The 144179-nt window shown below is 39.5% G+C and overlaps 3 protein-coding genes, 1 long non-coding RNA gene and 1 pseudogene across 5 annotated transcripts in view; 4 read left to right on the plus strand and 1 right to left on the minus strand.

Moving 5' to 3' along the window:
- The first annotated feature begins 35891 nt into the window (after positions 1 to 35891).
- LOC122044211 (exopolygalacturonase-like) lies at positions 35892 to 74833 on the plus strand. Its single transcript, XM_042604739.1, has 5 exons — positions 35892 to 36145; positions 73411 to 73489; positions 73553 to 73858; positions 73931 to 74449; positions 74597 to 74833. The coding sequence occupies exons 1-5, from the start codon at positions 35892 to 35894 to the stop codon at positions 74831 to 74833; spliced, it is 1395 nt and encodes a 464-aa protein (XP_042460673.1).
- Positions 74834 to 75708: 875 nt separating this feature from the next.
- LOC122043023 (protein IQ-DOMAIN 13-like) lies at positions 75709 to 77521 on the plus strand. 2 transcript variants are annotated; one of them, XM_042603459.1, is made up of 5 exons: positions 75709 to 75990; positions 76059 to 76268; positions 76354 to 76563; positions 76641 to 76775; positions 76876 to 77521. In XM_042603459.1, exons 1-5 carry the CDS (start codon positions 75907 to 75909, stop codon positions 77335 to 77337), a joined length of 1101 nt encoding a protein of 366 aa, XP_042459393.1. In that variant the 5' UTR covers positions 75709 to 75906; the 3' UTR covers positions 77338 to 77521. The 2 variants fall into 2 exon arrangements, with proteins under 2 accessions (XP_042459393.1, XP_042459395.1); XM_042603461.1 differs by having other exon boundaries at positions 76354 to 76542.
- Positions 77522 to 98844: 21323 nt separating this feature from the next.
- On the plus strand, positions 98845 to 132550 carry LOC122040245 (annotated as a pseudogene).
- A 982-nt stretch (positions 132551 to 133532) lies between these two features.
- LOC122043024 lies at positions 133533 to 135442 on the plus strand. The gene is made up of 2 exons (XR_006129424.1): positions 133533 to 133892; positions 134641 to 135442. It is a non-coding gene; the product is annotated as an uncharacterized LOC122043024 (long non-coding RNA).
- Positions 135443 to 139827: 4385 nt separating this feature from the next.
- Positions 139828 to 144179, minus strand: part of LOC122044212 (MADS-box transcription factor 56-like) — a 5840-nt gene continuing 1488 nt past the window's right edge. The window contains exon 2 of the mRNA XM_042604740.1: positions 139828 to 140708. Within this exon, the coding sequence (XP_042460674.1) occupies positions 139828 to 140708 (881 nt within the window). The remainder of the gene's footprint in view (positions 140709 to 144179) is intronic.

A 144179-nucleotide genomic window follows, 5' to 3' on the forward strand; every position in this document is an offset into this window, starting at 1 on the left:
GTTTTCGATATAGTGTTCTTTTGTTTTTCTTTTCCTTGTGATTTGATTATTCTTTTCGGTTAACCTAAAGTTATTTTAGGAAATTAAATATTAGCTTTCCATAAAAGGTTTTGTCTAGTCGGTGGTGGTTGCTCCCATATCCAAGAAGGTCATGTGCCTCGCCACGTCAGTACTGGGAACCAATTATGGAAATTAATATTTAATGGAATTAATAACTTAAGGTGACTTGGGTCGAACGTGTTAAGTTCCGCAGGAGATCCAAGTCAAAACCTAAAAGAACAAATAGATTAAGTTTTGGATCAAACATGTTAAATTCCGCAGGCGATCCAAAATTTAATTTAAAAGAACACATGGTAGCTAGGAAAAGGTTCAGACCTTTGTACAAAATTTTTGTACAGTGGAACCTCTAGGTTTTCCGAGTAGCAACCAACAATTGGTATTAGAGCTAAGGTTTTGCCTCTGTGTATTTGGTATTAGTTTAATTATGCACATGTCATACATAATAGTAGGAGCTGTATTTAGTTTTATTAGGATTTTATTTTTGATCTAGATACATGTACATTCCTTTTATGGAATATAGGATCAAAAATGTAAAATTCTATTTATGTCGCGGATCGAATCTTGCAAAGCGTGGAACCTTCTAAGGACCAGAGGCGCAGCGGAACTAGGAGCAAGATGGATGTGATAGCTAGACCCGGTGGCGGTGGCCAAATATGGCAGCAGCTTGGGATGACAACACACGGAGGACAACTAGAGATAAAAGCCATAATAGTTGAAAATTAGATTTTCTATTTATTGCTTTTATATTGTGCTGTGTGTGCATGTTGGTTTACATATTTAGTAGGCTAGCATAGTTAAAATTCCTCATTTATAAATAACTAAGTGGGAGAGGGATTTTTAAGTAAATCCCATGGTCTCCATTACTGGTTTGTAAGTGATGCAAACAAGCTTGCGCGTTGGCTCTGAGTGCCTTCCTCCATAACGGATGAGCTTGTTTGTGGATCACTAGAACAGACTTCCAATTTTGGATGACTATAGGAAGTTAATTAAGAGCGTGTGATCTTCCCCAACGGAAGGGGCATAATCTTATTAATGGACTTAGTGTCAAGTAATGGTATACACTTAGACACATTTAATAGTATCCTCCCCAACAGAGTCACTACTATCACTTGTGTGACCAAAGGGAAACCAACTATTGATTTGTCATAAAACTAGATTGGCAATATAATAAAATTAATAAACCCCTCTTACAAATGTTTGAATTTGTATACGTCCACACTAACGTGGCATACAAGATTCATGGTGTTTGAGGTAATTTTATTTGTCAAAAGTTATATTGACAAGATAGTCAATGGGTAAAACCCTCCTCTTACAAATGATGAATTTGTATACGTCCACACTAACGTGGCATGCAAAATTCACGGTGTTTGAGGTGTTGGTGAATTTAAATAATATTATTTGAGGAATCAATGTTATTTTAAATTCAAAGAGTTTTGACCAAATATTTGATCAAAGACAGATCAACTATTAATTTTATTCGTCATAAAGTAAAGTTGACAAGATAATAAAATTAATGAATAAAATCTCCTCTTCGATTTTGTATACACAAAATTCATGGAGATTTTAAGGAGTTGATCTTGACCAAATATTTTTGTGATTCTTAGGATGTTTGTCAATCCCTAGTAGTCATACTATAGAAAAAGACTTAGTAGTCCCAATTGTAATGATTGGAAATAGGACTTGGACATTAAGGTAGACTGTCTTCTTAGAACTAAGAACAATTTAAGTGTATTTAATTCATTAGTTGAAACATGTCTAGTGGTGTTATCTACCAGAACCTGGAGTGTAGATACAAGATGCCATTAATCATGTCTGCAATTCATTGCAGGGTTCCAGGAAACCCGACAACTAAATGAAAGGTAAATCACCGTCCACATGGGCACTACTATAAAAGTGGTAGCTGTTGCAGTGGGAGATGTTTATCTTTTGATAAGAATAAAATATGGATTTTAAGTAATTGTCTTTACGTACCAAGTTTAGAAAGAACCTGATTTCAGTTTCTAAACTATTATAGATATTGTGTCTATTTTGATAACAAAGTTGTTATCAAGAAAAATAGAGAAGTTATCTATTCTGGTATGATGGTTGACAATTTATAATCCAATAACTCCCACGATGCAACAAATAGAAATTAGTAACACATCTTCTAATTTTAAGAGAAAGCAACCTTTAGAAATGAACCAATTATATCTTTGGCATCTAAAGCTAGGTTATACTTGAGTAGGATTCATTGGTAGCTGATGAACTTTTGGGTTCACTAGTAGTGGAAATCTTTCCAACCTGCGAGTCTTACTTGGAAGGAAAATAACCAAGAAGCTTTTAAGTCCGAGGGGTATGGAGTCAAAGATATGTTGAAAACGGTTCATTCTGATTTGTGTGATCCTATGACTATCCAGACAAGAGGTAGTATTGAATATTTTGTCTATTTTATAGACAACTATTCAAGATACAAATAAATTTACTTAATGTACCGCAAGACTAAGTACTTTGATTAGTTCAAAGAGTACAAGGTTGATGCGGAGAAATGTTAAAGTAAAAAGTCACTATGGAAGATCGTGTTGATACAGTCTGACCTGGATGTTGTTTTGCTATTGACACTGATTTAAGTTTGTATCAGATAATTAACTCAGATTAATTACTAATCCAGGTTGACTAGGTTGACCTGAGTGAAGCTAGGTGCAAGTCCTGGTGAGTGAAGCCAGGTGAAGACCCTAGTGAGTGAAGCTAGGTGCAAGTCCTGGTGAGTGAAGCCAGGTGAAAACCCTAGTGAGTGAAGCTAGGTGCAAGTCCTGGTGAGTGAAGCCGGGCAAGGGAAAATCCAGATGGATCAAGGGTGATCGGACATCTGGTGTTGAAAAGTCCAAGAAGGAAACTTGGCATGCGGAGTCAGAGAGGGTTCGGTAACTCGTTCTCTAGGACCAGATAAAGTCGGAAAGGGCTAGGGAGCTCATTTTTCCAGACTAGGTCAGAGAGGGCTCGACCCGGACTGAGTCGAGAAGCTGGATCGGTCGGCAGACCGATCGGTGGCTCTGACACTGATCGGTGCCGGCCGATCGAGGTGTCGATGGCTGCGAGCGTTTGCGGTCGATGCGGACCGATCGAAATCGATCGAGCCCATCTTGATCGATGCAGAGACCGATCGAGGCCGTAAGCGTTTGGGAAGAACGCTATCGATCGGTCTCGGGACCGATCAGATTATCTGAATCGGTCCGCAGCGACATCTGCCCTTTTGTGTGCAATCTGATCGGTGCGGGGACCGATCAGATTATGCTGATCGGTCCGCACCGATCGGCGATGATCGGCGTGGATCGGCTGCGACCGATCCACGGTATTGTTATTTTGCATGTACTTTTTCGATTGCCGTTTGTCTTCACCATCTGTTTTTAACCATCTGCTATGAGTCTTTTGAGCTTGTAGGTTGCAGGTCACATTCTCATAGTTGAATTCAAATTGAGCTTCATTAAGAGAAGAAGACAAGTGCTCTTTACACTGTGATTTGCTGCAACAGATGCATTTGAGGCATCAACGTTCACTGGGTTTCTGATTGCGATTGGGCTGCGATCTGCTTGACTCCTGGGGATTGGTTCGAGCTCAGAAGACGCCAGTGATGACTGTGATATCATTGGTGTGAGTTCAGAGAACCAGGTAAGGAGGAAGAGGGATTGGCTGCAGCGCTGATTTGACCAGATCTGTGACAGCAGAGATCATATTTGAGAAGCAGTAAAAACAGCGAGAGGGGAACAAGAACAATACAACGAAGAAAGCTTGAAAGAAAAGTCTGTGCTGTTGTGCGAAGTTCTTGAGCTCTCGGGTGAACTGCGATCTCTGTTTTCTGCTACTGATACTCGCGTGGTTGTAAGCATTTCTATTCTCCTTTGCCACCGAGTTTCTGTAAGTCTCGTGCTTTAATTTAGATCTTTCTTGAGACTCTGTTGAGAGGTTGCTCCACCGAGAAGGAGACATCTTTAGCCGGAAGTTATCCGGGGTGCGATCTACCGAAGATCAAGGAGTCGTCCACCTTACGGACACGCCGAGGAGTAGGGGCAAGTTATCCCCGAACCTCGTATATCTTTGTGTCTGCTGTGTGTGTGTTTTTCTTCCTTCGTTTTAGTTTTCCACTTCCGCTGTGCTAACTAGTTTTTGTGTAGAACTCTCTGTCTAAGTTTTTAAGAGGCTATTCACCCCCCTCTAGCCATCTAAGATCCCAACAAGTGGTATCAGAGCCTGGTGCTCTTCATCTGGACTAACATTCCAAGGAGCAACAAGATGGCCATGAAGGAAGGATTCAGCACCAACGGACCACCGTTCTTCGATGGAGCAGATTTCCAGTATTGGAAGAGCCGCATGGAGTATTACCTCAAGACTGATATCTCCATGTGGTTCTCGGTCAAGGAAGGCTTCACACCACCGAAGGACGAAGAAGGTAAGGAACTCGATTCATCAAGGTGGTCTACTGAACAAACTCGTAAAGGGCAAGCCGATGCCAAGGCGGTTGTCACCTTACAATGTGGGATTGCCAAGGACCAACTCGTCAAGGTAGGTCCATTCTCGAGTGCAAAAGATTTATGGAACAAGCTTATCGAGCTCCAAGAAGGAACTCGAGATTCTCGGATAGCCAAGAGGGACCTATTCTTGAATCAACTACAAAATCTCACCATGAAGGAAAATGAAACGGTAAGTGAACTACATGGGAGGTTCAAGGAAATCATCAATGGTTTACATTCCGTAGATGAACGCGTGGAGAATCGCGATCTAGTAAGGTACGCTCTTAAATCCTTTCCAAGGAATGCCTTGTGGTCATCTATGGTAGATGCCTACAAGGTTTCCAAGGATCTTTCCATTGTTAAATTAGACGAATTCTTTTGTGAAATGGAACTTCATGAACTTGCTAACAAAGGTCAAAAGGAGAAAGGTATAGCTTTGGTTGCAGGAGAAAAGAGCAAGGATGGGAGAAGAAGGAGAGAAAAGAAGAAGGAGAAAGAGATTCCTTCATCTTCATCCTCCTCCGAGTCCGATGATGAAGGTGGATCATCATCAAGCGAGATGGCAAATTTTGTGAGGAGGATCATGAGAAGAAGCAGGAGATATAAAGGAAAAGGTAAATCTAATGATCAAAATCTCGATAAGACTAATGTTACATGTTATGAGTGTAGCAAGAAAGGTCACTACCGGAGTGAGTGTCCAAAACTCAAGAAGGAGGAACGGGCCAAAAAGAAGGAGGAAAGAGCCAAGAAGAAGAAAGCTCTCAAGGCCACTTGGGATGAATCCTCCTCAAGCTCATCGAAGGAGGAAGAGAAGAAGGAGAAGAGTACTCGACAATTGGCACTCATGGCAAGGGAGGAGTCCGAATCCGAGAGTGATGACTCAAGCACATCAGTCGTGGCTTCATCATCTTCGGATGATGAAGAGGTAACCTCTTCTCACTTAGAAAAATGCTATAAGACTATTACACATTTGTCTACCTTGCTTAAAAAATCAAAAACAGAAAATAAATCATTAAAAGAAGAAGTAGAGAACTTGAGAGCTCTTAGGGAAGATAAGGTTGATGACCTACATCTAGAGCTCCTTGAAGATGAAAACAAAGCCTTGAAGGGTGAGGTTGAGAAACTCAAGAAAATGCTTGAGAAATTCTCAACTAGCTCCAAGACATTAGACATGATTCTAAATGCCCAAAGGGCGGTCTACAACAAGGCTGGATTAGGATACCAACCTAAGGAGTCTAGCTTTATTTCTTTAGTGTCAAGAACCCAATTTCATAGATCGCATGTTTCTAGGGTTCATGAGACTAGGAAGAAGGTAACAAAGGCATGGGTGCCTAAGTCTTTCATTGTAGATGCATTAGGTCCCAAGACTTGGGTACCTAAAACATCTATCTTTCGTGTCTTGTAGGCATTGGTAAAGGGGGAGCGTCTATCAACTTGGTTTGTTGATAGTGGATGCTCCAAGCACATGACCGGGGACAAGTCACTATTTTCTACCATTCAAAACAAAAATAGAGGTAATGTGTCATTTGGTAACAATGGTAGTCTGAAGGTTGTAGGAGTTGGAGACATTCATATATCCGAATGTCTCCATATCAAGAATGTCCTTCTAGTCAAGGGGATGACTTTTAATCTCCTAAGTGTCAGTCAATTGTGTGATACGAGTTACACAATTGAATTTCATTCAAGTCAATGTTTGGTTAAACACATTGACACACTTGACACGGTACTAGTAGGCACAAGGGTTGATAATATTTATCAAGTATCGTTTAAAAGTGCTACTAATGCTTTGATTAAGTGTTTTATGTCAAAAGAAGAAGAGTCTTGGCTATGGCATAGAAGGTTGGCACATGTAAACATGAAGAACATCCGGAAGTTGGCCAACCAAGGATTAGTGCGAGACTTACCCGGCATCAAGTACCACAAGACCAAACTATGTGATGCATGTCAAAAGGGTAAGCAAACAAAAGGTGTTCATAAAGGTAAAAGCACTGTAAGTACATCTACTGCTTTAGATTTATTGCACATGGACCTATTTGATTGCAGTAGTGTAATATCATTGAATGGAAGTAGATATTGCTTGGTAATCGTTGATGATTTTACTAGATACACATGGACTTTCTTTTGAAACATAAGGACCAAACTATAGATATTTTTATTTCCTTTTGTAGAAGAACTGAAAATGAAAAATCGACAACAATTAAAACCATTAGAAGTGATCATGGTGGGGAATTTCAAAATCATAGGTTTTTAGAGTTTTGTCAAGAGAAGGGATATAGGCATGAGTTCTCTACTCCAAGGACCCCACAGCAAAATGGGGTTGTGGAGAGAAAGAACCGAGTCTTACAAGAGGCTGCACGAAGCATGCTCAATGAGTACTCACTACCGAGCTACTTATGGGCTGAAGCTGTGAATACAGCTTGCTATGTGCAAAATCGAGTTTTAATACATAGGTTTTTAGGAAAGACTCCCCATGAACTTTGGTTTGGGAAACCACCTACAATTAAACATCTTAGGGTGTTTGGTTGTAAGGTGTTTATTTTGAACACCAAGGACCATCTTGGGAAGTTCACGGCTAAGGCTGATCAAGGGATACTGGTCGGGTATTCTCTTACCAGCAAAGCCTATCGAGTCTACAACAATAGGACCAAATTGATTGAAGAGTCCTCTGATGTAGCCTTTGAAGAAATCCCTAACTTAAATGATCAACCAAGGGATGTAGGAGGAATTCAATTTGAACTTAGAAATCTAAGTTTGAATGATCAAAATGAAGAACGAGTCGAAGTTGACTCTGATGTTGATGAGCAAAGGCAACAAAGAACTCAATTTGATCCTTTGCCTGATATTGAGTCCTCACCTGTGCCGAGTGAGACCATTCATGAGGCACCACCAACACCAAGACAATCTAGGATAGCCACTAGTCATCCCCAAGACCAAATTGTGGGAGATATCCAACAAGGGGTTAGGACTAGATCATTCTTTAGAAATGAGTCTAGTGAAGTCGCATTGATTTCAGAGATTGAACCAAAATTAGTTGATGAGGCATTGCGCGATCCTGATTGGATCATAGCTATGCAAGACGAATTAGGTCAATTTGAAAGGAGCCAAGTGTGGGACTTGGTTCCTAGACCGAAAAAGACCACCATTATTGGAACTAAATGGGTCTTCAAAATAAGTTAAATCAAAAGGGAGAAGTTGTAAGAAACAAGGCAAGACTTGTAGCCAAGGGCTATAGTCAAGTCGAAGGTCTCGATTATGATGAGACTTATGCTCCCGTGGCACGATTAGAGTCCATTCGTTTGATGCTAGCTTTTGCTGCACATAGAGGTTTCAAACTCTATCAAATGGATGTTAAATCTGCCTTCTTAAATGGTTTTATTAAAGAAGAAGTCTATGTTGAACAACCACCGGGGTTTGTGAATACCGAAGCTCCAAACCACGTGTACAAGCTCAAGAAAGCACTTTATGGGCTTAAACAAGCACCACGAGCTTGGTACGAAAGGTTGTCAACATATTTACTAGAAAAGGGTTTTGTGAGAGGCCAAATAGACCCAACACTATTTCTGCGTAGAGATGGTGAAAATATTTTTGTAGCCCAAGTATATGTCGATGACATAATTTGTGGCTCAAATAACAAGGGCTATTTGAATGAATTTATTTCTCACATGGAAAGTGAGTTTGAGATGAGTCTAGTAGGAGAATTGACATTCTTCCTTGGACTTGAAATCAAACAAACTCGAGATGGCATTTATGTCCATCAGACGAAATACACTCAAGAGATGCTTAGAAAATTCAATATGAGTGACTCTAAGGAAGTGTCCACTCCAATGGCGACAAACACTCGCCTTGACAATGATGAGAGTGGGAAACCAATTGATCTAACGCAATATAGAAGCATGATTGGTAGTCTTCTATATCTCACAGCTAGTAGGCCTGACATACTTTTTGCTGTGGGCATGTGCGCTAGATATCAAGTCTGTGCCAAGGAATCTCATTTAATTGCAGTTAAGAGAATATTGAGATACCTTAAGGGCACAATTCGAGTAGGTCTATGGTACCCTCGTACAGAGTCTTTTGACTTGGTAGGCTATACTGATTCCGATTATGCTGGGTGCAAATTGGATCGGAAAAGCACTAGTGGGGGTTGTTAATTTTTAGGTTCATCATTAGTTAGTTGGTCAAGTCGGAAGCAACATTGTGTTGCCCTCTCCACGACCGAGGCTGAATATATTGCCATGGGAGAGAGTGTATCACAATTGTTGTGGATGATACACACCCTAGAGGATTATGGACTTTCTTATAAGGGTGTACAAGTGCTATGTGACAACATTAGCACGATCAACCTAACTAAAAATCCAGTCCATCATTCAAGGACCAAGCACATTGAAGTGCGTCATCACTTCATTAGAGATCACATAGCTAGGGGTGACATTGTGCTCACATATGTGGAGTCAAAGTCAAACCTAGCCGACATTTTCACCAAACCCCTTCCGGAAAATGAATTTAGTCATTTAAGGAGGGAGTTGGGGATGTGTTTGGCTCCTTAGGTCCTTAGGACTTCATCATGATTAATAAGGACAAATTAAAATGACAAAAGAAATTGGGAATGATTTTGGGCAACTTGGGAACATCTCACACAAACTATAAGATTTAACAAAATATTTTTGTTTGCTAGAAATGGGGTGAGATGCTAGGAACAACCAAATTATTCAAAATGTATCATGCATCTCTTGAATAATTAGGTTGAAGAGACATTAATTGAGTATGGGGAACACCATTACATAATTCATGTGTAATTGGTTCCTAGATCGTACTCATATATTCCAACCAAGGAATCTTGGTTGGACTTTTGCCTAGAAATTTTCTAATCATGGTTGATGGTTGATGTGTTGATTGGTATTGTTGTTTGGTTCATGTCATGACTTTGATTGATAAAACGATAGGTTATTAAAGGAAATAATAATAACTTGGATATATTTTGACAAACTTGAAACTAAACATAACAAGGATCAAGAATTTCAGCTTTCATGCCTTGATTGCAAATTAGGACAAGTTGTCTATATTTTGACAAACTTGAACCTGATCATAGAGACGAGTTTAGCAAAAATATGTTTTGATCTCTTAAGGACCAAGAAGACAGAACTCCATATGGTTGGAGTTAGTGTGAGGTTTTGTTTGATGAGAATCTGAAACTTTAGGGCTATAAACATGTTCAGACCATAACTTTTAGGTAAGAGCTATGCTTGTAGATCCTCCATGTTCTAGGTGTTGAACTTGGGAGTTTTCCTAGAGAAACTCCCACGAATTATCGAACACAAGTTACTGAAATTACTACTTTCAGTTACTGAAATTACAGGAGAAATCAGACACTGATCGGTCTACGGACCGATCAAGTCAGCCTGGCACGCTCGAGCCCGCTACTAATCTCTTTCTGATCGGTCTACAGACCGATCAGAGAGTTCCCTGATCGGTCCGGAGACCGATCAGATCAATTCGGCAGAAAAGCCACTGATCATTCTCTGATCGGTCTACCGACCGATCAGGAATCTTGCTGATCGGTCAAGGGACCGATCAGGATGATCCTGGATCGGTCCAGGGACCGATCAGGAGGCTTCTGATATCTTCTGATCGGACAACCGTCCGATCATTTCTTCACTGTACACCCATCTAAACCCTTAAAACCTCCCGATCCCTTCTTTCCCTCATTCACGCGAAACCCTAGCCGACTCTTCCCACCAGCTCATCCCGTTCTCTTCTCTTTGCACGCCGGAACACTAGTCCCAGTTCTAGCCCTCCGAAGCTCTAGCCGAGAGTTCAATGGCACCAAGGTAACTCCTATTTCTCTAGAACTTTGGCATTTCGATTTCATTTCTCACATATCTGTGGCTTTGTGTTTCGGGTGGCTCCTGTGCTCTTCTTTTTCCCATTGTGTCCCATTAGAAAGAAACCAGTAGGTGAGGGTGAGGGTACTTCCAAGTCCAAAGATAAATCCAAAGCTCCTGCTGCTCCTTCCCGACCTCAACCATCCAGTTCGGGAAGATTTCCCAACCAACAGTTTGAAAAATCCTTTAAGGAAAGGACCTTCAAGTTGCTTCCATGTAGATCAGTCGATCAAAAATACATGAATGAGTTTTGTCCAGCGATTACGGAGATCATAGCCTACTATAAACTTGATTCCTTGGTATATTTAGAGAGGGATATCAACTTTGACCTAGTTTCTGAATTCTATAACAACCTTCATCAGACTATTGATGGTAGTTATAGATCAAGAGTGGCTAAGCAAAACGTTGATTTCAGCTTAATTGCCTTCTTTGATTATTTAGGCTGTCGTATGTGTTCGGGGACGGTGTTCTCATTCTATCCTTCTTTGCCTGAACCCGTGCCTCATCCTCTTGATGTCTCATCTGACTCGATTTATGAGTACTTCTTTGGACATCCAAGACCGGATGGATTAGATGAGTTAGATGTCGATTTTCCTACATTTGCAGCCCTTGGCCTTTCTGCTCCTGATTACATTCTTTTCAAAATTGTCACAAACTGTCTTCTACCTATCACCTCTAAACCATTGGCAGAGATTCGACCGTATCATTGTCTGATGCTTTACGGGTTGCGTAGGCGTCTTGACTTTGATGTCATGTCGAGTGTCTATACTTCTATCATATCCCATAGCGAGCCAAGCGGTTACACCATCTATATGCCTTTTGGGCATATAATTACTGACTGGCTTGAGACCCTGGGTATTGATGTCTCTAAGGGGAGGATAGTAAAGATGGTTAGGTAGGATTGTCGACTTGGGAAACGTGCGTTTTCCAAGTCTGGAATCTTAGGATAGGATGGGACAGTTAGGTGGAAGGATGGGAGGGCACTAGGTGAGTTACCTCGACGACAGGTTGCTCCTGTTGCTGCTCCTCCTGCTGCTGACGATGGAGAGGCCGATCCTGATCTGCGCTGGCAGATCGCCGAGCTGGAGAGTCGCTTTGACCGACACGAGGAGATGGTGGCTGCTGAGTTCGATGGACTACGCATTCGGATAGACCAGCGCTACGATGACCTGCGCGGGCATATTGACCAGCGCTTCGATGATATGCGCAGTCATCAGGTGGTGACACAGCAGTTGCTACTCGGATGGATGGCACGCTACCCGCCTCCGCAGTCTTACCCAGGCTATCCATCCTCCAGCGTGCCGCCTCAGGATTTCACCCTTCCTGCCGATGATGATGATGCTCCTCATGTTGAGGACGTTGATTGATATAGTCTGTGTGTCACCTTGTCTGTATGTATTTTGGATGTTATTTGTTAGTCTGACCTGGATGTTTGCACTTCTGATGCTACTCATATATTTATGCTACTCAGTTTTATATTTGCTTGCTCTTTATTATGCTTCATTTTCTATCGTTTTTTTTTTCTCTATGCCATGATTTGATTGTATCTTATGTCTTTCTTATTGTCATATTGTGACCTTAGAGGGAACTCTAGGTCAGTTAAGAGAAGGCAGTATGGGTTAAGGGGGAGTCTTTTGAGTTTTTGTCACCTCATTTGCACCTTTTTGGTGTTTGGCAAAGGGGGAGAGGATACCTAAGTTTAGAAATGTATGAAAGCTTGATTTTAGGGGAGAGGATAACGGGAAGGATCTTGATTCCCGTCTTTGACTTGGTGGTGTATCCGTCTTAGGGGGAGGATCCTGATTTCCCTAAAATTATGGGTATATGAGCATTTCTGATCTAAACTTAAATCGTGTTGTCAAACAACAAAAAGGGGGAGATTGTTGATACAGTCTGACCTGGATGTTGTTTTGCTGTTGACACTGATTTAAGTTTGTATCAGATAATTAACTCAGATTAATTACTAATCCAGGTTGACTAGGTTGACCTGAGTGAAGCTAGGTGCAAGTCCTGGTGAGTGAAGCCAGGTGAAGACCCTAGTGAGTGAAGCTAGGTGCAAGTCCTGGTGAGTGAAGCCAGGTGAAAACCCTAGTGAGTGAAGCTAGGTGCAAGTCCTGGTGAGTGAAGCCGGGCAAGGGAAAATCCAGATGGATCAAGGGTGATCGGACATCTGGTGTTGAAAAGTCCAAAAAGGAAACTTGGCATGCGGAGTCAGAGAGGGTTCGGTAGCTCGTTCTCTAGGACCAGATAAAGTCGGAAAGGGCTAGGGAGCTCATTTTTCCGGACTAGGTCAGAGAGGGCTCGACCCGGACTGAGTCGAGAAGCTGGATCGGTCGGCAGACCGATCCAGTGGGTCTGCCGACCGATCAGTGGCTACTGAACGTTTACTGATCGGTCTGCAGACCGATCAGAAATCGATCAGTAGCCTACTGTGATTTTACTGATCGGTCTGGAGACCGATCAGGAGGCTGTAAGCTTTTGGGAAGAACGCTATCTGATCGGTCTCGGGACCGATCAGAGTAGTGCCTGATCGGTCCGCAGACCGATCAGAAGCTGCGCGTATTTGGAAACAGCGCCATCTGATCGGTCTGGGGACCGATCAGATTAGTTCCTGATCGGTCCGCAGACTGATCAGCGATGATCCAGAAAGCGTGGATCGGTCTGCAGACCGATCCACGGTATTGTTTATTTTGCATGTACTTTTTCTGATTGCCGTATTTGTCTTCACCATCTGTTTTTAACCATCTGCTGTGAGTCTTTTGAGCTTGCAGGTTGCAGGTCACATTCTCATAGTTGAATTCAAATTGAGCTTCATTAAGAGAAGAAGACAAGTGCTCTTTACACTGTGATTTGCTGCAACAGATGCATTTGAGGCATCAACGTTCACTGGGTTTCTGATTGCGATTGGGCTGCGATCTGCTTGACTCCTGGGGATTGGTTCGAGCTCAGAAGACGCCGGTGATGACTGTGATATCATTGGTGTGAGTTCAGAGAACCAGGTAAGGAGGAAGAGGGATTGGCTGCAGCGCTGATTTGCGCAGTTTTGACCAGATCTGTGACAGCAGAGATCAGATTTGAGAAGCAGTAAAAACAGCGAGAGGGGAACAAGAACAATACAACGAAGAAAGTTTGAAAGAAAAGTCTGTGCTGTTGTGCGAAGTTCTTGAGCTCTCGGGTGAACTGCGATCTCTGTTTTCTGCTACTGATACTCGCGTGGTTGTAAGCATTTCTATTCTCCTTTGCCACCGAGTTTCTGTAAGTCTCGTGCTTTAATTTAGATCTTTCTTGAGACTCTGTTGAGAGGTTGCTCCACCGAGAAGGAGACATCTTTAGCCGGAAGTTATCCGGGGTGCGATCTACCGAAGATCAAGAAGTCGTCCACCTTACGGACACGCCGAGGAGTAGGGGCAAGTTATCCCCGAACCTCGTATATCTTTGTGTCTGCTGTGTGTGTGTTTTTCTTCCTTCGTTTTAGTTTTCCACTTCCGCTGTGCTAACTAGTTTTTGTGTAGAACTCTCTGTCTAAGTTTTTTAAGAGGCTATTCACCCCCCCCCCCCTCTAGCCATCTAAGATCCCAACAGATCGTAGTGGCAAGTACCTCTTGAGAGATTTTAGGAGTCACTTATCAGTAGTTGGATTTCAATCCCAACTAACTGCATCTGGTACACCCCAACAGAATGGTGTAGTAGAAAGAAGGTAAAGGACTCTTATGGAATAATTAGATAGATGATGAGTTATTCAGAAAATTACCAAATTTGTTTTAAGGATAAATTCTGAAAACGAAAGTGAACATAGTACCTTCCAAGTTAGAACTCTCTACTCATATAGAATTGCTGAATAGGTGAAAACCTATTTTGAAGCATATTCGGATTCAGGAAATCCAGCACATATGTTATAGAGAGAGAATGATAAGTTGGATAGGAGTTCACTTGTTTGTAAGTTATCCTAGATAAACAAAAGTAGGTTTATAGTCTTAAAAATCAGAAGGTCATTGTTAGCATCAATGACTGATTTTTAGAAAAGGACTATATAATGAACCACGTGCTCATAAGTAAATTTGTTCTTAAGGAAATAATAAAGGACATGTCTAACCTAGTACCAACTGTACAAGATGAGATACCACAAGAAAACTGCAACACGTATCACAAATGATACGCAATTGCAGAAAGTGCCTTGTCGTAGTGGGAGGGTTGTTAGGCAACCTAAATAGGTTCATGTTTTGGGAGAGGTTTTGGATTCGATCCCTGGAGGACATGAACCTGATCTCTGGTCATATGATAAAGTACTCCAAGATAAAGATGCAAGCATCTTGGCAAAGAGTAATGAATAATAGAATTAGAATATATGTATTCTAATAAAATCTGGAAGCTTGTAGAACCACCAAATGGTGTAAAAGCCTTTGGGTGTAAAAAGGTCAATAATAGGAAAAGAGGGATAGAAAGGAAGGTAGTAACTTTCAAAGCAAGGCTTGATGGAAAAGGAAACTTTTTCACTGGTAGTCATGCTTAAGTCTATCCGGATTCTTTTATCTATTTGGCAAGTGGATGTCAAGACAGCATTCCTTAATGGAAGTCTTGATGAAATCATCCATATAAAGCAACCATAAGGGTTCATTGCAAAGGGCTAAGAGCATCTTGTGTGCAGGATCAATCAGTCTATGGACTGAGGCAAAGCTTCAAGGTCTTGGAACATCCGGTTTATCAAAGTAATCCAGACCTATGGATTTATTGAGTAAACGGATAAGTTTTGTGTATACAAAAGGTGTGATGGAAACGTGGTGGTATTTCTTGTACCATACGTAGATAACATTTTTGGTAGTTGGAAACAATATCAAAATGTTGTCAGAAGTTAGGGTATGATTGTCCAAATAATTCGATATAAAGGACTTGGGAGAATGTATATATTTTTGAGATCAAAGTAATAAGGGATCGAAAGAAAAAATATATTTTACTTATCCCAAGCTTGATACATCGGAAAATCCTTGCTCGTTTTAAGCATGCAAAACTCCTCGAGTTTCTTACCTTTTAAGCATGGAGTGTCTTTATCTAAAGAGATGTCTCCGATGACATCAAAGGAGATTGAGGACATGTAGGCAGTTCTTTATGCTTCGGCAGTTAGACAACCTAATGTATGCTATGCACGAGATCAGAAATCTGTTTTGCCAAAGGCATAGTTAGCAGATATCAAAGTAACCCTAGACAAGGACATTGGACTGCAGTAAAGCATATATTAAAGTACCTTAGAGGCGCTAGAGATTATATGCTAGCTTACAAGGCAGTTAATTTGGTCCCTGTGGGTTACACGGATTTTGACTTCCAATCGGATAAGGACAATAATAAGTCAACCTCGGGGTTTTGTGTTTACTTTAAGAGGTAAAGTCATAACTATGGAAAAGTGATAAGCATAGGTGTTTTTCTGGACTCCACCATAGAAGCTTAGTATATGGCAAGCCTCTGAGGTAACCATAAAAGCTGAATGACTCAATAACCTCAAGATAGACTTAGATATGATTTCTGGTTTGTCCAAAGATTATTACAATTTATTGTAATAATGCTGGTGCAGTAGCAAACTCAAAGAAACCATAAGTCTATAAGGTAAGTAAACACAATAGAGCGCAAGTACCACCCAATACGAGAAATCGTATAAACGAGGAGAAGTTGTTGCCGCCTAGATTGCATCAGGTAATGACCTATAGATCCTTTCACTAAGGTCCTTAAGGCAAGAGCTTTTGATGGGCATGTTGAAGGGTTGAGAATCAGATGTATGGCAGTAGATATGGCAGCTTAGTCTTTTAGTATAAGTGGGAGATTGTTGGAGTGTATACTGAAAGTCTAAGCTTTGTAAACATTCATTATGAATAAAGAATCACATTTGGTCAAATTGTCTACATTTAGTTGTAGTTGTTCAATTAATTTATACTGTAGATAACATAGTATGTGGTGCCACATGCAGAAGATGATGTTATCAGTACCTTATAAATTATAAACAGTAGCTCACGACCAAAATGGAAAGGAACAAACCATTAGAAGGTCGTAGTGTAATTAGGTATCAGTTTATCTTGACTGTATAATTACACTAGTACACTTAGAGTGTATTGAGTAGGACCATTTGAGATCGTTTCTTTTATACTGATTTTATAAAGAAACAAAGACCTCGGTTATTATGGAAGTGTGTGCTCTTAATCCTGATATAATAACAAGCACATATATTTGATATTTATTTCTTTAATTTATCAATGGGTGAGATTTAGTTCGATGAATCAATAAGCCCGATAAGTTGGGAAATGGTATTACTTATAGTGTGTGTTGTTGATTATAGAAGGAAACTGTGTCCTAGAGATACTAGGTTGAGAATGTCCCCAAGAGGAGCTCAAAAGGATTGTCACGTTAAACCCTGCAGGTGGACTTAGTCCGACATGACGATGAAGTTGAGTGGTACTACTCTTGGAGCTAGATATTAATTAAGTGAGTTGTCAGTAACATACTTAATTAGTGGACATTTGTTATCTTAAACACAGGGAGACTAACACACTCATAATAAGAAGGAGCCCAAAAATATAATTTGGGATTGGTGCGGTAGTTCAATAATAATTCTCTAGTGGAATGAATTATTATTGATAAAATTAAGTTGTGTGTTCGGGGCGAACACGGGATGCTTAATTTTATCGGGAGACCAAAACCAATTCCTCCTCTCGGTCCCTATCGTAGCCTCTTAATTATAGAGTACTATACCCACCTATACCCACCTTCTTACCCATCCTATAGGGGGTCGGCCAAGCTAGCTTGGAGACCAAGCTAGGGCCGGCCATGTTTTGGTTCATGGGTGAATTCATGTGGCCGGCCCTAGCTTGAACTCAAGCTTAGGTGGCCGGCCCTATTAAAATAAAAAGGAATTTTATTTTTTTTAATTTTTCTTATGTGGATAACATGATTTAAAAGAGAGTTTAAAAATTTAAATCTTTCCTTTTATAAGATTCTACAAAAGATTAAGAGAAGAGTTAAATCTCTTTCCTTATTTGTAGATTAAAAGGTTGATTTTAATTTTGGTAAAAACTTTCCTTTTAATCATGTTCATGATTTAAAAGAGAGTTTAAAAATTAAATATCTCTTTTATAAGTTTCTACAAGAGATTAAGAAAAGATTTGATATCTTTCCTTATTTGTAGATTAAAAGAGATTTTAATTTTTAGAGATAACTTTCTTTTTATTCACATGTTTAAAAGAAAGATTTTAATTTATAAAATTTCCTTTTTATTAACCAATCATGAAGGGATGAAAATTATTGGAGAAATTTTTATAAATTTCTAGAAACAAATTAGGAAGTTTTAATTTTTATTTTAATTAAAACTCTCCTTGTTTTGGGGAAAGTGGTGGCCGACCATTGCAATTAAAAAAAGAAAATTGTTTTAATTAAAATAATTTTTCTTTTCATGGCAAAGGAATTAAGGAAATTTTTATTTAAATTTCCTTATTTGTCAAGACCAAGGATTATAAAAGAGGGGGTAGAGGAGGCTTCATCGTGAACAACTCTATTATTTTTCTCCCTCTTTTCTTCCTTGGGTGTGGCCGGCCCTTTCTTTCCTCTCCTCTACTTTGTGTGGCCGAAACCTTCTCATGGTGGAGATAGCTTTGGTGGCCGGAACTAAGAAGGAGAAGAAGAAGAGAAAAGAAGCCTCTTTTCTAGCATCCCTTGGAGCATGGTGGTGGTGGTCGAACCTCTTCATCCTAGGAGAAGTTTTGATGGCCGAAACTTGTAAGGAAGAAGAAGGTGCTAGGTGGTTCTCATCTCGGAAGATCGTTGCCCACACAACGTCCGAGGTTAGAAGAGGAATACGGTAGAAGATCAAGAGGTCTTTCTAAAAGGTATAACTAGTAATTTTTCTTTCCGCATCATACTAGTTATTTTTAGAAATAATACTAAATACAAGAGGCATACGATTCTAGAGTTTCGAATTTATTTTCGATATAGTGTTCTTTTGTTTTTCTTTTCCTTGTGATTTGATTGTTCTTTTCGGTTAACCTAAAGTTATTTTAGGAAATTAAATATTAGCTTTCCATAAAAGGTTTTGTCTAGTCGGTGGTGGTTGCTCCCATATCCAAGAAGGTCATGTGCCTCGCCACGTCAGTACTGGGAACCAATTATGGAAATTAATATTTAATGGAATTAATAACTTAAGGTGACTTGGGTCGAACGTGTTAAGTTCCGCAGGAGATCCAAGTCAAAACCTAAAAGAACAAATAGATTAAGTTTTGGATCAAACGTGTTAAGTTCCGTAGGCGATCCAAAATTTAATTTAAAAGAACACATGGTAGCTAGGAAAAGGTTCAGACCTTTGTACAAAATTTTTGTACAGTGGAACCTCTAGGTTTTCCGAGTAGCAACCAACACCCGGGGAGACGCGGGCACGCTTCTCGATGTGTGCACGCTTCCCCAAACATACTTCAATAGGTCGTGTCAGAAAAGCATTTCTGACGTCATTCCGCAATCGTCCGAGCATATCCCAGATGTGACGGTGGAAGCTTCCACCGTATGATACTCTGTCCACTCCGGCCGCCGACCATGCTGTTTGTCGGCGACAGGTGTCTCAAGGACGAAGTTACCAGTTGTTCTTTTTATCTCCTAGCGTTCTTACTTGTTCCCGGGCCGAGCGGACCAGCCGCTCGGTGCTCATGGCCTCCTGGGAGGCCCTGTTCATGTGCTCGGATGGAATTGCGCCTTATTGTCCTGCGTCTCGATTAAGCGGCCTGTCCGCACGGCCCATAGCCTCTTTTACCTTGAGCATCGGAAACCCGACCCCTGGTCGGGTTGTCTTCCGTCCGGTCCGGGAGACCCTTGGCCGAATGTCCGGTCGGCCGACCACTCCGCTCTGCACGACCTCGGGCTTGACCCTCTTGACCCTTGACCTCCACATGTCGTTGACCTCCCGCCAACGAGTGATCCCCCCATCCTTACCACCGGATCACATGCCTCCCCCTCAAGTCTAGTCGAAGGAGGCATTAAGTCCAACTGACTAGACTATGAGTTTGGCCAATCAACAGCCGACCCGCCAATACCGAAAGTACAAAAGTATACCTCTGCTCGGCCCCTATGGGGTCGAATATATCCGGTCGGCTAGTTGCCAAGGGCTGCCCCAATGGCCTATGATGATGTTCTCGGGATCTTCTCGGAATGCGTGTAAATCTCCACCATTATGGTTGAGCATGCGGGTTCTGCCTCGTGATGGGGCTCATTAAATGCCTTCCTCTGATCGAGTGCCACATGGCGCGGCTGACGTCATCGTACGGCCGCCACCTTACGCCCGATGCGACGTCTGTCGGTTTGAAATGGACGGTGCGATGTGGGCCTAGGTTCCTGTGACCTGAATCCGACGGCTCAGGACGATCGGGCATAACCCTATAAAGCCTTCACCCTTCTCCTTCGCCGCACCTTCGCCCTCGCGTCCAGAAGCCTCCTCCTGCTCAGTGCCCCGGCGACCTTGCTCATCGGCATTCCGGCGATCCCTCGCCTTCTTCCTTCGCTTCTCATCTTCTCTATAAGGTTCTTTGTCTTTCCCTCTTTCTTTCTGTGTTTTCTTTGCGTTCTTTGCCGAGTTCTCGTCTTTTGGTTACTGTTCCGTTCATCTCCCTTAAGCCTTTGCATTTTCTCCCAATTTCCGCCTTCTCCACTGTTGTTCCGACGATGGCAAGTTCCTCTCAGCCCGCGGACCTCGCTCTCGGCCCATGGTATACCACCATGGAGTCGCGGTTCGATCGGCGCGATGCCGAGAGCCTGATTAACGCTTTCGACATCCCTTCCGATTTCGAATTGATTTTACCTTCTCCTTCCACTCGGCCACATAACCCTCTGCGCGGCACTATCTGTTTTTTCCGTGAACAGTTTACAGCCGGTCTGCGGTTTCCTCTCCACCCCTTCATCGTCGAAATTTGTAACTTCTTTGGCATTCCGCTCGCCTAGTTGGTTCCCAACACTTTTCGCCTTCTGTGCGGAGTTGTGATATTATTTAAGATACACAACATTCCCCTCCGCCCGGAAGTCTTCTATTATTTCTACTATCCTAAGCAATCCGAGCCGGGCACTTATCTGTTTCAGGCTCGACCCGGCTTAGTCTTTTTTGATAAACTTCCTTCTTCCAACAAACATTGGAAAGAAAACTTCTTCTTTCTTCGTATGCCCGGGCGGCTCCCTTTCCATACTAAATGGCAGGTCGGACCGCCAACCTCTCCCGAGCTGAAGAAGTTTAAGACCCGACCGGACTATCTTCAAACAGCAAATCTGCTAGTCGGCCTGAAGCTCGACATCAACAAGCTCCTACATGAAGGAGTGATGTATATATTCGGTTTGAGTCCAAGTCGGACCCCGCTCCCGAGCAGCTTTGGTAAGAACTTCACTTGTACATCTGCCTTGAGTTCTAACTGATTTCAATCTTCTTTCCTTGCAGCGAACATCGTAATGGAGTTTGTGTTGTTCGGTGATCCTGTCTGAATGTTGAACTAACGGACGCTGGGCACGTGGCACTCTCCGGTGGCTGACGTGGATCTTCGACTGGTTGCACGAACCTCCGGCGAACCTGCACAGAAGTCAGGCCGGGAAGGGGTTCCCGGCGGCAACCCTCCGACGCTCAAGTCAGGCAAGCAAGTAGTGAAAAAAGTGGCTCCAAAGGTGTCCAACGCGTACCTCCGGCGAAGTATAAGGCTCTTTATATAGAGCGGTGAAAGAGCTCCTGCACGTCCACCGAGGTGCATACGTGTCCGTAGCCCCATACCTCGGTATGTGTCTGTCAGAAAGCTTACCTGACGCCATACTTCTACAGTCCAAGCACGTCTTCGATGGGACAACAGAACACCTCGTTGTCAGCCTTGGAGTATGGCCTAGCCATAGGACTTGACAGCTGTCATAAGATGTTCGTCCTTCTTTATCGACCACAGGCCGGGGCGTCCGTCCGGCCGGCGGGACGGGGCGTCCGTCCGGCCGGCGGGACGGGGCGTCCGTCCGGCCGGTGGGACGGGGCGTCCGTCCGGCTGGCACTTACTTCACGTCCGACCTTCTCTCTCCATCGGCATGCTGGGGAGATCTTCGGTAAGATGTTATGTAGGGACTACTAGCAGTATGTTATATTGCCTTCGGACGATCATGACGTCCGCTCGGCCCTTCGTTACTGTTCAATCGAGCGTCGGAACCCCGACTTCTGTCGGGGCGACTTTTGCCATCGACTATTCGCCGGTCGGCCGGCCGGGAGGTCGGGCCATCCTTCTCCGGTCGGCCACCTGGCCTTTTGACTCCCGCGTGGCATTGACCCCTCAGAATGGGGGTCCCCTGTTCTAACCGCCGGATCAAGTCTAGTCGAAGGAGGTAAAGTCCGACTGACTAGACTGCCGATCTGACAGAGTAACGACCGATACATTAATCCGCTCGGCCATGCTTAGGGATGCTCATCCGTTCGGCGGTACTTTGCCCATGCCTTGTATTCCCTTGGAATCCATGCCCCATCCTCTCCTCTACTGTCCATCACGTGTGCTGCGCACGGTAAGGGGCGATCATTAAATGCGACCTATATTCTGCTGACACGTGGCGATCATGCTTTTGTCAGTGTATGGCGGTGGCGTCACTTCTGATGGGACGGCCGCCGTTTGAAATGAACGGCTAGATGATGGCCTCGTTCTTCACGACCTGGATCGGACGGTGGAGGCTGCTCTCGGGCGGCGATATAAATCTCGCGGCCCCCTCTCTCCGCCGCCTTCTTCTTCATCGACCTCCGACCCCCCGCTGCTGTTTCTGCTCCGGCGATCCTTATTCCCCGCCTGTTTGGTGCGCTTGCCATCTTCTTCCTTTCCTCGATCTTTTTCGTACCCGTAAGCCTTCCTTTTCAACTCCCCTCCTCTGGTATTGCTTTCTTTTTCATTCTGTCGGCATTTTCTTCTAGTTTTTCTGTCAATATCTCTTCTGTTTCGACCATGGCGAGTACTTCTACGCCTACAGTCGGCGCTCCTGGTCTCTGGTATACGACTATGGAGAGCCGATTCGATGAAGAAGACGCACTGCGTCTTATTCGAACGTATGAAGTTCCGGCTGACCATGAGATAGTTGTGGCTAGTCCTTCCGATCGGCCTAATGATCCATCGCCCGACACCATTTGCTTCTTCCGTGATCAATTTTTGGCCGGGCTGCGTTTTCCTCCACATCCATTCATCATCAACATATGCAACCACTTTCGCCTCCCGCTCGGCCAATTAGTCCCGAACTTGATTAGGTTGCTGAGCGGGGTGATAGTCCTTTACAAGTTGAATGATATCCCCTTGGACCCCCAAATCTTCCACTATTTTTTCTAACCAAAACAATCCGAGTGGGGGACCTTCATATTTCAATCTAGGTCGGGTTTCGTCCTATTTACCAACATGCCGAGCTCCAATAAGCATTGGAAGGAGCATTTCTTTTTTATGCGTCTTCCCGAACGGCCGGTCTTCCGAACGAAGTGGCAGACGGTGGTGCGGAATCAACCGGGTCTTGGCAAATTCAAGAGTCATCCGGCGTATCTTCATGCGGCCAACCAGCTGGTCGGCCAACGTTACGATATCGACAAGTTGCTCCTTCCTGGAGTGATGTATATATTCGGCTTGTCTCCCATCCAAGCCGATCTGCCTTGTAGCATGAGTAAGCGATTCTTATCTCCCCTTTTTCTTTTGTTCTAACTGATTTATTTTTTGTTTCTGCAGCTGAAATTATGTGGCGTGCAAAGGCAACTGAAAAGCTCAAGATGAAAGCCGCCAATATTGAGGCGGTGAAGGACAAAGAGGCAGCCGAACGGGGTTTGGTTCTGGCCGGCTCAACAACTGAAGGGAGCGAGGGAACTCAAGTTGCTCCCGAGGCTTCGGCCGCCCGCATCTCCACTGACGAGGCCGCGGCCAATATCACAACATCTGCCCAGGCCGAGGAGGAGGGCCGATCGGCTGACGAGGCACCTTTGGTGACTCGTAAACGCCGTCGGCTAGAGCAAGCCGCTCAACAACCTCCACCAGGAGAGCAGCTTTCCGAGCGAAGCGATGATGCTCATGTTGTTTTTGAGGCGGTCTCCTCGGAGCACACTCCGACTCAGCTTGACTTGCCACCGACCATCACTGAGGCACAACCTTCCACCTCTCAGACTCTACGTCGTCTTAGGCGACTGGGCGACCGTTCGGTCCCGATCGGCGAGTCCTCTGGCCATGCTGCTGCGTCTCAAGATGACTCGAGCGGCCCGAGGGTGATTAAAATTGTCCTCAGATTTCCCTCGGAGGAATACTTACTGGCCGCCGATCGGCCATCGGTTCCCGAACAGCAGATCACCCTCATCGGTCCGCTCGCCAAAGTTTGGGAGGACGCGCGCGTACGCGTCGCGCTCATGTCCCCCAGTCAGCTAGGGGACAGTAACCTGCAGCAGGCGACCGGGGTATGCCTTTCTGCTTTATTTTAGTTTTTAACTTAACTGCCTTTATTCGCATAGTTGGGTAGAGCAGATCGCAGTCAGCAATCGACTGGCTGAGCTGGAGGAAGAAATGAAAAAACTCAAACTTTCGGAGGCAAACCAAGGGCAATCCACGGCTGCTTTGGAGAAAAGCAAAAAACTTTTGGAAGCCGAACGGAGACGAGCTTCCGATCTGGCGAGCGAGGTCGCTCGGCTTGAAGCTGTGGTCAAACAACGGGATAAAGAGATCAAGACGGCGACCACTCGGAAGCGCAAGGCCATCGACGACATGGACCTAATGAAGGTGGAGATCAGAGGGCTAGAGCAACGCATCAAGGATCTGGATGCCCTCCTGGCCACCGAGAAGGAGAGCCGCTCGGCCGATCTTCTTAAATTTGAGGGAGACTTGAAGGATCTCCGTACCGCCAACGATGCTTCCCAAGCCGCGCTCAAAGAGTATCAGGAGGGGGATTCGGCTCGCTCTGACGAAGTGAGGAAGGCATTTGTCCGCTCGGACGACTTCGGAGAGAAGTTCACCGACAAGATTTCCCTCACTTTCGAAGAGGCGATTAAGGTGGCGGTGGATTACTTGAAGACCAAAGGCCACCTTCCCGCCGAGCTGACCATCCCCCCAGAGGATCTGGCTACCGTGATGGGCACCATTCCTGATGCTCTTTTTGATTTTGACGCGTGAGGAGTGTTTTTTATCAACTTTTTTGTATCTTCGTCGTTTGGCAAAACTTATTTTTGCTGTAACTTCTTTTGTTTGCCCAGCGTTTGGCGTAAATAGATCATCTTTCCGTTCCTGCAACTTTTGTTTTGGCAAGAAATTTTTCTTTCGTCATGTTTAAAGTGTTCTTTAAAACTCCTCCGCTCGGCTTCATACTCTAACATGGACTCAAGCCGATTGTCTTCAAAAAACGTCTTTCGCCATGCGACTGCGTAGCCGCTCGGTGCGCGAACGTCACTCGTTCACGTGCTCACCTCTTTAATTCCTATTAACCATCTTTTGTTTTGCACCTTACCTCAAAGGGGTTTTCCATATATTTTTGCTTAGCGAGCCGCTCGGCCGTATGTTGGCCTTAAAGAACAGGCTCTTACCGCCGAAATGTATCACGTGGATGGCTATCCGCTCGGATGTTTATAGACGCCGGCTCGTCTCTCGATATTTAACGTCGGAGCTCGACGGTCTTCCGCTCGGACGTTTATAGACGTCGGCTCGTCTCTCGATATTTAACGTCGGAGCTCGACGGTCGCTGGAGCGTTTATAGACCCGCTCGTCTCTCGATATTTAACGTCGGAGCTCGGCGGTCTTCCGCTCGGACGTTTAGACAGCGGCTCGTCTCTCGATATTTAACGTCGGAGCTCGACGGTCTTCCGCTCGGAGGGTTTATAGACGCCGGCTCGTCTCTCGATATTTAACGTCGGAGCTCGACGGTCTTCCGCTCGGACGTTTATAGACGTCGGCTCGTCTCTCGATATTTAACGTCGGAGCTCGACGGTCTTCCGCTCGGACGTTTATAGACGCCGGCTCGTCTCTCGATATTTAACGTCGGAGCTCAAAGGCCTATTAAGGCTAATTTTTATTATATACTCCCGAATGGCATGGGGTCTTCGTCATTGAGCCTCCAACTCGGCTAACATACTCCCGGCCGAACGGCGCAGGATCTTTGACCTCGATCTTGCTTCAAATAATATACACCCAGCCCTAACGGTACGGGGTCTTTACCATCGAGCCTTCGACTCGTGTAATTTATATGCCCAGCCGAACGGCACGGGGTCTTCACGCAGTAGGCCGTTCGGCGGATAATGCTCAATGCGTTTTTATCTTTTTGCTTCCTGCATTACAAGGACATAGGCGACTAGCATATACACCAAAATAAGTTGCATCGGTGCACCTCTCATCCAGCTCGATAAGGCTGGAGATGATTCGCGCTCCATGGCTGATCCAGCTGCCGTCCTTCTTCATCCTCCAAATAATAAGCGCTCGAGCGGAGCTTTTCGATAACCTTGAAGGGGCCCGTCCAGGGAGCTTCCAGCTTACCGACGTCGCCGACCGGCTTGACTTTCTTCCAGACAAAATTGCCAACCTGGAACGATCTGGGGATTACGCGGCGGTTGTAGTTTTGCTTCATCCGCTGCCGGTACGCCATCAGCCGAACGGATGCCTTGGCTCGCTCCTCGTCGACCAAATCCAACTCCATGTTCCTCCGTTCGGCGTTGCCAGCATCATAGCTCTCGATCCGGACGAACTTGACGCCGACTTCAACAGGAATGACTGCTTCACCGCCATACACCAGGTGGAAAGGCGTGACGCCCGTCCCTTCCTTTGGAGTCGTTCGAATGGCCCATAAGACGCCCGGCACTTCATCCACCCAACTTCCTCCCAAATGGTCAAGCCGAGCACGCAGAATACGAAGAATTTCCCGATTAGCTACTTCAGCTTGACCATTGCTTTGGGGGTATGCTACGGACGTGAAGTGTTGCTCGATGCCATAGCTTTGGCACCAATCTTCGAGCAACTTTCCGGTGAACTGCCGTCCGTTGTCGGAAATCAGTCGGCGAGGGATGCCGAACCGACAGATGATGTGCTGCCATATGAACTTTTTGACCATCTGTTCGGTGATCCTGGCTAGCGGCTCGGCCTCCACCCACTTGGAAAAATAATCGACCGCCACTAGCAGAAATTTCCGCTGTCCGGTCGCCTTAGGAAATGGACCAACGATATCCATTCCCCACTGATCGAACGGACATGAGACTGTTGATGCCTTCATTTCCTCTGCCGGTCGGTGGTAGAAGTTATGGTACTTCTGGCACGAAAGGCACGTCGACACGGTCCGAGCGGCGTCTGCTTGTAAGGTTGGCCAGAAGTACCCGGCCAACAGGATCTTCTTAGCCAGCGATCGTCCGCCCGGATGTCCTCCGCATGATCCTTGATGTACTTCTTGGAGGATGTAAGCCGAGTCCTCCGAGCTCACGCATTTCAACAGCGGGCGTGAGAAAGCCTTCTTGTAAAGCTGATCGCCGATGAGTGTGAACCGACCGACTCTCCTCCTTAGCAGCTGGGCTTCATTCTGATCGGACGGTGTGGCGCCCGAGCGCAGAAACTCCGTGATGGGTGTCCTCTAGTCGCTCAGAAACGTAAGGCCTTCCATACGGTCGACGTGCGCCACCAACAATACTTGTTCAATTGGCTGCTAAATGACGATCGGCGTTATTGAGCTCGCGAGTTTGGCTAACTCATCGGCCGCCTGATTTTCTGCTCTGGGTATCTTCTGGACAATGACTTCTCTAAAATTGGCTTTAAGCTTCTCGAAGGCTTCAGCGTAGAGATTGAGCCGAGCACTGTTGATTTCGAAGGTACCAGAGAGCTGCTGAGCGACCAACTGGGAATCCGAATGAAGCACCCACGTGCCATGCTGCCTGCAAGCCGGCTATGAGGGCCTCATACTCTGCTTCATTGTTTGTAGCTTTATAATCCAGCCGGACGGATAAGTGCATCTTTTCTTCTTGAGGGGAGAGCAACAGTATTCCAATCCCGCTTCCGAGCCGAGTGGATGATCCGTCCACAAATATTTTCCACATAGCTTCCGACTCTGAATTCTGCACCTCCGTCACAAAATCTGCCAAGAACTGCGCTTTGGATGTCAAATTCACTTAACTCCGTCGTCCATTTGATGAGCCGCCCGGACGCTTCTGGATTCAGTAATACACGCCCGAGCGGGCTATTGGTTTTGACAATGATGGTATGCGCCAGGAAGTATGGACGAAGGCGCCGAGCGGCGAGGACCAGAGCGAAAGCCAGCTTCTCGAGCCCAGTGTAGCGAGATTCAGCATCTTTTAAAATATGACTAAGGAAATACACAGGCTCTTCTCCGCTCGCCCTCACTAGTGCCGAGCCAATTGCTTGCTCGGTTGAAGACAAGTACATATAAAGTGGCTCACCCGCAGTCGGCTTGGCTAATACCGGGAGAGAGCTCAGATATGCCTTCAAATCTTCGAACGTCCGATCACATTCTTTGTCCCAATGAAACTTATTGGCCTTGCGCAAGATTTTGAAAAAAGGAAGGCTCCGGTCGGCGGTTTTGGAGATGAATCTGGACAGAGCAGTTATCCGACAAGTCAAACGCTGCACTTCCCTTGTATTTCTTGGAGGCGGCATGTCTTGTAGAGCTTTCACCTTGCTGGGATTTGCTTCGATGCCCCGCTCGGTCACTATGTACCCCAAGAAATGCCCTCCTTTTGCTCCGAACAGGCACTTCTGGGGATTTAGCTTGACTCCATATTTGCGTAGCGTTCGGAAGGTTTCCTCCATGTCTTTGAAGAGATCGACCGCTCGGACGGACTTGATGAGAATGTCGTCCACGTACACTTCTAGATTTCGCCTGATCTGCTCTCTGAATACTTTATTCATCAAGCGCTAATATGTGGCTCCCGCATTCTTCAATCCGAACGGCATCACATTATAGCAATAGGTGCCGTCGGCCGTCACGAAGCTGACTTTTTCTTGATCTTCACGGGCGAGCGGCACTTGATGATAGCCTTGGTAAGCGTCGAGCATACATATTAATTCGTAGCCGGCCGTAGAGTCCACTAGCTGATCTATCCGGGGCAGAGGATAAAAGTCTTTCGGGCAAGCTTTGTTGAGATCCCGAAAATCTATGCATACTCTCCACTTGTTGCCCGGCTTGGAGACTAATACTACGTTTGCCAGCCAGCTCGGGAATTGCACCTCGCGTATATGGCCGGCCTCCAAGAGTTTTTCCACCTCCGCTCGGATAATGGAATTCTGCTCGGCGCTGAAGTCCCTTTTTCTTTGCTTTACTGGACGAGCGTCCGGTCGGACGTGGAGCTCATGCTGCGCTATGCTTGGTGAAATTCCGGGCAGCTCATGTGTCGACCAGACGAAGATATCATGGTTTCTCCGGAGGCATTGGATCACCTCCTCTTTCTGATTCGCCTCCAGGTCGGATGCGATGAATGTTGTGGCCTCCGATCGGGTCGGGTGTATCTGCACTTCCTCTTTTTCTTCATAAACTAAAGAGGGAGGCTTTTCAGTTATAACATTCACCTCGATCCGTGGCGACTTCCGAGCGGAATTTGCTTCTGCTCGGACCATTTCAACGTAGCATCGCCGAGCTGCCAGTTGATCTCCCCGTACTTCTCCCACTTTGTCTTCGACGGGGAACTTGATCTTCTGGTGGAAGGTAGAGACGGCCGCTCGGAACTCACTGAGCGCCGGTCGTCCCAGAATGACGTTGTATGAGGAGGGAGAGTCTACCACCACGAAGTTCGCTGTCCGCGTCCTCCTGAGCGGCTCTTCTCCCAGTGAGATGGCTAGCCGGATTTGTCCGACCGGTAGGACTTCATTGCCCGTAAACCCGTAGAGGGGGGTTGTCATGGGCAGCAGCTCGGCGCAGTCAATTTGTAGTTGATCGAACGCCTTTTTGAATATTATGTTGACCGAGCTTCCTGTGTCAATAAAAACGCGGTGAATAGTGTAGTTGGCTATTACCGCTTTGATGAGCAGAGCGTCGTCGTGGGGCACTTCAACTCCTTCCAAGTCCCCAGACCCAAAACTGATTTTGGGTCCACTCGCCCGCTCTCGGCTGCAGCCGACTGCATGGATCTGGAGCTGCCGAACGCTTGCCTTTCTTGCTCGGTTGGAGTCTCCTCCGGTCGGCCCACCAGCTATGATGTTGATTTCGCCTCGGGAAGTATTGCTTCTATTTTCTTCTTCTCGGGCGGAAGGTCGGGCACGTTCCCTAGACATTCGGAGATTTTCCCGCCTCAGAGAGCGATGCCGCTCGGGAGGCTGTTCTTGTCTTCTGTCAACTACCGTCCGATCGGCTTCACGAGGCCTCTGCCGCCTGTCGGTTGATGGCAACCGACGACCACCGCCTCTGGGAATAGGGTGGGCGATTAGAGGAAGACTGCGGCAATTCCTGGTGTTATGTGTGTCCGTCCTGTGGAAGGAGCAGAACATCGGGGTCCATCTCTTCTTTGTCCTAGGCCGCTCGGCTGCTACTTCTTAGACATGAGGTCTTGGATGAGCTCTAATTGCTTCAGCCCGTGGTCCTCTGGGTGGCTGATGAGCAGCGTGCGACTTTCGTTCGGCAGGAGGAGCCCGCTCGGCTGGAGTTTCTTTTTTCCTTGCCACTTGCGCTTTCTCCACGTTGATGTATTCGTTGGCCCGGTGTAGCATGTGATCATAGTCTCGGGGCGGCTTCAGAATGAGCGATCGAAAGAAATCCCCATCCACGAGGCCTTGTGTGAAGGCATTCATCATGGTTTCCAAGGTGGCCGTTGGAATATCCATGGCCACTCTGTTGAACCGCTGGATGTAAGCTTGGAGCGATTCTCGGGCTTCCTGTTTGATGGCAAACAGACTAACACTGGTTTTTTGATAGCGCCGACTGCTTGCGAAGTGATGGAGGAAGGCCGTCTGGAAGTCCATGAAGCTTGTGATGGATCCGTCCGGCAACCTCCGAAACCAACGTTGAGCCGATCCAGATAGGGTGGTGAGGAAAACCCGACACTTCACCCCATCTGTGTATTGATGCAGGGTTGTCGTGTTATCAAACTTGCCCAAATGATCATCCGGATCGGTGGTTCCATTCTATTCGCCGATCGTCGGAGGCACGTAGTGCTTGGGCAGAGGGTCTCGTAGAATAGCCTCTGAAAATTGGCGATTAATCCGCTCGGGCGATGAGTCCGCTCGAGGGGCTTTTCCTTTTCTGTCATCTCGTCTCGGCATTTCATCCGAAGAAGATCCCCGATCTCTATGAGTGGGTGCAGCTTCGGGGGTGCGGAATAGGGCCTGATGAAATGCAACGGTGGCAGGTGGTGCTTCCGCTCGACCACCAGACGCTGACGTTGCTTGCTGCTCTGGCCGCTCGGCTGTTGCTTTCTGCTTTTGCTCCACAAGCTTGGCAGCCCTCAACTCGATCAGAGCGTCGAGTTCCTCCGTGGAAAGCGTCACCGTGTGTTGTCGTCCAGCCTCGTCCATTGTTTCCGTTCGGATGCAGGAGCGTTCCCGCAGTCGTCAAATTGATCTCCGTCAATGCCGAACCAACGGACGGGCGCGGCACTCTCCTGGCCGATGGATCTTCGATCGTTGCACGAACCTCCGCGAACGCATAGAAGTCGGGCCGGAAGGGTTCGTGACCCTCCGACGCTCAAGTCAGGCAAGCAAGTAGTGAAAAAAGTGGCTCCAAAGGTGTCCAACGCGTACCTCCGGCGAAGTATAAGGCTCTTTATATAGAGCGGAGAAAGAGCTCCTGCACGTCCACCGAAGCACATACGTGTCCGTAGCTCATACCTCGGTATGTGTCTGTCAGAAAGCTTACCTGACGCCATACTGCTACAGTCCAAGCACGTCTTCGATGGGACAACAGAACACCTCGTTGTCAGACTTGGAGTATGGCCTAGCCATAGGACTTGACAGCTGTCATATGATGTTCGTCCTTCTTTATCGACCACAGGCCGGGGCGTCCGTTCGGCCGGCGGGACGGGGCGTCCGTCCGGCCGGTGGGACGAGGCGTCCGTCCGGCTGGCACTTACTTCACGTCCGGCCTTCTCTCTCCATCGGCATGCTGGGGAGATCTTCGGTAAGATGTTATGTAGGGACTACTAGCAGTATGTTATATTGCCTTCGGACGATCATGACGTCCGCTCGGCCCTTCGTTACTGTTCAATCGAGCGTCGGAACCCCGATTTCTGTCGAGGCGACTTTTGCCATCGACTATTCGCCGGTCGGCCGGCGGGGAGGTCGGGCCATCCTTCTCCGGTCGGCCACCTGGCCTTTTGACTCCCGCGTGGCATTGACCCCTCAGAATGGGGGTCCCCTGTTCTAACCGCCGGATCATTCGGGATTTTGAAGAAGAAAGCGGCTGCACTCGAGGCAGCAGCGGCCCAGGAAATGGAGCAGTTGGGCATTGCTCCGGTCGCTCTCATGAAGGTGAGAGCGAGACGAATGTAGGAGAGTCTGCCGCTCAGGCTTCACCCATGGAGGCGGCTGGCGGTGCAACTTCTAGCAAAGAACCGACCGTTTGGGAGGAAGACTCAGATCTGGAGGACGAGCTCCCGCTCGACAGGAAAAGACGGCATGTCGAGGTGCCTCTCCGCTCGGCCACCTCCGTAGTGCAAGCGCCCGAGCGGACGGACACCGCCTCTCAACGCGGCAAAGCACCATCGGTCGAGGCACTCTCCTCCGGCCGGATTCCCTCTCAACTGGATGCGCCTGCGGCCCCCATCGAAGCGGTGTCGGTCGGCTCCCTTCCTCCTGTACCCCGCCGAGTCCTCCGCTCGGGCATTCTGTCCACAATGTCCAGCCCGACCTCCGATCCTTTAGCGTTCGCTCAGACGACTCCGGGCTGGCGCCGCACTATTAGGGTCACCCTGCTCCTCCCTACTGAGGCATTTATGGTCGAGTCCGATCGGTCGACAGCTCCCGAACATATGATCACCATCAAGGGGCCCCTCGCTGAGATGTGGGCGAACGCCCGGGCCCGTGTGGCCATGATACCGCTCGACAAGCTGGCTGACAGTCATATGCAGCAGTCCACAGGGGTAAGCTTTATTTCTGCCCTTTTATGTAGCCTTCCCGGTCGTCCTTTTAACATGCCTTTGTATATCAGAGATGGGTGGAAGAAATTGCTGTTGCCAATCGCTTGGCAATGGTGGAGGAGGAGCTGAAAAGACTGAAGAGTCCGGGCGGCCCGTCTTCTTCTCAAGGTCCCTCTTATGCTGAGCTGCAGAAGGAGCTCGCAAAAACTAAGGAGTTGTTAGAGGCCGAGCGGAAGAAGACGGCTGACCAGGCATACATGTTGGACCAACTTGACAAGCAGGTCAAAACTTATGACCGCAAGATTGAGCTCGCCACCACTAGGAAGAACACTACTATCGCCGACCTTGAAGCGAAGAACGTGGAGGCTCACGCCCTGGAACAGCGGGTAAAAGAGTTGGCTGATCTGTTGGACCACGAGAAAAAGGGTCGTTCGGTCGAGGCGACCAAACTCAAGGACGATTTGAAGGCCGTGCAAGAGGCTCTCGACGCTTCCCGTGCTGCCTTTACGGAGTATCAAGGGGCCGAGCCGAGCCGCCTTGCTGCGATGAGGCAGTCCTACATCCGCTCGGTCGACTTAGTCCAGAAGGTGTGGGATCGGCTCGTCCTGGCATTCGAGTTGGCTATCACTGCTACTGCTGACCACCTGAAAGCATAGGGTCATTTGCTGGAGTCTTTCGTCATCCCCGTTCAGGAACATGCAGCTCTTCTTTCCACCATCCCGAAGAGCGTTTTTGACTATCTTGAATGAACTGTCTTTGGCATTTTTGTAATCATCCCATTCGGTTGAACTTTAATTCTAATGAGTTGCATCTGTAACTTTGGCCCCGTTCGGCGAACTTTTTAAATGTAACTTTGGAATGTCAACTTTTGCTCTATTAGCCTTTCGTTTTAAGTGCTCCTCATAACTGTGCCGACCGGTCGCTCGACCTTTTTTTTCGCATGTTTTCTCTTAACTTCCTCGCCCGGTCAAACGACCTTCATTCCGAATGGAACTTCCGTTAGTTTTTCGTTTTTAAGTATTTTTCTCAACTGCGCCGCTCGGTCAAGCGATCTTCATTCCAAATGGAACTTCCGTTAGTTTTTCGTTGATCGGCGCGACGTTGTCCTGTTCGGGGGGTTTATAGTCGCATGTTCGACTCTAGAGTTTAACGTCGCCGCTCGACAGATTCCGACCGGGGGGTTTATAGTCGCCGGTACGACTCTAGAGTTTAACATCGTCGCTCGACGGTCTTCCGGCCGGGTGCCGCTCGGAATGATTTGATAAGTATATCATCTTCGTATACTTCCAAGTTGCGCCCGATCTGCTCCCAGAATACTTTGTTTATCAGTCGTTGATAGGTAGCCCTAGCGTTTTTAAATCCAAACGGCATTACGTTGTAATAGTAAGTGTCATATGCGGTGACGAAACTGACCTTTTCTTGGTCTTCTCGGGCGAGCGGCACTTGATGATAGTCCTGATAAGCATCCAACATGTATATTAGCTCGCACCCAGTTGTGGAGTCTACTAGTTGATCTATCCGGGGCAGAGGGTAGAAATTCTTTGGGCAGGCCTTGTTCAGATCCCGGAAGTCAATGCAAACTCTCCATTTGTTGCTTGGTTTAGAGACCAGCACCACGTTTGCGAGCCAGCTCGAGAACTGTACCTCCCTTATGTGGCCGGCCTCCAAGAGCTTCTCCACCTCCGCCCGGATGATGATATTCTGTTCGGCACTGAAGTCCCTCTTCCTTTGCTTTACTGGCCGAGCATCCGGTCGGACGTGAAGCTTGTGCTGCGCTATACTCGGCGAGACTCCTGGCAGCTCATGGGTCGACCAAGCGAAAACGTCGCAATTTTTCTGGAGACATCCGATCAGCTTCTCTTTCTGACTTGCTTCCAGGTCGGCTGCTGTGAAAGTCGTGGCCTCCGGTCGGGCAAGGTGGATCTGTACCTCCTCTTTTTCTTCATAAACTAGAGAAGGTGGCTTTTCAGTTATAGCGTTTACCTCGACTCGTGACACTTTCCGAGCGGATTTAGCCTCGGCTCGGACCATCTCTACATAGCATCGCTGAGCGGCAAGCTGATCTCCTCGGACCTCCCCAACTTGGCCGTCCACCGGGAACTTGATCTTCTAGCAGAAGGTGGAGACGACCGCTCGGAACTCGTTGAGAGCCGGTCGTCCCAGGATAACATTGTACACGGAGGGAGCGTCGACCACGATGAAGTTGGCAGCCCGCGTTCTTCTAAGTGGCTCCTCCCCCAGCAAGATAGCCAGCCGGACCAGTCCGACTGGAAAAACTTCGTTACTGGTGAACCCATAGAGGGGGGTTGTCATCGGCAGCAACTCGGCTCGGTCAATTTGTAATTGGTTGAAAGCCTTCCGGAAGATTATGTTGACCGAGCTGCCTATATCAATAAAGATGTAGTGAATAGTATAGTTAGCTATTACCGCTCAGATGATGAGGGTGTCATCATGCGGGACTTCGACTCCCTCGAGGTCCCTTGGCCCAAAGCTGATTTCGGACCCGCTCGCCCGCTCCTGACTGCAGCCGACCGCGTGGATCCTAAGTTGCCTTACGTGCGCCTTTCTCGCTCTGTTGGAGTCTCCTCCGGTCGGCCCTCCGGCGATGATGTTGATTTCGCCCCTCGAGGCATTTCCTCTGTTCTCCTCCTCCCGAGTGAATGACCTAGGTCGTTCATGTGACGCCCAGGGATTAGCTCTGTGCGGCTGGTGAGGGTGCCGCTCGGGTGATTCTCTGGCTGCCCGCCGCCAGGCCTCTTGGTGTCGATGTCGCTTATCGGGTGATGGGGATCGACGACGATAACTCCTGGGAACGGGATGAGCGATCGGAGAGAGACTCCGACAATCCCGGGTGTTGTGTGTGGCGGATTGGTGGAGCGAGCAAAACATGGAAGTCCATTCCTTCCTTTTTGGCCTAGGCCAATCGGTCGCTACTTGTTGGACGACGTGCGGCCTTGTTTCCTGATGAGGTTGGGCGACTTCTGCGCGGGGTCCTCTCGGTGGTTGATAGTTGGAAGGCGGCTTCCGCTCGGCGTGGGCTGGTGGCTCGGCTGGTGCTTCCTTTTTTCTCGCCATCTGAGCTTCTTCCACGTTGATGTACTCGTTGACTTTGTTCAACATGTGGTCGTAGCTACGAGGCGGCTTTCAGATAACTGATCGGAAGAACTCACCGTCCACAAGCCCCTGTGTGAACATGTTCATCATAGTTTCCGAGGTGACCGTTGGGATGTCCATAGCCACCTGGTTGAAGCGTTGGATGTAAGCTCGGAGCGACTCCTTCGCGTCTTGCTTGATGGCGAACAGACTGACGCTGGTCTTCTGGTAGCGTCTGCTGCTCGCGAAGTGATGGAGGAACGCCGTGCGGAACTCTTTGAAGCTTGTGAGATGGCCTCAGAGAATTGTCGGTTGATCCGCTCGGGAGACGAATCCATCCGGGGCACCTTACCCTTCCTTGCGTCACGGATGGGCGCCTCGTCAGACGAAGAGCCTCGGTCGAGGTTGGCTTGCGCGACTTCTAACGGCGTTTGGAATAAAGCCGGTGGAACGGTATTGGGGCGGGCGGAGCTTCCACCTGAGTGCCGGTCGGACCTTTGTTCTGGCCCCATATTGAGAGTTGCTCCGGCCGATCGTCTAGTGTTGCCCGACCGCCTGATGCCGACGTTGCCTATTGCGCTATCCGCTTGGCTTGAGCCTTTTGCTGCTGCTCGACTATCTTGGTCGCCCACGCTTGGATGAGCGCATCTAGTTCTTCAGGAGAGAGTGTCATCGTGAGTTGGCGTCCAACTTCTTCCATCGTCTTTGCTCGGATTCATGTTCGTTCCCACAGACGGCGCCAATTTGATCCTGTCCGAGCTCTGAGTCGACGGACGCTGGGGAGGTGGCGCTCTCCGCTGTCCTTTGGTGTCGAGGTGGACCTCCGGCGAACCTGCAAAGAAGCCGAGCCGGGAGGGGTTTCCCAGCGACGACCCTCCAACGCTCAAGTCAGGCAACGAGGAAGCAGAGTAACGTTACTGTGGCTACAGTGATCAAGATTGCATACCTCTGTCGAAGTCTGGGGGTTCTTATATAGGACCCTAGGGAGACGCGGGCACGCTTCTCGATGTGTACACGCTTCCCCAAACATACCTCAATAGGTCGTGTCAGAAAAGCATGTCTAACGTCATTCCGCAATCGTCCGAGCATATCCCGGATGTGACGGTGGAAGCTTCCACCGTACGATACTCTGTCCACTCCGGCTGCCGACCATGCTGTTTGTCGGCGGCAGGTGTCTCAAGGACGAAGTTACCAGTTGTTCTTTTTTATCTCCTAGCGTTCTTACTTGTTCCCGGGCCGAGCGGACCAGCCGCTCGGCGCTCATGACCTCCTGGGAGGCCCTGTTCATGTGCTCGGATGGAATTGCGCCTTATTGTCCTGTGTCTCGGGCGAGCGGCCTGTCTGCACGGCCCATAGCCTCTTTTACCTTGAGCATCGGAAACCCGACCCCTGGTCGGGTTGTCTTACATCCAGTCCGGGAGACCCTTGGCCGAATGTCCGGTCGGCCGACCACTCCGCTCGGCACAACCTCGGGCTTGACCCTCTTGACCCTTGACCTCCACGTGTCGTTGACCTCCCGCCAACGAGTGATCCCCCCATCCTTACCACCGAATCAGGCCCGATAAGTTGGGAAATGATATTACTTATAGTGTGTGTTGTTGATTATAGAAGGAAACTGTGTCCTGGTAATCTAGGTTGAGAATGTCCCCAAGAGGAGCTCATAAGGATCGTCATGTTAAATCCTGCAGGTGGACTTAGTCCGACATGATGATGAGGTTGAGTGGTACTACTCTTGGCATAAGATATTAATTAAGTGAGTTGTCAGTAACTCAATTAATTAGTGGGCATTCGACATCTTAAATACAAGGAGACTAACACACTCATAATAAGAAGGAGCCCAAAACGTAATTTGGGATTGGTGCTGTAGTTCAATAATAATTCTTTAGTGGTATGAATTATTATTGATGAAATTAAGTTGGGTGTTCGGGGCAAACACGGGAAGCTTAATTTCATCGGAAGACCAAAACCAATTTCTCCTCTCGGTCCCTATCGTAGCCTCTTAATTATAGAGAATTATACCCACCTATACCTACCTTCCTACTTAAGTATTAGTTTATCTTGACTAATAAATTACATTAGTACACTCTAAGTGTATTGAGTAGGATCATTTAAGATAAGTTCTTTTTATACTGACTTAATAAAAGAATAAAGATCTTAGTTATTATGGAAGTGTGTGCTCTTAATCCTAAAATAATAACAAACACACATATTTAGTATTTATTTCTTTGATTTATCAAAGGGTGCAATTTAGCTCGATAAATCAAAAGGACCGATAAGTTGGGAAATGATATTACTTATAGTGTGTGATGTTGATTATAGAAGGAAATTGTGTCCTAGTAATCTAGGTTGAGAATGTTCTCAAGAGGAGCTCATAAGGATTATCATGTTAAACCTTGCAGGTGGACTTAGTCCGACATGACGATAAGGTTGAGTGGTAGTACTCTTGGACTAAAATATTAATTAAGTGAGTTGTTAGTAACTCATTTAATTAGTAGACATTCGACATCTTAAACACAGGGACTCTAACACACTCATAATAAGGAGCCCAAAACGTAATTTAGGATTGGTGCGGTAGTTCAATAATAATTCTTTAGTGGTATGAATTATTATTGATGAAATTAAGTTGAGTGTTCGGGGTGAACACGGGAAGCTTAATTTCATCAGGAGACCAAAACCAATTCCTCCTCTCGGTCCCTATCGTAGTCTATTATTTATAAAGTATTATACCCACTCATACCCACCTTCTTACCAATCTTAAGGTGGTCAGCCAAGCCTTGCTTGGAGTTCAAGCAAGGGGTTGTCCAAGTTAATCCTTGGATGGACCAAGTGGTGGCCGGCCCTAGCTTGAGTCCAAGCTTAGGTGGCCAGCCACAATAAAATTAAAAGGATTTTATTTTTTAAAATTTTTCTTATGTGGATTCCATGGTTTTAAAAGAGAGTTTAAAATTTAAATCTTTCCTTTTATAGCTTTCTACAAAAGATTAAGTGGGTTTGATATCTTTCCTTATTTGTAGTTGAAAAGAAGATTTTAATTTTGATAAAATTTTCTTTTTTTATAACCATGTTCATGATTTAAAAAGAGAGTTTTAAAATTAAATATTTTCTTTTATAAGTTTCTACAAAAGCTTAAGAAAAGATCTGATATCTTTCCTTATTTGTAGATTGAAAGGAGATTTTAATTTCAGAGAAAACTTTCCTTTTTGGAAATCATCCACATATTTAAAAGAAATATTTTAATTTATAAAATTTCCTTTTATAACCCACCATGAAGGGAAAATTTATTAGAAATTTTTTTTATAAATTTCCGGAAACAAATTAGAAAGTTTTAATTCTTGTGATTTAAAACTTTCCTTATTTGGAGCTTGTAGGTGGCCGGCCATGATATGTAAGAAAAGAAATTTGATTTTAATTAATTATATTTTCCTTTTAATGACAAAGGAATTAAGGAAATTTTTATTTAAACTTTCCTTATTTGCCAAGACCAAGGATTATAAAAGAGGGGATAGAGGTGCCTTCATGGGTAATACTCTATTCTATTTTCCTCCCTCTCTTCCTTGGTTGTGGCCGACTCTAGAGCTTCTTCTTCTCCTCTTCTCTTCTTCTTTAGTGGACGGTTTCATCCCTCTCTTGGAGCTCTTGTTGGTGGCCGGATCTAGCTAGGAGAAGAAGGAGAGAGGATGCTTTGTTTCTTGCATCCCTTGGAGCTTGGTGGTGTGGCCGAAACTCTACATCCTTCGAGGAGTCTTAGTTTGGCCGAAACTTGCAAGGAGGGAGAAGAAGGGCTTGGGTGGTTCTCATCTCGGTAGATCGTTACCCACACAACGTCCAAGATTAGAAGAGGAATACGGTAGAAGATCAAGATGTCGTTGCATACAAAGGAAGGTATAACTAGTAATTATTTTCCGCATCATACTAGTTTTTCTTTGTATGAATTCCAAACACAAGAGGCATTAGATTCTAGATTTTCGGATTAGATATTCGAAGTTGTGTTTTTTTTTATTTTTGATCTTGTGATTCGATTGTTCTTTTTGGTTAAACCTAATGTTATTTTAGGAAATTAAATATTTAATTTCGTTAAAAGGTTTTGTCGAGGCAGTGGTGGATGTTCCCATACCCAAGAAGGTCATGTACCTCGCCATGTTTTACCTGAGAGCCGATTTCTGAAATAAATATTTAATTGAATTTGTAACATAGGTTGATTTGGATCAATAGTGTTAAGTTCCGCTTGCAATCCAAGTCTAAACCATTAAGAACAGATATGTTAAATTTGGAATCAATAATGTTAAGTTCCATTTGTGATTCCTAATTTAATTTCTAAAGAACACAATAGGTTATTAGGAAAGGTTTGACACTAGTACAAAATTTTTGTATAGTGGAACCGGTACGATCTTCCTAGGACTAACCAACAATTGGTATCAGAGCTAGGGTTTGCCTCTGTGTGTTTGATTTTCAATTTAATTATGCACATGTCATATATAATTTAGGTAGGATAATAGTAGGATATGCTAACTCTGTAGTTGCAGACTCCAACTATTATGACTTATGATTTTTGTGTGTGATTGGACCCTTGCTTGGACATGTCAAGGGTATTTTATTATGTGTGCATGATTATATTTAACTAATACAGCAGGAGTTGTATTAGCCCTAGTGATCCGGCAGTAAGAATGGGGGACCCCATTTGGCAGAGTCAACGCCGCGAGGAGGGCCAAAGGCCTTGGCCGAGCGGATAAGGAGGGCGACGACCAGCTGAGGCTTCCGAGCGGAAGCAATATACCCCGCCGGAGGCGGGGTTCCGACGCTCATGATGAACAGTAGGAAAGGCCGAGCAGAGGGCCTGCTCGGCCGAAGGAATAAAACATCAACGCTGCGAACAGTCCAGAGCACATGACCCGGAAGCTCCCGCGCGGATCAGGACATCCGATCGGCCGGACGCGAGGAAACGGCCGACCGGTCGGACGATTGACGGGGAGTAAGAAAAGGCAAGGATAGGAACATCTTCTGACAGCAGATGATATGCAGGATCCTAGGACAGGGGCTCACTGTCCCATCAAGGACATGGGCTCACTGTCCCATCAAAGACATGCTCACTGTCCCATCAAAGACGTGCTCGTACTGTAGCAGTAAGGAGTCAGGCAAGCTCCTCTGACAAGCCCATACTGGGTATGGGTTGAGGACACGTGTGTGTGCCTCGGTATATGTACATCAGCCTCCTCAGAAGTCTATATAAGGCCTCAACTTCTTCAACCGGAGGTACGCGAGTCTTCATCCGACAACCACTTTCATCTATTCCTTCGCCTGACTTGAGCGTCGGAGGGCCATCGCCGGGACACCCCTCCCGGCTCGGTTTTGTTGCAGGTTCGCCGGAGCACTCGAGGATTCAGCAGGGAGCGCCACGTCCCCAGCGTTCGTTGACCCCTGGTTCGGACAGGATCAATTTGGCGCCGTCTGTGGGAACGCTCCTGCATCCGAACGGGAACGATGGACGAGGCTGGACGACAACACACGGTGATGCTTTCGACAGAAGAACTCGACGCTCTGGTCGAGATGAGGGCCGCCAAACTTATGGAGCTAAAACAGAAAGTAGCCGCCGAGCGGCCGGAGCAACAAGCAACATCTGCATCGGGTGGCCGAGCGGAAGCACCTCAAGCCACCGTTGCATTCCCTCAGGCACTCTTCCGTACTCCCCCAGAAATCGCGCCCGCTCACGGGGGGCAAGGATCTTCATCTGATGAGCCTCCCGTGTGGGATCATAGGAAGGGCAAAATCCTCCGAGCGGACGCTTCTCCCGAGCGGAAGCACCGACTGCCAAAGTTCCATTTCCCTCAAAAGCAGATACTTCATCTCCCGAATTCGACTTATAGCAAGCCCCTCCTTCTGGAACCTCGAGAGCGGGAGTTTGATGTCAGGCGATGAATCGTCCGCATACGAGGAAGTTGGGTGGACTGTTGGAGTGTATACTGAAAGCCTAAGCTTTGTAAACATTCATTATGAATAAAGAATCACATTTGGTCTAATTATCTACATTTGTTTGTAGTTGTTCATTTAATTTATATTGTAGATAACATAGTATGTGGTGTCACATACAGAAGATGATGTTATCAGTACCTTATAAATTATAAACAGTAGCTCACGACCAGAATGGAAAGGAACAAACCATTAGAAGGTCGTAGTGTAATTAGGTATTAGTTTATCTTGACTATATAATTACACTAGTATACTCAGAGTGTATTGAGTAGGACCATTCGAGGTCGTTCCTTTTATACTGACTTTATAAAGGAACAAAGACCTCAGTTATTATGGAAGTGTGTGCTCTTAATCCTAATATAATAACAAGCACATATATTTGATATTTATTTCTTTAATTTATCAATGGGTGAGATTTAGTTCGATGAATCAATAAACGATAAGTTGGGAAATGCTATCACTTATAGTGTGTGTTGTTGATTATAGAAGGAAGCGTGTCCTAGAGATACTAGGTTGATAATGTCCCCAAGAGGAGCTCATAAGGATTGTCATGTTAAACCCTGGTGGACTTAGTCCGGCATGACGATAAAGTTGAGTGGTACTCCTCTTGGACTTAGACATTAATTACATGAGTTGTCAGTACCTCACTTAATTAGTGGACATTCGATATCTTAAACACAGGGAGACTAACACCCTCATAATAAGCAGGAGCCCAAAACTGTAATTTGGGATTGGTGCGGTAGTTCAATGATAGTTCTCTAGTGGAATGAATTATCGTTGATAAAATTAAGTTGTGTGTTCGGGCGAACACGGGATGTAATTTTATCGGGAGACCAAAACCAATTCCTCCTCTCGGTCCCTATCGTAGCCTCTTATTTATAGAGTACTATACCCACCTATACCCACCTTCTATACCCACCTAAAGGGGCCGGCCAAGCTAGCTTGGGAATCAGCTAGGGCCGGCCTAAGTTTGTGGCCGGCCCTAGCTTGAACCCAAGCTAGTAGGGCCGGCCAAATAAAATTAAAAAAGAAATTTAATTTTAATTTTTATTATTATGTGGAAGATATATTTTAAAGAGAATTAAAATTAAAATATCTCTCTTGTAAAAGATCTACAAAAGATTAAAGAAAGAGATTAGATCTCTTTCCTTATTTGTAGATTTGAAGAGATGTTTTATTTTCTCTTTAAAATTATTCACATGTTAATAAAATTAAAATTATAAATATTTCCTTTTATTAACCATGAAGAGATTTTAAAGAGAAATTTTATTTTTTAAAATTTCCGGAAACAAATTAGGAAGTTTTAATTGTTGATTAAAACTTGTCCTCTTTTGTATTCCAATGATGTGGCCGGCCATCACAAATTAATTGGGGAAATTTTATTTTATTTCTCTCAATTAAATCATGTCAAGGAAATTAAGGAAAATTTATTGTAATTAAATTTCCTAATTTACCTAGGCCAAGGAATATAAAAGAAGGGGTGAGGGTGCCTTCATAAGACACAACATCTATTATTCCTCTCCTTCTTTTGTTCCTTGGTGTGGCCGGCCAACCTCTCCATCTCTTCCTCTTGTGGTGGCCGAACCCTACCCTTCTATTGGAGCTCTTGTGGTGGCCGGATACTACTCGGAGAAGAAGAAGAAGAAGGAGAAAGCTAGCATCTCTTGGAGCTTGGTTAGTATTTTGGTTTTCTCCTTGGTGAAGCTTTTCTTTTGTGGCCGAACCTTGCTTGGAGGAGAAGAAGGTGGTTGGTGGTTTCTCATCTTGGAAGATCGTTGCCCACACAACGTCCGAGGTTAGAAGAGGAATACGGTAGAAGATCAAGAGGTTTTTCTACAAGGTATAACTAGTAATTTCTATTTCCGCATCATGCTAGTTATTTATGGAAATAATACCTAATACATTAGGCTTATTTTTTAGTATTTTGAATATGGTTTTTTGTAGTTGTGTTCTTTTGTTTCTTTCTTTTCCTTGTGATTTGATTGTTCTCTTTGTTTAACCTAAAGTTATTTTAGGAAATTAAATATTAGCTTTCTATTAAAGGTTTTGTCTAGTCGGTGGTGGTTGCTCCCATATCCAAGAAGGTCATGTGCCTCGCCACGTCAGTACTGAGAACCTTTTATGGAAATTAATATTTAATGGAATTAATAACTTAAGGAGACTTGGGTCGAACGTGTTAAGTTCCGGAGATCCAAGTCAAAACCTAAAAGAACAAATAGATTAAGTTTTGGATCAAGCGTGTTAAGTTCCGCAGAGATCCAAAATTTAATTTAAAAGAACACATGGTAGCTAGGAAAGGTTCGGACCTTTGTACAAAATTTTTTGTACAACTATAGGCTTAGTAGCAACCAACAATTGGTATCGAGCTAGGGTTTTGCCTCTGTATTTGGTATTTAGTTTAATTATGCACATGTCATACATAATTTAGGCGGGATAATAGTAGGATGTGCTAACTTTGTGGATGCAGGATCCAACTATTATGGCTTTTAGTTATTATGTGTGTGATTGGACCCTTGGACATGTCAAGGGCATTTAATGTGTGTGCATGATTGTATTAAAATACCAGGAGGTGTATTTAGTTTTATTAGGATTTTATTTTTGATCTAGATACATGTACATTCCTTTTATGGAATATAGGATCAAAATGTAAAATTCTATTAATGTCACGGATCGAATCTTGCAAAGCGTGGAACCTTCTAAGGACCAGAGGCGCAGCGGAACTAGGAGCAAGATGGATGCGACAGCTAGACCCGGTGGCGGTGGCCAAATATGGCAGCAGCTTGGGATGACAACACACGGAGGACAATTAGAGATAAAAGTCATAATAGTTGAAAATTAAATTTTCTATTTATTGCTTTTATATTGTGCTGTGCATGTTAGTTTACAAGTTTAGTAGGCTAGCATAGTTAAAATTCCTCATTTATAAATAACTAAGTGGGAGAGGATTTTTAAATAAATCTCATGGTCTCCATTCTGGTTTGTAAGTAATGCAAACAAGCTTACGCGTTGGCTCTGAGTGCCTTCCTCCATAACGGATGAGCTTGTTTGTGGATCACTAGAATAAACTTCCATTTTGGATGACTATAGGAAATTAATTAAGAGCGTGTGATCTTCCCCAACGGAAGGGGCATAATCTTATTAATGGACTTAGTGTCAAGTAATGGTATACACTTAGACACATCTAATAGTATCCTCCCCAACGGAGTCACTGCTATTATATGTGTGACCAAATGATACCAACTATTATTTTTATTTGTCAAAAGTTAGGTTGACAAGATAATAAAATTAATGGGTTAAAACCCTCCTTTACAAATGTTGAATTTGTATACGTCCACACTAACGTGGCATACAAAATTCACGGTGTTTTACGGTGTTGGTTAATTTAAAATAGTATTGTTTGAGGAATCAATATTATTCTAAATTTAGAGTTCTGACCAAAAGTTATTTGTGATTCTTAGGATGTCTTTCAACCCACTGTCCATCATACTTCAACAGAATAGACTTTCTGGACCAAACTACATAGCTTGGAAAAGAAACACGGACATTGTTCTTCTTTGAAAGCTATAAATATGTCTTGATGAGCGGTGCCTCATGCACCTCTTGGTGAATCTACCAGAGGAGATTGAATATCATAGGAAATGGGTAAAAGCGGGATGAGATGGCGCGGTGTTACATTTTGGCTTCAATGTCAAATGTATTGCAACATCAGCATCAAGATTTACCAACAGCCTATGATATTATGAACAATCTCAAGGAACTCTTTGGTCATCAGGATAGGGCTTCTAGGCAAGAAGCCATGAGAAAGATAATGACAGCCACCATGCAAGAGGGTACTCCTGTAAGGGATCATATCCTAAAGATGATGGCTTATCTGAACGAGATACAGATCCTTGGAGGAGAAATTGATGGGGAAACCCAGATCGATATGATCCTCCAAACGCTACCTAGAAGTTTTGAGCAGTTTCGCCTGAACTATAATATGAATAAGAGGGTTTATTCATTAGCGGAACTACTGACAGAACTTCAAGCAGCAGAAGGATTATTTCGTCACAATGCTCAAATTCACTATGCTGAAAATGGTTCTACTTCTAAACCGAAAGGAAAGAAGAAGAAGAAACAAGCTGGTTCAGCAAAGAAAGTGAATAAATCTCAGAGTACGGGATTTAAAGCTGGAGTGAAGAAGCCGAAGGGCAAATGCTTCATCTGCAAGCAGGCAGGACATTGGAAGGCGGACTGTCCTCGTAGGAACCAAAACAAAGGTATATCTCATGCTCTAGTTGTTGAAACATGTTTAGCGGTGTTATCTACCAGCACCTGGTGTGTAGAGGAGCCATCGATCATGTCTGCAATTCCTTTCAGGGGAGGAAACCCGCGACTATCTGAAGGGAGATTATCATCTACATGGGCAATGCTACTAAGGTGGCATGTTGCAGTGGGAGACGTCTACTTGTCTTTTAGTAGAAATAGAAATTTGGTTTTAAGAATCTCTTTATGTACCCAGTTTTAGAAAGAATTTAATTTCAGTTCTAAACTATTTTTAGATGGATATTCAGTTTCTTTCGATAACGATGTAGTTATTAAAAGAAATAAAGTGATTATCTGGTGCATTAGTTGGCAATTTGTATACTTTAAATCCAATTTCTTCCATAAAGCAAAACATGGAAATTTATAACTCATCTTCTAATTCTAATAAGAGAAAAGAACCTTCGAAATGAACCAAGCATATCTTTGGCATCTAAGACTTGGTCATATTAATTTAAGTAGGATTCAGAGGCTTATAGCCGATGGACTTTGAGTTCATTAGAGTTGGAAAATTTTCCAACTTGTGAATCTTGCTTAGAAGGTAAAATGACCAAGAGGCCGTTCAAGGCCAAGGGTATAGAGCCAAAGAAGTGTTAGAGTTGGTTCACTCGATTTATGTGGTCCTATGTCATCCGTGCAAGAGGAGGTTTTGAATATTTTGTCTCTTTCATAGACGATTATTCAAGATACGGATATATTTACCTAATGCGCATAGTCAGTGCTTTGATAAGTTCAAAGAATACAAGACCGATGTGGAGAAACGATTAGGTAAAGTATCAAGACACTACGATCGATCGTGGTGGCGAATACCTCTTAGGAGAGTTTAGGAATTACTTATCGAGGTGGGATTCAATCCTATGCACTGGAACACCCCAACGGAATGGTGTAGCGTAACGAAGGAATAGGACTCTTATGGAGATGGTTAGATCAATGATGAGTTATTCAGAATTACCAAAATCGTTTTGGGGATATGCTCTGGAAACAGCAGTATACGTTCTGAACTTAGTACCTTCTAAATCAGTATCTTCTACTCCCACAGAATTGTAGAATGGGCGAAAACCCAGTCTAAGACATATTCGGATTTGGGGTAGTCCAGCACATGTGCTGAAACCAGATGCTGATAAGTTAGAATCTCGTATAGAAGTTCGCGTGTTTGTGGGTTATCCCAGAGGAACGAAAGGTGGTATATTTTATAGTCCTAAAGACCAGAAGGTTATTGTTAGCACCAATGCCCAGTTTTTAGAAAAAGACTATATAATGGATCACAAACCCAGTAGTAAAGTTGTTTTAGAAGAACTTAGAGAGGACATGTCTACTTCAGTACCAACAGTACAAGATGAAGTACCACAAGAGACTGCAACACGTGTCACACATGATACACAACCACAGACAGTGCCTCGTCGTAGTGGGAGGGTTGTAAGGCAGCCTGAAAGATTCATGTTTTTGGGAGAGTCTTCAGACTTGGTCCCGGGTAAACATGAACCTGATCCACGAACATACGACGAAGCACTCCAAGATATAGATGCAGCATCTTGGCAAAAGGCAATGAATTCTGAAATAGAGTCTATGTACTCTAATAAAGTCTGGGAGCTTGTAGAACCACCTGATGGTGTAAAAGCCGTTGGATGCAAGTGGATCTACAAAAGGAAAAGAGGGACAGACGGGAAGGTAGAAACCTTCAAAGCTAGGCTTGTTGCGAAAGGGTACACTCAGAAAGAGGGAATCGATTATGAGGAGACTTTTTCACCGGTAGCCATGCTTAAGTCTATCCAGATACTCTTATCTATTGCTGCTCATATGGATTATGAGATTTGGCAAATGGATGTCAAGACAGCTTTCCTTAATGGAAGTCTTGAAGAGAACATCCATATGAAGCAACCAGAAGGGTTCATTGAAAAAGGCAAAGAGCATCTAGTGGCTCAATCGGTCCATTTATGGATAAGCAAGCTTCAAAGTCTTGGAACATCCGGTTTAATGAAGTAATCCAGTCATATGGATTTATTCAAAGTCCGGATGAGTCTTGTGTATATAAGAAGTGTAACGGAAACGTGGTGGTATTTCTTGTACTATACGTAGATGATATTTTGTTAATTGGCAACAATGTCAAAGTATTATCAGACGTAAGGGTATGGTTGTCCAAACAATTTGATATGAAGGACTTAGGAGAATGTGCACACATTCTTGGGATCAAAGTTATAAGGGATCGTAAGAAAAGAATGTTGTGTCTATCCCAAGCTTCATATATAGATACAATCCTTGCTCGTTTTAGCATGCAGGATTCCAAGAAAGGTTTCTTACCTTTTAGACATGGAGTAGCTTTATCTAAAGAGATGTCTCCAAAGACATCAAAAGAGATAGAGGACATGAAAGCGGTTCCTTGCTTCAGCTGTAGGAAGCCTAATGTATGCAATGCTATGTACGAGACCGATATTTGTTTTGCCGTGGGCATAGAAGATATCAGAGTAACCCCGGACAAGGACATTGATGCGGTAAAGCATATATTAAAGTACCCGAGAAGGACTAGGGATTATATGCTAGTATACCAAGGATGATTTGCTCGTGGTTACACTGATTGATTTCCAATCGATAGGGATAACAGAAGTCTACATCGGCTATGTGTTTACTTTAGGAGGTGGAGCCATTTCATGGAGGAGTGTTAAGCGAATGCGTCGGACTCAACCATGGAAGCGGAGTATGTAGCAGCCTCTGAGGCGGCTAAAGAAGCAATGGCTCAGAACTTTCTAATGGACTTAGATGTGATTCCGGTTTGCCCAAGATCATCACAATTTATTGTGATAATAGCGCTGCAGCAAACTCGAAGGAACCACGAGCTCATAAGGCGAGTAAACATATAGAGCGCAAGTACCACCGATACGAGATATTGTGAAGCGAGGAGAAGTTGTCATCGCCAAGATTGCATCACGGATAACCTGGCGATCCTTTCACTAAGGCCCTTCCCGAAAGCTTTCGATCGGCATGTGGAGGAATGAGAATCAGATGTATGGTAGAAGATATGGCACTTAGTCATTAGTATAAGTGGGAGATTGTTGGAGTGTATCCTGAAAGCATAAGATGTGTAAACATCCATTATGAATAAAAGAGCACATTTGGTCTAATTATCTACATTTGTTTGTAGGTGTTCATTTAATTTATATTGTAGATAACATAGTATGTGGTGTCACATGCAGAAGATGATGTTATCAGTACCTTATAAATTATAAACAGTAGCTCACGACCAAAATGGAAAGGAACAAACCATTAGAAGGTCGTAGTGTAATTAGGTATTAGTTTATCTTGACTATATAATTACACTAGTATACTCAGAGTGTATTGAGTAGGACCATTTGAGGTCGTTTCTTTTATACTGACTTTATAAAGGAACAAAGACCTCGGTTATTATGGAAGTGTGTGCTCTTAATCCTAATATAATAACAAGCACATATATTTGATATTTATTTCTTTAATTTATCAATGGGTGAGATTTAGTTCGATGAATCAATAAACCCGATAAGTTGGGAAATGCTATCACTTATAGTGTGTTGTTGATTATAGAAGGAAACTGTGTCCTAGAGATACTAGGTTGATAATGTCCCCAAGAGGAGCTCATAAGGATTGTCATGTTAAACCCTGCAGGTGGACTTAGTCCGACATGACGATAAAGTTGAGTGGTACTACTCTTGGACTTAGACATTAATTAAATGAGTTGTCAGTAACTCACTTAATTAGTGGACATTCGATATCTTAAACACAGGGAGACTAACACACTCATAATAAGAAGGAGCCCAAAAATGTAATTTGGGATTGGTGCGGTAGTTCAATGATAGTTCTCTAGTGGAATGAATTATCGTTGATAAAATTAAGTTGTGTGTTCGAGGCGAACACGGGATGCTTAATTTTATCGGGAGACCAAAACCAATTCCTCCTCTCGGTCCCTATCGTAGCCTCTTATTTATAGAGTACTATACCCACCTATACCCACCTTCTATACCCACCCAAGGGGGCCGGCCAAGCTAGCTTGGGGGTCGGCCTAGGTATATTATTAGGTGGCCGGCCCTAGCTTGAACCCAAGTTAGTAGGGCCGGCCAAATAAAATTAAAAAGAAATTTAATTTTAATTTTTATTATTATGTGGAAGATATATTTTAAAGAGAATTAAAATTAAAATATCTCTCTTGTAAAAGATCTACAAAAGATTAAAGAAAGAGATTAGATCTCTTTCCTTATTTGTAGATTGAAGAGATGTTTTATTTTCTCTTTAAAATTATTCACATGTTAATAAAATTAAAATTATAAATATTTCCTTTTATTAACCATGAAGAGATTTTAAAGAGAAATTTTATTTTTTAAAATTTCCGGAAACAAATTAGGAAGTTTTAATTGTTGATTAAAACTTGTCCTCTTTTGTATTCCAATGATGTGGCCGGCCATCACAAATTAATTGGGGAAATTTTATTTTATTTCTCTCAATTAAATCATGTCAAGGAAATTAAGGAAAATTTATTGTAATTAAATTTCCTAATTTACCTAGGCCAAGGAATATAAAAGAAGGGGTGAGGGTGCCTTCATAAGACACAACATCTATTATTCCTCTCCCTCTTTTGTTCCTTGGTGTGGCCGGCCAACCTCTCCACCTCTTCCTCTTGTGGTGGCTGAACCCTACCCTTCTATTGGAGCTCTTGTGGTGGCCGGATACTACTCGGAGAAGAAGAAGAAGAAGGAGAGAAAGCTAGCATCTCTTGGAGCTTGGTTAGTATTTTGGTGGGGGGGGGGGGTGAAGCTTTTCTTTTGTGGCCGAACCTTGCTTGGAGGAGAAGAAGGTGGTTGGTGGTTTCTCATCTTGGAAGATCGTTGCCCACACAACGTCCGAGGTTAGAAGAGGAATACGGTAGAAGATCAAGAGGTTTTTCTACAAGGTATAACTAGTAATTTCTATTTCCGCATCATGCTAGTTATTTATGGAAATAATACCAAATACAAGAGGCTTACGTTCTAGTATTTCGAATATGTTTTTTCGAGTTGTGTTCTTTTGTTTCTTTCTTTTCCTTGTGATTTGATTGTTCTCTTTGGTTAACCTAAAGTTATTTTAGGAAATTAAATATTAGCTTTCTATTAAAGGTTTTGTCTAGTCAGTGGTGGTTGCTCCCATATCCAAGAAGGCCATGTGCCTCGCCACGTCAGTACTGGGAACCTTTTATGGAAATTAATATTTAATGGAATTAATAACTTAAGGAGACTTGGGTCGAACGTGTTAAGTTCCGCAGGAGATCCAAGTCAAAACCTAAAAGAACAAATAGATTAAGTTTTGGATCAAACGTGTTAAGTTCCGCAGGAGATCCAAAATTTAATTTAAAAGAACACATGGTAGCTAGGAAAAGGTTCAGACCTTTGTACAAAATTTTTGTACAGTGGAACCTATAGGCTTTCCGAGTAGCAACCAACATGGACGAGCCGCCGAGCGGATGAAGAGGGATTGGCACTTGGATCCACCATGAAGCACAAGTTATCTCTAGCCTGTCCGGGACAGGGCGAGAGGTGCACCAATAGAATATGTGCTGTATATTTTTCGTTTGGTTGTATATTTGAAATGTAGAAGGCAAAATGTTATGATGTGCGTAATTGGAATTATTGGCCGAGCGGCCTATCTTCATGGTGTATAAGATACGAGCCAAGCGCTCTTGGATCGATGAAGAAGGCCTCGAGCCGTTCGGCTGGAGGTATAGTATCCGAGCCAGGCGCTCGCTGACGAAGGCTCATGGAGCAATGGGAGCAGAAGGCTCAAGTAAAAGGATAAAGCAGCAGGACGCCTCCACCTCTGGTAGGTCGAACGGCCATGGAGGACCGACCGGGAAGTTTCGCCATCCTCCTGGCCTTGGATGAATTTCGACGAAGTACATTGTATCCACCTCACTCCACGGGTATTCGGGAGTTGAGAAATTGCGTTAGATCTTATGCTAATCGGCAAGTTAGTTTTTCAGATAGTTTCTTTCGGGCGTAGAATTCATCGTAATTTTCCGAATGAAGGCCCCCGAGCCGCTTGGCCGGGAGGTTGATATACTAGCCAGCCAGAGGCTCGACGACGAAGGCCCCGAGTCGCTCGGCCGGAGGTAAATGGGTCGAGCCAAGCGCTCGAGGATCGAAGACCCAGTACCTTCCGGACGAAGGTAAATTATCCGAGCCAAAATGCTCGACGAAGCAGACCCTGAGCCGTTTGGCCAGGAGTACGTTCTCCAAGCTGGGTGAAAGGGGCATATGGATTATCCGAGCCAAGCGCCCGAATAGTGAAGGCCTCCCAGCCGATTGGATGCGCAAGCAAATGACCCGTGCCGTTCGGCCGGGCACAAAGACTGTTCAAGCGCTAGATAAGTTATGAAGGCCAAGGTCGCTCGACCTGGTAAGGAGTTAGCCTTGAAGGCCGTCTAGCCCAGACGTTAAACCGTAGAGCCGCGCCGACCGGCTATAAAGATCCGCTCTGACGAGCTCCGTCGTTAAATATCGAGAGACGAGCCGGCGTCTATAAACCCCCCGAGCGGAAGATCGACGAGCCCCGTCGTTAAAAATCGAGAGCCGCGCCGACCGGCTATAAATATCCGCGCCGACGAGCTCCGTCGTTAAAGATCGAGAGACGAGCCGGCGTCTATAAACCCTCCGAGCGGGAGACCGACGAGCCCCGTCGTTAAACATCGAGAGCCGCGCCGACCGGCTATAAATATCCGCGCCGACGAGCTCCGTCGTTAAAGATCGAGAGACGAGTCGGCGTCTATAAACCCTCCGAGCGGGAGATCGACGAGCCCCGTCGTTAAACATCGAGAGCCGCGCCGACCGGCTATAAATATCCGCACCGATGAGCTCCGTCGTTAAAGATCGAGAGACGAGCCGGCGTCTATAAACCCTCCGAGCGGGAGACCGACGAGCCCCGTCGTTAAACATCGAGAGCCGCGCCGACCGGCTATAAATATCCGCGCCGACGAGCTCCGTCGTTAAAGATCGAGAGACGAGCCGGCGTCTATAAACCCTCCGAGCGGGAGACCGACGAGCTCCGTCGTTAAATATCGAGAGACGAGCCGGCGTCTATAAATCCCCGAGCGGAAGATCGACGAGCCCCGTCGTTAAAAATCGAGAGCCGCGCCGACCGGCTATAAATATCCGCGCCGACGAGCTCCGTCGTTAAATATCGAGAGACGAGCCGGCGTCTATAAACCCCCCGAGCGGAAGACCGACGAGCCCCGTCGTTAAACATCGAGAGCCGCGCCGACCGACTATAAATATCCGCGCCGACGAGCTCCGTCGTTAAAGATCGAGAGACGAGCCGGCGTCTATAAACCCTCCGAGCGGGAGATCGACGAGCCCCGTCGTTAAACATCGAGAGCCGCGCCGACCGGCTATAAATATCCGCGCCGACGAGCTCCGTCGTTAAAGATCGAGAGACGAGCTAGCGTCTATAAACCCTCCGAGTGGGAGATCGACGAGCCCCGTCATTAAACATCGAGAGCCGCGCCGACCGGCTATAAATATCCGCACCGACGAGCTCCGTCGTTAAAGATCGAGAGACGAGCCGGCGTCTATAAACCCTCCGAGCGGGAGACCGACGAGCTCCGTTGTTAAATATCGAGAGACGAGCCGGCGTCTATAAATCCCCGAGCGGAAGGCCGACGAGCTCCGTCGTTAAAAATCGAGAACCGCGCCGATTGTCTATAAACATCCGCGCAACGAGCATTCGCAAAAACTAAATTGTTTAAGGCCGATCGCAAAAACTAAACAGTATAGCCAAGCGCTAAACGATTTCGAGGAAAACGAGTTAATTGATTAACCTGATCGGTTGTCTAGTGGGAGACACATATAGCTTAACTGACTCTACAAATGAGCACCAAACAGATAGAAGAGGGAAATAAAGGACCGACAAAAATGGAAGCAAAGGAATACAATTAGGCCGAACGGCACGTATAAAAATTTTACATCCGCCGAGCGGATGAAATACAGTAAGTACTTGGAAGAACTCGCCTCACTCCGGGTCCTCAAAATTGAAAAAGGCATCCGAGATATCGTCAATCATGGCCGCCAGGTCGGAGGCGGGAATGTGCATTCCCGCAGGAAGGTGGCCACCCTTCTTCAAGTACGCCACGGTGACCTTGACCGCCTCGGCGAAGGTTGATGAGACGTTGCCGCCGAATTTTGCGCCGAATCGTTCCGAGCGGAGGTAGTCTTGGCGCGCTGCTACTAGGCGGCTCGGCTCCCCCTCCTTATATTTTCTGAGTACCGCCCGGGAAGCAGTTAAGGAATCTTGGACTGCCTTCAAGTCCATTTCAGCCTTTGTGCGTTCTGCCGAACGGTCTTCCCGTTCGGCGTTCAGCTGGGCCTCCAGATCCTTGGATCGCTGATCTAGCGCACGGACATCTACTTTCATCTTGTCCAGATCAGCTATCGCTCGCTTCTTCCGGGCAGTAGCGCGTTTGGCATCCGCTTCGCGCTTCTTGATTTGGCCCTCTAGCCGAGCCACCTCTATAGACAGGTCGGCGGCCTTCTTCTGTTCGGCCTCGCGGGCTTGTTTCTCCCGCTCGGCCGATGGACCCCCCGACACTTGGAGTTTCTCCAGGAGATCCTCCAGCTCGGCTAGCCGATGGCTAGTGGCGATTTGCTCAGCCCAGCGCTGTAAGGAAAATAATAAAATGAGGAACCGGATAGTAGCATGGCACAGAAAGAAAAATGAATTCACCTGAGTGGCCTGCTGCATGTTGTTATCGCCGAGCTGCTTAGGCGTCATGAGGGCCACTTGAATCTGGGCATCCTCGAAGAGCTTGGCGAGCGGACCCGTCAGGGTTATTTCATGTACGGGGCTTGATGGCCGATCGGCGGATAGCAAATATTCCTCCGATGGAAATCGGAGGTAGTCTTGATAGTCGGGTGGCCGGATGACGTTTCCTCGGCCGCACTCGCCTTGCCCGAGGACTCCCCTATGGTAGAGGTTTCGCCCAACCGTCGTAAGCGACGGCGAGTTCGTGGAGGAGAACCAGAGGGTTGTGCGGTGGGCGAGGCCACTGGAGTCCCGATCTGCGACGGCGTGCGATCTGGCGAAGCTACCCCGATCGGCGCCGGTGGTCCGCCCTCTTGGGTCGGCGGAAGGCTGGAGTCTCTTTGACGTTTTCGCCGAACTTCCAGTGGGGGATCCCCGACCTAGGGGACCCCCAGCTTGGCTGGGGCAGAGGAAACAGGGTCCGCCTCAACTTCCGTTGAAACGGATGGGGTAACTTCTGTTTCAAGGGCGGACTGCGTCCCCCCCTCTCCGGTAGCTGTCGGGCGGCTGGGAATAAGACCCCGCTCGGCAAGTTCTTTTTTAGTCGCCGCCTCAATTTCCATGGCCTTCAACTTCAAATGATCGGTGGCCTTGGAGCGCCACATGACTTCAGCTGCAAGGGAAGAAATTAAAATCAGTTAGACAAAAAAGGTGAAGAGAGTAAAAAGTCCTTACTCATGCGGTAGGGGAGATTTGCCCGAACGGGAGATAATCCGAAAATGTATAACACCCCCTTGAGAAGCAACTGGTCGATTTTGTACCGCTGACCAGACAACCAGTTCGCCGCATGAAGGTAGGCCGGATTGCTTCTGAATTTGCCGAGCTCCGGCTGGGTCGGCACAGCGGTCTGTCATTTGGTTCTGAATGCTGGCCGCTCGGGAAGTCGGATATAGAAGAAAAACTCCTTCCAGTGCTTGTTGGAAGTCGGCATATTATCAAAAAATTTAAAGCCTATTCTACTTTGGAAAATGAAAGTGCCCAGCTCGGATTGTTTGGGGTAGAAGAAGAAGTGGAATATTTTGGGGTCAAGTGGGATACTGTGCAGCTTAAAGAGGACAACCATCCCGCTCAGCAACCTAAAGGAGTTCGGCACAAGTTGGCCGAGCGGGATGCGGAAATAATTACAAACCTCCAAAATAAAGGGATGTGTAGGAAATCTAAGGCCGCCCTGAAATTGGTCCAGAAAAAAGCAAATGGTACCGATCGGCGGGCTATGGGGCCGATCGGCCGGGTCGGCTATAATTATTTCATGGTCATCAGGGATCCCATACGTCCGAGCAAGACGCCGAGCACCCTCTTCATCAAACCGACTCTCCATGGTCATAAACCAAGGGCCATGAACATCCACAGTGGGTACGGAAGTACTTGCCATGACTGAAGTAGCAAGAAAAAGAAAGAAGGAAGCCGAAGGAAACTCGGAAACGGAGGACAGACAAAAGTTCGCAAGCAGGGGAACGAAAGGAAGGGAGAAGCTTACTGAGGAAAGGTGAACGGAGAAGATCACCAGAAAGCCGAAAACCACCAAGAGGCGAAAGCTAGGACAACCGGAATGAAGCAGCCGCGGGCACCTTCGACGGAGGACGAGCGATGAAACAGAGAAATGCGGCGTAAGGGTGGAGACGAAGGCTTTATGTGAACGAGGCTGATCGACCTCGTCCGTCGGATGCAGGTCACGAGAGACGAGGTTATCATCTAACCGTCCATTTCAAAGTAATCGCGTCCCATCGTACGGATCATCACCGCCACGCGAGAAGAGCCACGTGGCACTCTGTCACCAGGCGCAATTAATGCACCCATACCGCGCATGCTTCGACTTAATGGAAAAGATTTGCGCGATTTTCGAGAAGATTTAGACAAGCAAACATCCACGCTGGAGGCCAAGACATTCAGAACGAAGAGCCGAGCGGATGATGAGTTATGAGGGCCGAACGGCTCTAGGTATATCATAAGCGGCGGTAAGATGACGACCGCCCGTTCGGACACATAGTCCAGTCAGTCGGACTCACTGCCTCCTTCGACTAGACTTGAAGAGGAGGCAAGTGATCCGGCAGTAAGAATGGGGGACCCCATTTGGCAGAGTCAACGCCGCGAGGAGGGCCAAAGGCCTTGGCCGAGCGGATAAGGAGGGCGACGACCAGCTGAGGCTTCCGAGCGGAAGCAATATACCCCGCCGGAGGCGGGGTTCCGACGCTCATGATGAACAGTAGGAAAGGCCGAGCAGAGGGCCTGCTCGGCCGAAGGAATAAAACATCAACGCTGCGAACAGTCCAGAGCACATGACCCAGAAGCTCCCGCGCGGATCAGGACATCCGATCGGACGGACGCGAGGAAACGGCCGACCGGTCGGACGATTGACGGGGAGTAAGAAAAGGCAAGGATAGGAACATCTTCTGACAGCAGATGATATGCAGGATCCTAGGACAGGGGCTCACTGTCCCATCAAGGACATGGGCTCACTGTCCCATCAAAGACATGCTCATTGTCCCATCAAAGACGTGCTCGTACTGTAGCAGTAAGGAGTCAGGCAAGCTCCTCTGACAAGCCCATACTGGGTATGGGTTGAGGACACGTGTGTGTGCCTCGGTATATGTACATCAGCCTCCTCAGAAGTCTATATAAGGCCTCCACTTCTTCAACCGGAGGTACGCGAGTCTTCATCCGGCAACCACTTTCATCTATTCCTTCGCCTGACTTGAGCGTCGGAGGACCGTCGCCGGGACACCCCTCCCGGCTCGATTTTGTTGCAGGTTCGCCGGAGCACTCGAGGATTCAGCAGGGAGCGCCACGTCCCCAGCGTTCGTTGACCCCTGGTTCGGACAGGATCACTTAGGATTTTACTTTTTTGTTCGATTTAGACCTCATGTACATTCCCTTGTGGAATATAGGATCGATATATGTAAAATTTTATTTTTGTCGCGGATAGTATCCTTGCGAGGTGTGGTGCTATTTGAGGACCAGAGGCGCAGCGGAAAAGGAAGCTCGATGGACCTGACAACATGAACCCTAGGGCGGGAGCACACAGAGGATAGTGATAGAAGAAGCCATAATAGTTGGAAAATTAATTTCCATATTTATTGCTTTATTACTGTGATGTGTGTGTGCATGTGATGTATGTTTGCATAGTTAAAATCCTCAACATAAATAACTAAGTGGGAGAGAGATTAGTAGATAAATTCCACGGTCTCCATTACTGGTTTGTAAGTGATGCGACAAACTTGCGCGTTGGCTCTGAGTGCCTCCCTCCATATCGGATGAGTTTGTTGGCTGATCACTAGATCAAAATTTCATTTTAGATGGTTATAGGAAATTAATTAAGAGCGTGTGATCTTCCCCATCGGAAGGGGTACAATCTTATTTAATAGACATAGTATCAAGTAATGGTATACACTTATGCACATTTAATAGTATCCTCCCCATCGGAGTCACTGCTATTATTTGTGTGACCAAAGGAAAACCAACTATTAATTTATCATAAAGATAGGTTGACAAGATAATAAAATTAAAACCCCCTCTTACAAATGTTTGGTTTTGTATACGCCCACACTATTGTGGCATACAAAATTCACGGTGTATGAGGTAATTTTATTTGTCAAGATGATAAGAAAATAAAATTAATGGGAAAAACCCCTCTTACAAATGTTTGGTTTTGTATACGTCCACACTATCGTGGCATACAAAATTTACGGTGTTTGAGATAATTTTATTTGGCATAAAGAGAGATTGACAAGATAATTAATGGGTAAAATCCTCCTCTTACAAATGTTTGAATTTGTATACGTCCACACTATCGTGGGATACAAAATTCACTGTGTTTGAGGTGTTGGTGAATTTAAATGATATTGTTTGAGGAATCAATATTATTTTAAATTCTAAAGTCTTGACCAAATGTTTAGTGATTCTTAGGTTATCAATCCCTAGCTGTTATTGTTAGAGTGTATACTAAAAGCCTAGCTTTTGGTATAAACATTTATCTAGAAATAAGAATCACATTGGTCAAATGTCTACATTTATGATAAATGTAGTTGCTCAATTAATTTATATTGTAGATAACATGATGTGTGGTGTCACACACAGAAGATCATGTTATCGGTTCCTTATAAATTATAAACAGTAGCTCACGACTAAGATGGAAAGGAACAAACCATTGGAAGGTCGTAGTGTAATTAGGTGTTAGTTTATCTTAACTATATAATTACACTAGTACACTTAGAGTGTATTGAGTAGGACCATTTGAGGTCATTCTTTTTATACTGACTTTATAAAGGAACAAAGACCTCAGTTATTATGGAAGTGTGTGCTCTTAATCCTAATATAATAACAAGCACATATATTTGATATTTATTTCTTTAATTTATCAATGGGTGAGATTTAGTTCGATGAATCAATAAGCCCGATAAGTTGGGAAATGATATCACTTATAGTGTGTATTGTTGATTATAGAAGGAAACTGTGTCCTAGTGATCTAGGTTGAGAATGTCCTCAAGAGGAGCTCATAAGGATTGTCATGTTAAACCTCGCAGGTGGACTTAGTCCGACATGATAATAAGGTTGAGTGGTACTACTCTTGGACTTAGATATTAATTAAATGAGTTGTCAGTAACTCACTTAATTAGTGGACATTCGATATCTTAAACACAGGGAGACTAACACACTCATAATAAGAAGGAGCCCAAAAATGTAATTTGGGATTGGTGCGGTAGTTCAATGATAGTTCTCTAGTGGAATGAATTATCATTGATAAAATTAAGTTGTGTGTTCGGGGCGAACACGGGATGCTTAATTTTATCGGGAGACCAAAACCAATTCCTCCTCTCGGTCCCTATCGTAGCCTCTTATTTATAGAGTACTATACCCACATATACCCACCTTCTATACCCACCTAAAGGGGGCCGGCCAAGCTAGCTTGGGAACCAAGCTAGGGCCGGCCTAAGCTGGCTGGCCCTAGCTTGAACCCAAGCTAGTAGGGCCGGCCATAATTAATTAAAAAGAAAATTTAATTTTAATGTTTATTATTATGTGGAAGATTTAATTTAAAAGAGAATTAAAATTAAAATATCTCTCTTGTAAAAATTTACAAAAGATTAAAGAAAGAGATTAGATCTCTTTCCTTATTTGTAGATTGGAGAGATGTTTTATTTTCTCTTTAAAATTATTCACATGTTAATAAAATTAAAATTATAGATATTTCCTTTTATTAACCATGAAGAGATTTTAAAGAGAAATTTTATTTTTAAAATTTCCGAAACAAATAAGGAAAGTTTTAATTGTTGATTGAAACTTGTCCAATTTGCTTCCTATTGATTTGGCCGGCCATCATTGTTTAATTGGGGAAATATTATTTTATTTTTCTCAATTAAATCATGTCAAGGAAATTAAGGAAAATTTATTGTAATTAAATTTCCTAATTTACCTAGGCCAAGGAATATAAAAGAAGGGGTGAGGGTGCCTTCATGAGATACAACATCTATTATTCCTCTCCCTCTTTTGTTCCTTGGTGTGGCCATCATCTCCTTCTCTTCCTCTTGTGGTGGCCGAACCTTTCCCTCTCCCTTGGAGTTCTTGTGGTGGCGGATACTACCGGAGAAGAAGAAGAAGAAGGAGAGAAAGCTAGCATCTCTTGGAGCTTGGTTAGTATTTTGGTTTTTCTCCTTGGTAAAGCTTTTCTTTGTGGCCGAACCTTGCTTGGAGGAGAAGAAGGTGGTTGGTGGTTTCTCATCTTGGAAGATCGTTGCCCACACAACGTCCGAGGTTAGAAGAGGAATACGGTAGAAGATCAAGAGGTTTTTTCTACAAGGTATAACTAGTAATTTCTATTTCCGCATCATGCTAGTTATTTATGGAAATAATACCAAATACAAGAGGCTTACGTTCTAGTATTTCGAATATGTTTTTTTCGAAGTTGTGTTCTTTTGTTTCTTTCTTTTCCTTGTGATTTGATTGTTCTCTTTGGTTAACCTAAAGTTATTTTAGGAAATTAAATATTAGCTTTCTATTAAAGGTTTTGTCTAGTCGGTGGTGGTTGCTCCCATATCCAAGAAGGCCATGTGCCTCGCCACGCCATCTGGGAACCTTTATGGAAATTAATATTTAATGGAATTAATAACTTAAGGAGACTTGGGTCGAACGTGTTAAGTTCCGCAGGAGATCCAAGTTAAAACCTAAAAGAACAAATAGATTAAGTTTTGGATCAAACGTGTTAAGTTCCGCAGGCGATCCAAAATTTAATTTAAAAGAACACATGGTAGCTAGGAAAAGGTTCAGACCTTTGTACAAAATTTTTGTACAGTGGAACCTCTAGGTTTTCCGAGTAGCAACCAATAATTGGTATCAGAGCTAGGGTTTTGCCTCTGTGTATTTGGTATTAGTTTAATTATGCACATGTCATACATAATTTAGGCAGGATAATAGTAGGATGTGCTAACTTTGTAGATGCAGGATCCAACTATTATGGCTTATAGTTTTATGTGTGTGATTGGACCCTTGGACATGTCAAGGGCATTTATATGTGTGCATGATTGTATTATAAAATACAGGAGCTGTATTTAGTTTTATTAGGATTTTATTTTGATCTAGATACATGTACATTCCTTTTATGGAATATAGGATCAAAATTGTAAAATTCTATTTATGTCATGGATCGAATCTTGCAAAGCGTGGAACCTTCTAAGGACCAGAGGCGCAGCGGAACAAGGAGCAAGATGGATGCGACTAGACCCGATGGCGGTGGCCAAATATGGCAGCGACTTGGGATGACAACACACGGAGGACAACTAGAGATAAAAGCCATAATAGTTGAAAATTAGATTTTCTATTTATTGCTTTTATATTGTCGTGTGTGCATGTTAGTTTACAAGTTTAGTAGGCTAGCATAGTTAAAATTCCTCATTAATAAATAACTAAGTGGGAGAGGATTTTTAAGTAAATCCCATGGTCTCCATTATTGGTTTGTAAGTGATGCAAACAAGCTTGCACGTTGGCTCGAGTGCCTTCCTCCATAACGGATGAGCTTGTTTACGGATCACTAGAAAAGACTTCCATTTTGGATGACTATAGGAAGTTAATTAAGAGCGTGTGATCTTCCCCAACGGAAGGGGCATAATCTTATTAATGGACTTAGTGTCAAGTAATGGTATACACTTAGACACATCTAATAGTATCCTCCCCATCGGAGTCACTGCTATTATTTGTGTGACCAAATGAAACCAACTATTAATTTGTCATAAAACTAGGTTGACAAGATAATAAAATTAAAGGGTTAAAACCCCTCTTACAAATGATTGATTTTGTATACGTCCACACTAACGTGGCATACAAAATTAACGGTGTTTGAGATAATTTTATTTGTCATAAAGTTACGTTGACAAGATAGTTAATGGGTAAAACCCTCCTCTTACAAATATTGATTTTGTATACGTCCACACTAACGTGGCATGCAAAATTTAAGGAATGTTGAGGTGTTGGTAAATTTAAATAGTATTGTTAGAGGAATCAATATTATGTTAAATTTAGAGTCTTGACCAAATATTTGATTAAAAATAGACCAACTATTAATTTTATTCATAAAGTAAGGTTGACGAGATAATAAAATTAAATGATAAAATTTCCTTTTTGAATATACGTCCACACTAACGTGGCATACAAAATTCATGGGGATTTTTAAGGAGTTGGTCTTAACCAAATATTTTTGTGATTCTTAGGAAGATGGTCAATCCCTAGCTGATATACTTTAGGATAGACTTAGTGGTCCCAATTATAATTGATTGGAAATAGAATTTGGACATTAAGGTAGACTGTCCTCTTAGAACTAAGAACAATATAGGTGTATTTTATTCATTAGTTGATACATGTTTAGTGGAGTTATCTACCGGTACCTGGTGTGTAGATATGGGAGCCACTGATCATGTCTGCAATTCATTGCAGGGTTCCAGGATACCCGACAACTAAATGAAAATAAAAAACACCGTCCACATGGGCACTACTGCAAAAGTAGCAGCTGTTGCAGTGGGAGAGGTTTATTCTCTAATAGGAATAAAATTTGGATTATTAGGAATTGTCTTTACATACTAAGTTTAGAAAGAACCTGATTTCAGTTTCTAAACTATTATAGAATAGATATTGTGTCTATTTTGATAACAAAGTTGTTATCAAGAAAAATAGGCAAGTTATCTATTCTGGTATGATTGGTTGACAATTTATAATCCAATAACTCCCATGATGCAACAAATGGAAATTAATAACACATCTTCTAACTTAAGAGAAAGCAACTTTCGAAAATGAACCAATTATATCTTTGACATCTAAGGCTAGGTTATATTAACTTAAGTAGGATTCATTGGTAGCTGATGAACTTTTGGGTTCATTAGTAGTGGAAATCTTTCCAACCTGCGAGTCTTACTTGGAAGGAAAATAACCAAGAAGCTTTTAAGTCCAAGGGGTATGGAGTCAAAGATATGTTGAAATCGGTTCATTCTGATTTATGTGATCCTATGACTATCCAGACAAGAGGTAGTATTGAATATTTCATCTATTTTATAGACAACTATTCAAGATACAAATAAATTTACTTAATGTACCGCAAGACTAAGTACTTTGATTAGTTCAAAGAGTACAAGGCTGATGCGGAGAAATGTTAAAGTAAATGTCACTATGGTAAGATCATAGTGGCAAGTACCTCTTGAGAGATTTTAGGAGTCACTTATCAGTAGTTGGATTTTAACCCCAACTAACTGCACCTGGTACACCCCAACAAGGATGGTGTAGTAGAAAGAAGGTAAAAGACTCTTATGAAATAATTAGATAGATGATGAGTTATTCAGAAAATTACCAAATTTGTTTTAAGGATAAACTCTGATAATGAAAGTGAACATAGTACCTTCCAAGTTAGAACTCTCTACTCATATAGAATTGCTGAATAGGTGAAAACCTATTTTGAAGCATATTCGGATTCGGGTAATCCATCACATATGTTAAAGAGAGACAATGATAAGTTGGATAGGAGTTCACTTGTTTGTAAGTTATCCTAGATAAACAAAAGTAGGTTTATAGTCTTAAAAATCAGAAGGTCATTGTTGGCATCAATGACTGATTTTTTAGAAAAAGACTATATAATGAACCACGTGCTCATAAGTAAATTTGTTCTTAAGGAAATAATAAAGGACATGTCTAACCTAGTACCAACTGTACAAGATGAGATACCACAAGAAAACTGCAACACGTATCACAAATTGATACACAATTACAGAAAGTGTCTTGTTGTAGTGGGAGGGTTGTTATGCAACCTAAATAGGTTCATGTTTTGGGAGAGTTTTTGGACTCGATCCCTGGAGGACATGAACCTGATCTCCATATGATGAAGCACTCCAAGATAAAGATGCAAGCATCTTGGCAAAGAGTAATGAATAAAAGAATTAGAATATATGTATTCTAATAAAATCTGGAAGCTTGTAGAATCACCAAATGGTGTAAAAGCCGTTGGGTGTAAAAAGGTCTATAATAGGAAAAGAGGGATAGACAGGAAGGTAGTAACTTTCAAAGCAAGGCTTGATGAAAAAGGAAACTTTTTCACTGGTAGTCATGCTTAAGTCTATCCGGATTCTTTTATCTATTTGGCAAGTGGATGTCAAGACAAGATTCCTTAATGGAAGTCTTGAAGAAAACATCCATATAAAGCAACCGAAGGGTTCATTGCAAAGGGCTAAGAGCATCTTGTGTAAGCTCAATCAGCCTATGGGCAAAGCTTCAAGGTCTTGGAATATCCGGTTTATCAAAGTAATCCAGATCTATGGATTTAGTAACGGATAAGTCTTGTGTATACAAAAGATGTGATGGAAACGTGGTGGTATTTTTTGTACTATACTTAGATAATATTTTTGGTAGTTGGAAACAATATCAAAATGTTGTCAGAAGTAAGGGTATGGGTGTCCAAACAATTCGATATAAAGGACTTGGGGGAATGTATATAGTCTTGAGATCAAAGTAATAAGGGATCGCAAGAAAAGAATATTTTACTTATCCCAAGCTTCATACATCGGAAAAATCCTTGTTCGTTTTAAGCATACAAAACTCCAAGAAAGGTTTCTTACCTTTTCAGGATGGAGTAACTTTATCTAAAGATATGTCTCTGTAGACATCAAAGGAGATAAAGGAAATATAGGCAGTTCTTTATGCTACGGCTGTTGAAAGCCTAATGTATGCTATGCACGAGATCAGAAATCTGTTTTGCCAAAGGCATAGTTAGAAGATATCAAAGTAACCCTGGACAAGGACAGTGGACTGCAGTAAAGCATATATTGTAGTACCTTAGAGGCACTAGAGATTATATGCTAGCTTACAAGGCAGTTAATTTAGTCCTTGTGGGTTGCATGAATTTTGACTTCCAATCGGATAGGGACAATAATAAGTCGACATCGGGGTTTTGTGTTTACTTTAGGAGGTAAAGTCATAACTATGGAAGAGTGATAAGCATAGGTGTTTTTCTGGATTCCACCATAGAAGCTTAGTATATGGCAAGCCTCTGAGGTAGCCATAAAAGCTGAATGACTCAATAACCTCAAGATAGACTTAGATATGATTTCTAGTTTGTCCAAAGATTATTACAATTTATTGTAATAATATTGGTGCAGTAGCAAACTATAAGAAACCATAAGTCTATAAAGGCAAGTAAACACAATAGAGCGCAAGTACCACCCAATACGAGAAATCGTATAAACGAGGAGAAGTTGTTGCTACCTAGATTGCATCAGGTGATGACCTATAGATCCTTCCACCGAGGTCCTTAAGGCAAGAGCTTTTGATGGACATGTTGAAGGGTTAGGAATCAGATGTATGGCAGCAGATATAGCAGCTTAGTCTTTTAGTATAAGTGGGAGATTGTTAGAGTGTATACTAAAAGCCTAGCTTTTGGTATAAACATTTATCTAGAAATAAGAATCACATTGGTCAAATGTCTACATTTATGATAAATGTAGTTGCTCAATTAATTTATATTGTAGATAACATGGTGTGTGGTGTCACACACAGAAGATCATGTTATCGATTCCTTATAAATTATAAACAGTAGCTCACGACTAAGATGGAAAGGAACAAACCATTGGAAGGTCGTAGTGTAATTAGGTGTTAGTTTATCTTAACTATATAATTACACTAGTACACTTAGAGTGTATTGAGTAGGACCATTTGAGGTCATTCTTTTTATACTGACTTTATAAAGGAACAAAGACCTCAGTTATTATGGAAGTGTGTGCTCTTAATCCTAATATAATAACAAGCACATATATTTGATATTTATTTCTTTAATTTATCAATGGGTGAGATTTAGTTCGATGAATCAATAAGCCCGATAAGTTGGGAAATGATATCACTTATAGTGTGTGTTGTTGATTATAGAAGGAAACTGTGTCCTAGAGATACTAGGTTGATAATGTCCTCAAGAGGAGCTCATAAGGATTGTCATGTTAAACCCTGCAGGTGGACTTAGTCCGACATGATAATAAGGTTGAGTGGTACTACTCTTGGACTTAGATATTAATTAAATGAGTTGTCAGTAACTCACTTAATTAGTGGACATTCGATATCTTAAACACAGGGAGACTAACACACTCATAATAAGAAGGAGCCCAAAAATGTAATTTGGGATTGGTGCGGTAGTTCAATGATAGTTCTCTAGTGGAATGAATTATCATTGATAAAATTAAGTTGTGTGTTCGGGGCGAACATGGGATGCTTAATTTTATCGGGAGACCAAAACCAATTCCTCCTCTCGGTCCCTATCGTAGCCTCTTATTTGTAGAGTTCTATACCCACCTATACCCACCTTCTATACCCACCCAATAGGGGCCGGCCAAGCTAGCTTGGGAAACAAGCTAGGGTCGGCCTAGGTATAAGATTGGGTGGCCGGCCCTAGCTTGAACCCAAGCTAGTAGGGCCGGCCATAATTAATTAAAAAGAAAATTTAATTTTAATGTTTATTATTATGTGGAAGATTTAATTTAAAAGAGAATTAAAATTAAAATATCTCTCTTGTAAAAATTTACAAAAGATTAAAGAAAGAGATTAGATTTCTTTCCTTATTTGTAGATTGGAGAGTTATTTTATTTTCTCTTTAAAATTATTCACATGTTAATAAAATTAAAATTATAGATATTTCCTTTTATTAACCATGAAGAGATTTTAAAGAGAAATTTTATTTTTTAAAATTTCCGGAAACAAATAAGGAAAGTTTTAATTGTTGATTGAAACTTGTCCAATTTGCTTCCTATTGATTTGGTCGGCCATCATTGTTTAATTGGGGAAATATTATTTTATTTTTCTCAATTAAATCATGTCAAGGAAATTAAGGAAAATTTATTGTAATTAAATTTCCTAATTTACCTAGGCCAAGGAATATAAAAGAAGGGGTGAGGGTGCCTTCACAAGAGACAACATCTATTATTCCTCTCCCTCTTTTGTTCCTTGGTGTGGCCGGCCATCATCTCCTTCTCTTCCTCTTGTGGTGGCCGAACCTTTCCCTCTCCCTTGGAGTTCTTGTGGTGGCCGGATACTACTCGGAGAAGAAGAAGAAGAAGAAGGAGAGAAAGCTAGCATCTCTTGGAACTTGGTTAGTATTTTGGTTTTTCTCCTTGGTAAAGCTTTTCTTTTGTGGCCGAACCTTGCTTGGAGGAGAAGAAGGTGGTTGGTGGTTTCTCATCTTGGAAGATCGTTGCCCACACAACGTCCGAGGTTAGAAGAGGAATACGGTAGAAGATCAAGAGGTTTTTTTCTACAAGGTATAACTAGTAATTTCTATTTCCGCATCATGCTAGTTATTTATGGAAATAATACCAAATACAAGAGGCTTACGTTCTAGTATTTCGAATATGTTTTTTTCGAAGTTGTGTTCTTTTGTTTCTTTCTTTTCCTTGTGATTTGATTGTTCTCTTTGGTTAACCTAAAGTTATTTTAGGAAATTAAATATTAGCTTTCTATTAAAGGTTTTGTCTAGTCGGTGGTGGTTGCTCCCATATCCAAGAAGGTCATGTGCCTCGCCACGTCAGTACTGGGAACCTTTTATGGAAATTAATATTTAATGGAATTAATAACTTAAGGAGACTTGGGTCGAACGTGTTAAGTTCCGCAGGAGATCCAAGTCAAAACCTAAAAGAACAAATAGATTAAGTTTTGGATCAAACGTGTTAAGTTCCGCAGGCGATCCAAAATTTAATTTAAAAGAACACATGGTAGCTAGGAAAAGGTTCAGACCTTTGTACAAAATTTTTGTACAGTGGAACCTCTAGATTTTCCGAGTAGCAACCAACAGTTATACTATAGAATAGACTTAGTAGTCCTAATTATGATGATTGGAAACAAGACTTGGACATTAAGATGGACTGTCCTCTCAGAACTAAGAACAATATATGTGTATTTTATTCATTAGTTGTTGAAACATATTTAGTGGTGTTATCTACCGGTACCTGGTGTGTAGATACGGAAACCACTAATCATGTCTGCAATTCATTATAAGGGTTCTAGGAAACTCGACAACTATATGAAGAGAAATCACCGTCTACATGGGCACTACTACAAAAATAGTAGCTGTTGCAGTGGGAGATGTTTATCCTCTGATAGGAATTAAAAATAAATTTTGAGAAATTATCTTTACGTACCAAGTTTAGAAAAAAAACTCGATTTCGATTTCTAAACTATTAAATAATAGATATTCTGTCTATTTTGATAACAAATTTATTATCAAGAAAATAGAGAAGTTATCTATTCTGGTACATTGGTTGACAATTTATAATCCAATAACTCCCACGATACAATAAATGGAAATTAATAACACATCTTTTAACTTTAATAAGAGAAAGCAAATTTAGAAATGAACCAATCATATCTTTGGCATCTAAGGCTAGGTTATATTAACTTGAGTAGGATTCAAAGGATAATAACCAATGAACTCTTGGGTTCATTGGCAGTGGAAATCTTTCCAACCTGCGAGTCTTACTTGGAAGAAAAAATAACCAAGAAGTTTTTAAGTCTAAGGGGTATGGAGCCAAAGAAATATTGGAATTGGTTCATTCTGATTTGTGTGGACCTTTAACTATCCAGGCAAGAGGTTGTCTCAAATATTTCGTCACTTTTATAGACGACTATTCGAGATACGGGTACATTTACTTGATGTGTCGCAAGTCTAAGTACTTTGATAAGTTCAAAGAGTACTAGGCTGATGTGGAGTAACGTCAAGGTAAAAGTATCAAGACACTACGGTGAGATCGTAGTGGCGAGTACCTCTTAGGAAAGTTTAGGAGTCACTTATCAGAAGTTGGGATTTAATCCCAACTAACTACACCTGGTACACCCCAACAGAATGGTGTAGTAGAAAGAAGGCATATGACTCTTATAGAAATGATTAGATCGATGATGGGTTATTCAGAAAATTACCAAATTCGTTTTGAGGATATACTCTGGAAACGGAAGTGAACATAGTACCTTCTAAGTCAAAACTTTCTACTCCCATAGAATTACAGAATAGGTGTAAGCCTAATCTAAAGCATATTCAGATTTGGGGTAGGCCATCACATGTGCTGAAGGGAGACACTGAGAAGTTGGACAGGAGTTCACTTGTTTGTGCGTTATCCTAAGAAAAAAACGAAAGGAGGTTTATAGTTCTTAAAATCAGAAGGTCATTGTTAGCACCAATACCTGATTTTTAGAAGAGAATTATGTAATGAACCAAAGCCCATAAGTAAAATTGTTCTTAAAGAAATAATAAAGGACACGTCTAATCTAGTCACAACTGTACAAGATATGATACCACAAGAAACTGCAACACGTGTCACAAATGATGCACAATACAGACAGTGTCTTGTTGTAGTGGGAGGGTTTTTTTTTGGAAACCTAAAAGATTCATGTTTTGGAGAGTCTTTGGACTTGATCCCTGGTGAACATAAACCTGATCCCCGGACATATGACGAATCACTCCAAGATAAAGATGTAGTATCTTGGCAAAGAACAATGAATACTAAATTAGAATATATGTATTCTAAAAAAGTCTGGTAGCTTGTAAAATCATCAAATGGTGTAAAAGTCATTAGGTCTACAATAGGAAAAGAAGGATAGATGGGAAAGTGAAAACTTTCAAAGTAAGACTTGTTAAAAAAGGGTATCGATTATGAGGAAACTTTTTCACCGATAGCCATGCGTAAGTCTATCCGGATTCTTTTATCCATTGCTGCTCATATGGATTATGAGATTCGGCAAGTGGATGTCAAGACAGTTTTTCTTAACGGAAGTCTTGAAGAAAACATCCGTATGAAGCTACCAGAGGGGTCATTGCAAAGGGCAAAGAGCATCTAGTATGTAAGCTCAATTGGTCTAATTATGGACTGAAGCAAAGCTTCAAGGTCTTGGAACATCCATTTTAATGAAATAATCCATACCTATAGATTTATTCAGTGTCCGGATGAGTCTTGTGTATACAAGAAGTGTAATGAAAACGTGGTGATATTTCTAGTACTATACGTAGGTGACATTTTTGGTAGTTGGAAACAATACCAAAGTGTTGTCGGAAGTAAGGGTATGGTTGTCCAAGCAATTTTGATATAAAGGAACTTGGGAGAATGTGCACTTATTCTTCGGATCATGAGAAGATGCTCCTCAAGTGAATACAAGTGAATACCCTTTCTTCTTGCTACTTGTGAATACAAATACAAGAAGAAACCCTAAGAATACAAGTGAATATCCTTTCTTCTTGCTACTTGTTGTTGCCTCTTGAACCTTGAAGATGCTCCTCAAGTGCCTTCAAGAACTGGCGTGAGTGCTGGAGAAATCGCCGTGAGAATCGCTGTAAGCTTGCAGGAGAAGAATGCAAAGTTATGTCGAAGAAAACGCTTCGCCCAGGCTTTAAACAGTGCTCCCAATAGATCCAATTCATCCCCAATCGATTGTCACGTTAGCACCGCTCCATCTCAGTCGTCCATCACCTACATCCTGCGCAACGGTCACTTCCCAATCGATCGACCAATCAATTGGGACTGCCTGAATCGATCGTCCGATCGATTCAGCGTCATTCTGTGTTCTCGTATATGCGCGAGAACTCCTGCTGCCCAATCGATCGACCGATCGATCGGTAGCTCCCAATCGATCGGCCGATCGATTGGGAAAGCCTTTGTGCTCGTGATTTCACGTCCCAATCGATCGACCAATCGATTGGGCCTTCCCATAATCGCAGCACACTCCAATCGATTGACTGATCGATTGGACCCTTGTTCAATCGATCGATTGATCGATTGATCAGCCTGGACTTGAATTAAACTCAAGTCCAAAGTCCCAAACCCAACTCCCGGTCAACCGTGACCTATTGGGTCTTCATGCCTAGCATTTAGCCATACCCGACCAACCTCGAACTAGCCTTCTAGCCTCCTCCATCAGCCTTGCGTCCCTCAGATATCTCCCATCCTTCACGCCTTACCTTCAGGAGCTTCCTTCGGCCTTATCCTAGTTGTCGGATTATACCACCACACTCGACTAATCTCGAACTAGTCTTCTAGCCTCCTCCATCAGCCTTGCGTCCCTCGGATATCTCCCCATCTTTCACGCCTTGCCTCCAAGAGCTTCCTTCGGCCTCATCTAGTTATCGAGTTCTCCTTGCCAAGTCACACTAGGACTTACCTTGCCAAGTCACACTAGGACTTACCTTGCCAAGACCACATGCTTGGACTTACAACCTTTGCCAAGATCACACTTGGACTTTTAACCTTTGCCAATATCACACTTGGACTTTCCAATTGCCTGACTCCTCACCAGGACTTTTCAAATGCCTGGCTCCTCACCAGGACTTTCTCCCTTGCCAAGACCACACTTGTACTTTCCCGTTGCCTGGCTCCTCACCAGGACTTTCTCCTGCCTACCTCCTCACTAGGACTTTCCAAATGTCTGGCTCCTCACCAGGACTTTCTCCTTTGCCAAGATCACACTCGGACTTTCCCGTTGCGTGGCTTCTCACCAGGACTTTCTCTTGCCTAGCTCCTCACTAGAACTTTCCAAATGCCTAACCTCCAGTTAGTACTTCCATCACTGCCTAAACTTCAGTTAGGATTTCACCACTGCCTAACCTCCAGTTAGGACTTCCACCACTGCCTAAACTCTAGTTAGGACTACACCACTGCCTAACCTCCAGTTAGGACTTCTAGTTAAGTCTTCTGTTATCCCTGACCTACTTGACTTGTCTTCTTATCAACCTGGTCAACCCTTTGACCATCTCCACAACTGGACGATTGCCCTAGCAATCTCCATATATTGTCAAACATCAAAACTCAAATCCCGACTCAAGCTTGACTCAACTCAAGCTTAGTCAAACTGGTCAAACTTGACCAAGGGAAATTGTCCCAACATAAACATGTAGTTGTAAGTTGTGCTTAACTTGCAACGCATTGGCATTGCTTATCGATAGGAGTGGAAGACAACGACAAAGGAAGGAGCAAGAGCGAGAGAAATTTAAATTTAGAAAAAAGTCGAGCTACATGTTTTAAATAAAGGATGGAAGGGGAGAGAGAATAAAAGGAGTTTAATAATATAAAGAAATCGAGCTGACAATGCCACATAAGTGCGTCACTCACGATCACGCAGGAGGTGTCGAACAACATATTATTTCTCTATGTGTGTGTGTATATATACTAGCTTGTTATTGGTCGCCCACGCTGAAACCAATGTGGATGAGCAGGGTATCTCGGACCTATATATATATATATATATATATATATATATATATAAGGTTTTGATATCCTACACATCTCGTGCACACCAATTTATTTTCAATTTGAAAATATTTTTATGCTTAATATTATAATCCAACCCTTAGACTCTGAAGGCAAAATCTTATCGACATAAATAAAAACTTTTTTAAAAAATAAAAAAAATTACCATGGACGACACTTAAGCGTTGCTCATGTTGTGCACCTAGGATAAAAAGTCTATATATATAGTCATGATATGTTGTAAACGGTTTTCTACATAACAGTCCATGACTGTGTTGTTAGGGTGCCTTAAATTAATCCAATACCTCCATTTTTTTTAATTTTAAAAAATAAAAAATTTCTTAAATCGTAAACAGTGGCATCCTAAATACATATATTATACCTTATGATCACTTATTTTTTTTAAGCTTAAACATTATAACTTAACCCCTAAACCCTCAGGATAAAATCTAATTGACTTAATCTAAAAAAAACACGCAACTGTGTATTTCAATTGGGATACTTAGATCAATTCCATGCACCCTAAAAATACAATCACAGATCGTTTCACAGCGAAGGATCGACAGTTTAAAAATTAGATATATATATAAAAAAAATTTTTCCAAATGAAACGCACAACCATGGGATACTAGGCTTCTAAGCCACTCATTGTGAGCGTTTCTCAATTTACTCTGATGATCGATGAAAATTTTCTATGAGATCGGATGGTCATTCCAATATGAGTGTTACATATTTGAATTTAATCTTATAAATGTATCGGAATTAGTTTGTTGATATTAGTGAGTGGTGATTAAAATATCAAGTTGATTTATTTAAATGTCAATTATTAACAATTAGGAGACTATGAAATCTTTATTTTCTAATTTTTCTTGGCTTGTTATTTCTCTATTGAAAATAGACGACAAACAAGTAAACTATATACTAAATATGGATTCGATCTCCATTGACCACAAACATGGAGAGAGAATTCATGTAGTTTATCTGTATAAAGATCGAGAAGGAAAACAACAATAGGAGCATCCATTAATTGCAAAGTCCTATAGAAAAATGGGTTCCGTTTACGCTATCTTTAAATTCACCTTATTATTCTCGACTTGGTACATTAGGTGTGTTGCTCAATCGAACGGTGTTTACAATGTGAAGGATCATGGAGCGACAGGAAATGGCCACACCGATGACACAAAGGTGAGCAGGATTCCGTGTAAACTTATTTTGTAAACATAGTAAATTGTCTTGGCATAATCTTAGGCTTTTCAAGCGGCATGGGATGCCTCGTGCGCGGCTAGCGGGTGGTCGACGATGCTAGTTCCGGAGGGATCGTACTCGGTCGGTCCTCTGGCCTTTAAAGGGCCTTGCAAGGGTGTCAAGAGGTTGGAATTGAGAGGACAACTACTTGCATCGACTAACCTCAATGTTTACACAAACAATTGGATTGATTTCCAATATATAGACGGACTAATCATCTACGGAGGTGGAATATTCAACGGGCAGGGAGCTTCGGCATGGCCTCACAATGAATGCCCTAAGAAATGGAGTTGCAAGCTCCTTCCGATGGTACACAACTTTTTTCTTTAAATTATTATTTGGCTTCAACTTTTTATTTCCTTCATTTTGTCCGTTTTGCAGTCGTTGGTGTTTAGTTTCGTTTCGAATGCAGTTGTTAAGAACATTTCTTCAATCGATAGTAAGCTCTTCCACATGCATATATTTTCATCGAAGAATTTGGAGTTTCAGTCCTTGAAGATTAGTGCTCCGGGGAATAGCCCTAACACGGATGGCATCCACATAGCCGATTCCACCAATATCACCATTGCGAATGCGATCATCGGCACCGGTGACGATTGCATCTCCATCGGACCGGGAAACACCAATTTAACAATCTTGAATGTGTTATGCGGTCCTGGCCATGGCATCAGCGTTGGAAGTCTTGGCAAGAACTCGAATGAGAAGGACGTGGTTGGCTTGACGGTTAGAAATTGCGCTCTCAATGGCACAACCAATGGATTAAGGATCAAGACATGGAAATCTTCTCCGGTTCCATTGACGGCCGCTCACTTTGTCTACGAGAACATCATCATGCACAATGTCTACAACCCCATCATCATAGACCAAGAGTATTGTCCCTATGTTTCGTGTGTTGAAAAGGTAAATCCTCTTAGACTAAGATTACTAATTGATCCAAGAATAACAATTATATATCAAGTCGATAAAACTGGGGTCATTTGAAGCTATTGAATGCTCACTGTGATAATTAACATCCTTGTTATTATATATGTGCTTGTTACGTTGTAGGATCCATCTCGGGTTCAAATTCACGATATCAAGTTCACAAATGTGAGGGGAACTTCTTCCTCAAGGGAAGCCATAAAATTTGTATGCAGCCGTTCGGTTCCATGTGCAAGTGTGGAGTTAAACGACATCGACCTGCATTACACTGGCGATGCGACCGGGAACGCAACTGCGACATCAACTTGCGTTAATATTCATGGAAGATCGAATGGCAATGTGAAACCTAGCTCGTGCATTTAAGTTCAAGCATAAAATCGACATACTCCACAATTTTTGTAACTAATTAACCATTGATCATTCATTCCGAGTTTGCATTGAATTCAATTTAGTCTGATTGTTGTTCTATACTTTGTTATAATAATGAAATGGTGATTCTTGTTGGGACTCGATGAGAAAGTTCAATTATAAAATTTTAATTTTTATAATTTGAACCTCTCTCGTTACAAGATGATGATTAGTTATGTATTTATACGGATTGATTTAATGAAACATATAAAGAAAAAAAAAACTAAAGTTACCCTTAAAGCATACTTTTAACATCCAAACCTCCAAGTCTTTATATGGGTGTTCTCTCACATGCATCAATATCAATCCAACGTATTTATAATTAATCCAAATCTTCCCACCAATAGAACATAATCAAATCAAGCTCTAATAGATTAATTTTAACTTAGTCAACTCCTAATTAATCAAAATAATTTATTAATCTCATTATATTCTATAAAAGAATGAGATTACACTCTTAATCCAATTGGATTTAATGAAATTTATAATCAATAAATATAACAAGAATAAGAAGTGAATTCTTTGGATCAATGCTACTATAACCGAAATAATGCTAAAGACAATTAGATTGTGAGAGAATTTCTCACTATTATATCGATGACATCAGTGAAGAATTTGACGAATCTAAATGTTCGTAAACTAAGCATACTTAGTCAAATCCGACACGATTTGGATAAGATAACCACCCTACTTTAGAGTAGCTTATAAGCAACTATCCACTTTCCAATTTGTTGGCCACTCTCTAGCTGAGAGTTGTTGAGCCATATTATAAATCATTCAAATCAAATCAAAATTATATATATAAAAAAAAACTTTAAAACATTGAAGAAAAAAAAGAATCCAACTTAGATCTACTTTGATTCATCGGATACCAACAACCACCCCACTGTTGCAATCTTCCCTAGGCTTTCTGCTGAAGCAAAGTTGAATTGACACCATCACCATCCTCTTCCTGATCATCTACAATCAATCCAAAAGAGCTTGTTATAAACAGTAATGAAGCTCATTTCCCTAGTGATGACGAGGAGATGGGCGAGAAGGGGAGGTGGTTTTCAGCGATCAAAAGAGCCTTCACTGCAAGCTCCAAGGAGGAGGCTCCTGATCCTCCTCGAGTAAGTGGAACCCTAAACTCCTCTGACGTGGAGGCAGATTTCATGGTAGTTGATTGACATCATTGCAGGGCCGGACAGTGACGAAGAAAAGATGGGGTTTTGGGATGTCGAAGCACGGCCAGATCAGTACCTTCATTCATGGAGAACCGAGCAGCATTGAGAAGATACTCGAAGATGCAGAAAGTGAATGCCGCCGTCGGAGAGTTCAGACAACGATCGAGCTCGACCATGCTCGCGTTTCAGCAATCAAGATTCAAGCGGCGTACAGAGGTTACAGGGTAACGATTAATCTGAATGTTCATTGTTCAGGAAATGAAATTGAGAGGAGATTAATGGAACTGTACGGTGGTTCTCGTGAGGCAGGCGAGGCGGAGGTACAAGGCGCTGAGGGGGATGATGAGGCTTCAGAGGACGGTGAGGGGGCAGGAGGTGAAGCGGCAGATGGCCAACACCATGCGCCACATGCAGAGGCTCGTCCGGGCGCAATCGCAGGTGCAGGCGTGGAGGTCGCGCATGGCGGAGACCAGACGCCTTCAGCTTCTCCGCCACGCGGAAAGAAACCTTCCTCGCCAAGTGATTTCTGTTCTAAAGATTGAATCTGGTTTTGCTTTAGGGTTTCTGATCCCCAAATTTGCGAATCTATGTTCCAGGAGGAAGCAGTGGGCGGCCATGGCGGATGGGACGACAGCTTGCTGGCGAAAGAGCAGCTGGAGGCGAGGATGCGTAGGAAGGTGGAGGCTGTCGCGAAGAGGGAAAGAGCGCTGGCCTACGCTTACTCCCCCCATGTACGACATATTACTGTTGATCTAGATTGAGGGAAATCCGTACAGATTTAGGGTTAAATTTCTGTGTTGATTCGGGTAAGAACTTACTTTGTCGTCGCAGCTGTTGGAGGCGACTCACGAATCGGCCGAGGCCATGCTGACTGGGGCGGCGCCGCGGTGGTGGACGTGGCTTGAGCGGCAAGCACCGCCCTCCGAGCCACCGGCGGCGGGCCACTCGCGGCCGAAGCAGGCGGAGGCGGACGCGGACGCGGCCAGCCTCACGAGTTGCCCACCCTTCGCCGCCCCGAACTACATGACTCCGACTGCGTCAGCCAAGGCCAAGGCGAGGGCGGCCCCGAACCCGCAGCAGGAGCCCAGGAAGAAGAGGTTCTCGTTTGGGCTGAGCCAGAGCATCAGCTCTCTGTTCGCCGGCAAGGAAACCGCCGCCTCCGCCGCCGGAACAGAGAGGAGCGGAGGAAGGCAGAGGAGGCACAGGCCGACGCGCTCCGTGGGGAGCGTGAGCATGGACTCCGCCATGTCGGTGCCTGTGGGAGCTGTCGCAAGGAGGAGCTTCGTCAAGTAGTTTGGCTTGCTGGGTTAACAATTGTAACGCACTAATTTCCCAACGTTCGTATTTCTTGCAAGGAGTGGGCTTCGTATGTTTGACGACTGTTGCAAATCAGACGTGTTGGATTGTTGGATGGTTCATTACTAGCACTTGTAAATTTAAATTTTGATGAGACTCAGCTGGTCATTCCAATGTTCAATCGAATGTTAACATCTTAGATTAACCCCAAAAGTTAAAAAAAAAAATAAGCAGAAATAAGAAGAGTATTTTATTTATTGGAATGAGCTCCTCATTCATTTATTATTAAAAAAGCATTTTATTCCACCACTATACATTTTTACTTTTCAAAATTATCCTTACTTTTAGTATTGTTATAGGTAGCAACTATGAATTCACAATTACTAAGCAATTATGATAGTTATAATTTTATAAATACTACAACACAGATAGCAACTTTGTTTTAGTAACTATAGTACATAATTAATATGATATAAATACTGTATCTCTCTTAACATTAGGTTTAATTATATTATAACAACACTTTAATTCTTATCAATATTAATAAAATCTAATAATTATATAACTATCATAATATGAGCATTTTATCTTGATCAATATTTGTTAATAATGATTAACATTGATTAATATTATATTATTAAAGTTATAAATCATAATTGATATTTTATTTCTGATTAACATCCTTCAATATTATATTATAGAAGTTATGATCCAGTAAGTACTATAATTATATACTTGTAATAGTTACAAAATCATAACTACTATACTCATATAACAACTAAGAACTCGTAATTATTATAATAATAAAAAAGAGTAATTTACAAAAATAAAATATATAATGACGGGATAAGACGTTGTTTAATTTTAATATTAAATGAAAGAGTCATCCTTTTGATGATTTTAGTAAATGACATTCTTCAATTTTTTATCCAATAATTTTCCTCATTTATTTATTAAATAAAGCCAACCTCTAAAAAAAATCATCCTATTTAAAATTCAAACTTTGATTCTCTTATTATTTTTCTAACTGTTTTACTATTGTATCACACTGATAGAAGGCCACATCCTTAGTTTTTAAGTTATTGAAATGTTTATTTTTTTGTATGAGTTTGAATTTTGTTCAAGTTTAGTTTGAGTTCTAAATGTTATAGGTTTCTCAATTTAAGATTATTTGAGAATTGAAAATTTTTATATATTTAAATTTATTCTATCAGTTGATGAATTTAATATTGTAATTTTTTTTCGTTTTATTATTTATGTTAATTAATGAACATGATTAATCAAAATTTTAAAGACGTTATTCATAAATAGAAAATTATGAAAGTCATTCAATTAAATTTCTTCATTTAGTTTAATAAATTATTTAACTTTTTAAAATTTAATTATTGTTTTTATATATTAAAGGAATATAAATAAATTTTCACTAAATAAATATTAAATTTATTCACAAATATACACCAAACATTTACAACTCGGACCGAGACCCTAGCCAGGTTAGGTTGACTAAGTTAAAATAATTTTAATAAATTTTAATTTTTGTTTGACAAAAAAATAATACTTCTTATATAATAATTTTTATTTATATTAAAGTTGTCATGGCTATAATAATATTAAAATATTTATATTCTTAGATAAAAAATATTGTTTGAATGTTTTTTCTTTTTAAAACATATAAAGTATGATATAGCACAGGTCTCGCAATTCACGGTCGACTCGTTGCTGGGGAGCACGCAAGAGACTCTTTTCTTTCATCATCTCTCTACTCGAGTTTAGATGGAATTTCTAGGGTTTTGATCGGTTAGCGCCTCCCTGATCTGCTGTCGCTCCGCCGTAGGAGGCATTGCCGCTGGGGATCCTCTTCGGTCCTTGCTTCGATCACCATGGTGATGCTAATCTGCTTTTGATTATCGACGCATTTGTTGGGTTTTTATCTTCTGGATTTGCTTGTTTGTGCCAAACAAAGAGTCGCTTTATATTTTTGTTATTCGATGCATTTGCTCCGTTCGTCTCCGTTTCAACAAACTCAAGTGATTTGGTTGAGAGTAAGTTAATCGAAGGTCATGAATAGGGCTCGGAGTTATTGCCTTTCATTATGAAAACTGGATTGTTGGTTTTGACGATGTTCTGAAATCTATGGAACCCTTGAGCGCGAAGATGAATATGCCTATTGAAAGTGTTGGCGGTAACCAGTGTTCAGGATGCTCATGGTAGCACTATTTTATTTTTTTGTTTCAATTTCTGTCGTTAGACTTAAAGAATTTCGTTAGACACAAAGATAAGTATATTTTTTGTACTTCTCCATACGGGATGTTTCAATTTTGTTTTATTGAATTAACATTGAAGCAAGTTTCTCTGATCTTTGAAATTCTGCTGATTAGTTCATCTCATTACACCCTTATGGTTGTTTATAGGCTGCCTACATGGGTTCTAATTCAGTCAAAGAAGTGCTTGAGAATTCTGATGAAATCCACTTCTATGGACACCACGTTGATGATGGAAAACTGGGAAATCGAATGTTGCAAGCAACTTCTGAAACAGAGAATGACATCAGAGAACCATTCATAATAGGTGATTTAATTACAAAAGCTCATATTAACTTTTTATGGAGGGTTCTAGTGCCTCAGTCTTGCATCACATTTTTGCAATAACTATTGTTTAGCTCGTATACATTTCTTAGTCCTTTCTTATCTACAAATCTTGCAACTCTATTGCTTTGATTCAGAGGCATAAATTGTTTTCTTTGAGTATTTATTCCTGTCTCGTTTGGACTTGACATTCAAAATTTAAATGACTAATTAATGATTATGTTAGTTGGGTAGCACTCTAGTAGATTATTTTTGTATCACCTCACCTTTTTAAAGTTCTAACAAACATTGTCAGGGTCTTTGAACTTTTACTGGCCTAGACTAGGCAAATCTTATAAGAGCCTACTATTTTAGGTCTTCTCGAAAGTAATTATAGATACATAGAGCTTAATCAATCATGCATCAATCCAAGATCTAGCTATCATCAAGCTTTAAGGCAAAACTGAAATCCGAATACAACGGAAAGCGAATGACTAACTTGAATCCATTGCATTAACCATTGATCTTACTTGTCGTCGGAGTTCCTGCAAGCGCGGAATGATCTTCTATCGAAGTGGGCGGCAATCCGTAGTCCTTAAAGGGAAGAGAGGAGGAAGATGAAGAAGCTCTATTTAATCTCAGATTCAATATGATGCCCAAATCAAGAGACTTCTTCCCTTGTATACCTTGGTCCATCCAATAAGGACCATCTACATAAAGCCCATACATCATTAACAACCCATTAATGTTAATGAACCGGCTTAATGGATTTAAACATTGAATTCACATCCAATATCTTAATACCCCTTTCATGGTACAAGTATTAGATCACTTAATTGATGTTTAATTTCCTTAATGACAATTAGTTGTGTGGGTGTGTTGAGTGTAAGCTCATCTTATGTAGATTAAGCCCACCCATATGGACTTAATCGAATTAAGCCCACCCATGTGGACTTAATCGTTCAATCTTTCACTTGAGCTATACTTGATCCTTTATACACTACACAATGCTTAGTCGAGCTCAACTAGGGGTGTCAAAAATGAACCCGACCCAACGACCCAACCCGAGTCGATCCGAAAAAAATCAGGTTCGGGTTGGACATTTTCAGGTTCGGGTCGGGTTCGGGTTGGAGGGTTGGAGAGTTAAAAATTTTTGGGTTGGGTCGGGTTGGGTTTGGGTTGACCGGGTTGACCCGGGCTGACTTAAATATAGGGTTTTGTGGGGTTTTCTGGGGTTAAATCAAATTTTATTTTAAAAATTTAGATGTTTTTATGTATATTAATATCATGTTTGTATAATAATGATGGAGTATTGAGATAAAAGTGAAGAATTATAAGGAAAATAGTCCAAAAAAGTCATTTTGAATCAGATTTTCGGGTTATATGGGTCGGGCTCGAGTTGATCGGGTTCAGGTTCGGGTTTAGGTGTTTTGGGTTGAACTCAGGTTCGGGTCGGGTTCGGGTTGGGTTAAAAAAAAAAAAAAACTCAACTCGACCCGACCCACTCGAATTGACACCCCTAAGCTCAACATGCCCAAAAAAATTTTATGGGTTAAATACCTCTTTAAATAATTTGGTCGATTAAATCAATTAATAGAGGACTAAAAAGTTAGAGTTACTATAACTATAACAAGAATCAACAGTAATAATAGTATTAATATCATTAACGACATATATTAAATGTGGATGTGTAGTATAAGAATGACATGAAATGTGATCTATAAATACTAATTCTCAATAAGTTCTCTTTATGACCCAAATCAGGTCTAAATCATATTTACCAAAGTCCAAAACCTTAAGTTAAATCGCAGTGCTAAATCATGATTAAACCTTACGACTCAAAATTGAATCCTACTTCACATTTACAAATATCGTATACAAAATCACAATAGTAAATCATGATGTCCTCATGTTTAGAGAGTCAAAATCATATACACATGTAAAACTTTAGTATGTACAATAAGCTGAAAATACATGTGTTCATTAATATAGAGCATCATACAAAATACAAATTCTTACGAAATGATGCTTCACCAAAAGGAAGAACCTCTATATTTAACATATGTTGATAAAACACTTTGGGTGACAAGCCCTTGGTGAGCGGGTTTGCTAACATAGAATCTGATTTGAGTAACCGCTAGAAACTTTATGTCAATAGGTTTAGATTTCGATGAACTGCGGTTATTCTTGTAATACAATTTTGCGACTTTATTATCACAGTTGATACTCAATAACATGTCAATCCCCCCAATGATATCTGAATCAGTGATAAGGTTCCACATCTATATGCCGTAATTGGAAGCTTCATAGCATGCTATAAATTCTACTTCTATAGTGGAAGTGGCTATTAGCGTCTGTTTGACGCTTTTCTATGATATACTTGATCGGATTAAGCCCACCCATGTGGAGTTAATTGGATTAAGCCCATTCATGTGGACTTAATTGGATTAAGCCCACTCATGTGCACTTAATTTTTTAATCTCCCACTTGGGCTATACTTGATCCCTTATACACTACACAACCCTTAGTCGAGCTCAACATGCCTAAAAAAAATGTATGGGTTAAATATCTCTTTAAACAATCTGGTCCACTAAATCAATTAATACAAGACTAAAGAAGTTAAAGTTACTATAATTGTAACAAGAACCAACAGTAATCACACTATTAATATCATTAATGACATAGATTAAATGTGAATGTGTAGTATAAGAATGACATGAAATGTGATCTATAAGTGCCAATTCTCAATTAGTCCTCCTTATGACCTAAATCAGGTTCAAATCATATTTACCAAAGTCTAAAACCTTATGCTAAACTGCAGTGGTAAATCATTATTCAACTTTATGACTCAAAATTGAGTCTTACATTACATTTACAAATATCATATACAAAATCACAATACTAAATCATGATGTCCTCATGTTCAGAGAATTAAAATTATATACATATGTAAAACTTTAGTACGCACAATAAGTCAAAAATACATGTGTCCATTATAATAGAGCATTATACAAAATATAAATTCTTACAAAATGAAACTTCATCAAAAGGAAGAACCCCTATATTTAGCACATGCCAATGAAATAGCTTGGGTGACAAGCCTTTGGCATGTGGGTCTGCTAATATAAAATTTGTCCTTATATGTTTTATCATAATTTGACTAACTGTTAGAAACTTTATGTTGATATGTTTAGACTTCGACGAACTGCGGTTATTTTTGTAATACAATTTTGCGACTTTATTATCATAGTTGATACTCAATAGCATGTCAATGCCCCAATGATATGTGAATATGTGATAAGGTTTCATATCCATATCCCGTGGTTGGAAGTTTCATAGCACGCTATAAATTTTACCTTTATAGTGGAAATGACTATTAGCATCTGTTTGACACTTTTCTATGATATGACCCCTTTCGCTAGCATGAAGACATAACTTGAGGTGAACCTCTTGTTATCTAAGCATCCAATAAAATTGGAGTCTAAATATCCCATGATCTCCAGATAACCTGATCTCGCATATGTGAGCATGTAATAATTCGTTCTTTACAAATACCGCATAACCCTTTTTACAGCTTTTCAATGCTCTACTCTAGGGTTACTCAAATATTTGCTCAACATCCCTACAATGTACGTAAGATTCGGACGCGTACATAGTTGAGCATACATTAAACTTTCTACTGCCGATGCATAGTGGAATTGTTGCATTTCCTTAATCTCAAGTTCATGACGTGGACATTATTGCAAGATAAGTTTACCTCCCTTTGATGTAGGTGTGTCGCTAGGAATCCAATTATGCATATCATACCAAATGAGCATCTTTTTTATATAGGTCTTTTGTGATAGTTCAAGTGTGCACCTTGAACGATCACAAACAATCTGTATGCTTAAGATAAAAGATGCATTACCAAGATCCTTCCTAAACGGCATTATCCACCATAGATTTCATCTCTTTCCTCATGGCTTTAGATGGGGAGTGCATGGTTCTGTGGCTGAAAGGTCCAGGGGTCGATCCCCTGGGTGTCACTGCCTGGGGTTAACGTCTCCGCTATGCACTTTCCACCTGTGTACCTGCATTTACCTCCCTCCATATCCGTGGGACCGGCTCTAGGGGGGCCGCTGATGTGGCGGTTCCACATTTTTTTTTTTTTTCTTTCCTCATGGCTTTGATCCATTTTTCAGGAAGAGGGCATTGTTTGACTTCTTGAAAGGATGTGAGATCATCTTCCAACTATATGTCAAACTCATGCTCTTGGAGATATACATAATCATGAGACATCATTGATCTTTTTTCTCTAATGGATCTCATTATGAACACTTAGGTGGCGTTTGGTTTAGAGGTTTAGGAATGAGGGAATGGATTAATTCCCAAACTTTGTGTTTGGTTGATGGGAATGGAATCAAGATTTTGGAATGAATCCCAAAAATTTGGATATGGATGTAACCCACCCCCTCCCTCGGGTTTTGATGGAATGGGAATAAAAATTAAGTTTGGACAAAAATATCCTTAGTATATTTGTTCAATTTTTCTTTCATTTCACTCTATTTCCTTGTTCTCTCTCATCATACTTTCTCTCTCCTCATTCTATCATCACATTTTTTCTCTCAACATACTTTCTCTCTCCTCATTCTCTCTCATCACACATTTTTTACCATTTTCTCTCTATATTCTCTCTCATCACACACACTCTCTCATTATTTTTCTCTCTTCATTCTCTTCTCGTTTTTTCATCATACTTTCTCTCTCATCATACGTTCTCTCTTACCATACTTTCTCTCCATATTTCTTCTCATCACACTTTATCTCTCTTCATTCTCTTTCATCACACTCTCTCTCCTCATTCTCTCTCATCACAGATTTTCTACTATTTTCTCTTTGTATTCTCTCTCATCATACACTCTCTCATTATTTTCTCTCTCTTCATTCTCTCCTTAATTTTTCATCACACTTTCTCTCTCATCATACTTTCTCTCTCCTCGATCTCTCTTACCATACTCTCTTCATATTTTCTCTCATCACACTTTCTCTCTTTTCATTTTCTCTCATCACACTTTCTCTTTTTTCATTTTCTTCCATCACACTTTCTCTCCTCATTTTCTTTCATCACACTTTCCCTCTCTTCATTTTTTCCCATCACATTTTCTCTCTCATCACATTTTCTCATCATACTTTTGTAGGACTGTTGCGACCGGCTAAAGGGGGGGTTGAATAGCCCTGTAAAATTAAAACACAACCCTTTCCGACTTTTCAAATTGACACTTGCATATAAAATAGAAAAGCAATAAATCAAAACAGAAAAAGACGAGGCACCAGATGTTTACTTGGTTACAACCGGAGAGGTTGTTAATCCAAGGAAAATGATCGCATTATTGTCTCCTTCAGGCGGAGAAGCCTCTCTTACAGCAATGTAGGCACAGAAAGAGAGAAGCTATTCTAATTAGTGGAAGCGCACAAGCGTTGTTACAATTTCTGAACTGATGAAAAACTTCTGGACCAAGGCTATATTTATAGCCTTGGTCGGGGCGCCCTGGGGGGATAAAATTTTATCCCCCAACGTTCAGATCGCGTTTGACGCGATCTGGTCAACAAAACAGGTCCGGGCGCCCGGAATGGTTCCGGGCGCCCTGGAGCCTAAAGTCAATCAGTGTTGACTTTTTCATCCGGGGACCACTGCTCCGGTTCAGTTCGCCTCGGTCCAGTCTTCAACTCCGGATCCGCTCGCTTGGGTGATCTCGAACATCCGGAAAAGGGCTCACCCGAACCCAACTTCCGGTCTTCTCGAGTGGGCTTCCGCTCCGGCTTCTCATCCCTCGGAATCGCCGTATGTTTCCTTCTCGTCCGCCGGCGTACTCATCCGCAGTCTTCGTCCCTCGGACGCACCGTGTGCTGTTCTTCTTGCTAGCTACGTCTCTTGCTCCTCGAGTAGTCTTCTGCTCCGGCTTTCGTCCCTCGGAACCACCGCACGCTTCCTTCTCGTCCGTCGGTGTACTCTTCCGCAGTGCCTCGTCCCTCGGACGCACCGCGTGCCGTCCTTCTCGCTAGTTGTGTCTTCCACTCGACTACCTGTGCTCCTAAGCTCCTGCACACTTAGACACAAGGTTAGAACAACACAGGACCTAACTTAACTTGTTGATCACACCAAAACAACCTTGGGGTTCCAACAATCTCCCCCTTTTTAGTGTGATCAACCCAAGTTAAGCTAGAGTTAAAATAGACATAAAATAAATTTAACTAAATTTGCAATTAAGTGCAAAAAATAAAACAAGTTAAATTTTGGTCTACCTCCCCCTAGACTTATACTTTTCCTTCTCCCCCTTTGATCACATAAAAAATGGGGTTCTAAGAAAAAATCTAAAGGTAAAACTTAGAGAATTTTGATATCCTTACAAATTTTGCAATACTTTTCACACAAAAAAAATTTTAAGTAAAATTTTAAAAAATTTTCTAAGTGAAATTATAAGTAAAAATTCTAACTTAGACACCTTTGCAAAAATATTTTTTGAAAGTTTTTTTTTTAAAAAAAAAACTTTAAGCAAAAATTTTCAACTTTTAACTTAGACAAGAAAAATATCTTTTGAAAAATTTTCTAAGTATAAAAGTGAATTTTTTCTAAGAAAGAAAAACAATAAAAAAGATTTTTTGTTAAAAAGATTATTTTTAAAAAATTATTTTTTTAAGTCTTTGCAAAAATTATTTTTGAAAAAGAAATCCTAATATAAGATTTTTCTAAACTTAAAAATTTCACGTAAAACTATTTTGAGAAAAAACGTTTGAAAAACTTTAAAAGCATTAATTAATTCTAATTTTAATGTTTTGACAGAAAGTTAATTAAACATTTTTTTTTTCAATATTTTGGCTTTCAGGTCGTGGCGAGACACTAGACCTTCTTGGTTATTAGAGCAACAACCACTTCCTTAGACAAAGCCTCATAAAGAATTTCAATGTTTAATTTTCTCGCTGAAAAGCTCTAAATTTAATCAATAGTTTAATTTAAACATGACTTACGAACCCAATATAGGTTCCAACTTACTGGATTGGCTAAATATTTCTTAGGTACATATTTTCTTGAAATATTCCTAATTTGTCCTTGGTGATATCTGTAATACCAATTTAAATTTTTAAATTTTCTAAAATTAGATGAGCATGCATGGTTTTTCAAATTATCTACTTGACTTTTCAAATCTTTATTTTCTGATTTCAATTTCTCATTTTCTAATTTTGATTTGTCTAATTCTTCTAAGGGACAAGATTTAGCCAAAATTATTTTTAAGTTTTTAATCTCCTATTCTAATTTGCAACAGTCTTTTGTTAATAGTTTAACAAACTTAAAGAGTTTATCAGGAGGACGTGATCGTACCTCACTTACCTTATTGATCTTGTTGTCCGTTTCTCCCCCTAAACTGCTGCTTTCTTCAGACGTGGCTCCCCCTTTATCGATGCTCTCGATGCTCATTTCGGAAGAGCTTGACTTGCAGTCGTCGTCTTGATGACTTGCCATTAGAGCAAGTCCGGAGAATGCCTTGACTTCCGACTCCGACGACTTATCGTCCCACGTCGCCTTTAGGGCCTTTGCTTTTGGATAGGCTTCTTACCCTTCTCCTTGTCCTTGTTCTTCAGCTGGGGGCAATTGTCCTTGACGTGCCTTTCTTCGTTGCAGTGGTAGCAGCGGATTGTCCTTTTCTTTCTACCCTGTGGATGGTTAGTTTTTCTAGAATTGCATAACTTCTTAAATCGCCTTACCTTCATTACCATTTCCTCGTCGTTGAGAGAAGACTCCGACTTAGATTCGTCTCTTGATGCTTTGAGGGCGACGTTGTTCTTGGGCTCTTTCATTCCTGCACATCTTGACTCATGCACTTCAAATGTTGAAAAGAATTCTTCTAACGAAATCTTTTCTAAATATTTAGAAATGTAAAATGCATCTACTAATGATGCCCATTTGGTATTTCTAGGAAAGGAATTTAAAGCGTACCTTAGCGAATCTCGGTTACTTATTTTTTCTCCGAGATTCGAGAGTCCGGTGATGATTTCCTTGATTCTTGAGTGCAGGCGCGCAACTGTCTCGTCTTCCCCAAGTCGCAGGCTTGTGAGCTAGTTGCGGAGTAGGTCTTGTCTAGCGAGCTTGGCTTCGGAGGTCCCTTCGTGCAGCTCGAGGAACTTTCCCAAAGTTCCTTTGCCGAGTCGTAGTCCCCGATTCTGTTGACTTCTTGAGGTGGAAGAACGCTTAGCAGATGGTATTCTGCTTTGGTGTTCGCCACGAAGTCGGCCTGCTCCTTTTTTGTCCAATTGTTTTTCTCCTTACCTTCCGGTGCTGTAAAACCAAATTCCATTGTAAGCATTAATTCAAAATCGGTGGCAAAGAATACCTGCATCAGCCTTTTCCAAGTGGCGAAATCCCCTTCGAATTTCGGTGGGTGGATGCTTGGTCTAGCCATCTCGTTGCTTCGTTCGGCGGTTAGTCCTCCTGAAGCGCCTCGGCTCTGATACCACTTGTAGGATCGTTGCGGTCGGCTAGAAGGGGGGGTTGAATAACCCTGTAAAAATAAAACACAACCTTTCCCGACTTTTCAAACTGACACTTGCATATAAAATAGAAAAGCAATAAATCAAAACAGAAAAAGACGAGGCACCAGATGTTTATTTAGTTATAACCGGGGAGGTTGTTAATCCAAGGAAAATGATCGCACTATTGTCTCCTTCAGGCGGAGAAGCCTCTCTTACAGCAGTATAGGCACAGAAAGAGAGAAACTATTCTAAACAGTGGAAGCGCACAAGCGTTGTTACAATTTCTAAACTGATGAAAAGCTTCTGGACCAAGGCTATATTTATAGCCTTGGTCGGGGTGCCCCGAAGGTTTCCGGGCGCCCTAGGGGGATAAAATTTTATCCCCCAACGTTCAGATCGCGTTTGACGCGATCTGGTCAACAAAACAGGTCCGGGCGTCCGAAGCCATTCCTGGCGCCCCGGGCTTTTCCGGGTGTCCGGAATGGTTCCGGGCGCCCCGGAGCCTAAAGTCAACCAGTGTTGACTTTTTCATCCGGGGACCACTGCTCCGGTTCATTTCGCCTTAGTCCGGGTCTTCAACTTTGAATCCGTTCGCTTGGGTGATCTCGAACATCCGGAAAAGGGCTCACCCGAACTCAACTTCCGGTCTTCTCGAGTGGGCTTCCGCTTTGGCTTCTCGTCCCTCGGAATCGCCGCGTGTTTCCTTCTCGTCCGCCGGCGTACTCATCCGTAATCTTCGTCCCTCGGACGCACCGTTTACTGTCCTTCTCGCTAGCTACGTCTCTTGCTACTCGAGTAGTCTTCTGCTCCGGCTTTCGTCCCTCGGAACCACCGCACGCTTCCTTCTCGTCCGCCGGTGTACTCTTCCGCAGTGCCTTGTCACTCGGACGCACCGCGTGCCGTCCTTCTCGCTAGCTGCGTCTTCCACTCGACTACCTATGCTCCTAAGCTCTTGCACACTTAGAAACAAGGTTAGAACAACACAGGACCTAACTTAACTTGTTGATCACACCAAAACAACCTTGGGGTTCCAACAACTTTCTCTGCTCAATCTCTCATTTTCTCTCATCAAACTTTCTCTCTCTTCATTTTTTCTATCACTCTTTTTCTCTCAGCACACTTTCTCTTTCATCATACTTTTTCTCTTCTCAATCTCTTCTATCATGCTCTCTCTCCTCATTTTCTCATCACACTTTCTCTCTCTTCATTTTTTCCCATCACACTTTCTCTCTCATCATATGTTTCTCTCACATTCAACTTTCTCTTCCATCTAATTTTTTATCTTATTTTCCTCTAAGGGTAAAAAAGAAAATTTAGGTTCATTCCGATTGAAAATATTCAACTAATCAAACATTATTTTTAAGAATGATATCCAAGCTCATACCCATTCCCATTCCCATTCCACTATACTATGACACCCATTCCCATTCCGATTCCTAGGAGAGAACCAAACACCACCTTAATCTTGTGGTGGTTGGGAATAATGCTTAAATGTAGGAGGGAATACCTTAATTTGAGCTGATATACCTTCCAATTATATTGGAGGGGATATGGAAATATCGTAGTTAACTACCCCTTCCGGGTGTGCAACTTCTACATCAGTAGTTACTATATTAGGATGACCAATATTCTCCTCAAATAATATTTTCCTAACTTTATCGCTCCCACCATTCTTAATAAATTTGACATTACCCGTAAAGGAAAATGATCTACTCAAGGTGTTGTAAAACTTGAAACTTTTTATCCTACAAAATAACAGCTAACGGTTCTGGAGTCCAATTTTCTTTGTTAGGCCTATAAGGCCTAGCCTTAGCTGGACAACCCCAGATATGTAGATGCCTAAGATTAGGCGTTCTACATGTCCACAACTCGTATGGGGTTTTCGTTACCACCTTACTATGAACTCTATTGAGTAGATAAATCGTAAGTGCCTCACCCCATACAGACTTCAACAGAGAAGAAAATGCAATCATACTTCTCATCATATCTTTTAGGGTTCGGTTTCATCGCTCTGCTACACCATTATGCTAAGGGTCCTAGGCATGGTGTATGGCGCCACGATTCTGCACTCTGTAAGCTAATATGCAAATGACCTAGGATGTTATTTATCTGATTCGTCAGATCTCTATAGTATTCATCACCACGGTCTGATCTTATGACCTTAATCTTCTTACCATCTTGATTTTCAACTTTGACTTTAAAGGTTTTGAACATGTTTAGGGATTGTTATTTCTCGTGAATAAGGTACAAGTATCCGTATTAAGAATAGTCGTTTATAAAGCTTATAAAGTATGCTTGTTCATTCCAAGAAGTCTTACGGAACGATCCACATATTTCCATATATATAAGCTCGAGACACCATTACTCCGCCTTGAACCTTTATTACTCTTGTTAGTCGTTTTCTCCTTGATACACTCAATGCAGATTCCAAAATCTGACATATCAAGGGAATCGAGAATTCCTAGTGACATTAACCTTTTTGGGCGTTATTTAGTGATACGCCCTAAACGCCTATGTCACCACGCTTCACACCTATACTATGCATCACAATATTACCTGTTTTAATGTCTAATTTGTAGAGCTTATCAATCAAGGAAGTAATATCACACAAGATAGAATTTCGAGAAATAATGAACTTTCAATTTCTAAATGAACAAGTATATCCAGATTTGTCCAAACATGAAATAGGAATTAAGTTTCTTCTAAATGACATCACTACAAATGTATTTTCCAATTTAAAAAGTACATTGTTCCCTAAACAAATTCTAAAGACACCTATTGCCTCTAATTTCTCTTTCTTGCCAATTTCTGTATAGATGAATCTTTTATCATTAATTGACATTCGGCTCATGAGGGAACTCTGCATAGTTACATTTTCGTGAGTAGTGGCACCAGTATTTATTCATAAATGTTATTAGGTACAGTAGCTAGGTTGACTTCTAAACTAACAAAGTTGAGAAATTTAGGGGGCGTTTGGTACGCGCATTTTCCATTTTCATTTTCTGGAAAACGCGCGTTTTCTGGAAAATGGTGTTTGGTTTGCGTTTTCCGCTCGCGTTTTCTAAAAATTTGGCTATCGTTTTCTAGAAAAACAGAGAATGACAAAAAGTCGTTTTCTGTTTTCTAGAAAACGCGCGTTTTCCAGAAAATGAAAATGAAAACGGTGCAAACCAAACGCACCCTTAACTTTCTTGACACGCTAGTTGATGTATCTGGGCAATCCTTCTTCAGATGACCTTTCTTTTTACAAAAGAAATAAGTTGGGTTCGAATCTTGTTATTTTTGCTCCTTATGTACATCACTACAAGTTGTTTACCCTTACTCTTACTTTTATCCTTTTTCTTCTTCTTTTTCAAATACTGAGATGAGGATGCAAAATAAGCACAGTGAGATATGTTATGCCTTAATCTCTGTTCTTCCTGTACACACTTCTCCTTTGAGTGTTGTAGCTTATTTTAAAGATGTAGGTAGAGAGATTAGGATGAGGTTCACAAAGACGATTGCAGCCATATTTAACTTTAGTGTCTTAAGCTTTGTAACCAAGTTTGATATCTTCATTATGTACTCCCTAATGCTATCATTCCTATTATACAATATGGACACTAACTTCGTGAGAAGTGTAGTGGTTTTGACTTTTTCGTTTGAGGCGAATCGGTCTGCTAACTCCCTAATGAAGGTTTTAGCATCTTTATTTTTAGTAATCGAACCTCTAAGTGATTTTGGAATGGACATCTTCATGATCATTAGACTGATTTGATCGCTCCCACTTGTCAAAGATTACCTTTTGATTTGTAGTGGAATCATTAGTTAAAAGTGTTGGACGATCATATGCCTAAATGTAAAGTCTAGATCCATGTAGCTATTATATGCTCTTTTCATTGCCCAAAATTTATGCTAGTTAGCACAGGAATGTTGTTTAGCTTATTAAACATTGAGAGCACTACATAAACAAAAGTAAAGAATTTAGCTCAATTTATTTAAACAAACAAGGCATGTATCTTTATAGTTGTGTAGTAACAAAATGCAACAATCAAACATGTAACTTTATGGGCATGAATTAAAATACCTAGTGCAACATTACATTAAGTCTTTGAATAAATTGTCATTTGCCAGTGGTACTCTCCAAATAACTCATACCTACCTCTATCTGCCACACAACGCGCCTTCCTTTGGGCCGACACGCCATGCGCTTGATTAACTTTATATGTGAGCTTCTAGTTAGCTTATGTTTTCTAGTATCTCTCACAATGCCCTTGATCGGCCACATAATGTCCTTGTGGATTGACGCACTACGGGCATGATCAAGAAGTTTAATTTAATTTGTGAGCTTCCTTAAATATATATCTGGCATAAGAATTATTTTCCTTTAGCCAATCACCCTTAGGGTATACATCCCTCTATGTTAATACTCCTAATCTCCTCAATAGTTCTTGCTATGATGATAGTATATGTTTGACTAAGCAGCAAGAGCGAGAAAGAATACATGGAAAAATTGCTAAAAAACTGAGTTAATCAGATATCAATTGATTGGTGCCAGCTACCAATCGATTGACAGATATTTTATATGTGTCAATTCTTGGACATGCCAAGGGCAATCGATTGGTACATACTTGAGTTCACAGATCGACTCAGAAACCTTATATGGACAACCCAATGAACTACAACCTTTTATATTTGACCCAGGGTTCTCTAATTGATTGATCTTTTAGCCAATCAATCGCCCAATCGACTTGGAGACCTTTTGTGAAAGATCCTAAGTCGATTGGTCATCATGGCAATCAATTGGTGAACACCAATCGATCACTTAATCGATTCCAGACCTCTATGTGCAATTCTGGATATCCCAATCAATCGGTCCTTATGACAATTGATTGGTGAATACCAATCGATCGCCCAATTGACTTGGGAGCATTCTGAACGCATAGAAAGGAAAATCATTGATCTTCACCAATCAATTCTGAATGCAACATCAATTGGTGAACACTAACTAATCCGGGCATCCCAATTCGCACTTACCAATCGATTGGTGTTGACAGTTGAAAACTTGGTTTTCTAAACGCTATTTTTCAACTAGAAAGCCCTAATCGCTCAGTCGATCGCGTTCTTCACGGATAATGTAAAAAATTCGATTCATAGGTTAAATCCTCACCTATGGATGCTACATTCGATGGATATGCATTAATTTTGCTCATCCAAATGGAATCAAATGCAAAATCGATGTATATATGCCAAATCGTCTGCGATCATCAAGCTTTAAGGCAAACTGAAATTCGAATACAATGAGAATCCATTGCATTAGCCATTAATCTTATTTGTCGCCGGAGTTCCTGAAGCGTGGAATGATCTTCTACCGGAGTGAGCGGCAAGCTGTAGTCCTCAATGGGGAAGAGAGGAGGAAGATGAAGAAGCTCTATTGAATCTCAGATTCAATATGATGCCCAAATCAAGAGACTTCTTCCCTTATATAGTTATATACCTTGGTCCATCCTACAGGGACCATCCACATAAAACCCATACATTATTAATAGCCCATTAATGTTAATGAACTAGGTTAACGGATCTACACATTAAATTCACATCCAATATCTTAAAACCCTCCTTTCATGTTACAAGCATTAGATCACTTAATTGGGATTTCATTTCCTTAATGGCAATTAGTTGTGGGTGTGGTAATCAAGTGTAAGCCCACCTTATGAAGATTAATCCTACCCATGTGGACTTAATCCTTCACTTCTATCGTTATTAATTGTTGTCCAACTTGATTTGCTCAACCTTTCTGGAAAAACCTTATTTGTAGACAAATTTTAACCCCCCAGAATTTTCTTGCCAGCATCTTGCAAAATGTTATCCATCACGATTCTTCAGCACTTGAATAGGCTAAATACATTTGAGGCACAGTTAACAATTCTCTCTTTTCTTGGCATATCTGTGTCTGATGTATAAATATCATCACTCTCTTGATAACAGTTCGCCACGAGGCAATCTTCTACAACAAGCACTTGCTAATTATGAAACCTTGAACTTGAAACAACAAAGGATCTTCATAAACGCATGAGCACAATGTATGCCTATATAAGCAAGTAGATAATTTTGCAACCAACAACCCTCCAAGCATTCAATTGAACAAACATTTGGACATTTCATGGTTCTCTTAATTATCAGCAAAAACTGCTTCTTTAGGTTTATTAAATAGTTACCAATCGCTTGTGCAAATTAGGTTGACCACAAAACATGGCATGCCACACATACACAAAATATTCAAAGAAAGGGTATATGCTGTTTACTCAATCTCTTCTACAAAGTTGATTGGCATCTATCTGCTTTGTCTTTAAACTTCCAATAACTTCCACAATCAATAATACTATTAAAGTAATAAAAGATATATACAAAAATTAAAAGTCACGTGTCTATATTTGATTAGATATGAATACTATAAAATATAAATTACAGAAATCTTATTTTGTTCTGAGTCACTTTAAAATTATCAATTTGATTCTATTTTGATCATTCAGTTCTGATTAAAACTTTAACAAATTTACTTAATTTTGATTAACTAAATCATCCTAACTTAATTTTAATTATTTCTTGTTAATTTATTTTTAATTAGTCCTTATTAATTTAATTATTCCCATTAATTTAATTTAATTCTATTCAATTAAATTAATTTAAAAATATAATTAAAATAAATTTTAATCACTATATTAGTTATTTAAATTATATTAAAATAAACTAATTAATTATATTAATTAATTAGATTAAGTAATTTAATTGTACTTAGATTTATTAAGTTTGCTGATTTAATTTACGACAATTTACCAAAGGGCGCATGTAGAGATCTAAATTTACCAAAAGGCATACGCTACTTTGATATTTACCAAAGAACGCACCTTTTTAAGTGCATTTCCTATTTTACCCTATGACAATTTGACTTTTTCTACCGTTTTTCTTTTCTCTACTATTTTTCTCTCTCTTCTCTTTTTTATATCGGCATGCAAAACATAGGAATACCATTAGTCAAATTTTTAATAACATTTTAATACATTTGAAGAAGCAAAAATAAACAATGAATAACATATTTGAACTCCTTGCAATTTCAGAAATTCACTGGAACTAAAATGAATATAATCGGAGCTCTCTAAGTCGATCAATGAGTTTCGGTCAAAACCCACTGATGGACCTAAAGAGCTCCGATTGCACCCATTTCAATTTCTATGGATTTCTGATGTTGCAAGGAGTTCAAATATGATGTCCATTATTTATTGTGACTTTTCATAGATGTTAACATGCAAAATCAAAAAATCGGCAAAAACACTCACGTTGAGCCTGATATGGACTCATATCAAGCCCAACGTGGGCCTGATATAGAATCATATCAGGCCCAACGTGGACGTTTTTGACGATTCTTTCATTTTATATGTTAACATCTATGAAAAGCTGAAATAAATAATGGACACCATTTTTGAACTCCTTGCAACATCAGAAATCCATAGGAACTGAAATGAGTGCAATCGGAGCTCCTTAGGTCCATCATTAGGTTTCGATCAAACCCACTAATGGACCTAGAGAGCTCGGATTGCACCCATTTCAGTTCCTATGGATTTCTGATGTTGCAAGGAGTTCAAATATAGTGCCTATTATTTATTTCGCCTTTCATAGATATTAATATATAAAATCAAAGAATTATTAAAAAACTCATGTTGGGCCTGATATGGAATCATATCAGGCCCAATTTTCATCAACGCTGGAGAAATTATATGTATGGGAGAACAATGAAGTCATCCATGTAAATATGAAAGTTATTATAAAAACATGAAAACAGACCGCTTTCAAAAGCTTGTCTCTCCCTAAACCTAAAATGAAAGTCATTGGCATGCATATAGGGACATAGAGGTAGATAACAAGTGAGAGAATGACCAAGAATACTTGATTTCAAACTCCATAGCACCAGTGCCTATGAGAAGATAACATTCAAGTGATATACAAGATTTAGAAAATATCATATTAAGAAACTAGACCTTCTGACTGCAGTATCATCATTTTTTGCTAAATTGTCTATAATTTACACTAGTCTTAAAAATTAGGTCATTGTAACAGTAAATAGAACCATTAACAAAATAAATACCTATGATGATCAACCAATTCTGGGTGGACCTATAAAACTTCTCCAGCGTTGATGAAAGTTGGGCCTGATATGATTCCATATCAGGCCTAACGTGAGTTTTTTTGATGATTTTTTGATTTTATATATTAATATCTATAAAAGGCGAAATAAATAATGGATACCATATTTGAACTCCTTGCAATATCAGAAATCCATAGGAACTGAAATGGGTGCAATCGGAGCTCTCTAGGTCCATCAGTGAGTTTTGACCGAAATCCACTTATGGACCTAGGGAGCTCCGATTGCACTCATTTCAGTTCCTATGGATTTCTGATATTGCAAGGAGTTCAAAAATGGTGTTCATTATTTATTTAGCCTTTTCATAGATGTTAATATATAAAATCAAAGAATCGGCTAAAAAAACTCATGTTCGGTCAAAACCCACTGATGAACCTAGAGAGTTCCGATTACACTCATTTTAATTCCAGTGGATTTATGAAATTGCAAGGAGTTCAAATATGCTATTCATTGTTTCTTTTTGCTTCTTCAAATGTATTAAAATGTTATTAAAAATTTGACTAATGTTATTCCTATATTCGACATGCTGATAAAAAAAGAGAAGAGAGAGAAAAATAGTGGAGAAAAGAAAAATGGTAGAAAAAGTCAAATTGTTAGAGGGTAAAATAGGAAATGCACTTAAAAAGGTGCGTTCTTTGGTAAATATCAAAGTAGCGTACTCCTTTTGGTAAATTTAGATCTCTACACGTGCCTTTTGGTAAATTGCCATTTAATTTAAATTAATTAACATAATTAAAGATAATTAAGATTAATTAAATCTAGCTATTTAAATTAAATCTAATTATTTAAAAAAAAATTTGAGTTGGGAATTTTTAGCTAATAATTAATTAATCAATAAAATTGCCTTTAGATCACAACTAAAACAATGACAAAGCTACTGTAGATTTGTTGCATGCCTTCCTCCTCGAGAGAGCCTAACAAAGATGAGATGAAGACAAAGAAGTCACCTGTCGTCGTCCTCCTCCTCGAGTGTTTTTTTCTTAAATTGTTTTTGCCATAATGAGGTCTGGGGTTCGAATCTTGGCAAAGTCGAGGTAAATGCCTCCCTTATGTGCTAGTCACTATTCCAAAGGCTAGTAGTCGTCCGTGATTTACCTCCTCCGTGTTGGCCTGGACGGGTTGACGGGGGCGCTGAAGGCGAACATATTCGCCTTTCACCACAAAGAGAACAGAGGTGTCGACATTGGCCTATTTGTGTCTGGCCTATCTCCTTGTGCATTACACTGAATCACTTTTACTTCTCTCAAAAATTCAAAATCATGGATAAGACTTCTCTAAATCTAGGCCCACACCTATTCCCATCTTGTTGATTACTCAAGAAAGATTCTCGAGTGAGAAACGGAGGGTTGTCTTATTGTTTAGACGGAATTGGATTAGGATAAGTCGATCCTGATCCCACTCAGTCAATTCTGTTCACCATGCTTGTAAGTGTATTATTAGTGAATATCTTATTTTAGCACTATGTGAAATATTGATCTAGACTACTCCCATTTGTAATATTTATATGAACCATTGCCAACCAACATGATATCACCGCATTCAAAGAGCTCATAAGTACAGATCAACCTATATTCGGTGTCATGCAGAAAGTATACACAATCAAAAATGTACTCACAACTGGTACCATAGCAATACTGATAGATCAGCATGTTTTGGTTCTCAGCCAATGCCAACATCTTCAAAGAAAATACAAACTTTCCTGTAAGCCAAATACTCCAACACTCAAACCCTTCTCTATATCTAGAGCATCTTTCAAACTAAATTACATAAAAATCTCTTTCATAACTGAATGTACATTTCGGCTCAACACTTCAAAAATAGTTCATTGTTTTTTTCTCAACATCTAAACACACATTTGATCACACTTGCAATTAATAGTCTCCCTTCAGCACAATTTCTTGAAAGTATATAAACTTTTGTATTTAACTTTTTATTCTGAAATTTGTATGGGACCCGTTTTGTCTTCCTTTAAAAATTAAAAACTCACATGTAAATAGAGTAATCAACAAATTCCAAAAATTAAGATAAGATGATGAATCAATAGTCTGGATGGGATCAATGTATCAGTAATCAATCTAAGGAAGATGCCTATGATGTAGTTCAGGCAGCAACATGTGACTCATTCTGCAACAAAGTTTACATTATGGTGTTTGCAAATGTTCTCCAGGCTCTAATAAGAAGTCATATTGATCAATCTGTATGCATAGACAAGTGCTTTCTAGTTACTTAACTAGATAGAGAGATGTTGTCGCTACAGGTGTTGCTGGAGGTGCAGCTTCTGGAAAAACTACTGTTTGCAATATGATTATTCAGCAACTCTGTGATCAACGGGTTGTCCTTGTGAATCAGGTAGGTCTTCAAACTTGCAAAATTTCTTTCAATTTGATTTTATTTGAAAAATCCCTTTACCGACTCATCTGGAACCAACCATATGGATTCCTATGCAGGAATTGGAGATATTTACAATCTTTTGTATTACTCATGTATCCCACTTTTTAAACCTGAATAGGTAACAAAAGGAAAATAAGAAATTTGTTTCATGAAATTATGTCTACATAATATTCCCAGACCAATGGTATGTAGTATCTATGTTTATACTATTGTGGACTACATCTTAGCTAACAAATACAAATATAAATATTTTTGTGGAAGAAAAAGAAATCTTTCAATTATAGTGGCATCTCATCATTCTATGAAGCACAACCATAGTCCTAGTTCAGTTTTCCAGAAGAAAAAATATAGGTAGATTATCAAATAAAATTACAATGTTAGAAACATTAATTACTGATTTTTAGTTGCCAGAAATTAAAATTCATTAGCATCCAATTTACTTGCATATAAACTTGGACAATAAACCATCCGTACGAGCTAGTAGTTCCCTGACTCACTTTGTGCCATCTGTTGAAGCAACCAAGTTCTCCATCAATAACCTTTCGCTGATAGCAATTTCTCGGGCACCTCTCCTTTTGTTTTGCTGGGAACAAGGTTGCAGTTGATCTGCCACACGCCTCACACGAGCTAGGCTTGTCACGAGGTAGGATTGTTTACTATGCACGAAGTGCAATAATATCAAAGCAAAAATATAGACAAATGTCAACCAAACTAACTAAATGCATATCTCTCAAAAAACTCTACTAGTACTTTGTACACAAGTCAACTGATAAAAAGTGTATATAAGAGAGAAGTAAATAATGTAAAATAATATTTCTCATGATAAAATCTAATGAGAAGTAAACAATCACATTATCGTTTTTAGCCAATTTAAGAACATTAGTCTCTTATCACAAATTTCTCTTAGACAATTTTTATTATTTCTTGTATTTCCTCTTTATGCTCCTATTTAATTTAATTTATTAATGAATTCACATATATACCTATTATACAGGGGTAAATGACCCACAATCTGCTTACTAAAAAATACATCGTATATAGGGATGAATGACTATCAATCCATCTAGAACGAACTACACATCATAAACCTATATGAATATATAGGGTGAACAACCCACAATCTATCCGATAAAAATATATCGTATATACATGGGATCAATAATTCACAATCTACCAAATACAAAAATGTATCATATAAATTATATATATAAAGGGTGAACGTTCTACAATTCACCTAGAGATGCATCTCACAAAACAAAGGGCGAATGACTCACAATTCACCTAGTCAGAAAGTATCTCATGTAAAATAACTGAAGCCTACAAATGTATGAAAAACCCTTTTTGAGTGTGGCTCCATTACTGTATAATATAAGTAGTTTATTCCATTTATTAATTTAGCATAAGTAATCATGCAACTCCTTTAGAGCGCGGAGTTGAAGCTCTATAGTATAAATGATGCACTCCTTATTTTGTAAATTTGTATAAATAATGCAGCTCCTATAGAGTGCGAAGACGAAACTCTCTAAGAAATAAGTAATGCATTCATTGTTTTGTTAATTTACTATAATTCAATCACATAACCCTTTTTAGAGCGTTGCATTGTAAGTGTTGCATTCATTATTTGTTAATTTAGTTTAAGTAATTACACCACTCATTATAAAGTGTGGAGCCAAACCTCTATGATATAAGTAACGGATTCATTGTTTCATTGTCAGTATGTGAAGTTATGCTTAAATTCATAGATTTCCATTGTACATGTTATCTCTTGTTTTTTAACTTATCATCAAAGGTGTTATTAAAACCTGCCAAGATAGATAAACAACTATGAATATCAAAGGGACAAGCAATGTGGAAGCATATATCAAGTAATAAGAATAGACACAATTATGAAAATGATTCTCTCTTTTTTAACAATTTTATAATTATATCATTTACTTTCATAAATTAATCATGCAAAATCTAAATGTAATGAAACAAGTAGAAATCATCCACCTAGGGATGTAAACGAGCCGAACCGAGCCGAACAATATTAGGCTCGAGCTCGGCTCGAGCTCGAATCGAGCTTTTATCAGAAGGCTCGAGCTCGGCTCGTTTTAGAATAATCAGGCTCGCGAACAGTTCGAGCTCGGCTCGTTATTAGCTCGATTATCAAAGTTAACGAGCCTAACTCGTTAAGCGAGCTCGGGCTCGTTTTCAGGCTCGTTTAGAGCTCATTTTTGGCTTGTTTTAGAGCTCGTTTTTTGGCTCATTTTAATGCTCTTTTTAGAGCTAATTTTTTGGCTCGTTTTAGAGCTCGTTTTTTTGGCTCATTTTAAGGTTCGGTTTAAAGCTCGTTTTTTTGGCTCACGAGCCTATAAACGAACATGTTCGCGAGCTCACGAGCCGAATATCCTTAAGCTCGAGCTCGGCTCGATAAAACTGTCGAGCTCGAGCTTGGCTCGATAAGATAAACGAACGAACTCGAACGAGCTTTTTACCGAATCGAGCTCCGAATAGCTCACGAACCGTTTGGTTCATTTACATCCCTACATCTACCTCAAAGAAAAAATCCTCATCTCATACAAGTTGACTCTAAACATGTTACGTTACTCTAGCAATTGGATGCAAGATGTCAATGAGAACACATTATTTTTTTTAAAGCAATTATTATGATAAGGAAACTTACCTCACTTTGGATTAACATCAAAAGGGACAAACTACTCAAATTCTTAAGCTTTACAAAATACACAACGTTATGTAAAAAGAGTTGTCAATGCTAGGTTGTTTCCCGAAAGGAACGCGTTGCAAGGTCTGACTGTAACGTCTCGGCAAGGACCGCTACATCTCCAGAACTCGGTGTAGTGCTAAATATACAAGAGTTGTAACGTATCAGAGCTCGGCTCGATAAAACTGTCGAGCTCGAGCTTGGCTCGATAAGATAAACGAACGAACTCGAACGAGCTTTTTACCGAATCGAGCTCCGAATAGCTCACGAACCGTTTGGTTCATTTACATCCCTACATCTACCTCAAAGAAAAAATCCTCATCTCATACAAGTTGACTCTAAACATGTTACGTTACTCTAGCAATTGGATGCAAGATGTCAATGAGAACACATTATTATTTTTAAAGCAATTATTATGATAAGGAAACTTACCTCACTTTGGATTAACATCAAAAGGGACAAACTACTCAAATTCTTAAGCTTTACAAAATACACAACGTTATGTAAAAAGAGTTGTCAATGCTAGGTTGTTTCCCGAAAGGAACGCGTTGCAAGGTCTGACTGTAACGTCTCGGCAAGGACTGCTACATCTTCAAGAGAATTTGGGTGTAGTGTTAAATAGGTAAGAGTTCTCACACCATAGGTTGGATAAGAATAAATATGATAAGAAAACTAATAATGTAAGATTTGGAACATGGAACATAGGAACCCTCACTGGTAATCAATGGAGGTAGTAGATACGATGATTAGGAGAAGAATTAGTCTTTTGTGTGAACAAGAGACAAAATAGGTAGGCGAGAAGGCCAAGATGATGGAGAACTCAGATTTTAAGTTATGGTATACTGGAAAGAGTAAAACAAGAAATGAAGTGGGTATTATTGTAGATAATTCGTTAAAGGATGAAGTTGTAAGTGTAGTTAGAAAAGAGGATAGAATTATAGCCCTTGAGATAATAGTGACGAAAGAAACTATGAACATAATTAGCGTATATGCATTGCAAGTATGATTAGATGAAACTACCAAATCAAGGTTTTGGAATGACTTAGATGAAATATTACAAAATATTCCACTAAATGAAATGATTTTAGTAGGAGGTGATCTAAATGGTAAGTCAGAGTAAAAAAATGAGGAATATGAGAGGGTACATGGGAGTTATAGTAGCTAATACTTTTTTTAAGAAAAGAGAATAACACTTAGTCACGTTCAAAAGTGGGAATAATAAATCGTAAATTGACTTTCTTATGGTTAGGAAGAAGGATAGAAAGATTTGTAAAGATTGTAAAGTCATCCCTGAGAAAGCTTAACTACCTAATATAGGTTAGTAGTGTTGGATATACGCCTCAAATATAATATTAACAGAAAGAACATATATACGACTTCTAGAATTAAGTGGTGGAAGTTAAAGGATGGAAAGCAAAATATATTTAAGAAGAAGGTAGAAGTACAAGTATTAGGTGAAATATACGATGACTCTAATACAACCTGAGATAAGATGATATCAAAGTTGAAAATAGTAGCTAAGAGTGTACTCGGTGAGTCAAAGGGACATGCACCACTAAGTAAGGAATTTTGGTGGTGGAATGAGAAAGTACAAGAGAAAGTGAAGGAAAAACGAATAGCTTATAAGGAATTATATATTTGTAAGAACGAGGAAAACTTTAAAATATACAATAGCCAAGAAAGAAGTTAAGAAAGTAGTAAGTGAAACAAAAAATGAAACTTTTGAACGATTATATCAAAAATTGAATAAAAAAAAGGGGAGAGAGACATTTATAGAATAGCTAAAGTGAGAGAAAGAAAACAAGAGATCTTATCCAAATAAAATGTATTAAAGATGAATGTAATAGGATATTAGTAAATGATGAGAAATAAAAGAACGGTGGAAGAGGTGTTTTCATCAACTTTTAATAAAGGTTTAGGTGATGCAAATAATTTAAGTAGGTAAAATTAGCAGAGAAGTTTTAATTTTTATTATAGAATTCAAATTTCAGAAGTAGAACAAACTTTAAATGGGATGCATAATGGAAATGATAGAGGTATGGAAGTGCCTAGAGAAACAAGGTATTGGATGACTTATAAAATTATTTAACATGATATTGAAAAAAATATCTGATTAATGGAGAATAAGTACTTTAGTTCCCTTATATAAGAATAAGGAGACGTACAAAATTGTGCAAACTATAGGAGTATTAAACTAATGAGTCATACCATAAAACTTTGGAAAAAATAATAGAAAAAGGATTAAGGAAGGAGATCACAGTGATCGAAAATTAATTTTGGTTTATTCATGAAAGGTCAACAATAAAAGCTATACATCTTCTTAGATAATTAATTAAAAAATATCGGGAGCAAAAATAAGATTTACACATGTTATTCATTGATTTAGAAAAAACTTATGATAGAGTCCCAAGAGAAATTATATGGAGAATTCTAGAAAGAGAGGTGTTAGCATAATATATATTGAACTAATTAAGGATATGTATGAGGATGTAACAACCAGAATAAAGACTTCAGGTGGAGTAATTAAAGCATTTCCAATAAAGATAGGATTACATCAAGAATCAACTTTAAGTTTCTATCTTTTTACATTAATTATGGACGAACTCACTGTGTACATTCAAGACATAGTACCGTGGTGCATGTTGTTTGCAGATGATATTATTTTAGTAGATGAAACACGTGAAAGAGTAAATGCTAAACTAGAATCTTGACAACAAACACTAGAAGGGAAAGGTTTTAGACTTAGTATATTAAAGACAGAATATATGAAATTTAAGTTTAGTAATATTAGAAGTAATGAGACAATTGTTAAGATAGAAGAGGACGAGTTGCCCGGAACCGAGAGTTTTAAATATTTAGGATCATTTTTGCAAAACAATGGAGGAATTGAGAGAGATGTCTTACATAGAATACAAGCAGGATGAGTTGAATTGGAGGGGAGCGTCGAGTGTTTTATGTGATCGTAAAGTACTTCTAAAATTTAAAAGAAAGTTCTATAAAATCGCAGTTAGACCTGTTATGTTATATGAAGCTGAATGTTGGGCTATAACTTGAGCACATGAGCAAAAGATGAGAGTTGCAGAGATGAGGATATTAAGATGGATGTGTGGACATACGAGGATGGATAAAATAAGAAATGAGAGCATTAGAGAGAAAGTAGGAGTTGCATCTATTGAGGGAAAACTCCGAGAGACACGTTTGATGGTATGGACGTCTATTGAGTGATTAGGATATTTATTTGCAAAAATTCATTTATTTTAAAATTACAATTATGCCCCTGTAACAAAACAAATACTATAACATGATTACCTCTCAATTTTGTGTTCGCTGTAGTTGAGAAACCATCCACTAGAGTTTTCTTTTAAAAATAGAAATTTGGAAATCTCGCGATGTATTGCCATAAACTTGAGGTTGATGTTGCATTTTTAGGGCGCAATCTCCGCAAAGGTCTTCTGATAGTCTAAAAGCATGTAGTAGAAACATATGCTTTGTCCTCAATGATATTGTGTCTTTATGTCTAACCCCGATGCAAAAGAAACACCTACCCTGACCTCTTGTCAATGATGCAAGTGTCTGACTCATAGGGTTTGTTTGGTGGGAGGATCTTTGAAATGCGACAAATGAGCCTATATCCATCATTTTTGGTTGAGACTCCTCTAGTTTGAGAGTGAACCCCAAAACTTAATCCATAAAGCTAGCGTCAGTTACCTCAACAATTAGAATAAAGATTAAATTATTTTTTTTGGTATATTTTCTTACTTTTCTCTATTTTATTTTATATTTAAATGTCAATTGCTTAGGCCCTAGCCTGCCAACTGTGTTATGTAGTAGCTCGACCATCTACTATCATGCACCTCCTTTTAAAACATTGGATATACTTTTATTGTGGATGCCCAAAATATTGTTCTTTTATCTATGGCGACCTTGTTGAGATGGTAAATATTGAGCAACTTCCGGGATATATCACTAGTGGGATGATAAACTATGTCAATATACACACACATATAATTTTGGTTGGTAGGTAAGTTGACAATGCATGATTCCATAGCTTTATTGAACCCTTTTCAAACAATTTAAATTGTAAATAAGATAAATATGAATTATGGTCTTGTTAGTTGAAAGTATATACTGCATTTTTTATGAATGATGTAGTGTTGTCGAATGGATGAAATATTTTTATTGCTGGGTTAAAGTAAATTATATTAAATTGTTATATTGTGTTGAATTAATTGGGCATGATTTGGCAGGATTCATTTTATTATGATCTGACTGAAGAGAAGATGAATCATGTGCATGAATATAACTTTGATCACCCAGGTACTTGCCTTTTATGTTGAAAGACTATTGAGAAAATGATTGTCAAATTATTGCTTAGCTCATTTATTGTAAATGAATGGGTTTGCTACTGTGATTTTTAGTCTATTAGTTTTGATAGTGTTTAGGCTTTAGATCTCATCACTCATTTACTTTTCTAAAGTTCTTCAAATATGTGGAGTATAATGATCCATCATAAAAGGTGAAAAAACTAAATTGCATCTTTTATAACTTGAAAAGGGAGGAGGTTGACACATATGCTATGTAGAATATTATAAGACGCACATAAAGATAATAGGTAAAAACCAATACAGAGACTGGTAAGTGAATATAGAAATTAATAATTCAACGCTCAGTGAGTGAAAATATTGCCTTAATTACTCTTGGCAGAGAGCTATCGAAATGACATACAATTTAACCTATACATCTCCTGGCAATGACTAGTAGAATTGGTAGTTTCCAGATATTTTTATATGAAATACATGAACACTTTAGTTGATCAACTATATATATATTTTTTCATTCCTTGCTTTGGAATTCACATCAAGGTGGAGATTATTAGAGTTTGTGGTCCAAATTTTGTTAGGCTTCACCTAAAAAGTAATTATGATTTTGCGCGCGCACACACACACGCATATGTAATTAGCCTTTTGTTGTGAGTGATGTTATGTCATGTAATGCGGTCTTAATAGGTCTCCTCTCTTGAATTAATTTCTATATAGTGAATTCTTCTCCTATACACGCAGGTTTCACTCGTCTAGGGTTTTCATATAAATCTGTGTTGTTCTTATTTTGTATTAATTGTCTATTTTATATTTTCTTTGATACCGGTTTGTAACAATAATATCAAAAATAGGCAACCAATACAAACCAAGTAACACAAATTTCTGTGGAAAAGCCTAGACAGAAATTAAGGAGAAGAATTCACTATATTGAAATTGGTATAAGAGACAAGAGTTGCGAGGACTTCGCATTACATGACATAATATCACTTAACGATAAAACCCTAGTATATATGTGTATATGCCATGGTTTAAAGTATCATGCCGAGACGGTCGAAACGTCTCGTTCCGCTTGACGACCGACACCGACATGAGCCCGGCACCAGACCCTCAACAGCTGCGATAGGTTGTGCGACCCCGTGGCCATAACGGAGAGGTTGCTCGACCCCGCAATAGCAATGGAGGGGTCGCATAACCCTTCTGCTGCCACTACAGAGGCATCACGCGACCCTGTGGCCGCTGCAAGGGGGTCGCACAACCACCGTAGTTGCGCTTGAGGAGTCACACGATCCTCGCGGCTATGGCTGAGGGGTCGCGTAATCCCGCGACAGCACCGAAGTCGCGCGAGCTCGCTGGTTGGGTCAGATTTTGGATTTTTTTTAATTAAACTTAGGTTAATTATTTTAATCAACTCTTAACTATGATGGAGATAATCTAAAGAGACTTTATTAAACCTTAATAAAATTATCTAATTAATTTTATATTTAATTTATTTTAATTTAAAAATTATAATAAAAATTTTATTTATTTATTTATTTTCATATCTTTTTCTTTTTTTAAGATTAGTTTTTATATTGTTTTTTTTTAAATATTTATGTTAAATATTATATTTTTTAATTAATATATTTTATATTTAAAAAATACCGAAACTATATCGGCACGACACGATACAGTACCAAAATTGTATCCTTCCGGTCTAGGACCGAAACTTCGGCACGGGTCGAAATTTTAAACCTTGGTATATGCACCCCCTAATTACTTTTTAGGCTACACCTAATAGAAATCATTCCACAAATTCTAACTGTATATAGAAAAATTAACTACTAATTATTGAAGATGAACCACTTAATGTAATTAGCATAGTTAGCACTCGCTTAAGCGCAAAGCGAAGCGAAGCGCAGACCTTGCGCTTCTGAGAACTTGGAAGCGCAACAGGTTTAAGAAGCGCGCGCGTCGCTGCACTTCGCGCAGAAGCGAGGGAAGTGCAGCGACCTAAAAGATTCCTTTTTTGTTTCAAATTTTATTTAAAGCCCTAATTAATCTCTTTAAACCTGTCTCTTCGTCTCCCGCTGTTGTTCGTTGCGTCTGCCGCTGCTGCAACTAGACGGATCTGCCGTGGCTGCTTCTTCACGTGTGCTGCTGCTTCTTCACGCGCCGCCTGTAGGTAAGTTTTCAATTTCTGTTACTTAAATTCAGTTTGAAGCATCCTGACCATTCTGCGATCGCCTCCGGCGGTGTCGCGGGATGCCTCCGGCGGCGTCGGAGGCGTCGCGGGAGGCCTCCGACGCCTCTAGCGGCGTCGCGGGAGGGCCCCGACGCCTCCAGCGGCGTCGCGGGAGTTCTCCGACGCCGAAGGCTTCCCGCGACGCCGCCGGAGGCTTCCCGTGACGCCTCCGGCGACGTCGGTGGCCTCCGGCGACGGCTCTAGCGGCGTCGCGGGCATCGCGATGGCATCGCCGTGGTCGCGGCTCGCGTGAAACAGTGAAAGGAGAAAAAGTTTGATTTTATTAAATCAAATTTAAATATATAAACAAAATTAAGAATATAAAAAAATTGATAAAGTTTATTAATTCATATAAATTTAATTTAAAGATATAAAAAATAAATTAAAATTTTAAAAAACTTAATAAATTGCATTAATTTATATAAATCAGATTTAAATACATAAAAATTATTTAAAATAAACAAAAATCTAATAAATATTATTAATTCTAATTTCTAAATCAGATTTAATTATTTAAATTTTAATTAAATGTATCAAAAATATTTAAAAAATCTAATAATCTTATTAATTTTAAACTAGATTTAATTATTTAAATTTTAAACATAATATTTTTAAAAAAATCTATTAAACTTTATTAATTATAAATCAGATTAATTAATACATATAAATCAGATTTAAATATATAAAATACATATAAAAAATAAAAATCTAATAAATATTATTAGCACATATACATCAGATTTAATCATTTAAATATATAAAAAATATATGTAAAATAAAAAAATCTAATAATATATATATTAAAAATTAAAAATTGTAATTAATTCGTATAAATCAGATTTATATTTTGATATTTTTTTACTATTTTATATTGTTTTACTTATTGATTGTTTATTACTAATTGCAGTGCTCTTGACTCTTGATTCTTGAGTTAACCATGTCAAATATAACAATTTCATCCACTTGAAAAGATATTGCTTGGAATTATGCAACATGTTCAGATCCTAAAAATCCAAATGTTGTCAGTTGTATTTTTTGTGGTAAAATAACAAACGGTGGAATTTATCGACACAAGTTACATTTAGTTGGGGGCAATAGAAATGTGAAAGCTTGCCCGAAATGTCCCGAGCATGTTAAAGAAGAAATTAGAGAGTTTATGCAAAAAAAGAATAATTTGAAGAATCAAATGGATGAAATTCCTCATTCTGATGATGTTGATAATTTGGAAGATTTGGAAGAAGATGATCATCAAACTAAAGTGAAAGAGAAACGACCAATATTATATTCAAGCAACCATCCTACGACCCAAGGTAAAAAGTGTAAACAAACTGGGCCTATTAATCTTTATTTTATGAAAGATGTCGATGAAATTGTCAAACAAAGACGTGCAAAAAGCAAAGGACAATTTGATGAAAATAAAAAGAAGTTAAGAGATATTGCAGTTGAGAAATTTGCAAGATGGATGTATGATGCTGGAATTCCCTTCAATGCTGTTAAATATGATTCTTTTGAGCCTTGTATTGACGCTATTGGACAATTTGGATCTGGGATGAAACCTCCATCATATCATGAAGTGAGGGTTAAGTATTTGAAGAAGGAGTTGGCAAATACGAACTCACTTCTCAAATCCCATGAAGAAGATCATGCTAAGTTTGGGTGCACAATCATGGCAGATGGATGGACAGATAAAAAGGATAAGACTTATAAATTTTTTGGTGAATGGTCCCAAAGGAAGTGTATTTGTCGAATCAGTTGATGCTTCAGGCTATTCTCACACAGCGGACAAAATGTTTGAGTTGCTTTCTAAATTTGTGTATCGCATTGGAGAAAAAAATGTGGTTCAGATTGTAATAGATAATGCAAGCTATAATGTCAATGCAGGTAATATTTTAATTTTTTTTTAAATATTAGCCTGTTATTTCCAAGTTCCAATTAATAATTGAATTATATTTTTAATTTTTTTAATTAAATGTTTTTGTTTTTTTAGGTCGTCTTTTGGAAAACCGATTTCCACACTTATACTGGACTCCCTGTGTAGCTCATTGTTTAGATTTGTTGCTTGAGGATATATTCAAAATTCCTCATCTCAGAAAATTACATGAATGGACATTAATGGTGAATGGTTATATTTACAACAGACCACAAGTATTGAGCATGATGAGAGAGTTTACTGGACAGAGAGACATGGTAAGAACCTCAAAGACACGTTTCGCAACCGCTTTTTTGACTTTAAAGCGGTTTCATGTACAACAAGCAAATCTGAGAAAGATGTTTACATCTGAAAAGTGGGCAAATAGTCGATTTTCCAAAGAGGCCGCAGGAAAACGTGCAGTAGAAGTGATATTGATGCATTCTTTTTGGAAAAATATGATTTTTGCATTAAAAGTTGGTGGTCCATTAGTGAAAGTATTACGGCTGGTAGACGGTGAAAAACGGTCTCCTATGGGTTATATTTATGAGTCAATGGACAGAGCTAAACAAGCTATCGCTGTGTCATTTAACAATAATGAAGATAAATATCGTAACATTTTTGAATTCATTGACAAAAGATGGAACATTCAACTGCATCGACCTTTGCACGCAGCCGGATATTTCTTGAATCCAGAGTGTTTTTACTTAAACCCTGATATAGAAAATGATACAGAAGTGATGGAGGGTTTGTACAAGTGCATATCTAGATTGGTGAGAGTTGAGGATTTACAAGATAAGATCACGAATCAATTGGAAAAATACAAGAAAGCAGAAGGACTTTTTGGTTTGCCAATGGCTATCCGACAAAGAACTTTAAAATCGGCAGGTAAATTTATAAATAATATATTGTGCAATAATCAATATCAATATTCGATGGTAATAAAGTTAATCTTATAATTTATATGTTTTTGTTTTTCAAGTTGATTGGTGGTCTTCTTATGGTGCATCAACGCCTGAATTAAAAACATTTGCAATGAAGATTTTAAACCTCACATGCTCTTCTTCAGGCTGTGAACGTAATTGGAGTGTTTTTGAACATGTAAGTTGGATTTTTTTTAATACATATTAAAATTTATATTATGAACTTAACCTTTTACTTTTTAGTTTTTTTGTAGATACATTCTAAGAAAAGAAATAGGTTGTCTCAACAACGATTGAATGATTTGGTATATATCAAGTACAATAGAGCTTTGAGGAGAAGATTTGACATGCAAGATAAGATTGATCCTATTACTTTGTCAGAGATAAATGATAGTAATGAATGGTTGTTGGGAAAATTGGATGACAGTGATAAAGACAATGATAATGATTTTGTCTTTGAAGGTGAAGATTTGCGTTAGAGTGATGTAGCACAAGCATCTGGGGTTGGTGAAAGTGCATATGACTTTCGATCTCGAAATGCGTCTTCTTCAAAAGGGACATCATCTGCATTAGCAAAAAGAAAGCAGTTTTCAGCTCAAACTAGTCTTGTAAATGAAGAAGAAATTAATCTTGATAATGAAACTGAAAAAGAAGATACTGATGGATACAAATCAAGCGATGGAGCTGATAACATAGATTTGGACAATGAAGATGAAGAAGATGATTATTTTGATATTTGATATTTCATGTATCATATTTTCAAAGACTTTTAATTTTCAGTAATCTGCAACTTCATCAAAGAATATTTTGTTTATGGTTATTTGGATTTTCAAAGACATTTTGAAAGTTTTTTTAATAGATATAATAGCCCTTTTGTTTATTATGTTCTTTTCCGTAAAGCCCGCGCTTTGCCTTGCGCTTTGCGCTTTAAGCCCCAAGACCCTTGAGCGCTTTTTTGCGCTTTGCGCTTTTGACAACTATGGTAATTAGTCAGGAATGCATAATGAAAAGAGGCAAAAAATTAAAATCATAGGAAATGAAAAACAAAAGGTTACATAGATCAGCGTGTTGGTGGGATGAAACGTATTTTGTAATAATTAAAAGCAGATGAGCACTTAGTGAGACTAAATGCCCATCTAAATCATTAAAAGCACATAAGCACGAAGCATGAGTTACTACATATGTAGAATTTAAAAAAAACTAAAATATCCTAAAAAAGGAGAATGTAGAAAATTCCTCCATTTTAGTGTTATAGATAGTTCCCCTTCAACATTTATTTATAAAAATAAGACTAACAATTAATTTAAGTTTTATTATGTTATACAATATCTATACTTGATGTATTTGTGCATGTGTTAAGCATGTCGAGATGAAACCAAATGAGTTTATTCATTTATCTTTTGTTACTTAATTTTTAGTAATATATACCAATTAATAATTGAATTTAAAATAATTTTATTCATTGTTTGTTGTATGTTGAGATGAATTCATATAAGATTTACTCTTATAATCTTCTTCCACTCAACTTATTTATAGATAAGAATTAGATGATCAATTGATCTAGAATTTTAGAGAAATAAAGTAGAGAAAATAATAAAAATTACTTGAGTTTGTCTATACCTGTGTCTTAATGTGCCAATGCGTGTCATAATGTGTTAGCATGTGTCATAATGTGCTAACATGTTCTGAGTGTCAACATGGCATAATATCCATTAGCACGATCAATACAAGCAACAATCAACATAGCAGAGATTACATCTGCTGATCAAAATTAGGTTTCAATAAATTAGCACATGGTATATAGATAATTTACTGCATGGTATGAAATTTCAAATTATGAAATTAAATATATGCCTCAATGTGACTTGTGATGATGTAATGTGGGTGCAACATCACCATCTATTTTACGTGCATGTATTGTGGATCATATCACTCATATGTATTAGGGGTGAATCATCATTTGGTTCGCACAACTCTACCATTTGTTTTGTAAGGTGTTTCAATTTTTTTTTTCAAGATAACATTTCGCTAGATGCTATACTTAAATGATTTAATTTCCCTTCAAAAGCTAAATGTTAGACTAAAGTTGCCATAAGCTTCCCATGAGCTCTAAGAGCTCTTTTTTCTTCTTATCATTTCTCCATGTTGTGAAAATCTTTTTGGAAACCTTAATTTCTTGAAAACAAAATCCAATAATCCCCAATAATTTTCAAAATAAATATAATTTTAAAATGTTTGTCTGCCCTCTACGTAGACTTAATATCTCACAACTTGAATATACTTAGTGAGTAAATTTAAAGTTAGATGAAGTCTTATAGTGAACACATACCTTGAATTAGCTAGCTATTCCATATGTCTAACCGTAGAATACTTACTTTTGCACTGAATGATTCTCTAAATTTGATGTTTAAAATGCTACCCAATACTATTTTGGCCATTTGTTCATATCCATGAATGTTTAGGATTACATCCTTGAATCCTTGGAGCAACCAGTTCCTATATTCATATAAAGTAGAAGTATCTCTGTAAATGTATGCTTGACATATACTCCAGATTGTTAAGTGCTATTTACTCAATTTCAGTTGCTCCTTTTTTCTCCTACGGATATCTAAGCACCTTTACCATGGGATAGTAATCATTAGATGCATTTGTTTTAGAGTATTGTCACTCATTAAACTTAAGACATGAAGTCCTTTCAATGTCATTTCTTGCAAGACTCTTTGTTACTAGATTCAAAATTTTTAACTATATCTAACACAGTTATTGGTAATTGTATCCAATGTCTAAAATTTTAAGTCGTGCCAGAGTTTTAGTTTATGTATCATAGCGATACGGTTTCAATACTTTTTAAAATATAAAAATATATCAATTAGAAATAATTTTATTAGTATTTGATTGTTATAGATGCTTTTCCTAATAATTCGTCTCCATTTTCATCCTTAAAAGGGAAGGAAACAAAAGAAATGAATGAAAGAGGGAAAGCAATTAATTGTAAAAAAATAAAATAAAATAATGAAAGAGAAAAAAAAATTGCCCTAAACCTCTAAACCCCAAGTGAAAATAGCCCTAAATCCTAAACTAAGATGAAATAAACTCTAAAAGGGGAAAGCAGAAAGGAAAAAATAAAATAAAACAAAATAATTGGCAGCCTACTTGTGGCTAGGTGAGGCCGTCGTGAGGCCACTGTCGCTTTACGGTTCCACCCATGTTGGTGCTGGTCAAAAGGTAAATTTCGCACATGCCGACCCACATGGCTTGATATCTCGAATTATGATCATACCATTTTGAATTAACCTTCTCATGTAGAACTTTGAGGTCGAATAGTTGAGTGGCATGCGGTATAAATCATCCTAGAAATGGCTTGTTGAATTTCAAAATCTATAAATGTTGAGAGGTTGATTTTAGAAAGTTGTAATATATATAAGAAGATAATAGATTTGTAGCGAATTCTTGTAACCAGGGAATGCCAGAATTAGTGGCCATTGAATAAAAACCAAGATCTATCCATGTTAATAATGCCCGGTCATAGGGAGTATAAGTAGAGAATTGTAGCTCATGTAAATGGTGGGAAATATAGCTTGGAAGCTGTCTAGTTCCAAATGATAACATGACCCTAAAAGTGGTCAGTCTATATAATAGATAACATGGTCTAAGATTTGATGCATCTTTTATTTATTATATTCATACTCAATCATTGATTTAACTTATGGTTTAAGGTAAAGAAACATTTAATTGCATTATGAAAGAGAACAATAAACCTAAGGCCTGATGTGAGAAACTAATAGAGTAGTAGACTAGTACCTACCTCTATTTAAGACCATCTATTTTCTTTTAACTCATCTTTAGTCATATTTAATGATTGATCTTTTCTGACTCAGATGCTTTCGACATTGAGCATTTGCTTTATTGTGTGGAAAAATTGAGACATGGCCAGGCTGTTGATGTTCCAAACTATGATTTTAGAACTTATAAGAGAAATTTATCATCAAGAAAGGTATATGTTTTACAAAGACCTAGTATTTTTTTTTGCTTTACACAACAATGGAAAATTTTAGCTTAATTTCAATTCTTCACCAGCACAACTTGTCATTTTCATACATGTATTGCTAATTGCATAGCTTCATCAAATTTTGTGGACTGGGCTTGCTGTTCAACTTATTATTTTATTCCTGTATATTCTCAGATTGTTATGCCTTATGGGTGCTATAATGTTATATATATAATTATGACTACTAATTATGTTAATGAGGATTTTGCCTCCTAATTCTTCTTGAATCAGAGTCTAGATAGAGAAGCTGTAGGAAAATATTGATATCTCAGGTGCAAAATTAAACCACAATTAACATCATGAATGAACAGTGGAGTGTAATCCTACTGTAAGGAACATTAATCTTTGAATGGAACCAATCCTGTGAGGAACTTGGTTCTAATTTTTTCTGGTCAAACCTCCAGCTCGATCAGGATTTAATAACTATGATTGTGTTAAACCTCTGATAATTTTTTGTTGTTCAAGTTAAATAAGTAAATAACAAGCCGAGCATGATTGAATCTGTGCTCTATCTAGAATGGACAGCATCTTCACCCCCCTAATCTAGAGGTATTATTTAAGGTCAAATGTTTCTTGTCTTCTACTTTTTATATTGTTTTTTTTGCATTGTAACAATTTAATTTACTTCATTTATTATTGCGCTAAAAAAGTTTAATACGACTTTCTTCTCTTTAAGATTTTTCTCTCCTTTTTCATAGAAAGTTAAGATGTTGAACTGACCTTCATAATATGTTTCAGGTTAATACTTCAGATGTTATAATTTTGGAAGGGATTCTAGTATTCCATGATCCTCGTGTTCGAGAAATGATGAACATGAAGATCTTCGTTGATGCAGGTTCTGCTTTGTTCACAAAAGTGACATGGATAAAATTAGTTCTTATTTTCACATATTTTAGTTATCGTTCTTAATCATAGAAATATCTATCCAGATGCTGATGTACGGTTGGCCAGACGGATAAAACGGGATACTCTTGAGAAAGGTAGAGATATCAAGACAATATTGGACCAGGTTGGCAATTAGACAGAAGAATTGGTACATTTGTATGGGTTTAGTAATCTAGTTATTCCTTTACTGTTTAATCATGAATTTAGGAGGATGCTAAAGAAGTCAAACATTCTTGAGCAAGCATAAAGCTCAACTTGATGAGGCTCGTGTATTTACTTTCAAAGCTATAAGTGAATGAGCTTAAACACTTGTTTTAGGTACAACTAATAAACAAGTTGGACATGAATATGATTGAGGTCAGCTTATTTGATATTCAGGAACAAAATTCATGAGTAATGATAAATGTATTTACCAAGCACTTATATAAATTTTTTTACAGACAGTAGGAATTCAACCTGAAAGAATATGCACTGAGTTCTATTTGAAAATTAAATATATATCAGCAACATATATGCACCAAAGCTTTTCCCACAGGATTCATTTTAATCCTTGCACTTGGAGCTTCAATGATGGGTACCTTGTTAGATCTGTTTCAGCTCTTCCTTTGGCCAATTGTTTCTGTAAAAAAGAGTTGTCTTATTGGTTCCACCAAAAATAGTTGCAGCAAGAAATATTATAGGGTACTCAATTTTTTTACTTGCTCCCTCCTAGATGCAAGCAGATAGTACAAATGAAGGAAATCATGTGAATGCTGTGGGATTAAAGTTAAGATTCATGATGAATAGTGGCATGCAAGGAATTTATAGTTCATGTTGCTATAGAATTTCCAAAGTTACAAATGCAAAAAAATCTCAGTTTCTGATATGACATAAATGAGCTTGACTGTTGAAGCTTCTTGATATTGGTAATCGTTGTAGACTTGTAGTGAACCCTTGCTGTTGTTGAGGTATATGATTTGTTCCTTTGTGGAATTCTCAAATGCATAAGTTCCGGATTTAATATTCCATGGAACTCATTGTAAGTTGTAAGATGCAACATCATTTTGTGGAACATATCATTTATATTTCTTTTTGTCATATCATAGTTATTTTCTTTTCTATAACCATGTAATTCTTTGATGCAGTACTCAAAATTTGTAAAGCCTGCTTTTGATGACTTCATACTCCCAACAAAGAAGTATGCTGATATCATTGTGCCCTATAGTGGAGATAATTATGTAGCAGTCAACTTAATTGTGCAGCATATCCATACAAAACTTGGTCAACATACTCTGTGTAAAATATATCCAAGTGTTTTTGTAATTCAGTCAACTTTCCAGGTAATCATATATGTTGATGGATCCACTGTATTCAAGGAAACAAACATAAGTTCTAGTATTTGTTTTAAAAACTTTCTTGAAACTGAATACCTATCAATCTTGTACAGTTTGCAAATATGTGAATGCCTCGCTGCCAGTCTACTTAGCTCTCTTACTATAATATCTTGCAGATCCATGGCATGCATACGTTGATACGTGATGCCAAAACATCAAAACACAATTTCATATTTTATTCAAATCGGCTGATTCGCTTGGTTTGTGAAAGTTTTCCTGTTGTTGCATACTCTTAATATTGTAAGTCAATTTATTTTAACAATTGCAACAGGTTGTTGAGCATGGTCTGGGCCATCTTCCATTTAATGAAAAGCAAATCATAACACCAACAGGTATAATCCTTTTCAAGTATCCTATGGGAGGGAAGAATGTCTTTTTATGGCACAAGAATATTTGTAATTATTTTTTTCTAATAGTTTTAGTTTGCTTATTGTATTTTTTTTAGCTTTATTCATTCATTATGTTTCTTTTCTTTCATTTTATATAGTAGCATCTAATTTTGAAGGGAAGCCTTAGGGCAAACGGTAAAGTTGCTATCGTGTGATCTTGTGGTATGAGTTTAAGTCGCGGAAACAACTTCTTGTAATACAAAATAATATTGCATACAATAGTGGTCCTATCCTTCCTTGGGACCCATATTATTGGGAGCTTTGTGCACTTAATTGCTCCTTTAGTGACTGACTTTAGTTGAGTTGAGAATTTATTGTAGGCAAGTGGACTTTGAGGCTACTTGAGTTGTTGTATATGTAGAAGGGAAAATTATCAGGCTATACAGACCTAAGTAGTCATCCTCTTTACCTATGTGCATATTCACTTGAAATATGTCAACTATAGCTATAAAATTGATATAGGTACTCGACATTTAGAAAATTTAAAAGTATCGACCACATTAGATAAGTTGGCTAGAATCAGTATAAAGAAATTATATATATATATATATATATATATGTGAAAAATATGAAAGATTAATATCAGCTTTATTTATATATTATATATTAATATTATCAATAAGATATTATAAATGATTTTAACATTATTAGCATTATTAACAAAAAAAAAAAAGACAACTCGATGCATGAAGCTCCTGTTAATGTAGGGAAGAGTCTATTATACACAACCTTACTCTGCATTATAAGAGACTGTTTTCGCGATTCAAACCCATGACCACCACACCAACACTATTAACAACAATAAATACAACAACAACAACAACCAAGCCTTTTCCCACTAGGTGGGGTCGGCTGTATGAATCCTTTTACGCCATTGAGCTCTATCTCCTATTATATCATCATCTATATTTAAATCAATTTTATCTTGTTTTATTATTGCTAACCAAGTCTTTTTTGGTCTTCCTCTTCCTCGTTTGATATGCATGTTTATCATAGTTTCACATCGCCTAATTATATCATCTTAAATGCGTCCCTCAGAGTTTTCCTCAATAGATGCAACTCCGACTTTCTCTAATGCTCTCATTTCTTATTTTATCCATCTTCGTATGCCCACATCCACCTTAACATCCTCATCTCTCCAACTCTCAACTCCATATAATATAGAGGTCTGATCGCTTTTTATAAAACTTCCCTTTAAGTTTTAGGGGTACTTACGATCACAAAAAACATTGACGCTCCCTCCATTTCAACCATCATTCTATGTAAGACATCTTTTTCAATTCTTCCATCATTTTGTACAAATGATCCTAAATATTTAAATCTCTCGGTTCTGGGCAACTCGTCCTCTTCTATCTTAACAGTTGTTTCATTACTTCTAATATTGCTAAACTTAAATTCCATATATTTTGTCTTTAATCTACTAAGTTTAAAACCTTTTCCTTCTAGTGTTTCTCTCCAAGATTCTAGCTTAGCATTTACTCCTTCACGTGTCTCATCTACCAAAATAATATCATCTGCAAACAACATGCACCACGGTACTGTGTCTTGAATGTGCGCAATGAGTTCGTCCATAATTAGTGTAAAAAGATAGGGACTTAGAGCTGATCCTTGATGTAACCCTATCTTTATTGGAAATGCTTCAGTTACTCCGCCTGAAGTCTTTACTCTAGTCGTTACATCCTCATACACATCCTTAATTAATTCAATATATGTTACGCTAACACCTCTCTTTTCTAAAATTCTCCATATAATTTCTCTTGGGACTCTATCATAAGCTTTTTCTAAGTCAATGAATACTATGTGTAGATCTTGTTTTTGCTCCCGATATTTTTCAATTAATTGTCGAAGAAGATGTATAGCTTCTATTGTCGACCTTCCAATTTCAGTCACTGTGGTCTATTTCCTTAATCTTTTTTCTATTACTTTTTCCCAAAGTTTCATAGTATGACTCATTAGTTTAATACCTCTATAATTTGCACAATTTTGTACGTCTCCCTTATTCTTATATAAGGGAACTAGAGTACTTATCCTCCATTGATCAGACATTTTTTTCGTTTTCAATATTATGTTAAATAATTTTGTAAGTCATTCAATACCTTGTTTCCCTAAGCACTTCCATACCTCTATCGGAATATCATCTAGTCCAACAACTTTTCCATTATGCATCTCACTTAAAGTTTGTTTTACTTCTGAAGTTTGAATTCTACGATAAAAATTAAAATTTCTCTGCTCATTTGACCTAATTAAATTACCTAAGTTAAGTTGGTCACCTAAACCTTCATTAAAAAGTTGATGAAAATACCTTTTCCACCGTTCTTTTATTTCTCTATCGTTTACTAATACCCTATTACATTCATCTTTAATACATTTTATTTGGCTAAGATCTCCTGTTTCTCTTTCTCTTTAGCTATTCTATAAATGTCTCTTTCCCCTTCTTTTGTATCCAATTTTTTATATAATCGTTCAAAAGTTTCATTTTTTGCTTCACTCACTACTTTCTTAGCTTCTTTCTTGGCTATTGTATATTTTTTAAGTTTTCCTCGTTCTTACAAATATATAATTCCTTATAAGCTATTCGTTTTTCCTTCACTTTCTCTTGTACTTTCTCATTCCACCACCAAGATTCTTTGCTTAGTGGTGCATGTCCCTTTGACTCACCGAGTACACTCTTAGCTACTATTTTCAATTTTGATACCATCTTATCCCATGTTGTATTAGAGTCATTGTATATTTCACCTAATACTTGTACTTCTACCTTCTCCTTAAATATATGTTGCTTCCCATCTTTTAACTTCCACCACTTAATTCTAGGAATTGTATATATTTTCTTTCTATTGATACTATGTTTGAGGCATATATCTAATACTACTACCCTATGTTGGGTAGTTAAGCTTTCTCCAGTGATGACTTTACAATCTTTACAAATCTTTCTATCCTTCTTTCGAACCATAAGAAAGTCAATTTGCGATTTATTATTCCCACTCTTGAATGTGATTAAGTGTTCTTCCCTTTTCTTAAAAAACGTATTAGCTAATATAAGGTCATATGCTATAGCAAAATCTAATATAGTTTTCCCTTCCTCATTCGTTCCAAATCCATAACTCCTATGTACTCTCTCATATTCCTCATTTTTCACTCCGACATGCCCATTTAGATCACCTCCTATTAAAATCATTTCATTTGGTGGAATATTTTGTAATATTTCATCTAAGTCCTTCCAAAACCTTGATTTGGTAGCTTCATCTAATCCTACTTGTGGTGCATATACGCTAATTATGTTCATAGTTTCTTTCGCCACTATTATTTTAAGGGCTATAATTTTATCCCCTTTTCTAACTACTCTTACAACTTCATCCTTTAACAAACTATCTACAATAATACCCACTCCATTTCTTACTTTACTCTTTCCAGTGTACCATAACTTAAAACCTGAGTTTTCTATCATCTTTGCCTTCTCATTTGTCCATTTTGTCTCTTGTACACACAAAATACTAATTTTTCTCCTAATCATCATATCTACTACCTCCATTGATTTACCAGTGAGAGTTCCTATGTTCCATGTTCCAAATCTTAGATTATTAGTTTTCCTATCATATTTGTTCTTATCTAACCTATGGTGTGAGAACTCTTGCCTATTTAACACTGCACTCAAGTTCTTATGGAGATGTAGCGGTCCTTGCTGAGACGTTACAGTCGGACCCTGTAACGCGAACTCTTGCATATTTATCACTACACCCGAGTTCTGGAGATGTAGCGATCCTTGCCGAGACGTTACAGTCAGACCCTGCAACGCGTTCCTTCCAAGGAACAACCTAAACCCTAAACAACAATAAATAATATGAAAAAAAATCATTAATACTGTTAAACTGATATCAGTAAGTATATTTTTAAATTTTGATCCAATCATAATTATTACTCCCACTTGTTGACATAGATGCAACTGCCTAGGTGAATTTTTAAATGGAACACGTAATTAACACTTATGATATAATTTGTTTGTATGGCCAATTAAAAAATATATTAATTTATTTGAACTAATTGAATAGCTGATTAAAACTGTAACTTTTATTTACAAGTTATAAGCACTGTTAATATGAATATGTATATTTTTAACATTTCAATGTTGACCGCATATGCCCCTAAATAGTGTATATACTTTGTATGGTTAGTCAATCTCATACCACTTCTGTATGTTTTTTAAAAACTTAATCATCATCATCAATCATATTATAATCTGCTGTTAAGTAATAGTAAGATTTATAGAGCTTTATGACTAATTGTTTTTTTTTGTTAATAATATTAATTATCTTTGTAGTTATATTTATTATTATAACAATAATAATAATAACAACATATTGTTACTAGAATTATGATTATAATCAATATACTATTATGCATCAATTATTGTTACTTGTTAAGTATCACCATTGATTATGATTTATTAATACATAATCATAAGATTATTATAATTTTGTAATTAATTGATTGTTTTTATTTGTTGAAAATAATAACTATCTTAGTAGTCAATATAATGATTTATTAATTTATTAATATGATTAATCTATTATAATTAATATTATATTTGTGAATAATTGATTGTTATTATAATTCATCATCATTGATATTATAATTTATTACTAAATAATAAAAAGATTTATATATTTTTTGTCATTAAGAGATTCTTTTTAGTTGATAATAGTATTCATTGTTTTTATAGTTGTATTTATGAGTATAACAACAACAACAATAATAATCTATAATCAATCGTTCTAGTTAATATTATGAACTGTTGTTTTTATTATCGTTTTTATTATAAATTATAAATAAGAAATAATAAGATTTATATTTTTGTAATTAATTGATTTTTATTAGTTTCACACAATGTCAATTATCTTAGTAGTAGTAACTACTAACTATAATAATAATTTATTATTAGTAATCTGGATATAAATAATTAGTACTACTATGTACCCACTATTTTTAGTACTCCCATGATACAATAATACCATCATGATATTGTGTGTATTACTTAGTAATAATGATATATTTTTGATTAATTGATTGTTTATCAATTAATAATATTAATCATCTTTTGGATTAGCTGTATTAAGATATCTTCTGTTCAATGCATAATTGGACAGATGATGATCTTTGAATTCCTCCCCTTGCTCACGTGCTATTAAACTTATGAATCAAATCCTATTTAAGCCCTGTTCAAGCTGAAAGCAAATCCAATTTAATCACGATCCAAATCAACTGTTGATCGAGCTAAATAACCCCTAATTGAACTCAAATTTGACCACAAAAATACTAAAACAGCTTTTAAACATGTTGGTTAGTCCTCTCTTTGATGGATTCAACTCTTAAATCTCAAATTAGCCATCGAAATATCACACTCTCCAACATTAAAAATTTGTCTTCAAACTTAAATTGCAAACTCAAAACACTTTGTAAGCCACAAGTCGAAGCCATCATTACAAGATTATTCTTCTTAGAGAAAGCATGACTATTTATATAGGGAAATCGTCACGCTTTCTGCCGTGTCAATCATGCTTTCTGCCGTGTCACTCTAATATCCTAAAGAAACTCAACATATATTCTAGTAAATGTGGCAATCGAGTTAGATTGCCTGTGACTCAATCTGACCTAGTTTGTGAATTGTGCTTTGCCAGGCTTAATCTGGAATGTCGTTCGGTTGGGCGGGCACAAGTCTGTGTCTGGCTACGTCGAGCTGAGCAAAACATATAAAGAATAATAAGAAAAAATAAGTATTTAAAAAAAATGTCTAAGAATTTTATTATAAAAATAAAAATATTTCTGTTTTTTTTTTAATTTTGCTTTATTTTTTAGATTTTTTAAAATCTCTTTAGTAGTTTATTTTTTAAAAATAAATAAACTAGGAACGACTTAATTGAGCTTAGGCTCGTGCAGGGTTGCTAGCTGTAAAGTCAACAATCTTGCTTGGTGCCTACAAAAAGCAATCAAACACATGCTATGATGTCGACTGCAAGAAATGAAATGTGCTACTAGTTGCCTCCTACATGTAACTCCTAACAATTAGACATCAATCAATAAAGATCTAGTTCTATGATAGAGAAAAGTGGTTTCCCGTATTTACTCCTATACATGTATGACCAAAAAGAGCCCCAGCCCATTGCATTCAATGTATCACATTTGTCAATATGACCAATGAACGGTGGAAGTGATAAGATGAGAATCATTAAATTGTTATAGAGATCATCCTAATAAGCTAAAGGCCTCATTTGCAATAAGATCATCATCTGCTATAAGCATCCATATCCATAAGTTATCATGTCCTAGCCTAAGGTAATAAACCTACCTATCTGCAATATGCACCACTATTCAATGAATTCAACCCTCTATATCTACTTTTGGTTACAGTATTAAAGTAAAAAATTCCTTAATTCATCTGCAGAATCAACTCTTGGTACAAGAAGTGGTTTGGACAAAAACTTACAGCCTCGGATCAGGAATTGCTGGGGGCAGCTCCTGTGTTAGAGTCAGGGTAGTATCATTTACAGTTTCTATGACCTGTGAACCTCAAGCCTAGGAGATCACACTTATCCAAAACTGAAGGATTGACCTATTTCTTTGGTTTGATAGCCTCTTCTTGCCTATACATCCTTCATGAATGGACATGAACTTTGTGTTTCTCACACATCTAAATTGTATGGTGGAAGACAAGGACCATGGCTGTCATAGTTCCTTTTAGGGAGACTGTCTGACTGTTTTTTAAGCCATTTTTAATAACTGATCATAAGGAAGCAGGAGCAAGCAGAGGTGTCCATTACCTAGTTATTTGAAACATCTCAACCGTGGTGAGACAAGATGATGAGCAATCCAATGCCGACTGACAATTGAATTGGAAGAAAAGAAGTTAGGAAGAGAGAGACAAGCTTGCCCTTATTTTGCTTATTATTTCAAGTTATGGTTATTTTCATAAAATTTTGACATGGAATTAATGTCATATAAGTAGCCTCGTAGATTTGATATTTCTCTGTCATCCTGACTGTCAATTGAACTTTTAATGTTAAGGTAAATCATTGACTGTTTTCTTTTCTCCAGGTTCTATTTATATTGGGATAGAATTCTGTAAAAAGTTATGCGGCATTTCTATCATCAGAAGGTATGATCTCATATCATGAGCAATTGATGGCCTTAAATTGTAATACCTAATTATTTTTGTCATATGCAATTCACACATTATTGCTGCTTAAAGCATTATCTGTGGCTCAATAAAATAAAGTCAGTTAGTACAATGACAAATTTGATCAGCGAAAATTTATAATATTCTTTTGGCTCCAAATGATATGTATGTCTACAAGCATGTCTATGTGCAACTGTGTTGCTCAGGAAAAATTCTTGCACTATTTTGAGGAAAATGATGTAGCTCATAAATTCATTTCCTTGAGCAATAAAATAAATAAGAGGTAAAAAGGAAATAGAGGAAAGAGGTGATAAGTGCCTTACAGAAAAAGTCCACTAAAAACTACCATGGATGCAAAGTTACTAGCAGGATTCTGTCTTGACAAATCAGCATGTGTTCTGCATCTAGAAATTAGAAATGTCCAATCACCATTTTGTAGCCATTTTCCCTTGCTCATCTTCACCAGATACTTTCAACTACTGTGGTATTATCCAAGCATTCTAAAAAATGCTTGATGCTATTATATTCAGACCTAGATTCTTGTTTTCTGGTTGTAGCACAGCTCATTTTGCTCTTCTTCATATGATCAAGTTCTTTTCTCTAAATGATGAAGATTCTCCTTGATTGATGATGTTTGATGACCCACCAACTTACACAAAGCAAATAGCCAAATGTTACAATGCAAAGCTAGCATCTTTAAGGGGAGCACCTTATTCATAGTCTTAATAGATTTGAGTGCTGACAACAAACAGTAGACAAACATGCTCCAATATGTTTTACTTATTCAATGAAGTAGGCAGTTCATATGTTTTCAAAGGCTAACTGAAAGAAATTTATCCAGTTTTGCCAATGGATAGTAATGTGATATTTTAACTAGGTATATTTGTCACTCTACAGAGGGGCATCTTTCATCTTTTATCTACATGATTAGATAATTTCGTAGTACTCCTGATATTCCCATGGGCTTAGTCTTCAATTGTCTTGCATTGTTTGGGTTTGAACTACCCTACAATCAGACAATTTAAGGTGTACCGTATGAAAACTTAAAATCTCTAATTGTCACAAGTATCTCTTATGCCACAGCTATGTTCATATCCTTCAAAAGATGCAGAAAATCTACGTCACCCTATCCATTTATCTGCTTCCCCTGTAAAAGGGTTTTGGAAGAGAATGACAGTAACTTGTCTTAATTAATCTTAAAATATAATAACGGATAATAGGAGAGGAAGTTGGTGGAGTATGGAACAAAATATCAGCTTGGCATATGAGGAAGATTTCCAACTTGAAGATTATCATTGCTGAAATAAGCTTGAGGAACACCTATGCTTTTAAAACATGTATATCTCTTTCTTTCTCTCTTTAGATGAATCGATGCAATGTGACCTCTAAATTTTTAGACCGAATGTTAGAACTTAGAACTTTCAATTTTCCTACCTGCCTTATTTGCAGACTTCATAATTCCAGTTCAGCGGTGTTAATGAAGAAGATGATACCCTTTATTAGCTGCCTGATTACTAGAACTCTCCCAAATCTACTGTTGATTAAAGAACAATTAGTGTTATATTATTTTTTATCATTTATATGATTTCTTTTTCATTGTTGGATGTATGTGTATTAATGGGGTCTATAGAGTATTTGTTTAATAACGTTGACTATTATTCTATTGTTAACACTCTCAGCTTTCTGGAAACCCTAACACTCTACTGTTGAGATAGATACAATGAAATTGATAATGATGCAATAGATTAAGAAAAAAACAACATACTCACATGAGTGCAAACATTGTCTACCTCAATTTCTCTGTTTCACATAAATGCTCAGTTATCCTGCTGTTGGACCTGAAACATCAATATTTCAATATTAATGTTCACTAGTGGTGAAAGTATGGAGACTGCTCTACGGGAATGTTGCAAAGGCATCAAGATTGGCAAGATCCTCATTCATAGGCAGGGGGATAGGGATCAACAGGTTTGCCTATTCCTCTAAATCTTCTAATGGATATTTTCTGATTGATGATTTGGCATTGTCTCTTTTAGTTAATTTACCACAATCTCCCAGAGGACATTGCAGATAGGAATGTGCTTCTTTTGGATCCTATACTAGGCACAGGTAGGTTTCTCTAAAACTAAAGGGTATCAACACAATGCTAAATATTATTTACAACTTATTTTTAGGCATAGTAGTCACTTATTCTTAGGCATGGTAGTCGAGAATTTTATTATGCTTTTGATTTTTTTTCTTGCCAGGTTTGTTTGCAACAATTGATGGTTTGATTATTCTTCATCCAATTGTAGTAAATATCTTGATAGCTTTTCACTTCTCAACTTGACTAGATTTGACTATGAATTTTGTGGTTTAGTTTCATGGTTTGTTTATTCATAGGAACTCGAGAAATGTATTTTTCATAGTATGAAATATTGTACCATGTTGGGCGGTACGGTCCAAACATATAATTCCAATAAATTAACAAATTCAATATTACTCGTTATAGACAATGTTCGTTATATCACCTTGTCATATCTTGTCTATGAGTCCTACTCGACATAAACAATGTCTCCTGTATTGTTGTGTCAATCATGTCTATGAGAATCATTTTATACCAACACTCAATGCCCCTTGACATGCCTATAATATAGGTCAAGATGGATTGAAATAATACTAATATTTTTTTTATAGCTCCTGCCCATACAAGAAATGTCAAAACTACATCATTTTAGATGAAACACAAAGTCTGAACTTAAGTATGTAGTTGTCTTATCTTTTTTTTCCATCTCTTTTCTCTTTTTATCGCGTTAGGTTGCCAATCAGCGTTAAACTATGACAAATGTTTAATGAATGAATCCATTAAACTATTGTGCTAATGCTAGGTTGTTTCTCGAAAGGAAATTGTTGCAGGGTCCGACTGTAACATCTCGGTAAGGACTGCTACATTTCCAAAACTCGGGTGCAGTGATAAATATGCAAGAGTTCACATTGCAGGTCCGACTGTAATATATCGACAAGGACTACATCTCCATGAGAACTTGGATGGAGTGTTAAATAAGCAAGAGTTCTCACAGCATATGTTAGATAAGAACAAATATTATAAGAAAACTAATAGTCTAAAATTTGGAACATGAAATATAGGAACTCTCATTGGTAAAACAATTAAGGTAGTAGATATGATGATTAGGAGAAAAATTAGTATTTTGTGTGTATAAGAGACAAAATGAGTAGGCGAGAAGGCAAAGATGATAGAAAACTCATGTTTTAAGTAATGGTACATAGGAAAAAGTAAAACAAGAAATGAAGTGAGTATTGCTATAAATAATTTATTAATGGATGAAGTTGCAGTAGTTAGAAAGGGGATAGAATTATAACTCTCAAGATAGTAGTGATGAATGAAACTATGAACATAATTAGGATATATGTACTTTAAGTAGGATTAGATAAAGATGCATTATCAAGGTCTTGGGACGACCTAGATAAAGTATTACAAAACTTTCTGCCAAATGAAATAATTTTTATCGGAGGCGAACTAAATGAGTATGTCAAAGTGAAAAGTGAGGAATATGAAAGAGTGCATGAGAATTATGGGTTTGGAACAAGAAATAAAGAAGGGAAAACTGTATTCGATTTTGTGATAGCATATGATCGTATACTAGCTAATTGTTTTTTAAGAAAAAAAATACTTATGACGTTCAAAAGTGGGAATAATAAATCACAAATTAACTTTCTTATGGATATAAAGATTTGTATCGATTGCAAGGTCATCCTTGGAGAAAACTTAACTATTCAACATAGGTTATCAATACAAAAAAAATATGAACGATTCCTAGAATTAAGTGGTGGATGCTACAAGATGGGAAACAAAACATATTTAAGGAGAATATAGAATTATAAGCATCAGGTGAAATATACGGCGACTCTAATACGACTTAGGATAAGATGATATCAAAGTTGAAAATAATAATCAAAAGTGTACTCGGTGAGTCAAAGGAGCATGTACCACCAAGGAATTTTGGTGGTGGAATGAGAAAGTACATGAGAAAGTAAGGGAAAAAACGAAAAGGGATCATATATTTGTAAGAACGAGAAAAACTTTAAAAAATACAATAGTCAAGAAAATGCTAAGAAAGTAGTGAATGAAGTAAAAAATATGAAATTTTTGAACGATTATATCGAAAATTGAATACAAAAGAAGGGAAAAAAGACATTTACAAAATAGCTAAAGTGAGAGAGACCAACATGTAAATATATTCAAATAAGATATGTTAAAGATGAATGTAATAAGGTACTAATAAATGATAGAGAAATAAAAAAGCGGTGGGAGATATATTTTTATCAACTTTTTAATGAACATTTAGATGACCAACTTATTTATGTAATTTAAGTAAGTCAAATGAGTATAAAAATATAAATTTTTATCGTTGAATTCAAATTTCAGAAGTATAACAAACTTTAAATAAGATGCAAAATGGAATAGTCGTTGGACCAGATAATATTTTGATAGAGGTATGGAGGGTAAGTACTATGCAAACGGGTATTAAATGAATTAGTCATATCATGAAACTTTGGAAAAAAGTAATAGAAAAAAAATTAAGGAGACCATGATGACTGAAAATTAATTTGAGTTAATTCTGGGAAGGTCAACAATAGAAATTATATATCTTCTACAACTAATTGAAAAATATCGGGAGCAAAAACATCTACATATGGTATTTATTGATTTAGAAAAAGTTTATGATAGAGTTACAAGAGAAATTATATCGAGAATTCTAGAAAAGAGAAGTGTTAGCGTAATATATATTGAACTAATTAAAATATATACGAGAATGTAACGACCAAATTGAAGCCTTCAAGCGGAATAACTAAAGCATTTCTAATAAAGATAGTGTTACATCAAAGTTCAACTCTAAGTCTCTATCTTTTTATACTAATTATGGATGAACTCACCTGACACATTCAATTACAGATGATATTGCTTTGATAGATGAGACACTTGAAGGAGTAAATGTTAAACTAAAATCTTAGCGTGAAACATTAGAAATGAAAGTTTTTAGACTTAGTAGAGTAAAGATATAATATATGAAATTTAAGTTTATTAATATTAGACGTAATGAGACAATTATTAAGATAGGAGACAACAAGTTGTCTAGAAGTGAAAGCTTTAAGTATTTAGAATTATTTTTACAAAATGATGGAGGAATTAAGAGAGATGTTTATGAATATGAGCAAGATGTTTGAAATGGAGGTTAGCGTCGGGTATTTTATATGATCGTAAAGTACCTCTAAAACTTAAAGGAAAGTTCTACAAAATAGGGGTTAGACCTACTATGTTATATGACGTTGAATGTTGGGCTATGATTTGAGCACATGAGTAAAAAATGGAAGTTGTAGAGATAAGGATATTAAGATAGATATGTAGACATATGACGATGAATAAAATAAGAAATGAGAACATTAAAGAGAAAGTCGTAGTTGCATCTATTGATGAAGATCTCCGAGAGACGTTTAAGATGGTAAAGACATGTACTTCAGTTAGACGATATGAAACTATGACAAATACACACATCAAACGAGGAAAGGAAGACAAAAAAACTTAGTTAGCAATAATAAAATAAGATAAAATTTATTTAAATAAAGATGATGATGTAGTAGGGGGTAGAATGCAATGACGTAGAAAGATCCATATTGCCAACCCCACCTAGTGGAATAATGCTTGGTGTTGTCGTCATCCTTCTCTTTCTATTTGCACTTCATTATTGATACCATATATTCAAAATTGGAACTCCAACCGTTTGAGATTTTGAACATTAACATGGTTTGAAATCTCGTGTCGTGTATCAAGTGGCACAGTCAAAATGTATCATTCTAATAAATTACCAAAATCGAATATTGTTACCACAACCTAATACTATTCAACACAAATAATCTATTTAGTGTCCTTTTGTAAATCATGTCAATAAGTATCGTGTTATACTCACATTCGACACTCTTAGACATGTTACGAGATGTGTCCAGCTAAATTAAATAATATCTATTAGTTTTTGTAAATTTTGTCCGCACAATAAAATATTAAAATTGTAATATTCTAGATGAGATACAAAGTTTGAAGTTAGCTATATAATTGTATCCCCCCTCCCTCCCCCTCCCTCATTAATTCTCCACCAGCATCATATGTCAAAACAGAAAAAATATTATTCTGGTCAAAGTGTAAAACTTTCTCACGACTCAAGATTTTAAACATTGTTCTAGAGCTTGTTCGGTAATATATCCTTTGGATTGACACAACCACTGATTGGCACATCTCAAGGAGAGAAGTTCAGCATACCATTAATTCAAGTAAGCTGAACTCTAAGAAGGGTTGCTAAGCTAGGACATCTCGTACATGCCCACGGTTTAAGTTCTTTAACAACTTAGTCTGCTATGAACCATCCATTCTATCTGAATTCTTTTGTAATTGATGAATGAGTATGCTTCCGCTACTAATCTTACCACAAATGACTTGTTACAAGTACAGTTGATCTTCAAGATGATGCAGTTTTCTTGTATATTCCTTTATATTTTTTGTTATCTCTTCTTTAAAACTATCAAGTTCATTGTGGTTCTTCCTCATCTCGTGCTGTACTTTATGATTGAAGGGAACACAGCTGTTCAAGCCATCTCCTTGCTACTGCAGAAGGGGGTACAGGAAAGTAACATAATATTTCTCAACCTCATATCTGTGAGTCAGAGGATTGGTGATCAGTTCATATAATCTCCTCCTATCCTTCCGCTGATTGCTCTGTTTGTTCATATTTACGTAGTACATCACATAGTCGTTAACCTGAAAATGTTACCAGGCTCCTCAAGGATTACATGCTGTCTGCAAAAGATTCCCAAGAGTCAAAATTGTGACATCTGAGATAGAGTTGGGTTTGAATAGCAATTCCCAAGTTGTTCCTGGAATGGGAGAGTTTGGAGATCGGTATTTTGGCACAAATGACGACTAGGAAGCAATCTTCTCTAATAGAATCAAGAAGAGGCTCACTCAGAACCAAGAAAACTTCCAGTAAATGGTAAAACTTATTATTTTCTTTTCATTTTGCTTAAAATATCCTCAGTTTTAAATACCAGGAGATACTGTGTAAATGTCAAACTACTTAAATGGAAAAATCTTTTGATATTTAAGTATATCTTAAGATAATCGTAGATGTGAAACTAAATGGTAGGATTTTATCTTCTTCACTTAGATTTTAAAGATGTACATTAGTATGATGCGGCTGATATCTTTTGCAGGTACCGTAATTATTTTCCTTTCAAGTTCGACAATAAAAGAGAGGTACCACACATTCTCTTTGCACCTTCGTGGCATTCCATATATTTATAGTAATTGATAATTGCAATGAATTTAACTATTGATCTTCTAGTCGATCAATTTTCTATCTGTATTTTATCAAGTTTCATGTGGATTTTTTTTTTAATTTTTTTTTATCAAGGTTCATGTGGATCTTATTTAAGTCTGTGAATGTGCCTTTGTCAGGTAATCGAGTGTCCTGTGGCCTTGAGAGAAATTTCACATTAAAAAAAATCCATCTCTCTCTCTCTTCAAGAATTTGTTTTTTCAATATTTTTTCAGAATATTTTTTAAATTTTTAGAAAAGTGCAAGGATACTGTAAAAATATGAGTTTTATTATATAATAGTGTTGAATTTTCTAGTTTTCTTTCACATATGTGAAAGACTTTATGTGAAGTTGAGTTTTGTCAGCAATAGTAAATTGCTATCAGATGAGTTTGAGGTCATAAGTTTAAGTTGTGAAAATAGTTTTTTTTAATGCAAAGTAAGATGGTGTATAATAAATTTAATGCGGTCTTTTTTTTCTCGTGATTTTACATCAATGGAAGTTTTGTGTACTAGATTGTACTTTAATGTGTGAAAGACGGGCTATCACATGGCACAAAGACCAAATGAGGCTTGCAAGGCACATACAAGGGCAATGTAACACTATGCTTCTTTGTAACCTTTAGTTGCTTGCTCTTTCATGGTCTCTGGTCACTAACTTGCAAGGCACTCATAAACTTTGTTAATAAGTATTATTTATGAATATGATTTAATTTAATTAAATAAATTATTTAGGATTATTTATTTAATTGAGATATATATATTGAAGGATGCGAATACAAAACTTATTTATCAACGTTTAGGTTACGTTATCCACAGTCAAAGGCTCTAAGTTTGAAAGATATGTGACCTAGGCAATTGTTAAAATACTCAAATAATTTCCTAAATACTTAGAATTCGAATCATAGCTACAGTGTACTACAATATTTTCTTTTCCAGTGGAATAAAAAATATGTCTTTGGCCGAGAAGTCACTCGTATTTTTGGATTTGCCTGATGACTGAATGAGGAGTCGTACTTTTGAATTTACCTAGCCACCTCTGGATACCTAGAGTTTTTTTTTAAAAAAAAAAAACTCACTCATGAGAATTAGAGGATAAAATGAAATTTTCTAAGTTTTTCAGGACTTCCTTATGATTTTAAAGCTAAAGGGTGGTTTGGAAAAAGCAAACATTTTAGGGTGAAAATGAAAATTTTGGTACTCGTATTTTCGGTAAAAAAAAAAAAAAGCATAAAAGAGGTTTACCGATCGATCTTCTCCCCATCGCGGTCGTTTTCTCGCTCTCCTCTCCGGCGATCTCGTCTTCCAATCCTTCAGCCTTCCTTTCTAATCGCTCATCGAACGCTCCTCCCTCTCGATCTCAATCTCCTGCCACTGATCTCCAATACCTAAACCTTTATCCTACTCTATTCCTTTGATCTCCGTAGAGATCCCTCGGTTTCCTTTCGATTCGCTGCCTCTTTCGCCCTCGGAAACGCTAATCCGGCCTCTCGGGTCCGGATCTCTGCTTCTTACTACATCAGGTGCTGTGCGGATGGCGAGCGGCAACGTGGATCTGCCGGATGATCCCTCCATCACAAAGCCGGTCGAGGAGGTGTGGGCCGGCAAAGGTGATCCCCAAACCCTCCATTTTCTTTTAGGTTTCCCGATTTTTGTTAGCGGCTTCTGATTTCTTACATCCAGCCGGAAGTGTTTTTTTTTTTTTTTTAAGTTTAAAATGTTCTGCGTGTTTGAGTTTCGTTGTCCTCGTGCATCGTTGATTTATTGTGTTTTATTGAGTATTCAGGAGCAAAATAAGTGTGATATATATACAAAAAGAGTTACTTGTTTGAGTAACATTCCTTAGAGTTGCGCGTCTGTTTATAGCAGTAAATTAAGTGCTAATAGTTGATGCCTATCTTTTGAAGTATATTTTTTTTTTTTGGCTATTTTGTGATGTTTCTGGATTTTATTAGATGGTTGTGTTTATGGATCCATTATTTTTCTCTTGTAGATTCTCGTATTAATGGAAATGACGAGGGAAATAGTTATATGGATTTTATCAGATTTTGTATAACTGCATCTATTATGAGTTTGATCATAGAAATGTATGCATAATCTCTATAAATCTTGTGTTTAAGTATTATTTATTCTTCATATTTAGTTCTAGTAATTAATAAGATAGTGAGTTAGTGACATATAGTTTACGTACTCGGAGCAGTTCGCTTTCTCCGGGGAGGCTACTTGGCATCCTAACAATATTAGATTGCTAGAGACCATCCAACTTGATTGGTTGAAAGACCTAATGTAGGTCAAACATTTATGCTCATTGCAAAAAATATGCTCATTGGTTGAAATACCCCTGCTAACCCTTCTCAGGACCAACACGGAGGAGGTAAATCATGATGACTGAGCCGGCAAGTGGCGGGGGGAGAGCAGACACGGGGTGCAGGGATTTTCCCCCCGCTAGCCCCGAGAATCGACCCAAAACCTTTTACGACAATCAACCTGCAACTTACCAACTCAGCTATGTCCATGGGGGTCAGGTTTCGCTATTCATGCTTGACTCTGGTGCTGAGGTTCAGGCAGCAAACTCTTTTCTTTCCTCATCTGATCATCTCTCTACTCGACTTTAGATAGAGTTTCTAGGGGTTTTATCGGTTAGCGTCTCCCTGATCTATCGTCACTCCGCCGTAGGAGGCATTGTCGTTGGGGATCCTCTTCGGTCCTTGCTTCGATCACCATGGTGATGCTAATATGCTTTTGATTATCAACGCATTTGTTTTTTTTTTCCTTCTGGATTTGCTTGTTTGTGCCAAACAAAGAGTTGCTTGATTCATTTGTTATTCGATGCATTTGTTCCGTTCGTCTCCCTTTCAACAAACTCGAGTGATTTGGTTGAGAGTGAGTTAATTGAAGGTCATGAATAGAGCTCTGAGTTATTTCCTTGCATTATGCATAATGGATTGTTGATTTTGACGATGCTCTGAAATCTAAGGAGCCCTTGAGCGCGAAGCGAAATGAATATACCTGTGGAAAGTGTAGGCGGTAACCAGAGATCAGGATGCTCATGGTAGCACTAATTTATTATTGTTATTATTATTTTTTTTCAATTTTTGTCGTTAGATGTAAAGAATTTTGTTAATTTTGTTAGACATAAAGATAAGTATATTTTTTTTTACTTCTCCAAACGGGGTGTTTCAATTTTGTCTTATAGAATTAACATTGGAGCACGTTTCTCTTATCTTTGAAATTCTGCTATTGGTTCATCCCATTATACCCTTATGGTTATTTATAGGCTGCCTACATGGAGATGAGATCCTCTGTCCCGAAAATGTCATGTCCCCGTGTCCCAGCGCCGATCGGACGAACTAAATCACATCTCAAGGATGTAGTGTACATCATGAAAATGTCATAGCCATCCGATCAGTGCTGAGATACGAGGACACGATATTTTCGGGACAGAGGATCTCATCTCACCTACATGGGTTCTAATTCAGTCAAAGAAGTGCTTGAGAATTCTGATGAAATCCACTTCTATCTATGGACACCACGTTGATGATGGAAAATCGGGAAATCGAAGGTTGCAAGCAACTTCTGAAACAGAGAATAGCAACAGAGAACCATTCATCTCATTACACCCTTAGTCGAGCTCAACATGCCAAAAAAAAATTTATGGATTATATACTCGTTTAAACAATCTGCTGTATTAAATCAATTAATACAAGACTAAAGAAGTTAGAGTTAGTATAACTATAACAAGATATAACCCTAATCATAGTGTTAATATCATTAACGACATAAATTAAATGTTGATGTGTAGTATAAAAATGACATGAAATATGATCTATAAGTGCTCATTCTCAATAAGTCATTTTTATGATCCAAATTAGGTCTAAATCATATTTATCAAAATCTTATGCTAAACAACAATAGTAAATCATTAGTCAACCTTATGATTCAAAATTGAGTCTTACATCACATTTATAAATATCTTATAACTCAAAATTGAGTCTTATATCACATTTATAAATACCTATGAAAAATCGTAATAGTAAATCTTGATGTCCTCAAATTCAGAGAATCAAAATTATATATAAATGTAAAACTTTAGTCTGTACAATAAGTCAAAAATATGTGTTCATTAATATATAGAGCATCATTCAAAATACAGGTTCCTACGAAATGGAAACTTTATCAAAAGGAAGAACATATATTTGTTAGAACTTTCGAACCGTAAAAATCGCTTTTTGCGTTGCGGAAACCTCGAAGCTCTTGCCACGGATCCGTGCGAAGATAGATAAAACAAAAATTATTCTTGTACATGTTTGTCTACACTAGATCTACCTTATATCTACATGAAAAAGCGTTACCCTTGTAGCGATGCCCTTCGCTTATCTCGTTCGTCTAAACGGTTGCCGGATCTCGTAGAGTGTCAAGTGTACACTCCTCTACACGTATCCACACGGACAATAGATGGAGAAAAACCACTTAGAGTGTGCTAGCACCCTTGAGTGGTCTCGGCAATGGAGGAGAAGGAGAAAAGATGAGAGGAAGAAGAAGATGCATTCACTTAATGTGGTCGGCCACATTATTAGAAGCTTTATACCTCCATATAATACTAAGAGTCATGACTCTTGGTCTTTGTGTTTCATCTCTATAATACATTCCACAAAATACAGTGAGGCAGTTGTCGAGCTCTTGGCTTAGGGAAAAGAAATCTACATTATATGCCTTAGTATTTATCTGTTTCATCTCTATAATACATTCCACAAAATACAGTGAGTAGTAAATTAGCATCTTATTTTTGTAGTGTTTTTGCTTTTTTCTTGGAATGCTAAAAGAATGGATTCTGATAAAAATTTCCATGTAAAATATTATACTGAGAGAAACTCTTCTCCTAAACGTTTCAACTATTTTTAACAGATGTCGCCATCGCATACTAAAGCATATAATATTGATCTCTTTTCCCTAAGCCAAGAGCTCCACAACTGCCTCAGCTTTCGTTTTGTACTTCACCTAGCTAGCTACCTTCACATGGCAATTTTGATTTAAGAATTACAGTGAATCAACTTGTAGACATTTTTAGCACTAATAATAAGATAGTAAATGCACTTGAGTCAGACTGGGTAAGAAGAAAATAGTGATTATCGGATTGCAGTTAACACCTTCTTTCTATACTCTCCCTTGAGTTGAGTGAAATCTACATTCTCATAGCCCGTGAAACCTAGAGCTGAATAGTGATCTATGAATTTCAACAATCGAGCAACTTCATCTTCCGAGGTGAGTTCATCAGTTCCACTAGTTGAAAGAAAGCCCGGCCTATGATGAGGTAGCATGTTAAACGTAGAATGAAAAGCATTACTCCCAAGTGAAGAAGGAGAAGCCTCCCCCATGGAAAAGCCTGCCTGACTCTGATTTTGCCTAGTTTCCTTTGAAGAATTGCCAAACTTGTAGTCATTTATATTACTCTTCAGAAAGTGAATAAGAAAATCACTGGAAGTAAAAGAAACATTGAGGCTGAAGAAGACCCGAGCCATCCTAAGTAGCAACTAGTACAGTGTATAGAATATATTGTGGTAATAAGGAGAGCAATTCAATTATGACCGAGCATAAATGTGACTCCTGTGGAAAAAGCTAAGTGTCAATAGACAAATTTAACTGTTGCTATAGGCAAGGGTCTTAATATTATTATATGCACCAGAGGCTACCTAAAATAATCGACACAAACACTGTCACCCATAACCCAAAAGCTGCCATAGAACCCCAAGATCCCCATTGCAAGGATAGTCATAATCAGAATTGTTAGTTTACTAACAATAAAAATAACCAAAGTAGTCGCAATGACATGTTCATAAAGAATAATTAACATTCTATGATTAGTTGGAAAGCATACACAATCAACTACTAAACTCAAGTAAACAAAAATCTTAAAAGAAACTAGAAAAGCAAGGAACACTAAAAAATTTCACCAATGAGGACGGTAGAGATAAATAAAAATGAAGGAGCACTAAAAAATTTCAACCATAATAACAAGAATTTTATGCACACGAACAAACATAAGAATGGTTTAGGGCCTTTAGGCCAGTGCTGTCTGGTTTAGATAAAAGGTATGGGGATCTTCCGGTTCTTGAATTTGATTTCTAACTTTGTTATTTATACTTGATAATAATACGAGCTCATTGAATGTGCTACCCGTGAACTTGTGTCCGTCAGGGAGTATAGCCATAAGGCAAGTCTAATTTTTGTAAAATTTTACGGATCAAAAAATTTCTACAAACCTTTGTATCTAAGCAAGGAAACAAACTAAATCAAGGGAGTAGCAAGTAAGTCCCAGATGTGTAGCTAAACTATGCTAGAGGATATGGAACAACCAGACATAGTGCATAGCAAAAAATCAAGTGGAGGAGAGACTAGACTGACACTGGACTGGAGGAGTGAGATTGGCAAGCGAAGAACTCATAGAAGGCCATGATCTTAGGAGACCAACAAGCCCACAATTTCAAGCTTCAAGAGGTTATAGCCTGAGTCTTGCATAGAGATGCGATGGCGACATCTGTTAAAAGTAGTTGAAACATCTAGGAGAAGAGTTTCTCTCAATATAATATTTTCCATGGAAATTTTTATCAGAATCCATGAGAAGAGTTGTTTTCTCTCGTTTCATAAAAACTACTCTTATTTTTTTTTCTATCATTTATTCTAACTTGATATTCCGAGGAGCGTAATATGTACCAATAGTGGTCTACAAATTTCAAGCTTGACAAATCTCCAAATAGGACAAACAGTAAACGAAGTAGTTATTATTTGCAGATAATAATTAAAAATAAACAAACTCAAAAATAATTAACAATAATTCTAGATCATGGGAAAGTTAGAATGAAGCCATGTGTCGGAACACGGTCGGCGTATGGCACTATCTGCATCTGATCCTCGGTTATGTTCCCGTTTTCGTCGACGTAAGGCATTTGCAACACTTGTTCGCCATTTATGTCATAATTCTCGTCTAGCCAAGAGTTGTTGGCATGGTGGGCGAAAGTAACCGGAAAGATATCTTCCCCACCAATAGCGTCAATGTTCTCCATTTGCCAGTTAGCCTTGTTGCCATGATCGACATCGTAAGACAATGGAACCAGTTGTTGCGCATTGATGGAAGGCGTCGGTATAATTAGTTCCTTGCCTAAAGCACAATTGTTGTCGAGCCACGTGCTCGCTTGCACCGACTCTATATCCAACGGCTCGACTACGGGCGCGGTCGCCAAAGATAGGGCCCGCCGTGCCGCCTCCTTGTAAATCTTCTCTCGCACCTCCTTCAACTTTGAGTCCACCGACACTTTGGTCCATGCATCTCCTACATGGTTGGTGTAAGGCATCGGCATAATTAGTTCCTTGTGAAAATCACAATTGCTGTCGAGCCATGTGCTCGCTTGCACTGACTCCATGGCTATATCCAACGGCTCGACTACGGCGCAGTCATCGAAGACAGGGCCTACAGTGCCGCCTCCTTGTTAATCCGCTCTCGCACCTCCTTCAACTTCGGGTCTGCCTGCACTTTGATCCATGCGTCTCCTACATGGTTGGTGTAAAGCATCGGCATAATAAGTTCCTTACCGAAAGCACCATTGCTGTCGAGCCACGTGCTCGCCTGCACCGGTACTCCATAGCTATATCCAACGACTTGACTACGGGCGCGGTCGCCGAAGACAGGGCCCGCCGTGCCGCCTCCTTGTAAATCCTATCTCGAACCTCCTTCAACTTCGAGTCCGCCTGCACTTTGGTCCATGCATCTCCTACATGGTTGGTGTAAGGCATCGGCATAATTAGTTCCTTACCGAAAGCACAATTGCTGTCGAGCCACGTGCTCGCCTGCACCGACTCCATGGCAATATCCAACGGATCGACTACGGGCGCGGTTGCTGACGACAGGGCCTGCCATGCCGCCTCCTTGTTAATCCGCTCTCGCACCTCCAACATCGAGTCCGCCGCCCGGGCGACGGCCGCGGCATCATCTATGCCGACGACCGGCAATCTGCCGCTGGCTAGTGCCTCGTTCGCCAGCAGGCTCACGGAGAGCTCGCAGTTCTTGCGCTCCGCCCGTCGAAGTTGGTCCTCGAGCTTGGCGATGCGCTGGCGGAGGAAGCTCTCCTGGCTGAGCATCTTCTGCCGCTGTTCTACCAACGGGATATTCCGGAACTGCACTACGATGCGCGCGGCCTCTGGCGGAGAGGGCCATGCCTCGGGCTGCATCGCGGCCTCCTCGGGACTGTAGATGATCATGCAGGTGCTGACATTGCAGAGGGTAGCGAGCTCGCTAACCTTCTTCAGCAAGCCGTTCTTCCTCTTCTTGAAGGTGGCGTGCCGCGTGGAGTCGTTTGCGATTCGTACCAACTGGGCCGTCTTCCCGACATCACCGATTAATTGATCCAGAAATATGATAATTGAAGCAATAACTAAGCGATATGTATATAATTTATAAGCAGGATAAGTTTGAAATCGTTTGGTGAACAAATTATGTCGGAAAGAGATTATAATTGAAATCAATCATGGCAAATCCCATTGAATCAGGAATTATATCTATAAATCATGATTTGCTTCCGTGAAAAGGAATTTATTACTGCTTCCTTGAAATATTTTCTTGGCATATTTGTGTTTTTCAATCTGATAACGAAGAGAATAGCAAATCAGTATTCGATTTTCATGGCATGTTCAAAGCGATCGACGTATATTTCTTTCTAAATTGACTAACATGTGTGATTGATACGTAAGCCAAGGTATTATTTGAAATCATGAATTTAGATATTATTCCATGTTATAATGGTATAATATTATCACAAAAATCAAAAGGGTGTCATGATTATCGTTTTATTTTTATTAAATACATTATATGATTAAAAAAGTTTGACTAACATGCATAATTGATACGTAAGCCAAGGTATTATTTACCGTGGCAGAATCGAAAAAAAAAAAACTGAGGAACTGAATTGTATAGATATTTTTTTACGAATAAATAAAAATATTTAATAAATAAAAATTTTACATCAACAACTGCTTTTGTTTTGAGTGGTATGTTGTACTGCATATAGACCTGACCATGGTTCGGAATCGACGGTTCGACGGTTCGGAACCGCCGGTTTGACGGTTCCAGGCAGGTCGACCCTTAACCTTAACCGCCCAAGACGGTTACGGTTCACGGTTCAGAACCACCGGTTCACGGTTCGGTTCACGGTTCGTCACGGTTCAAGATTAATATGTTAAAAAAATTAAAAATTAAACATTAAACATTAAAAATTAGAAATTAAAATTTATTAAACAAAGGGCTTGCACTTATTTAAGTTGTCTACGTATCCCTTTAGGGGAATCAAAGCCCACGTAGTTCTTTTACATTTTTTATCCTTTTACATTTTCATTCACTTTCATTTCCTGTTCCTGTCATATTTGTTCCTTCAGTATCAAAATCTTCAACTTCGTCATCTGAAAGTTGCATTCCTTGGATTCTTTTCTCCGCTCTGGTCCAATCGTCCAGTAATGCTTGGGCTTCCAAGGAGTCGGGAGACAAAGTTGATCGTCGTTCATCTAATATGTTGCCCCCGGCACTGAACGTGTGCTCCACAGCAACAGTTGACACTGGACAAGCTAAAATTTCTTTTGCGATCACGGAGAGAACGGGAAAGCTTTGAGCCTTCTGTGACCACCACTTTAAGATATCGAAGTTTTCGCTATCTGCTTCATTAAAATCAAAAGAAGTCGTAAAATAATTCTCAAGTTCCTGTGTGGAACTTGAGGATCCCCGTGGACGTTTTGTCCGTTCTTTTAATAAGAGTTGTGCTTTTGTAAGTTTTAAATCACTACTAGTAGTTTGTTGAATTTCAGAAATATTAATTTGTGTTCCATATTTTGCATAATATTGATTATAAATATCATATAAATAAATTCTAACATTATATATAATATTAGCTGGATCAGGGGAAGAAGAATCTTTAATTGGAATTAAAGCATCATAATATAAAGTTAACATTTCTTGTAAAACTTCTAATTTAAATCTAGGATCTAAAGCAAATGCAATTAAATAAATTTAAGGAATTAAATAAAAATATTTTTTCCATTTAGTTTTCATAGCTAAGATGCAAGGAGATAAAGATTCATTATTAATATGTTCATTTAAAACTAATACTATATTAGAAAAATTTTCTAAAATTAATTGAGCAGTGGGATAATAAACACCGGAAAGTTGTTCGGTTGCATCATTAAATACTTTTAAAATTTCACAAATACTACTACAAATATTCCATTGTTGTGAAAATAAATATATATTAGTATTAGTGTTTTGTGCAAAAAATGAACATAATAATTCTTTATATTGAAATGAATCTTGTAATAATTGGTATGTTGAATTCCAACGTGTTGGTACATCACGTGGAAATTTTTAGGTCTCATTCCATTAATTTTACAAAACCTACCCCATTGTTTCATTATAGATGGATGAGACCATAAATAAGAAATTGCAATTCTAATTGGTTTAATATAACTTTCTAAAATTTTTAAACCATCTTGAACGCATAAATTTAAAACATGGCATACACAACGAATATGAAAAAATAAACCTCCAATAATAGGTTGACAAATAAATTTTAGATCATCTATACAAGCGGTATTAGAACTAGCATTATCTAATGATATTGAAAATATTTTATGAGTTAAACCATATTCTTCTAAAATTAAACATAATAATTGTGCGATATTATGAGCATTATGTGATTCATCAAAAACTCTATAAGCTAATAATCTTTTTTGGAGGTTCCAAGAGTTATCGATCCAATGACAAGTCACACCCATATACGAATGTGTTTGCCAATGATCACTCCAAATATCGGAACATAAAGAAACTTTATTATCTAATTTACTAAATTCATCAATTAAATTCTTTTTTCCTTGTTTTACTAATTTTTTAATTGTACGAGTAAGTGTAGTCCTAGGAACACGTTTAGCACGTGGATTAAGAGATTCTTTACAAAAATCTTCAAATGTGCATTTAGATCCAAAACTAAAAGAAAGATGTTCTACGGAAACAAATTTAGCTAATGATTCTCTTAATTTATTATCCGAATATAAAAATAAACCGGAATCGGTACTACCGCTAGTTGAAGAAAATCTTGATAATTGTGTTTGAGAACGGTCGAGTCCATATTCCGTCGGGTGCTTCGTTTCTACATGTCGTTTCAACGACCCATAGCCGCCGCCGGCTTGGAATTTGTAGGAAGCATTGCAGTGTTTACATTTTGCACGCATTTCTCCCGACGGAAGAGTGACATTCTCAAAATGTTTAGTAAAATTAGAAGACTTTAGAGGAGGAAGTTCCCGAACCTTAGAAGTAATTGCATCGGTACTTCCTTGTGTTTCGGGTGTCGGATTCGGAAGATGCTCGATCTCATCATCGGTAGATTGAATGTTGGGGTCCTCCTCCCGCGGATTCATAATTTGCTTTCCCTTCCGAGCTCGAGATGATGCACCTCCGCGGCCTCTTTCCATTGTAATTGAAAACGAAAGTGCGTAGAGATTAGAGAATACAAAAATGAGATTAAGAGTAGAGAAGATGTGTGTGAAAAATGATGAAATGAGCTCTCTATTTATAGAGTTTTGATGGTAACGGACACTAAATCATAGCCATTGATCAAAAAATGGTCAAATGATCCTAATCGTTGAAAAAAATACCTAAAAAACCCTCCCAACGGCTACGAACCGCCGGTTAATCGGCGGTTCCAACGGCTACGAACCGCCGGTTAACCGGCGGTTCAAGCTGTTTAAAAAAAAAAAAAAATTTGCGGCTGAACTGCCGGTTCAACCCGCCGGTTAACCGGCGCCGGCAACTTGCCGGGCCGGTTCCAGGTCAACGGGCAACCGGCCCGTTGACCCGGTTACGGGCC

The sequence above is a fragment of the Zingiber officinale genome, chromosome 2A (genome assembly GCF_018446385.1).
Source record: "Zingiber officinale cultivar Zhangliang chromosome 2A, Zo_v1.1, whole genome shotgun sequence".
Taxonomy (NCBI): domain Eukaryota; kingdom Viridiplantae; phylum Streptophyta; class Magnoliopsida; order Zingiberales; family Zingiberaceae; genus Zingiber; species Zingiber officinale.

Bases quoted from the DNA above. Each gene is read 5' to 3' on its own strand.
- LOC122044211 (XM_042604739.1), top strand. From the start codon at position 35,892: ATGGGCGCCTCGTCAGACGAAGAGCCTCGGTCGAGGTTGGCTTGCGCG. The intron at 73,859-73,930 runs GTACACAACTTT...TCCGTTTTGCAG, and splicing joins GTTGCAAGCTCCTTCCGATG to TCGTTGGTGTTTAGTTTCGT. The intron at 74,450-74,596 runs GTAAATCCTCTT...GTTACGTTGTAG, and splicing joins ATGTTTCGTGTGTTGAAAAG to GATCCATCTCGGGTTCAAAT.
- LOC122043023 (XM_042603459.1), top strand. From the start codon at position 75,907: ATGGGCGAGAAGGGGAGGTGGTTTTCAGCGATCAAAAGAGCCTTCACT. The intron at 75,991-76,058 runs GTAAGTGGAACC...ACATCATTGCAG, and splicing joins AGGCTCCTGATCCTCCTCGA to GGCCGGACAGTGACGAAGAA. The intron at 76,269-76,353 runs GTAACGATTAAT...CTCGTGAGGCAG, and splicing joins CGGCGTACAGAGGTTACAGG to GCGAGGCGGAGGTACAAGGC.